Source organism: Microcebus murinus, chromosome 16, assembly GCF_040939455.1.
Source record: "Microcebus murinus isolate Inina chromosome 16, M.murinus_Inina_mat1.0, whole genome shotgun sequence".
NCBI classification, from domain to species: Eukaryota; Metazoa; Chordata; class Mammalia; order Primates; family Cheirogaleidae; genus Microcebus; species Microcebus murinus.
Genome location: NC_134119.1, coordinates 39317775 through 39460161, shown reverse-complemented (window position 1 = coordinate 39460161; position 142387 = coordinate 39317775). Strand labels below are relative to the sequence as shown.

The 142387-nt window shown below is 46.2% G+C and overlaps 4 protein-coding genes across 7 annotated transcripts in view; all 4 read right to left on the bottom strand.

Moving 5' to 3' along the window:
- IFT52 (intraflagellar transport 52) overlaps window positions 1–23051 on the bottom strand; it is a 32848-nt gene extending 9797 nt beyond the window's left edge. The window contains exons 1-9 of one of the 2 annotated variants that reach the window (XM_012781023.3): window positions 22895–23051; window positions 20225–20349; window positions 18751–18838; window positions 13540–13669; window positions 13184–13259; window positions 9213–9284; window positions 6909–7035; window positions 3699–3785; window positions 2352–2420 (exon numbers count right to left, since the gene is read on the bottom strand). In XM_012781023.3, coding sequence (XP_012636477.1) covers window positions 2352–2420; window positions 3699–3785; window positions 6909–7035; window positions 9213–9284; window positions 13184–13259; window positions 13540–13669; window positions 18751–18838; window positions 20225–20343 — 768 coding nt within the window. In that variant the 5' untranslated portion in view covers window positions 20344–20349; window positions 22895–23051. Of the gene's footprint in view, window positions 1–2351; window positions 2421–3698; window positions 3786–6908; window positions 7036–9212; window positions 9285–13183; window positions 13260–13539; window positions 13670–18750; window positions 18839–20224; window positions 20350–22894 lie in introns of those variants that run through there. The other variant, XM_076011132.1, reaches the window with a different exon arrangement.
- Window positions 23052–23906: 855 nt separating this feature from the next.
- On the bottom strand, window positions 23907–45675 carry SGK2 (serum/glucocorticoid regulated kinase 2). The gene is made up of 13 exons (XM_076011133.1): window positions 45175–45675; window positions 44016–44077; window positions 42842–42891; window positions 42246–42303; window positions 42001–42084; window positions 40903–41034; window positions 39621–39733; window positions 39295–39331; window positions 38226–38312; window positions 35818–35913; window positions 34700–34855; window positions 31218–31307; window positions 23907–27307 (listed from the first exon to the last, which is right to left on the bottom strand). Exons 2-13 carry the CDS (start codon window positions 44049–44051, stop codon window positions 27143–27145), a joined length of 1104 nt encoding a protein of 367 aa, XP_075867248.1. The 5' UTR covers window positions 44052–44077; window positions 45175–45675; the 3' UTR covers window positions 23907–27142.
- Window positions 45676–53216: 7541 nt separating this feature from the next.
- L3MBTL1 (L3MBTL histone methyl-lysine binding protein 1) lies at window positions 53217–91360 on the bottom strand. Of its 3 annotated transcripts, XM_076011130.1 has the most exons (23): window positions 91325–91360; window positions 85871–86016; window positions 85474–85700; window positions 84787–84928; window positions 84372–84522; window positions 84126–84249; window positions 83400–83484; window positions 74797–74885; window positions 74164–74268; window positions 73141–73276; window positions 72693–72784; window positions 71285–71436; window positions 70799–70875; window positions 70168–70253; window positions 69869–69979; window positions 69345–69459; window positions 68353–68452; window positions 67976–68173; window positions 67816–67865; window positions 64548–64592; window positions 64344–64426; window positions 63829–63891; window positions 53217–56043 (listed from the first exon to the last, which is right to left on the bottom strand). In XM_076011130.1, the coding sequence occupies exons 2-23, from the start codon at window positions 86004–86006 to the stop codon at window positions 55909–55911; spliced, it is 2502 nt and encodes an 833-aa protein (XP_075867245.1). In that variant the 5' UTR covers window positions 86007–86016; window positions 91325–91360; the 3' UTR covers window positions 53217–55908. The 3 variants fall into 3 exon arrangements, with proteins under 3 accessions (XP_075867245.1, XP_012636495.2, XP_075867246.1); XM_012781041.2 differs by lacking the exon at window positions 64548–64592 and having other exon boundaries at window positions 64344–64501; XM_076011131.1 differs by lacking the exon at window positions 64548–64592 and having other exon boundaries at window positions 53217–56007; window positions 64344–64501.
- An 18473-nt stretch (window positions 91361–109833) lies between these two features.
- Window positions 109834–115610, bottom strand: SRSF6 (serine and arginine rich splicing factor 6). Its single transcript, XM_012781054.2, has 6 exons — window positions 115338–115610; window positions 114984–115132; window positions 113588–113712; window positions 113235–113443; window positions 112963–113046; window positions 109834–112864 (listed from the first exon to the last, which is right to left on the bottom strand). Exons 1-6 carry the CDS (start codon window positions 115442–115444, stop codon window positions 112501–112503), a joined length of 1038 nt encoding a protein of 345 aa, XP_012636508.1. The 5' UTR covers window positions 115445–115610; the 3' UTR covers window positions 109834–112500.
- Between the last annotated feature and the right edge of the window lie 26777 nt (window positions 115611–142387).

Sequence of the window (142387 nt, the reverse complement as noted above, 5' to 3'; positions counted from 1 at the left end):
AACAACACTACAGTCTTCCACTCGCTTTCCCGTGCCACCTCCCTTTTCAACTCAGTCCAGTGTCAAGTGTGGTGGACAGTGAACACAACAGAGTAGAAGAAAAGTTACAAGCCCCAGAATCTTCCTCACCTGGGTGTTAATAATGGCTCAGCAAGTATTAATGTAAGCGGGGACCTTGAACAGTTTACTTACTTCAGTTTCCTAAGCTAGAAAATGATGCTGGGAATGACAGACACTTAGCAAGAGCTAAGTGGTGGACACACAGGACAGTAGCAGACGCAGCATCTCTCAGTGCTACTCCCTCGACCCACAACACTCTGAATAGGATTGGCAGCTGCCAAAGATGCCATCCACTCAGGGGTTGATCCTGTGACACCTGAAAAGTGAAGTCCCTGTTGCACTCCAATTCTTTTATTTCGAGGCCTTACATCACTTTTTAGGAGGAAATTGAACAAAATATTCATATGTTTAATAATTCTATATAGGGAATAATATTTTAGATGTGTGGCTCTAGCCATGTCCTTATCTGACAGAGGAGGCAGTCATTGGACGGCCATCTCTGTTTTCTCACCTACCTCCTGCTGCTCATAGCCAGGAAATAATTTTCCTGACATTTCAAAGTTTAAGAAACAGAAAAGGCTGGGCGAGGTGGCTCATGCCTATAATCCTAGCACTCTGGGAGGCCTAGGCGGGCAGATTGCTTGAGGTCAGGAGTTCGAAACCAGCCTGAGCAGGAGCGAGACCCCGTCTCTACTATAAATAGAAAGAAATTAATTGGCCCACTAATATATATATATATATATATATATATATATATATATATATATATATATATATATATATATATAAATTAGCCGGGCATGGTGGCGCATGCCTGTAGTCCCAGCTACTTGGGAGGCTGAGGCAGCAGGATTGCTTGAACCCAGGAGTTTGAGGTTGCTGTGAGCTAGGCTGACACCATGGCACTCACTCTAGCCTGGACAACAAAGCAAGACTCTGTCTCAAAAAAAAAAAAAAAAAAAAGAAAGAAAAGAAAAGCAACAGTGGAATGAGTGGACTTTGAACTAGGAGACCTGGTTTGGGCCCTGGTGCTGCATGTGCTGCATGCACCTACCATTTGTACACTGCAGTCTTACAGAGTTTCAGTTTTCTCATCTATAAAAATGAGAATAAGACCATCTACCTGCCAAGGCTGTTGTGAGGATTAAATAAGATGATTTATATAAAAGTATATAACAAACAGTGCGTGACATATCGTAAATACAAAAGTTAAAAACAAAGCCTTGTAGATACATAGCATATTTTACACCTTTTAATTTAATAAGTAAATTTCTATCTATTAATTTTGGCCTCACAATCATCCCATCCCCAATTCACAGATAAGGAAACTAGGATGAAAAAGGTCAGAAAGAACCTGCTTAAGGTCCAAGAGCCAGGGGTAGTGCCAGATCCAGAACATAGGTTATTGGTTCCCATGCCAGTGCTGGTTTCACTACCCTCCCTGGTCTAATGAATATTAGCATGATACCTTTAGAACTGTTATTTCTAAGGCAACAAAATTATAGTTTACAACTTAAATTCTGATGATCATTGTTTCTTCATGAAAAAATTATTTTTATATCCTTCATATTTCTGGAGGAAGAATTTCTTTACAAATGCTCATTTTGAAAGTTTGGGCCAGAGAGCATATATTTTAAATTCCAATTTTTATATAAATATATATATATCAGTCACCTTACAGTGTCTGAAAAAAAAAAAAAAAAAAAAAAAAAAAAAAAAAAATAAATATATATATGGGCTCCCATCCCAATTAATTCTATGATTAATTATAAAATTTGTTTACTAACTTTTTTGTTTTTTTGAGACAGAGTCTCACTCTGTAGCCTGGGCTAGAGTGTCCTGGCGTCAGCCTAGCTCACAGCAACCTCAAACTCCTGGGCTCAAGCAATCCTTCTGCCTCAGCCTCCTGAGTGGCTGGGACTACAGGCATGCGCCACCATGCCCGGCTAATTTTTTCTATATAGTTTTAGTTGGCCAATTAATTTCTTTCTATTTATAGTAGAGACAGGGTCTCGCTCTTGCTCAGGCTGGTCTCGAACTCTGACCTTGAGCTATCCGCCCACCTCGGCCTCCCAGAGTGCTAGGATTACAGGCGTAAGCCACCTCGCCCGGCCTAACTTTTTTTTTTTACATAATGTGGCCTTCGTTTCCCCAAAAGCATCCCATCTTTCCCTCTGTCTTACATATGAGGTAAGACAGACAGGCATTCCTCTGGAACTGTTAAAAGTGGTACTGAGAAGCTGGACCCATTTTTTCCACTTAAAGTCTTTTAATGGTTCACAATATCCTACCTCAGGGTCCTCAGCATCAATCTGGTTTAGGTGGATATCTTCTGTCGTGAGCCACTGGAAAACAACATCCTGGGTTCAAAATATAAATACAGAATTAGACAGTTGAGAAATCTAAGGGTCAGGATTAGATAATTAAATCAAGAAAAATGATAAAGGGAAAAAGACTAAACCTGTAATTTAAAAAAGGGTACCTATACTTGGAGACTTTCTGTTTAAAAAATAAAAAAAATAAAAAATAAAAATAAAAAATAAAAAAATAAAAAAGGGTACCTAGCCTTGTCTTAATGAAATCATATGAGAACTTAAAAGTTTTCTTCACCCTAATCTAACCTTTGTTATGAGAAATTTATAATTTATCTTAAAGCATTCTAACATCTTACCACAAGCCAAAATTTATCAAAACTTGTTCACAATTCCAAAGTAATCCTTGTTTAATGTGATGACAGTGTGAACTTAAAAGCAAAACTTTTTAAAAGTAGAATATCTAGATCTCTCTTCAGTGTGTAGAGATACTGAAACTTCATGTAGATTCCACAGAAATAAGATCTTAATTTCCTACGATTACAATTGTAAGGCTGAATGAATTTATTTCATTAATGAAAAAGCTTAGCAGCAGCTTCTTCCTCTAAGAGGTGAGTCATTGGAATCACACCAATGCACAGCTCTGGCATGCACTATAAACATGTCTTCATAAGATATGCTCTCTTTACATTATTTTGACAGAGTAATTGCAATTCCTTTACTTTATTCACCACATGAATCGGTGACAAGTCCTGTACATAAACCCTCCTGACTACCATCATGGCATCAGCCCCTCATCTCCATTCACACCTTCACTACCTTAATTCAGGTCCTCATCCCTTCTTGCCTGGCTAACTCCACTTGCTTCCTAGTAGCTCTATCCTGCCTCCCCCTTTCCACCTGCCATAGAGAAAAGTCTTTCTAAAAACACAGATCTGACTGTGTCCAAGGCTGCTAAAGACCCTGCAAGGAGTCCTCAGGGCTTTTAGCATGAAGTTCAAGCTCCTTGGCCTCACATGTGAAGCCCTTATGGAGCCTGCCCCTCACCTCTTTTCCAGAGTCGGCTCCTATCCCAACTCGGCACACTCAAGAAATGTCCTTCTGGACTCACTAATTTCTCTCTCTCTTGCTCTCTCTCAATATATTCTATAAACTTTTTCAAAGCAGAGACTATGCCTGACTCAACTTTGTATTCTTAGTGCCTGCCATATAATGGGTTCTGAATAGCTGGTTTTAAAAGACTAAATAAACTTATCAGTATTTTCTAAATGATGCGAAAATCATACTTACACATTATACATTAATGTGGTGAAAGAAAAAGTTTACCATGATTTTGCTGTTTTCTTCTTTATCCAAATATTGGTCACTGAACATGTGACATGAGCCAAGCACTGCCAGCTTTCCACCTTGGTTCTATTGATAACAAAGTAGTGTCAGATACTCAGATCCCCAAATCCCATATATCCTAGTTCCCAAACACTTATCATTGGAATCATGTTAGCAACTGTCTGGTATACCAAAAAGTACCAATTCACATCAGGATTTTAATAGTACAGCCTAGAAATATCAACTATGATACTACCACACTTTAACCCGCCTCTCATTTTAGACACTTTTATATTTTTCTATTTGACTTTAACAAAAAGTAATATAAATTGATTCTAGAGGATTTTCCCATTGTTAGTTATCTTATAAATGAAGATCGTAATTTTTGTTTTTTTTTTTGAGACAAGGTCTGTCTGTCACCCAAGCTGGAGAACAGGTGTGCAATCACATCTCACTGCGGCCTCGAACCCCTGGGTTCAGGCAATCCTCCTGCCTCAGCCTCCCCAGTAACTAGGATTACAGGCACATGCCACCATGCCTGGCTGATTTTTTAAATTTTGTAGAGACAGGGTCTCACTATGTTGTCCAGGCTGGTCTTGAACTCCTGGCCTCAAGTGATCCTCCTGCCTCAGCCTCCCAAACAGCCACCACACCCAGCCAAAGATCATAATTTTAAGGGAAAAAGAAGATAAACCCAAAGATAATCGTACAGTTAAAGACACTTATGAGTACTAATATTTAAGGCCAGGTGCAGTATGGCTCATACCTGTAATAATAGGTGTACATTAGGTATAATACATTTCCTAGTGCCATTATAACTGTGCCTGTTCCCTGTATGTGATATAGCCTAAGCCAGAGATGTCAAGAGATATAAATACACAAGTTCTACAAATGAAAAAAAAATGGTGAAACAAACTTTGACCTGTACCATATTAAAAGCAAATGCTTCATAGGAAAAATAGCAATACTATTACTTTGCTATAACCATTGAAAACAGAGAACAGGAAATCAATTTGGTGGATATCTAAAGAAAGAAAAGGGAAGTGACTAAAAGAACTACACTGTGATTTGAATTCATACACGTGAGCAAGTACAGGAAAGGAAGTTAGAGTAAAGGACTTTTTTTTTCCTACTATGACTAACAGTTAGGCTTATATTTTCTTTCCTTTTTTTCTTTTTCCTATCTTGTTTATTTCAAATAGACTACAGATCTTCTTTTAATCCTTTTATTGTCCTGAAAGATTCTACAATTGTCTTCTGCTTCCTTTTCCAGCCATTGTCTGTAATTTGTTCCAGTTCAGTAAAAGTATGGACTGATTTTCTCCTTCAATATTAACAAGTCTATTTCAGTAAACCAAAGACCTGGAAAGGATAATGATAAGGTCAATGAAGGCAATGGCCATGGGCAAGGAGGCAAAACCTTCCAGTGCTCACCCAGCCCTGCTCAGGGTTTCCAGGAGGATGGAGAGTAGCCCCTCTTTGGTATCACTGTTTCATCTCACAAACTTAAGGGTGATGGGCAACAATCTCTCTCAAAGATTGTGTTTATTAGGCAGGACTGAAATCCTATATAGATAAAATGGGCTTTATTTTTTTTATTTTTATTTTTTGAGACACAGTCTCGCATTGTTGCCAGGCTAGAGTTAGTGCCATGGCGTCAGCCTAGCTCACAGCAACCTCAAACTCCTGGGCTCAAGCAGTCCTGCTGCCTCAGCCTCCCAAGTAGCTGGGACTACAGGCATGCGCCACCATGCCTGGCTAATTTTTTCTATATATATTAGTGGGCCAATTAATTTCTTTCTATTTATAGTAGAGACAAGGTCTCACTCTTGCTCAGGCTGATTTCGAGCTCCTGACCTTGAGCAATCCACCCGCCTCGGCCTCCCAGAGTGCTAGGATTACAGGCATAAGCCACTATGCCCAGCCAAAATGGGCTTTAAATGGCTAGGCAATGAGAAGATGATAATCTCATGAGTTCTAGATGAGTCATCACACTTAGCACAGAATTCTGCACTTGATGGATGCTCCATAAAAATCAACTGATTAAGCCAGGTAAAATCTGTATGCACACTTAAGAAATCCAGTAATCGTAGTATTAAAATACTTGAGAGCCCTTAAAATAGTGTCTCATTTACTTTTGTGCCTATGAACAGTTTACATAAACTTTTCTACATCTTGAAAATAATACTTTAATTTTAAAACATTTCCAGCTGTTTGGAATAGGCTCTCTTAATAGCCATTATGAATTTTGTTTAACTCTTTCAAACACAGTATAAACATTTACTTCTTAAAAAATGAGGTCAGAGTTTTTAAATAAGGAAGGAAAGATAATACCTAGATTCCACAAAGAAAAATAGGATTGTGAGGAGCTAGAGAGACATCTATCTAGGTCCCTGGGGAAAAAACTCGAAAGTCAGCTGCTGAATTCTATGTCTTAGTGAACAGAGGAAGGTAAATTAAGCAAAACGTGAATTAAAAGACAGTGGAGCACCTAAGTGGACACATAGGTACTACAGTAATAGGGTATTGGGCAGGTGGGAGGGGGGAGGGGGGCGGGTATATACATACATAATGAGTGAGATGTGCACCATCTGGGGGATGGTCATGATGGAGACTCAGACTTTTGGGGGGAGGGGGGGAAATGGGCATTTATTGAAACCTTAAAATCTGTACCCCCATAATATGCCAAAATAAAAAAAAATTAAAAAAAAAAAAAAGACAGTGGGAAACTGGAGTCATAATGAGGTGGGACCACCTGTCCCCACATTTCTGTGGGGTTTACAAGATGAGAATTGGACAACTAATCCTCTGATATGCTTTCCTGGGATGAGCTAAAACAACAGCAGTATGATGCTGTGTAACTGTGTGTCATTTTTTAACTCCCTCTATTCCTGAATGAGTTTTTTTACATTGAGGGTGAGAGCCATAGTCCCACACAGACAGGATGAAAAGTTATTTTAAGAGTTATAATATAGGTAGCTTCATGCTACAGTGGGGAAGCTTTGGATTTAGAATAATAAGAGCTAGGTTTAGGCCTTGACTACATCAACTACTGGATGATCCACTGTTTCCCCATAAGTAAAATGTAGATAACTGAAATACTGGTGTGAAAAACAAAGAGAAACATATGCAAACCCTCTGGACATGGTAAGTTTTTATTATTTCAACAATAAAAATAACATCTACACCCGTATCTAAGAAAGGTTGTACCTTTGAGTGATAGAAAGCCAGAATGGGTCTGTTAAGTGGGAAGCAGACAGAGCCTGTAGACAGAACAGCCACTGCTGGTTTCATGACACTCAATGTGGCACCAAAAGGATAGACAAAGGTGAGAGCCCTGTAAGAAATTAAAGAAACATATTCCAATTTTTAAAAAATAAATACTAAATTTCTGAAAAATAATCTTAGTGTTTCTTGAGCAATGCTCTTTGATCCACCATCAAACCCAAAATTTCTTCTAAGCTTTGTTTTGTTTATTCAAAATTGGGACAACTCTAGCTACAAGTTTAATACAGCATTTTAACAAACATGAATGTAAATTAACAGGAAAGTGTAAATGAGTGTAACTGGGAGAAGTAGCTTCTTATGGATGGGGGAGGAAGAAGATGGTCATCCCCATCCTCAATAATTTGAAATGCCACTTTTACTATACACAAATAACCCCCATCCTCCAAATATGTTTTAGGTCTGATTCTAACCTGCATTACTTATGTTTTACTATTTCTGCTCTAGTACTATGTTATTTTAATTACTAAAACTTTGTAACATGCTTTCACTACATAAAAATTTAATCTTCTATGGGGTAAAATACCCCGAAGTAAAAAGGGAAGCTGGAAAAAATATTTGCAACACATAGAAGTCTTATAAATGCATAAGAAAATACAAACCATCAATAGAAAAATGGTTAAAAAGCAATGAACAGGGTCAGGTGCGGTGGCTCACGCCTGTAATCCTAGCACTCTGGGAGGCCGAGGTGGGTGGATTGTTTGAGCTCAGGAATTCAAGACCAGCCTGAGCAAGAATGAGACCCCATCTCTACTAAAAATAGAAAGAAATTAATTGGCCAACTAAAACTATATATAGGCCGGGCACTGTAGCTCATGCCTGTAATCCTAGCACTCTGGGAGGCCGAGGCGGGTGGACTGCTCGAGGCCAGGAGTTCAAAACCAGCCTGAGCAAGAGCAAGACCTCATCTCTACTATAAATAGAAAGAAATTAATTGGCCAACTAATATACATAGAAAAAAAAATTAGCTGGACATGGTGGCGCATGCCTGTAGTACCAGCTACTCGGGAGGCTGAGGCAGGAGGATTGCTTGAGCCCAGTAGTTTGAGGTTGCTGTGAGCTAGGCTGACGCCACAGCACTCACTCTAGCCTGGGCAACAAAGCGAGACTCTGTCTCAAAAACAAAACAAAACAACTATATATATAAAAAAATTAGCCGGGCATGGTGGCACATGCCTGTAGTCCCAGCTACTCAGGAGGCTGAGGCAGGAGGATTGCTTGTGACCAGGAGTTTGAGGTTGCTGTGAAGTTGGCTGACACCATGGCACTCTAGCTCAGGCAACAGAGTGAGACTCTGTCTCAAAAAAAAAAAAAAAAAAAGCAATGAACAGGCAATTCACAGAAATACAATCAGCCAATAGACTTTAAAGGCCATCCCATGCACTAATAATCAAAGAAATATAAATTTAAAATAAGAGACACCATTTTTTACTAGAATCCTCCATACCAGTAAGAGAGGAAAAAGGGGCGTGTTCATGGGGACCATAAGTGCTACCACCTGTCTGAAAAGTAATTTGGCAATATGTCACACTTGGCAAACGCATCAGTGGGAAGACCCTGGACCCAGAAATTCCAATGCTAAGAATCTATCCTACTAAAATATTAGCTTGAGTGCATGGAAATCGTACATACAAAGACATTCAACTTGTGCTTTGTTATTTAAATATAATGACAAATATAAAATTATTTATATAGAGTAGAAGTTAAGAGTACAGACTCTAGAGCAGACTGCCAAAGACCAAATCTAAGTAGTCATGTGAATTTGGGCAATTACCTCTCTGAAACTCATCTCTAACCTTCCAGGGTTGTGAGGATTACATGAGGTAATAAATGTCTGTCACACAGTAAATGCTCAATAAACATCAGGTAGTATTATTAAAGCAAAACATTGTAAACTACCTAAACGTCCAATAATAAGGGGTCGGGTAGATAAATGTAGATATTTCCAATTTAATCCAGTCATTAAAAAGGAAAAAGTACTTACCTATGACTCTATATATGAAAAAAAATCTAGAAATCTAAATATACTGTTAAGGCTGATTATCTTCAGGGGAGAGGCATAGTCTTATGGTGCAGAACTTCTACTTTCTTCCCTTTGAATTGTTCACATATTTTTTTGGTGAGAATTATTTTTGTAATCAGAAACAAAAACTCTTTTCATTTCGGAAAAAAAAACTCTTCAAAATGATAAACATATCCTCCTCAGGTAGCCTCAGAAAACATACTCACTGGGCATTGTTGCCACTGTTTTCCTCGTCAATGATTCCAGGCACAGCCTTTCCTGCAGCTCGGCTAATTTCCCTTAAAGAAAAAAAGTAAAATCTAGTAAACGAAAATTTGGGGAATTTCACACTGCATTCATTAACATAGTATATATGAACGAGATGCAAGAATTTTATAGACTTCAAGATATATATATTTTTTAATTAAAGTACACCCTTACCTCTCTTAGAACGCTTGCAAAAGTTAACATTAAAATATTGGAATCAGTTCTCCTCTTTCTTGAGTTTTTTTGTTTGTTTGTTTGTTTGTTTTTGGAGACAGAGTCTCACTCTGTTGCCTGGGCTAGAGAGCCCTGGCATCAGCCTACCTCACAGCAACCTCAAACTCCTGGGCTCAAGAGATCCTAGTGCCTCAGCCTCCCAAGTAGCTGGGACTACAGACATGCGTCACCATGCCTGGCTAATTTATTCTATGTATATTTTTAGTTGTCCAGCTAATTTCTTTCTATTTTTAGTAGAGATGGGATCTCACTCTTGCTCAGGCTGGTCTCGAACTCCTGAGCTCAAACAATCCACCTGCCTCAGCCTCCCAGAGTGCTAGGATTATAGGCACGAGCCACCATGCCTAGCCTCTTTCTTGAGTTTTCAGAAAAGGGTCCATATTCTAGGCCCACATTCTAAACTCTATCCTCAGAGCCAGCAGAATGCCTGCCACATAGCAAGTTCAAGCACAGAATGAATAATTTTGAACATGAGAGAAGCTCACAAAAGGCATCTGATGTTGCTTCCTCAGACATTCATTTCCTACTTCCCCAAAACCCCAGATTTATTTTTAGGATCCAGATCAGAGAAAGCTCACTTCATCCCAGGCTCCAGGAGACAACCTAGCTACGCCATCAGGACAGTTTGGGATGGGCACTGTGGCCTAGGGCAGCTCAAAAAGAGCAAATCTCCTCATGCCTGTAATCCTAACACTTTGGGAGGCCGAGGCGGGAGGATCGCTTGAGGCCAGGAGTTTGAGACCAACCTGAACAACATGGCAAGACCCCATTTCTACAAAAAATAGAAAAATGAGCCGGGCATGGTGGCACATGCCTGGTAGTCTCAACTACTCAGGAGGCTGAGGCAAGAGGATCACTTGAACCTAGGAGTTTGAGATTGCAGTTAGCTATGATAGCACTACTGTACTTTAGCCAGGGTGATAAAGGGAGACTCTGTCTCAAACAACAAACAAATCAACAAACAAACAAAAACCAACAACAACAATAAAAAAAATACCAAAAAAGAGTAGATCTCAGGACTACTCTTGCTGGGAATGCTGGAACCAAGGCATGCTCTCTTGCCCCAGATGGTGTGACATACAGATATGAACTTGGGAACTATTAAAACTATTCAGCCCCCACACACAGGATAACAGAGCCAAGAGAACTGAAGGGAAATGGAACCAGAGCCCTGATGATGTGACTCTTTCAGTCAATCCATACCCAAAGCCTGCCCCATTTCCGGGCTTTTCAAGTACATAAATCAATAAAGTCTTTTTATTGTTTAAGCCCACTTGAATAGAGTTTTCTGTCACTTACAACTGAAAGTATCCTAATCCTAATAAAAACGTGAATGTGAAGGTTTCAAAAGATGGAGAATATAATTTGATGAATGAGAAGTAGTAATAAAATAAAACAAAAAAGCAAGAAATGAAGAGGGGCAGTGAAAAGAATGTGTGTACAAGCCATATATGACAGACCCATAGCCAACATCATACTGAATGGGGAAAAATTGAAATCATTCCTACTTAGAACTGGAACCAGACAAGGCTCCCACTATCTCCACTTCTGTTCAATATAGTGCTGGAAGTCTCGGCTACAGCAATCAGACAGGAAAATGGAATTAAAGGTATCCAAATAGGGGCAGAAGAGATCAAACTTTCACTGTTTGCTGATGATATGATATTATATCTAGAAAACCCCAAAGATTCAACCAAGAAACTCCTGGAACTTATCAATGAATTTAGTAAAGTCTCAGGATACAAAATCAATACACAGAAATCAGAGGCATTCATATACGCCAACAACAATCTAATTGAGAACCAAATCAAAGACTCAATTCCCTTCACAATAGCAACAAAGAAATTAAAGTACCTAGGAATATACTTAACCAAGGAGGTAAAAGACCTCTACAGGGAGAACTATGAAACACTGAGGAAGGAAATAGCAGAGGATGTAAATCCATACCATGCTTGTGGATCAGCAGACTCAACATCATCAAAATGTCTATACTACCCAAACTGATCTACAGATTCAATGCAATACCTACTAAAATCCCATCAGCATTCTTCACAGATATAGAAAAAATAATTTTACGCTTCGTATGGAACCAAAGAAGACCCCGAATATCAAAAGCAATTCTAGGCAACAAAAACAAAATGGGAGGCATTAATATGCCAGATATCAAACTATACTACATAGCTGTAGTAATTAAATCAATATGGTATTGGCACAAAAATAGGAATATTGACCAGTGGAACAGATGTGAGAATCCTGATATAAAACCATCCTCATATAGCCATCTAATCTTTGACAAAGCAGACAAAAACATATGCTGGGGAAAAGAATCCCTTTTCAATAAATGGTGCTGGGAAAACTGGATAGCCACCTGTAGAAGGCTAAAACAGGACCCACACCTTTCACCTCTCACAAAAATCAACTCACGCTGGATAATAGACTTAAACCTAAGGTATGAAACTATTAGAATTCTAGAGGAAAAAGTTGGAAACACTCCTAGACATCGGCCTAGGCAAAGAGTTTATGATGAAGTCCCCAAAGGCAATCACAGCAGCAACAAAAATAAATAAATGGGACATGATCAAACTACAAAGCTTCTGCACAGCCAAAGAAATAGTCATGAAAGTAAACAGACAACCTACAGAATGGGAGAAAATTTTTGCATCCTATGCATCCGATAAGGGACTGATAACTAGAATATACTTAGAACTCACGAAAATCAGGAAGAAAAAAATCAAATAACCTTATTAAAAAGTGGGCAAAGGACTTGAACAGAAACTTTTCTAAAGAAGACAGAAGAATGGCCAACAAACATATGAAAAAATACTCAACGTCTCTAATCATCAGGGAAATGCAAATCAAAACCACAATGAGATATCACTTAACTCCAGTGAGAATGGCCTTTATCAAAAAGTCTCCAAACAATAAATGCTGGCGTGGATGCGGAGAGAGAAGAACACTCCTACACTGCTGGTGGGACTGCAAACTAGTTCAACCTCTGTGGAAAACAATATGGAGATACCTTAAAGCGATACAAGTGAATCTACCATTTGATCCAGCAATCCCATTGCTGGGCATCTACCCAAAAGATCCAATGACACTCTATAAATAAAACACCTGCACTCGAATGTTTATAGCAGCACAATTCATAACTGCAAGGCTGTGGAAACAGCCCAAGTGCCCATCAATCCAAGAATGGATTAATAAAATGTGGTATATGTATACCATGGAGTACTATTCAGCTCTAAGAAACAATGGTGATATAGCACATCTTATATTTTCCTGGTTAGAGCTGGAACCCATACTATTAAGTGAAGTTTCCCAAGAATGGAAAAACAAGCACCACATATACTCACCAGCAAACTGGTATTAACTGAGCAGCACCTAAGTGGTCACATAGGTACTACAGTAATAGGGTATTGGGCAGGTGGGAGGGGGGAGGGGGGCGGGTATATACATATATAATGAGTGAGATGTGCACCATCTGGGGGATGGTCATGCTGGAAACTCAGACTTGTGGGGGGAGGGGGGAAATGGGCATTTATTGAAACCTTAAAATCTGTACCCCCATAATATGCTGAAATAAAAAAAATAAAAATAAAAAATAAAAAAAAGAATGTGTGAAAAGAGATAACGGAAGATTTGTGGAGGAAAGATGAGAGTCATTTGTAAAGACACTACTGCTTTTCAACATGCTTACCTGTTCAAAACTCCATTGGAAACTAGAGCTTCTTTAGGATGGAAATACTTGTAATACACATTTCTAACAACAGCATCTTCAAAAGAGAAGAAGGTGTATTTTAGGTTAGAAATAAGTTTGGTATTACAGACTCAGATAAATTTTGACCCAAAAGGAACCCTGGAACTCTGTTCCAATCCCTCTCATTTTATAAATGGAAGAAGCCTGGGTACAAGAGGCTCAGACCACTGGTGAGACCAGAACACTGAACCATGTAGCCTCAGCCCAGGGCTCTTTCCATTGCACCCCTGGGCATAGAGGGCTATGATATGAAGAATACTATTACTACCTCCATTTAAAATAATAACAATAATTACCATTATTAACCATGATTCCATATTCTTCTAGTAAAAAGTTGATATTGGTATCAAATCTGGATTCTCCACCTTCTCCTAGCATCACAAGGATATCGCCACCACTGTCAAGGTACTTCTTCAGGACTTCAAACTACACAAAGGAAAAAAAAACAACCTATGAATATACTCAAAATACTTTTGTACAAAATACTATGAATGAGACCTTAAGTAGCTGAAAAATAAACACTTCACATCTATAAGGCATTTAAATATAAATGCATGTAAGATAAAATTTACTCTCCATGTAGGATCTCCAAGCTTGTCTTTGAACGTAAAGCTCCAAAATACTCAAATGAACTGACAGTGTCAAGGTTGACTATCTGGACAGCAAACCAAAAGTGGAAAACTCAGCTAAAGGAAGCTCATATTCTCCATTCGGCAGTACCCCTGGTCTCACCTACTAGATACCAGTTGCACCTACCCTCCCTTAACAACCAAAAATGTCTTCAGACATTGCCAAATGTCCCCTCAGGAGGACAGGAAGAAGCAGAAACACCCTTGGTTGAGCACCATCGATCTAGACAATGCCTCCTCCTCATTCCCACCAAGAATATCAGGATGAAGGCTTTCCATACAACCCCAAAAGGAATTCTGTTCAAGGTCATCCACTGACCAAGCCATAGTGAGAAATGCATGTTGTCTGCTTATATCCTGGAAAGCTCTCTGACTTTCATACAGCTCCAGAGGGGAGAAAAATTGAGGGCTGATCTTGCTGACCCAGCCTGAAAAAACCTGGGGTGGGTGGTCCAGACCAATAGTTTCTCAATTTTCATCAAGTACCTCATCAGAAAAAAACTGAATATGCACATATATACAGTCCATGTGTTTATGTGTATATAAAGTATGCATATTTACAATTTAAAACATACTCCTAAAAAGGAAATGTTGTAATGCTAAGGAAAATATGAATAATAAATATAATTTCCTTCTGACAACCCACTGCTTCATCACACACATCTTATTTTGGAAATCACTGGCCCAGATTAGCTTTGCTGTACTACAGCCCTCTTGCCCTTGCACACTCCCTGGAGTTCCCTCTCCCCCTCTCTTCCCCACAATATAGAAAACAAATAAATAAATTATTTCAAAATCAAAGTTTTAAAAAAAATCAGTTCAAAGGCCATTTCCTCTGGGCCTTATAATCTAGTGCCTCTTTTCTGTGCTTCTGTGGAAACATAGAACTTATAACATTGATTGTTATTGTTAGATGGTTCGTTTGTTTGATTTCCCCTAGACTATGAGTTCCTTGAGAGCAGGGATCATGTGCTATTTGATTTTGATTGCTAGTGTCAGTTGTAGGATCTGGCACATAATTGGGTACAAAATAGATCCTTAATAAATATTTTTGGAACAACAAAGAAAAAAGAAAACAAATAAGACATAACTTCATTGATCCTGGACTCAGCACAGCAGACTGATCTCTCCCTAGATTCTATCTGCCCTTTTCTTCTTTTTGATTTCCTATCAAACTCCATTTCCCAGATAGCCCTACATATCTGCCATATTCCATGAGTGAGAATAGCAAGCCAGGTCTAGATTGCAATATATATATTGTCAGAACTTAGCTGCTTGGAAAATCTTATGGGGACTTGGTACTTAAGATTTTTCTTCTGGGATTTGTCCATGTCTAAATGCAGTGAGTAGAGAGTTGGTATTGACATCTATTGTGTCAATAGACACAATGCCTATTGGCCATTTGGCATTTTAAGAAAAACAGCTATATGAAGGACTTGCCGTATAAATAACACAGTTGGGCAAAGGTTGAAGGAGTTTCCACAATTGATGACCCAGGATCCACCCATGCATCTAAGTGAGATCCTTCTAACAAAAAACAGATATTTGGCACAAATGAGAGGTTTCTTGTTTCTTTATGGCAAAAAAAACAACAACACAGGAATAAAGATTAATTTTGCAGATTTAAATTTTAGAGACTGATTTCCTAATAGGAATGCATTCACACTGGTAAGTTTTACAGTGTGGTACCAAATGTGGGATATTTCATAATATTATTGACACTGGATAATCCAGGTCTGTGGCTCTCAGTGAAAGCATTTAAGCCATCTAGCAGGTATTTTGGATTGTTATAATATTAATATTTAAGGACATTTTAGTGGGTGGGGTGGAGGGGCAGGGATACTAAAGATCATGGAATGTTCAGGCCAGTTCCACATGATGAACTGTCTCACAACATTTGAATGTCTTCTCAGATAGTCATGTAGATTTAAAAAAGAAAAACAAACAAAACAGCCTACGATCTAACTCCAGTTTATACATAAATACTGTAAAAAGTATTTCTTGCATTTAACATACTGAATTCTCAGGTACACACTACCATGTAAACTGAGTGAAAATGAGGGAAGAATTATACTTTTTTTTTTTCTTCGACTTTACCAAAAGTTGGTCAGCATTTTGGAAACTCAAATTGCCAATGACAATGTGGCTCATGATTTGAAGTGCCAATGCAACATACCTGCATCAGCCTGCATTTGTACCTATCCCATTCATGGTGATTTTATATATTTATTAAACTTTATTTCAAAATGTTAAGTATAAAGAAGTGTTCTGGTACATGTATGCCCAAGAATTAAAAACCTGAAATACACATATTCTTCTACTGTATATATGCCTAAGCATTTATAATTTCAAATACATATATTCTTTAAAAAATCATCTTCCTTCAATTTCTTTACATTATAGTTAGGATATTATATTGACTTATTTTTTTCAGTGATGGTGGGTTATATTATCTATGCATTTCAATGCAGCATGATAAAGGTGGCATTTGCAACATAGGTGGATGCTGGCCTGAAAGGATTGGGAGACACTGGTCTGAGCCACGAGGCTACCTGGTGGTAATTGAATCCCCCACCAAGTCAGTGTGATGAGTCAAAATAGCTGAAGTGGGAAACACGGGAAGACTTTTCAGCCTAATTTCTAGCCTGATACTAGTATCTAATACCAGACATAGGATGTCTGTCCTGTCACAAAGCTTCTGGAGGACAATATGAAAAAAGGATCACAGTTTTTGAGGGTTGAAGTGACCCCTTCACTTGTCCTAGAAGGCCAGCAGTAATGACAAGGCAGTGATCTTACCAGGATCAGCCTACTGGAGGAATAAAAACACAAGGGAATGTTGGTTCTTAGAAAAAAGCTAACGGCTTTTCTCCCTTTCCTTCCACCTCACTCCAACTCTAAAGAGAAGGCATGGTACCAGGGACTGGCCTGGTGAGAAGACATTTTATTAGGCTAAAGTTCCAAAGAACTAAACCTGTCTCTAAAAGGACTTGAGTCCTTTGGAAGCCACAGCCTTCCCTCCCTGGGAGCCTGAAGTAAGGCTTGGCCTGGTGCCCATCCCCGCTTAGGAAAATGCCCAGGCTGTGGCCCTTTCTCTAGGTGCCCCTGCTTCCTTGAGGCTACTTGCTCTTTGGTAAAGACCTGGTCACCTCTCTCTTTGGCTTCCCTAGGTGGAGGGGGGAAGTGGAACCAAACCCCAAAAAGTAATAAAGTATTTCTTTGCAGGCCACTGCTGTCTGTGCGTATGTTTCCCTCAGGGTCTCAGTGGGTAGGGATAGTTGGTCACTTCCACATTCCCAACAGTAATTCCTACTCCTCCTCTCAATTAACCTGATCAGACAGTTATGTCTGTCTTCAAGTCCTCCCAGGTGGAAAGTCACCTAGCAATCACATTGAGAAAAAAAGGAAAAAGAAATACTCCCCCATGGACCTCTACCCACTGGTACCACTCAGAGTAATAGCAGACTATTGCCTGCCTCAACCTAAGGACCACACTGGCCCTGCCCTGCCTCAAGCTGCCTACTCCCCATACTCTTCCTGAGCACAAAGGCACTTCCTACAAGTCTCCATGAGAACGGCTCTTGCTGTATTCTGGGCTTGTTTTATTAATTGTGGAAAAATACACCTAACCTAACTTGACCATCTTAACCATTTTTAAGTGTTCAGTGGTGTTAAATATACTCACACTGTTGTATAACCAATCACTAGAACTCTTTCATCTTGCAAAACTGAAACTCTGTATCCATCAAACAACAGCTCCCCATTCTTCCCTTGCCCCAGGCCCTGGCAACCATCATTCTATTTTCTGTCTCTATACACTTTTTTTTTTGAGACAGAGTCTGGCTCTGTTGCCTGGGCCAGAGTACCATGGCATCAGCCTAGCTCACAGCAATCTCAATCTCCTGGGCTCAAGCAATACTCCTGCCTCAGCCTCCTGAGTAGCTGGGACTACAGGCATGCGCTACCATACTCATCTATTTTTTTCTATTTTTAGTTGTCTGGCTAATTTCTTTCTATTTTTAGAACAGACGGGGTCTTGCTCAGCCTTCCAGAGTGCTAAGATTACAGGTGTGACCTGCCACACCTGGCCGTGTCTCTATAAATTTGACTACTCCAGGTACCTCATACTTGTATAAGTGGAATAATATAGTATTTGTCTTTTTGTGTCTGCCGTTTTCATTTAGCATAATGTCTCAAGGTTCATCCATGATGTAGCATGTATCAGAATTTCCTTCCTTTTAAAGACTAATTCCATTTTATATATATATATCACATTTTATTTATCTATTCATTTGTCAATGGAAAGTTGGGCTATTTCTACCTTTTGGCTATTGTGAATAGTGCTATTAAGAATATGGGTGTGCAAATCTCTATGAGATGCTTTCAATTTTGGGGGGCATATACGTAGAAGTGAGATTGCTAGATCATATGGTAATCTATTTTTAACTTTTTGAGGAACTGCCATACTGTTTTTCATAGCAGTTGCACCATTTTACATTCCCACCAGCAGTGTGGAAGGGTTCCAATTTCTTCACATTCTCACCAACACCTGTAATTTGTGTTCCAGGTCTTACATTTATCATTCTTTATTCCATGAAATAGAATTTTAAAAAACAGCTTAATTTTAAATGAAAGTTTCCTATTTTCAAAGCAAAAATATGGCAAAGAATCATGACTAACATTTAATTAGCCCATACTATGTGTTTGGCAGTTTACATGGAGTATCAGGTAATCATCACACCTCCAGGATGAAAAGAGAGATGAAGTGACTACCTTAAGGCAACACAATAAGTGGTGAAAGTGAATTTAAATCCAGGATTTCAGAACCCATGCTCCTAACCATCTCATTATATTTCTTCTTTGTGGATATTTCCTTACCTCAGCTGCAGTAAATTTTTCTCTTGGCCCAGCTGTAATCCACAGTTTCACCCCAATTAGCTTCTCAGATGTGATTTCATCTTTTAAGCTAGAAATATGATTTTAAAAGCAAATGTTAGATCCATAATTCAAACCAGTTTATGATTTCAGCCTCTCTACTATATGGAATCAGAGGCCACAGTGGTCAAGAGATGAAGGGAGGCCGGGCGCGGTGGCTCACACCTGTAATCCTAGCACTCTGGGAGGCCGAGGCAGGCAAATTGCTCAAGGTCAGGAGTTCAAAACCAGCCTGAGCAAGAGCAAGACCCCATCTCTACTATAAACAGAAAGAAATTAATTGGCCAACTGATATATATAGAAAAAATTAGCCAGGCATGGTGGCACATGCCTGTAGTCCCAGCTACTCAGGATGCTGAGGCAGCAGGATTGCTTGAGCCCAGGAGTTTGAGGTTGCTGTGAGCTAGGCTGATGCCACGGCACTCACTCTAGCCTGGGCAACAAAGTGAGACTCTGTCTCAAAAAAAAAAAAAGAGAGATGAAGGGACTTGGAGGTACCTGGTCCTGCCTCTCTCCCAAAGTGAGAATCCCCTCTACAGGCCTGCTCCACAGAGTCACCTGGCCTCTGTCCAAATACTTCCAGTAAGTCAAGGTGTTCAAATTAAACCAGGCTAAAGCATAAAGAAGTCCTAAACTACTGATTCAATAAGTTCTATCATTAGTTTGTATGACTATATCCTCACCCATTAAAAAAAAAATACATGCATATATACATAAAGACAGAGATATTCTCATTTAATTCTCATTTTTCATTTTCCTAAAGTATTGACCCAAGTTGTTATAAAATATGGAGAAAGCCTCTAAGATCTTAAAAAATTATATGTGTATAATTAAAATAATTTTTTGGTTTGTGCTTTGCAGGACAACTTAGTAATATGCTGATTAACTTTTTTTTTCTTTTTTTTTTTTTTTTTTTGAGACAGAGTCTCACTTTGTTGCCCAGGCTAGAGTGAGTGCCGTGGCATCAGCCTAGCTCACAGCAACCTCAAACTCCTGGGCTCAAGCGATCCTCCTGCCTCAGCCTCCCGAGTAGCTGGGACTACAGGCATGCGCCACCATGCCCGGCTAATTTTTTTTATATATATATCAGTTGGCCAATTAATTTCTTTCTATTTTATAGTAGAGACGGGGTCTCGCTCTTGCTCAGGTTGGTTTTGAACTCCTGACCTTGAGCAATCCGCCCGCCTCGGCCTCCCAAGAGCTAGGATTACAGGCGTGAGCCACAGCGCCCGGCCTTGATTAACTTTTTTGAAAGAGAATCTTTTAATACTTATTTATTTAATTCTGAACGATCTTGAAATTGAGCTCCTCCCACATAAACAATCTATGTTACATAATAAAATAAATAATTTTTAGTTTTACCAGTGTGGTATCATTATCACTTAAAAGGGAAAACAATATACATGGTCATAGTCACCTCTGAATCTTCCAATTACTCCGAAGTTTTTTCTGCATAGATTTATAGCCATTGTTGGTGGTAAATAGCTCCTTTTTGTATGCATTAAATATAATGGTGCTCCTAAGCTCTTTCTCCATGGTTACCTTATGGAAGAAAGATGAGATCAGAAAAACAATAAAGAATACCCCAAAAGAAAGACTCCAAAAGGAATAGTTACTTTCCACTTCTAATTTATCAAGAAAGGGTATACAACTGCAACTTATCTATGAAACCCCTATAATTCTCAAATATTGAGAGTAAAATGCAGAATCATAGCTGCAGAAACCTATGGCCAAACAAAACCCTGCCCACCCTGAGCTTTTGCTTTCAGTCTTTTGCCCTGGCCTTCCCATCAGCCTACACCCAAGGCCCTGCCCCATAATCACTCTACTCTTGTGCCCCGAGACCATGTTTCCAACCTGATTCCTCACTGCTAACTATTGCGAAGATTCCAGATCTTTTTATATATATTAACTTATAGCTTTATTTTATGAAATAGGATCTTACTATATGCATTATTCTGCAACACATTTTTTCACATAATCTTGTATATTTGATATCATTCAATACATATGGATCCACCACATTCTTTTAAACAGCTGCACAATATTTCACTTTATGCATGTATCATAATTTATTTAACCAGTCGTATGCTGATTACTATCTTTTTTCAAATTTTTTGCTAGTAAAACAATACTAAAAACATCATTGTTTAACATAATGCTTCTGTGCACTTTACATATTTGTAGAATAAATTACTACCTGTTGAATGGTTGAGTAAAGCATTTCCAAATCAGCCTCCAAAAAAACTGTACTAATTTATACATCCACTAACACTAATAAATTTGTTTCCATACAATTCAATCTATTTCTAATCTTTCTCATTTTTGCCAATAAAACACGTTTTAAAAATCCTCATTATTGTTTCAATCTGCCCTCTGAAATTAGTGAGATTAGCATTGAATTTCTTCTGATTTTCTTGCTCACATACACTACCCATTTTTCTACTGGGCTTCATATTTTTCTAATTGATCATTAAACAAACATTTTCATGAGTTTATTTGTTTCAAGATTTGACTTCTGGTAGCTTTTTTGGTTTGGTTGAATTTGTAGACCATATAGATTATAAATTTTATAGAGTCAAAAGTATTAATCTTTTCCTTTAGGGCTTCTGGATTGCATGACACATTCAGAAGAGCTTTTGTCATGCTAAGATTATAAATATACCCAGCAATGCTTTCTTCCAGTACTTTCACAATGTAATTTTTTAACATTTAAATTTTGGTCCATTTGGAATGGATTTTGGTGCTAAAATGGGTTTCAGTAGTTTCTAAATTACTAGAAAGCTGCCCAACACCAATCTAACTTTTCAAGGCTGATTTGAAATACAGTACCACCTTGACTATATATAAATCCATATATATATATATATATATATATATCTTGGTCTTATTCTGATTTCTATCATGTTCTATCTATCTGTAAGTTTCTGCTCAGTTCTGTAAGTTTCTGCTCAGTTCTGTACTCATTTAACTGCTATCTTTTTGTGTTATAATATCTAGTGATGCTGGAGGGTTAATTCCCCTTAATATCTTCAATTTTTAGAATTTTCCTGGCTACTTTCACATATTTACTCTTTTTTTATGAACTTTAAAAATCATTTTGTCAGGGGAGGGGGGGCATGGGCAATATATATAACCTTAACACTTGTACCCCCATAATATGCTAAAATAAAGAAAATCATTTTGTCTGGTTGAAAAAAAATCCTCATGATCTCATCACTTGACACAGCTTTTTATGTTCTATTGCATCCATGTGCACACTTGTTGTCCCACTGTGTACATACAATATTGTATTCTGCTTTCTCCAGCTTCCTAAAAGTCCTCATGATTTAGGTTAGTGGCTGTGTGATCGATTGCATGGTTATGCCATAACGAACTCATCCACTGTCTTCATGGGTATCTTCTCAACTTTTTTCCATCACAGATGGTACTGGAATTTACATATTTTTACTTTGCCACTAATCGTTTTTTGCCAAAAGACAGATTCGTAACAGCAGGATTCCCAGGAAAAAGAGAGGAACTCCTTTTGTCATTTTATGCCTCTTAAAGGGAGAGCGTAAGGAAAGCTACATGTCCAGTCAACAGCTTATTGTAGTTCAGCCCCCGGTGTGAACAGCAGATCTGGGTTCCTGTACTGTCAGAATTACCTAGAAATGAGTTTTCCTAAGGATAGGAAAGAAGTTAAAAACAATAAAAATAACCAATATTTGGGTGGCGCTGTCCATCCATTCTCTCGATTTCTCTTCAATTACATTACCAGTCAAATCTGTATTTTCCCAGATGAACGATGGAATGACCAAGGGTGGCAACAATGACAAAAACAGAGACTGAGACCTTAAGATTCCTCATCCAGTGCTCTTTCCTACTCAGCAGGACAACTAAAAACCCAAGCATGCCAAGGCGATGGAGACTGGAGCCCAGCCAGAAGGCCGGGATCCCGACCTACATCCTAATTTGCTTCACCCCTGTGGACCTAGAATTTTCCAGGATACTGGCCCGGCGGCCTCGATGAGTGTGGGCCAGGCCCTCACCAGTTCCCAGACTGCCGCAACGCCCCTGCCGGCCCATCGGTTGGAACCCTTCTTACCTGAGGCCCTGTGACCACCACCTTCACCTGACGCCGTCCAGCATCCCGCCGTCAGGTATCCAAGGCCGCCTAGCAACCGCGGAGGTCCGGCGCGCTGGGAAGGCGTGGCCCCGGACGAGGCGCTCCCTCCGGAGCGACGTGATGACGACAGAGCGAAAGGAGCGATGGGTAGGGGGCGGGGCTAATGCGGGACTGTACCATTATTTTGGAGGAGGGGTAAATCCAAACACAACGAGAACGAACTTTCCGCCAAAATAAGCCCACTTAATTTTGTTCCTTAATATCAATTATTATTAAAGGCTGATAAAAACGGCAGTTACCAAGAGCCCAAGTTTCGCTCCAGCCTGAGGGAGGAGAATAGTGAAGGTTTCCGGCCTTGGTCCCCAGGGCGCAGGCGCAGAGCAGCGGGGTCGAAAAGGGTCGCATCATTAGGAACTGTAACGTCTCGAGTTGGTAGCAGTACATGCCTGGGGCGAATACCTGGTGTGAGCCGACTGGGAGGCCAGGGAAGACCTCCCGGGAGAGCGTGGGCAGGTTAAGTGGCAGGGACGGTAACGTGAGATAGTTCTTTCCCTTTGATAAACCCCACATCTTCGAGCCTGGCCGCAGTGCCAGGCCTGAGCACCGGGGAACGCGGCGGTGAACCCGCCGCCCTCTAGGCGTCTTCAGGCGGGGAGTTAGCCCTTGGCTAGCCAGAGCCTACAAAAATGTAAAAACATAAGCTCTGTTACGGAGTTGTGCGGGGCCCGAGCTGGTCAAAAAGGAGCCCCCGTTGAGCAGAGATCTGAAAGAAAAGTATTCATTAAGGCAAGGGCGTTCCTATCAGAAGGAACTGCTTGTGCAAAAGAGCCATCACCACATACAGGTTGCCCTGCCATAGCCTTGGAAATGGAAAATCAGATGCCTGCAACCACAAACAGGCCGTGCTGCTCCCCAGGGGAGGGCTCTGTGCCTGGCCTGAGGACTGTGGGTTCGGGTACAACGCTGCAGCAGCCTGGAAGACTCAAACCGATGAGTGCGGAGACTTGACAGTTCACTTATTTATTTATTTGCTCAGGGAGGAAGCGAGGGAGAGAGAAAAAAAAGAGAGGGTGGGAGAGGGGGAGGAGCCTGACAGTTTTGATTTACATTTATGTTTGTCTTCAAAGAGTACAGAGTAGGAGTTTGGGATATTAAAGTACACACACAATTGCTGTTGTCTTTTCACAATACTGTCCCTCCAAATTTAAAAAAGTGGAGAAGAGGGTGATTGAGAATTCTCTTTTTTTTTTTAGACAGTCTCACTCTGTTGCCTGGGCTGTGCTGTGGGGTCAGCCTAGCTCACAGCAACCTCAAACTCCCGGGCTCAGGCAATCCTCCTGCCTCAGCCTCCCGAGTAGCTGGGACTACAGGCACACGCCACCATGCCCAGCTAATTTTTTCTATATATTTTTAGTTGGCCAACTGATTTGTTTCTATTTTTAGTAGAGACGGTCTCGCTCTTGTTCAGGCTGGTTTCAAACTCCTGACCTTGAGCGATCCGCCTGCCTCGGCCTCCCTGAGTGCTAGGATTACAGGCGTAAGCCACCGCGTCCAGCCTGAGAATTCTCTTTTGGGAGATGCTGTATTTTGGTGCAAAATTGGGTGAATACAGTCCGTATTTAGGGTAAAAACAGAAGGAGGTGTTCCCACTGGAGAGAGTAGGTTGTTCCACTTGAGGATTGGGACAAGTCTTGGGAATTTTCTGCCTGTTGTGCAATCAGTATTTGCTAAAGCATCTGCCCACAGCACTTCTCCCACTGTTAGAGGCTGTAGAAGAGCATGAGTTTTAGAATCAGCTGCCACCACATTCACCTCCACCAAGTTCAGCTGTGCCAAGTTCAGTTCCTGAATATGCCCAGTTCCTCACCAAGTGGGTGACCTTGGGCAAATTGCTTAATCTCTCTGAGCAAATGTTTCCTATGTGCAAAGTGAGGTTAATAATTTCTAAGTGCTGGCTTACTGTGAGTATTGTAAATGATGCATATAAAACTTGGAATGTGCTATAAACATAGGTATAGCGGGATCAATTCAGTAGCCTAGTTTTGCATTTTTATCCTGGTGAAAAATTTGTGATTTTACACCTTATGTAAAACCATTACATGTTTCACAACCCATAGCTGTTTGTGTACTTTTGACAGTATTAGCATGTGTCTGACAATTACACTTTTTGCTATGGGAAGTTGGGGGGATTTTGACCTCTCCCTCATCTTGTTCCACATTTGTCAATTAACAAGTGCTATTAAGATGGAAATCAGAGTGTTTCTTTCAGAGTTCTCAGCACACGTCAAAGCTTAATATTAATTCTTCCTGACCCAGCTTTGATCTCCAGTAGGTCAGTGTCACTGGTGTTTTTGCCATGGTCTCCCAGATTGGTCCTCCATAATTGCTTGGGCAGGGGACTAGGTGGACAAAAATGGAAGGGAAAGAGTGGGACTGAGTTAAGAGAGAAAGGCAACAAAATCACCAGCACACACTGATCCTAAGAAAGTTCCTCCCCTTGTCCCTAAAACAAAAAGCTAATAAGGACACCCTGAAGTAGGAACCACAGGTTTGTGAAAAACCACAGAAGTAAGGAAGTATGATCTATCCCACACGTGCAGGGTGTCCTGAATTCATGAGGCGTTACATGCTCACATTCTGTCCAATCAGAATTACCTTTAGAAATGACTAATCTTCAACATATGGAGCTCCATGGGTGGCCAGGAAGCTCTGGTCACCAAGTCTGCAGCAGTCTCCAGCTCTGTCCAAGGCCTGAGCTCCCATGTAAGGTAGTGTACAGCATGAACTTCATAGCCAGGCTCAGACCATGAACAGCATCCAGCTGAATGGCTCCTCTTCAAGACCCCATTTCTCACACCTCGCTTGGTCCAACCAATTCTTGCTTTGGCTCTTATTAGAGATTCTGACAGTCTTTCTGCTTGGACCTAACTAACACCCAGAGTGAGGGGATAGATCAGCACAAAAGTTCAATGTAAGAGTCAAATATGGCCCCAGGTCCCAGCTCTGGCCCTTATTAGCTATGCAACCTTCAGGCAAGGAACTTCTCTGACCCTGTTTCTTATTGGTAAAAAGGGGATAGTAATAATTCTATCTTAGGGTTGTTTGGATGAAAATTGGTAACAGACATTAAAAAGTCTAACACAGAAACTGGCCAAGCTTAGGCAGGTGATCTAAAACTGATTTGGGCCAATTAAGCAAAAAAGGAGTGTATTAAAAGCATAGAAAGCTCTTGACATCATTGGGAAAGCTAGAGAGTGAGACTTGAGGCTTTCAGGAATGACACTGCACTGCTGGTCTGATGAGGAAACTGCTGCTGTTGCTGAAGCTAAGTGCCAATTGCTACAATTTGCATTGTTGCTATTTTTATACCAGAAACTCAATTTTGTGGGTACTCACCACAATTAACACATGAAAGAGAGCTCCTGGTCCCTTCCCTGAGTCAAAGGGTGGCACAGGTGCATCCCTGGGCCACATGCCTGGCCCTAGCTCAGGGGAGGCTGGGAAAGTCAGTATCTAGCATTTTTAGCTACTCTACGTGGAGGTAGTTATTGCCCTTCAAGAAGGCTTATGAAATAGGGTACTCCCTGAATATAAGATGGGGTTCAGATACCAGGCAACCAACCCAAAACAAATGTTCAATACTACCCACACAAAGAAAGACATCATCAATATGGAGATGTTGGCTGACACCCTATAAGCTAGTTTATATCTCTGTCATTTTACACATTAGGATCAAAATCCAAACACTAGGAGCCCTTCTGGTAAAGAGTGCTTGGTTGCCTATCCAACATCTCCCTTTCTCTCTTAGTGTCCACTGGGTAGTCACGTGCCCCACTGATGAGCCACACAGCCCAGCCTCCAATCCAGGCAAGGGTGTGTGGTTAGGGAGATGTAAGCAGAAGTCATTGGTGGGGATCTGGGATAGCTTTTAAAAGTGCCATTTTGCTCTTTTCCCTTCCTCCTTTTTTGCTGCCCAGAACACAAAATTGGTGGCTAGAGCTCCAGGAACCATTTTGTGATAATGCAGCAACCCTAATATTGGAAGCCATTGCCTGAGAGTGTCTGATGCCCTGTCACACTAGCCCTAGACCGCCTAACACTATTCTTTCATGTGATAGGAAAAAAATAAACTTGTTTCTCATTCAAGTCATTGTTACTTTGCATCTCTGTTTTTAGCAGCTGAAGGTAACTCTGCACTGGTCTCAGTGGTTTCACAGTGCTCCTCTTCTAGCCATCTAAGAGGCCGTCATTCTCCTGTGCATACGAAAATCCCAGGAATGCACTTGAGGTCCCAGAGCTGCTGGCCACAGTGTCAGGGGTGCAGCCAATGGACTTGGACACAGCTTCCTGGGTGAACTCTGGGTCAAAGTTTTTCAAGTCAGCAGGTCCTGCCTGTCAATAGAAGCCAATGATGAGAAGGGAACACTGGGGTCTGAGCTCCCAAAAGAGCACAAAGCCTCAAAGAGGGATGTCAGGCCTGTCCTCTGAGTGCTTCCTAGTCACCCATACTTGGCTGTCACTTTCCCATGTACTGACATTAATCATTTTATTTCACGTTGTTGAGTTCTGGCATCCTGGTGGCTTACTCCCACCAATCTTTATAATTTTTTTTTTTTTTTTTTTTTGAGACAGAGTGTCGCTTTGTTGCCCATGCTGGAGTGAGTGCCGTGGCGTCAGCCTAGCTCACAGCAACCTCAAACTCCTGGGCTCAAGAGATCCTCCTGCCTCAGCCTCCTGAGTAGCTGGGACTACAGGCATGTGCCACCATGCCCGGCTAATTTTTTCTATATATATTTTAGTTGGCCAATTAATTTCTATTTTTAGTAGAGATGGGATCTCACTCCTGCTCAGGCTGGTTTTGAACTCCTGACCTTGAGTGATCCTCCTGCCTTGGCCTCCCAGAGTGCTAGGATTACAGACGTGAGCCACCACACCTGGCCAATCCCACCAATCTTTAGACTAGTCAGCCAGTCAACATATACCTACTGAATGCCTGCCAGGCACTGTTCCTGGCACTCCCTGCTCTCGTGAAGATTATATTTTGAAGGAGATAGGAGGATTGATATTGATAATAAGCAAGTACACAGATGTCTAATTTAGAATGTTGCTAGGTCCTATGAAGAAGATAACATAGGGCAATGTGGCAGGGAGTGCCCAGGGCAGCTTTGGAGGAAGACCTGTGTGGGAGATTGCAAAAGTGATCACAGATTCTCCATGTCCCATCCAGAGGTGGGGTCTGTTTCTCCATCCCTTCACTATTGGTTAGCCCTGTGACTTGCTTGGGTCAATGGGACATTCCCAAATGTGACGCAAGCAGAGGCCTGAAAAATGCGCATTGGGAGTGGTTCTCTCTTGCCGTACTTGGAACCCTGAAGTCACCATGTGAACGAGCCCAGACGAGCCTGCTGCGGTGTGAGAGGCCTCGTGAAGGAGAGCTCGGTTGCCCTGGCTGCCTGCCAACTCCCAGACGCAGAGTGAGGCCATTCTAGATCATCAGCAGCCGCTGTCCTGCTAGCTGGCTACAGGCACGAGAGAGCTCTGCAGAGACCAGCTGGCCTGGCCCAGACTAAAAACACCATAGAGAATCTGAACCAAATAAAAGACTGTTGTTTTAAGCCGCTTAGTCTTGAGGCGGCTTGTTATACAGCAAGAGCCAATCGATACCGTCTCTCTCTGGAGGAGGCATAGGCTATAGAGATTTTGCCACCTAGGTTTTATGACGTCAGTAGGTGACCCAGGGAAGGGTCTGCAAATATGCTTTCGTCCTGGGCTGTGGAACCAAACAGACCATGGTTCCAGTTTCTCAAGAAGGCCACAGGGCGCGGTGGTCCCAGCCAGAGGCTCACGGTTCTGAGACCAGATTGTGAATCTTGGCTATGGCCTCTGATCTTGTTTGTTGCATGGCCCTAGACAAGGCAGGTATTTGTTGTGTTTTTACAAGTGAAGAAAATGATGCTAAAAAAACTTACTTCAGGTCTCCCAAGCGGTAGGTGGGAGCACCAGGAATCCACCCCAGCATGCCTCACTCTAAGATGTGAGTGCTGCTGCATTGTACCGCATCCCTGCCTGATGTTCTGTGTATTGCTCCCTCCAGGGTGTATGCTTGACGTATCTCTTTAAAATCCCAAGAAAAAGAACCTTTTCAGGTGCCTGGACTGAGTGTATCCTATCTGACAACTGTTGTCACAAATCTGGTGCTCAAAGACATGTTCACGAACAGGTAAACGTTCATGAACATGAACTTCTGGGTTTTATGAAAATATAAATAGTGAATTCACACTGGCAGTGTTTGGTGTGCAGACTACTTGGGAGGAGGGGGCTGGACACCGCTGGACACTGCACCTGACAGGTGGCCAAGACAACCTCACACGTCCACCTCCAATGCTGCTGCTGCTGATTAATATTTAAAAACTGGCCAGGCGTAGTGGATCACACCTGTAATCCTAGCACTCTGGGAGGCCGAGGCAGGAGGATCGCTCAAGGTCAGGAGTTCAAAACCAGCCTGAGCGAGACCCTGTCTCTACTAAAAATAGAAAGAAATTAATTGGCCAACTAAAAATATATAGAAAAATTAGCCAGGCATGGTGGCGCATGCATGTAGTCCCAGCTACTCGGGAGGCTGAGGCAGGAGGATTGCTTGAGCCCAGGAGTTTGAGGTTGCTGTGAGCTAGGCTGACACCACGGCACTCACTCTAGCCTGGGCAACAGAGTGAGACTCTGTCTCAAAAAAACAAACAAACAAACAAAAAAAAACTAATCACCTTCACCATAAATCGAAGAAATATAAATGAAAACAATGAGATGCCATTTTTCCCTTACCAAATTTGCAAAACAAAAAACAATAACAACAACACATGATGCTGCAGAGGGCGAGAAAGAGGAGAGCTCTCCAGCAGGCGCCGCTGGTGGGAAACACGTGGTTTTCCCTTCCGCACAGTGGACAGGCAGCCTGAATTGGGAACCTAAAACCGTTCACATTCTCTGACCTAGCAATTCCCCATCTGGAATCCAGCTTAAGGAAATGACCAGAACTCTGGGCAAAGACATATACTTAAAAATGTTCGTCAGCACATTATGATAGAGAGAAAAAAAATGGTAACAGCCCAAAGTTCACAATTAGGAGCATGGTTGAGTAAATTATGTTACCAACATAAGATTGAAATATTATGCAGCCACTAAAAACTATATTTATAAAGGTTTATATGACATATGGAAATGATAACAGTTTTTAGCCAAAAAAAAAACAAAAAAAAAAACGGAAGCCAGACACGGTGGTGCACGCCTATAGTCCCAATTACTTGGGAGGCTCGCTTGAGCCCATGAGTTCAAGGCTGCAGTGAGCTATGATCGTGCCACTGCACTCTGGGTGACAGAGTAAGACCCAGTCATTCAAATAAATAAATAATTTTTAAATGAGTGGGGGAAGACAAACACACACATACACACAAACACAGATAGGTATTATAAAGTATGACCTAACTATGTGAAAAAAAAGACACATAGAAAAAAGACTAGTAGTGAGTATCTTGGGTAGTAAGATAATAAGCATTTCCCTGATGCTGCTTTAAACTCCTCTGCTTTATACAAGTTCTACAAGGAATACATATTATCTTTGTTATCAGGAAAAAGTCTACAAATAGAAAAAGATAAAACATGTCTGTAGGGCTTGGCTCTGTCTGGGTGTGCTACATGACACAGCACTTTAAAGCCCATGAATGGGTTGGGCACGGTGGCTCATGCCTGTAATCCTAGTACTCTGGGAGGCCCGCTCAAGGTCAGGAGTTCAAAACCAGCTCTGAGCAAGAGCGAGACCCTGTCTCTACTAAAAATAGGAAGAAATTACTTGGACAGCAAAAAATATATATAGAAAAAAAATTAGCAGGGCATGATGGCGCATGCCTGTAGCCCCCGCTACTCAGGAGGCTGCGGCAGGAAGATGGCTTGAGCCCAGGAGTTTGAGTTTGCTGTGAGCTAGGCTGATGCCACAGCACTCTAGCCTGGGCAACAGAGTGAGACTCTGTCTCAAAAAATAAAAAAATAAAATAAAACCCATGAACAACTCTGCGGTGAGGGTTACTGGTGCTGACAATCAAGGGCGGCAGCTGTCACCCAAGAGTTGAGCTAGCAACAGGACTTGTGGGGGCTAGAGCCAGTTATGCCTCACGCTTACTGCGTGGCCTTGCACAAATCCATGAGCCTCTTGGCCCCCCAGTTTCCCCATCTGCATAAAGAAAGCTGGCCCATATACCAAGTTCCCACCACTCCTGGACACCCAGAATCTAGAAATGCGGGGACCTCTTACCACATTTGGGTTGAAGGGGGGAGTTAGCCTCTTGTGGTACAGGTCGTCCCAGTTTATGGGGCTGAAGAATACATGATTCTTTATCTCGAGCTGAAAGAAGAAGGTGCTGGTTAGAAGTACCCTCCCCACAGGCGCTCCACCCCACCCGCACATCCGCTAGAGCCCCAACTCTACCAGTAACCGGCTGTCCACTGGGAAGTAACTTGCAGTTCTGGCTGGTTTCCTGGGACGGGAGATCATCCCACGGCCAAGCCTCTCCCATAATCCAGAACCCAAACCCTTCTCCCCCATAGCATCTGTTTATTCCACAACTATTTACTGTGCACCTTCTCTGAGCTCCTACAGTGTTCTAGGTTTTGCAGGCATGTCACTGAGCAAGACAGCGGAACCTGTTCTAGGTGGGGAGGGGGAACTCCCAAGGGGTGCTTGGGGACCCTCCCCTCATTCTGCCTCAGTACATCTTGAGTCTTCCAGAATGCAAACCAGAGAAATGGACGACCAAATCAACTCACTAAGGAAGGTTTGAGAAGTTAAAGCCCCAAGAAAACCTGTAGATTCCCAGAGACTCACAATTTAAGAATGGGCATGATTCACCATTTCTTTCTGAATTAAAATCAATGTTGGCACCAACTTCTTCTCATCGTAGCAGGACCTACTCTCTATCTGTGTTTCCCAAAAAATGATTCCCCAACTCCCTGTACCAGACCCTGCAGTGGGCTGGCTAAAAAGCCAGATCTGAGAATAGAATAATAGATATTGGAGACTTGGAAGAGTAGGAGGGGCTTGAGGGATAAGAAATTACTGAATGAGTACAATGTACACTATTTGGGTGATGGCTACACTATAAGCCCAACTAGCGCTGGGTGCAGTGGCTCTGGCCTGTAATCCCAGCACTTTGGGAGGCCGAAGTGGGGAGGAACACTTGAGGCCAGGAGTTCAAGACCAGCCTGGGCAATATAGCAAGACCCCCTCTCTACAAAATATAAAAATAAATAAAGGCCAGACTTTACCACTACACAGTACATCTCTGTAATGAAATTGCACTTGTATCCCCTAAATATATACTTAAAAAAAAAAAAAAGCCAGATCCAAAATATCTCCAGAAGAATTCCCTAGAAATTGGCAACATTGTTTGCCTCTGAACCGAGGGACCTGGGTGGCTGGAGAGATTTTTTTCTAGATGTTCTTTTATACACTTTGAATCTTGGTCTATGTGAATGTATATAATTTATTTTAAAAGTCATACATGATTTTTAAGATGCAAACTTCCACTTGGAAGGAAGGGACCTATCTCCATGGAATCCCCTGTTCTTTTTTTTTTTTCTTTTTGAGACAGAGTCTCACTCTGTTGCCCGGGCTAGAGTGCCATGGCGTCAGCCTGGCTCACAGCAACCTCAAACTCCTGGGTTCAAGTGATCTTCCTGCCTCAGCCTCCCAAGTAGCTGGGACTACAAGCATGCACCACCATGGCCCGGCTAATTTTTTCTATATAATTTTAGCTGTCCAATTAACTTCTTTCTATATTTGATAGAGACAGGATCTCACTCTTGCTCAGGCTGGCCTCAAACTCCTGAGCTCAAACGATCCACCCGCCTCAGCCTACCAGAGTGCTAGGATTACAGGTGGGAGCCACGGCGCCCAGCAGGAAGCCCCTGTTCTTTAAGCTGGCCAGGGACAGGCAGGCTAATGCCCTAAATGTCACACTTCACAGTATGTGGCATGTAGAGCTCTTGGGACAGACATTCAACAAGCACTTACTGTGTGCTCGACACTGGTCTAGGTGCTTTGTGTATGTTAATTCATTTAATCTTCCTATTATTATAGATGGGGAAACTGAGGCTCACAGAGAGAAATTAAGAAATATGCCCAAGGTCCTGCAACTAGACAGTGGTAGAGGAGGAATGTGAACCCAGGTAGCCCATCTCATAGTCCATTCATCTGAACACTATGATGCTAGAAAAGAAAACAAACTTCTAGGGGAAAAGAGTACTGTGGCCTTCTTTTTAAAAATCCAGATTACCTTGTGTTGAGTAAAGAATGTAAGATTTTTTTTTTGCTTCACTTTCACAGGTGTTAATGTTAGATTATTTTTAAAGTACTACTTTAATTTTTTATTTTTTTCTTCTAGGCTATATAGGCTGAATAAAGTACTACTTTAAATAACTGTAAGTAGCCCTGTAGTCCTAGCACTCTGGGAGGCCGAGGTGGGCGGATTGCTCAAGGTCAGGAGTTCGAAACCAGCCTGAGCAAGAGCGAGACCCTGTCTCTACTATAAATAGAGATAAATTAATTGGCCAACTTATATAGAAAAAATTAGCTGGCCATGGTGGCACATGCCTGTAGTCCCAGCTACTTGGGAGGCTGAGGCAGTAGGATTGCTTGAGCCCAGGAGTTTGAGGTTGCTGTGAGCTAGGCTGACGCCATGGCACTCACTCAAGCCTGGGCAACAAAGTGAGACTCTGTCTCAAAAAAAAAAAAAAGAGGAGCGGCAGTAACAACCGTCCCCTGAACACCTGCTAGGCACCAGGCGTGTGATGCTGGCTCATCCCACCCTCATAACTCTGGCCAGGTGGCACTGTGACCAAACTAACAGTTCTAAGCAAAGTGGGGACCAGGGTAGGTCACTTGCCCAAGGAAGGTCACCTAGATGGCAAGTGGCGGAACCAAGAAGCAATGCCGGGTCTATGTGACCCCCCAAGACCCTGTGAAGAGGGAGTGTTTAAAAAAAAATAAATAAATAACTGTAAGTACTTTAAAAATATAATGAATTTGTTAAGGGAACGGACTATGAATTATTTATCTCTGTATCCCAGGTGTCCAGCCTGGGATCTGTCAAAGAAGAAGTGCTCAGATATTTGTAAAAAGCAAGTCCAGTCCACTCTCTGCACAGGAATCTTCTAAAAACTTACATTGGGTCATGCTGCTCCCCTGCTCAAAACCCCCTAAAGCTTACCATGCTCCTCATTCCTGCCACAGGACTTTTGCATGTGCCCTATGACTGGGGTGCCTTTGCCCAGCTCTATGCATGACTGGCTCCTTTATCCTTCAAGTTTCAGCTTTATTGTCACCTCCTCAGAGAGGACCTCTCTGGTCACACTGGTGTGAATTTGTTCCCCTCCAATCATTGTCTATCTCAGCTAATGGTTCATTTCCTTCCTGCCACTTGTCACACTTTGTGATAATGGTATAAATGTTTGTTTTCGTCATCCTCCCACTCCTATACTTAATAAGGACAGAGACCCATTCTCTTGAATCCCTAGCACCAAGCTCTATAACCTGCACATGGTGCTCAGTAAATATTGATTGACCAAGAGGACTAAAGAAAGTAGTCAGTTAGCAGCAGCAGTGAATTTCCAGATAAAATAGTTAGCAGCTCCTGGTTTTAAAGGGCAGGAGGACACGTGTTAAGGTGCTTCTGAGCTGCCTCTGCAGGAGACTGAGAGCCGCACGAGGGGCCAGTGCCGCGCTGGCAGGTCACCTACGAAGTCTGCTTTGGAGCCCAGCCGCTGCCTCTGGTCCTTGTGGAGAAGGCCTTGCAGGAGGTCGCAGGCGGCCACTGTCCGGCCCCCAGGGATCTGTAGTGGCTGGTGCAGAATGTTCTCATACATCTGGGACACGTCTTGGCTGTAGAAGGGCGGCTGGTGAGTGAGAGAGAAAGAGCAGCTGGAGGATCACGCATGCGAAAGCGGGCACAGGCTCAGGGAGACCGGGAGCAGGCTGGGCAGCTGGGAGGATGCTGCCAGCCCTGTGTCTTGTGCCGTGGCTCACGAGGTGGACGAGAGAGACAGGACCTTCAGGCTCAGCACAGTGGTGAAGAGGGTTGCTGGGAAGGCCAGAAGTCTCTCCCCACCACAGTGTGAGGCTGTGGACTTCTGGGAGCATCCCCTGGCCAATCTCTCTCTCTAATAATGAACATGCAGAGCGATGTTGGCCCATCTCTCTTAATCCAACTTGTGCAGCAACTTCACACCTGGCCAAGTTTGCACTCTCACCTTCATCATTTCATCCCAGCCTCATAACCGTCTTCGAAGAAAGGCTGGGATTTTTCACATGGGAAGACAAGGCTCAGAGCAACTACGTGCACACGGCTGGGAAGAGAGCCAGGCCCCAACCGTGTTCAGGGTCCACTTCTCTTTCTCGCTGCTCTTCCTGCCACTCCTCTGCCAGCTGGTCCTCCTCCCACCTCCCCCCAGCCTGCTCCTTCATAGGCACCAGGCTACATGGGCGAAACCACCCAGAGTACGGCAGTGTGGCCTGGGGGTTGGTTCCACAATTTGTTGGGACGTGACCTCTCTTGGCCTCAGTTTCCCTCTCAGTAAACTAAAACTAACTCCATTTCCAGCAGTGTCAACCTCCAAAGGCTATTTTGAGGCACCCAAGGTGAGAAAGTGTGATGTAAACTGTAAAGTGCTAAACTAACATTATTGAAAAAGTATATTATAATCCTCATATCACTTTGGCATCTTCTCTTTTGGCCTGGAAGGAAGAGATGGCTTGTTCAGTTCCCCGAGCAGAGCCGCGTAGACCACATGTGGGAGAGACCCACCCCTAGCTCACCCCAGAGCCAGGTGTCCCTCGCAGACGGCTACGCGCCACTCACCAGGCCGTGTAGCATCTCGTAGAGGACTGCCCCCAGGCACCACCAGTCCACCGCCCGGTCGTACGGCTCTTTGCGGAGCACTTCTGGAGCCAAGTACTGTAGGAAGGAAACGCACTTGCATGAAACAAGTTGTTCTGCCTCATTTGCCGCATCTGTAAACGAGGCACTGGGAGGAAGCTCGGGGAGGGCTGACCCTGCTGTGATAGCCCCGTGGCTCTGCACGTGTTCGCTCAGCATCCATTTGTGCAGGCCGTCTGCCATGTGTTGGGGATGTGGACGAGGTCAGGCAGGACTGCCCTGTACCATCGTACGTGTTGTGAGCCACACAAAAGGACAGCCAAGGGGTAAAGGGGCCTGCAAGCCTGACTATGATCCACTCGCCAAGCCATAACCTCAGTTCAGAGGTCTATTTGGCAACTTTATTTTTGTTTAGAGGGGTGCTTTTTCTAACTAGTCTGCCCAGAGCAGGGCCCTTTTTCTGATTGCACAAAGCGTCCGATGGGCTCTCAGTGTCCTGGGAGCAGAAAAGCCCCGGGAGTACTCACAGAGCAGGGGGGACGCTGGTGGACAAAGTGTAAGTAAATGTGGCTCGTACTTGTGCTGGAAACCTTAGTGACAGAGGACAGGGTCAGGAAAGAGGAGGTGACATACTGACAGATGAATGCATGCCCTGTGTCCATGCCTTGCACCAGGAGAGAACTGAGGCAGAGCTTTGATTCCTGCCAAAAAAGGACTTGATGCCCTCTTCCCCTGGTGTCTCTACCCTTGGGAGAGGGGCCTCAGCCACAGGCAAAGCCACCCTGAGAGACTGCGTGGGTCTGGGGAAGGGCGGAGACACACAGCCCTGAGCCTTGTTGGTGTGTGGTCTCCGGCAGGTCATTTAACCTCCCAGAACCTTGGTTTCCTCAGCCATGAAATGGGGATGCAGAATTATGTGCTCATACAGGTAGAGGCCCTCGGACGATGGGAGCACCCTTGTCTGTGCTCCCAGGCACCACAGCAGAGCTGAGCCATGAAAAAGGTGGTGTGTTGGGGCCGCATGTCTCCTACACAAGCCTGGGTTCCACATCACCTGCTCCCCACCCCTAGCAGCATCTAGGAAAGGGATGGCTGGGCTGTCAGGCAATGGGGGGCCAGCTTTGTCCAGCAAACACCCCCCATATACAAGCACAGACACTGGCTCCTGCTCAGAGGTCATTCTAGGGCCCACTGGCTACCTAAGAACCAAATGGAGGAGCCCGTCAGATCCAAGACCCCGTTTTCCAAGCATACGGAGACAAACAGAGCAGCTGAAGGCCTGTCCCGTGCCAGGTGGGGAGGAGCTTCCCAGTCTGCAGCCTCAGCCCTCCAACCCCCACCCTGACGTCTGTCCAAGCCACTGGGGGACCCCTTCAGGTCCAAAGTCCAAGACTGGTGGGAGTTCAAGGAAAGGTTTTAACTCCAGGGATACAGGGAGGCCTTGGCAGGACAGACAGACATGTGAATTACAGCTGAGACCTGCAAATTTTAACCCTCCAGCCTCTGAAAAAAAGAAGGTGGACCTGTGTTTTGCACTTGCAAACCCTGATCTTAACTCTCAGGCCACCCCCTTCTACTGCACATGAACTTCACCCACTAGCCCCACACGGCTATCTAACACTTAAAATGTGACTGTCCACATTGAGATGGGCTGTAAGTATAAAATTCATCCCAGATTTCAAAGAGTTAGTAAAAAAACAATAAAATATTTCAACAATTGTATAGGATTGTATGTTGAAATGAGAATATTTTGGATTAAATAAAATATATCATTAAAATGAATTTCAACAGTTATGTTTTACTTTTCATTTATTTATTTTTTTAGAGATGGGGTCTTACTCTGTCACCCAGGCTAGAGTACAGCCTTGAACGCCTGGGCTTAAGCCATCCTCCCACCTCAGCCTCCCGAGTAGCTGGAACTACAGGGTGTGTGCCACCATGCCTGGCTAATTTTTAAATTTGTTTTAGAGTCAGGGTCTTGCTATGTTGCCCAGGCTGGTCTCAAACTCCTAACCTCACGTGATCCTCCTACCTAGCCCTCCAGAAGTGCTGGGATTACGGGCACGAGCCACCATACCTGGCCTTTTTAGTTTTTAAATGTGGCTGCTGAAACATTTTAAATTGTGTATGTAGCTCTCGTTTCTGTTTCCATTGGACAACAGAATTGCTGTGGAGCTTCACTGGCAGCTAGCTGGCCCGGTCTTGGCAGCCCTTGGGCTGGTGTCCTTATTATTACACAGATGAGGAAACCAAGGCTTCATATAGAGTCAGCTTGGGGGAAGCACTCAAATCAAAAGAGTGAGTCCCCTCAGCTGTGACCTGTTGGCTGTAATCAGGACCGGTGGTCCCAGCCACTCTGACCTGCCCTCTCCTGGGGTTTTTACACCAACCTCAGGGGTGCCACAGAACGTGGACGTGGTCTCCTCGGGCTCGACACCTTCCTTGCAGAGGCCGAAGTCCGTCAGCACCACGTGTCCCTGAGGATGAGGGTGGGTAGGGACAGGAGCATGGTCTAATCCAAGGGTGTGGCCAGGCCTAACCCTAAAGACCAGACGCCACACCCCAGGGCAGCAGCAGGAGGACCTGATGCCCGGGCACAGGGCGGAGGCTCCGCTCAGACCCAGGGCTCCCGGGCAGCACAGAGAACACAGCACTTCACTGTCTGCTCCCAGCTCATCATGGTCTGAGACCCACCCCTGCAACAGCGGCAGCTCCAGCATGTCCTTGCTGGACAGCACCCCCTTAACAGAGGGCTGGGGACTCAGAAAGCAGCCACACCCTGTGGCAGCCGGGCGGGAAGGTGGAGTGAATGGATACTCCCAGGTTCTGCACGAATCTGCTCTTCTGAAGCTGCCATGCCCATCCCCTGCTATGAGGACGCTGCCTGCACCCAAAGTCGTCCCCTCTCCCCAGGGGCAATCCACATCCAGTGACTGGTCGACATAGGGGCACGGAGGCCCAGACTCTTTGCCTCAGTGTGGGACAGTCCTAAGGAGCCATCCCAGCGCAGGCCCTTTCCACCCCAGGGAGATGATGAGGCCTCACTTGCAACCACGATGCACGTGAGCTTACTCCTCTACCCAATTCTGTTTTCTTCACCCCCTTTAAAGGTATTTTATCTCTTGAGATTGTTCCCCAATTAACCTTCTGCTCTCACCTCGCCATCTCGGGGTCTGTTTCCAGGGGACGCAGTCTAAGATGAAATCCACCAGCCTCCACCTGGCTCTGCCTGCCCCACACAGACCTCGCGTGCACATGTCTGCACATGCACATGCACATCCACAGTCTCATGTGCACACAATGCTCATACACATGTGTGTACACGTGCATGGACACTCATGCACACACGTACTTGAATGTATCCTCTACCCAGATGCATGCATGTACAATGCACATACACCCAAGAGCACAGACTCATGGTCAGCACACATGTGCAGCCGTGTCCATACACACACCAACCTGGCAGTCCAAGAGAATGTTCTCTGGTTTCAAGTCCCTGCAGAAAATAAGAGAAAAGAGCCCTATGGTGTCTCAGTCATTTAGCGTGAGGAGAGTTGGAGACTCAGGGTCCTGGCAGGAGGACCATGTGTGGAGGCTCCCAAGACGCAGAGGAAGAGCCCAGGGAGGCTGGGCACCAGGCTCTAGGAAAGAGGAGCCCCCAACTCCAGCCCAAACAAAGGACCAAGGTCACTGGGATCCATCAGGATTTAGGGGTGTGTACAACCCCTGGCTGTTAGAACAAGAAGAACCCGGGCTTGGCTCTGAGCCGCAGGTACGTGCCTCACCTGTAAATGATGTTGAGGGAGTGCAGGTAGCCGATGGCGCTGGCCACCTCTGCAGCATAGAAGCGGGCCCGGGGCTCCAGGAACCGGCGCTCCCGCTGCAGGTGGAAGAAGAGCTGGAGGGGACGAGGCGTGTGAGAGGAGATCTGGGGGCTCCAGCTCCTAGAGTGAGGGCAGGACCCCACCCTGTGCAGCTGGCCACGCCGCCCCTCTCCGGGCTGCCATATATTCCTACCAAACAGAGCATGCTGGCCCCGCCCCACACAGCAGTCCTGGGTGCCCAAAGTGTCAGCAGGAGAAGAGATTAATTAGCATCAATTAAACACCTACTGTATTCCAGGCTCCCAGTCAGGCCCTTTTATATCTCTTAGTTCATTTAATCCTCACAACAACCTTCAAGGGACAAATATCATGCCAGTCTCATGTAAGAGGAAGCTGGCAGGGGTCAGAACGGTTAGGTGACTTGCTCAAGGTCTCGTAGCTTGTAATTGGCAGAGCTGAGATTTGAACCTGGGTGGTTCAGAGATGTGCTTTTCCTCCAATCCAGGCGGTAAGATGATTATGGCCATCAAACTGAGCCCAGGTTAGAGGTCCCTGTGGCCTGTGGTATAAATGGGAGCACTGGGCATCCTGACCACAGGGCACCTCTTGGTGTTGACCTTTCCCAGGTCTGTCAAAGGGAGTCTATGGGCAGCTTGGGTGAAGGAGCCAAGAAGGTACCATGGGAGCCCGACAGACCTGCATTCATGTCCTGGATCCACCAGGTACAGGCTGGGTGGCCTTGAGCAAGTGATTCACTTCCTAAGCCTCCGTTTCTTCAGCTACAAAATGTGTCTGTTGGCCGGGCGCGGTGGCTCACACCTGTAATCCTAGCCCTCTGGGAGGCTGAGGTGGGCTGATTGCTCGAGGTCAGGAGTTCAAAACCAGCCTGAGCAAGAGCGAGACCCCGTCTCTACTATAAACAGAAAGAAATTAATTGGCCAACTAATATATATAGAAAAAATTAGCCGGGCATGGTGGTGCATGCCTGTAGTCCCAGCTACTCAGAGGCTGAGACAGAAGGATTGCTTGAGCCCAGAAGTTTGAGGTTGCTGTGAGCTAGGCTGATGCCACGGCACTCACTCTAGCCTGGGCAACAAAGTGAGACTCTGTCTCCAAAAAAAAAAATGTGTGTGTTGTAAGGATGAGCTGAGATCATTCCAGAACTTTCACACAGTGGGCATGTGGTTTGGACAGCTCCCAGCCAAGAGCCGGCCCAGGGAAGCCTCCCTTCGGGCCCACTCACCTCTCCCCCGTTGACATAGTCCAGCACAAAGTAGAGCTTCTCAGGCGTCTGGAAGGAGTAGCGCAGGCCCACGAGGAAGGGGTGCCGCACGTTCTTGAGAAGCACATTGCGCTCTGCCATGATGTGGCCCTGCTGTGGAGTCACACAGACGGGGACCACGTCACAGCCCCCTGCCCCCAAACCCTGGCACAGCCCACACAGCCTTGCTGGTGGGAGTTGTCCTGCCCAGGACTTTCTCATGCCCCTGCTCAAACACCCATTATGGTTCCCTATTGCCCTCAGAGCCAGGCCTGGGCTACTTGCCTAATATTCAGGGCTCAGTGTGGTCACCCTCACCCCCAGCCTCTCCATGTGGGTGCAGCTCCAGTCCCTGGAGCCCCCGCCCCCCAGGTGAAAAGCAAAGCATGTTTGATGATGACGTAAATGAGTCCCAAGGAAAACCTCTGCGGGAAAAGAAGCCAGGCATGATACACTTTCATGCCTTTGCTCGTGCTGTTTCTCCTGCCTGGACGTCCCACCCTCTTTTCAGACCATTGGACTCTTATCCTCAAGGCCAGCTGCAAGGCTGCCTTCCTCAGGAAGACCTCCTTTTCCCACACCCACGATGTCCTTGTTAACATCAATCACTGTCTTTCCTGAGTCCCCTGACTTCACAGTCAGCCCTCTCTCCGGGCCTGCTCTGGCGTATTACCGACGCTGGGTGTTACAGGGACTCAAGCCAACAGAGGCATCAAGCAAGCCAGGATGGCCTTGGCTTGGAGGGCCTTTGGAGAGCATAGCACACGAGCCCACACTGCACCAGTGGTGAGCCTGGCACCTGCAGAGGGCAGAAGACTGGTCCACTTAGGGCCCTGTATGTCCTGGGGGAAGGCAGAGGCCAGGACAGGTCTTCCTGAAGGCCCTGTGGGCGAGGTGGCTCAGCCTGCCTTCGTTGAGAAGAGTCAGCCTCCTGGGCATCCCCTTCCCCTCACCCACCACTGTGACCACCTCTGTACCCAGAGTCAAGGACCCCCCAGAGGTGGGACCCATCTTTGGAAGCCACCCTAGGCTGGGGGTGGAGAAGCAGGAGAGGAAATGTCTGTGCCTAAGCTCTGGTACCTCTTTCTTCTTTAAGATGGATTTTTTCTGCAGCACCTTCACTGCATAGAACGTCCCGTCAGACTTGTGCTTGGCCAGTAGGACCTGAGCAGAAGCACAAATGCAAGGCCTTAAGGTGACTTTGGACTTCCCAATGGCATAGGGCCTCTTGCTGACCCTGCTTCCATCTGCAGGCGCATGGCAGGCAGGGGCAGGAGAGGAAGAGTAGGGAGACCCGGGCCCCCCACCCTCCTCAAGTCATTCACCTTCCCGTAGTTCCCTTTGCCAATGACTTTGAGAAAGTCGAAGTCTGTGGGCCTGGCACTGGGGGAAGAGGGAAAACTCTGATCAGCATTGTCGAGCTCCGGAAACCTGGCACCCAAGAACAAACCCTGGCACCCAAAAACAAACCCTTTTTATCTGTAGATCTGGGAAATGCAAGGAGCCTTCCAGGAACCACATGCCCTTGCCCCTGAAGAACACCATGTTCCTCCAGCTGACAGAGGGCTTGTAAGACTCACCCCTGCCCCAGGGGAGCTCACATTCAAGTTAACAGCAGACAAGGTGCAGATAAAACCAGACAGCCTGCAGAGAAGACAGGGATCTGACCCCCAAAACCCTGAGAAGGGCCTAAAGGTGAGAGTTGCTCATAATGCAGACATTTGGGGGGCACTGCAGGCAGCGGGTTCACCAAGGGCAAAAGCTGGGGAATTGGTGGGAGGTAAAGCTGGAGGACTGTCCTGGGCCCAGATGGCAGAGGGTCTCGAATGCTAGACCAGAGAACTTGGATTCTGTTCTCAGGCTAGGGAGCCAGGTAAGAGGGAAGCCAGGTAAGAAAGTTCCCTGAGAGACCCAAACTCACTTTGGGTTGGCTGAAGGCCCCAGGTGGACGTTCCCATTGGCCCTGGAGGGCTAAAGACAGTAAACAAAGAGTTGATTAAGATCAGCAAGACCCTACTCCCTGGGCCCTCTGTCCTCCCGCTGCCCAGACCCTGATTCCTTCTCCAACAACTCTGCTAGGCTTCCTTCCTTCTTTTCTCCTTCCTTCCTTGTTCCTTTCCACCCATCTACCCACCCACCTACCCAGCCCCCTTACCCCCCAACTTCCCCCCACCACCTTACCTGCTTTGCACAACAGCCTTGGGAGGCTGCTGGCTGCTGTGCCAATTGTACAGGTGAGGACACAGGCCCAGAGAGTTGTCCAAGGTCTCACAGGCAACCGAGCTGGGATTAGGCCAGCTGTCCTCACCACCAAGCCCATGGCTTTTCTACACCATGGATTTTTTTTTTTTTTTTTACCAACCATATAATTTCAAAATATTCAGATTCTTTTTAATGTAACATTGTTTTCACAGTGCAAACTGTCTATATGTGAATAAAATATTTGTTACTCTATTTTTTAAAGTTGTTTCTAATTTGATGAGATTATCCTTTAATCTAGATCCTAACAAGTAAGAAAGAACATCTTGGTTCCTCAAAGAAAGAAGCCCATCTATTTCTTTTCTTTTTCTTTTTTAGACAGAGTCTCACTCTGTTGTCCTGGCTAGAGTGCCATGGCACCAGCCTAGCTCACAGCAACCTCAAACTCCTGGGCTCAAGCGATCCTCCTGCCTCAGCCTCCCGAGTAGCTGGGACTACAGGCATGTGCCACCATGCCTGGCTAATTTTTTTCTATATATGTTTTTAGTTGGCCAATTAACTTCTTTCTATTTATAGTAGAGACGGTGTCTCGCTCTTGCTCAGGCTGGTTTCGAACTCCTGACCTTGAGTGGTCCGCCCACCTCAGCCTCCCATAGTGCGAGGATTATAGGCGTGAGCCACCGTGCCTGGCGCCATCTATTTCTTGAAGCCCTTGCTTACATCTCTTCTTTCTATACCCTGCAAGAGGCCCAATCCTGTGTGCTCACGGTGGCCCCCATTGGCCCCCAGTCCTGGTCTGGGACAGCCCGTGGGGCTCGCTGGTGTCTCTACAGATCCTCAGCCTTGGGAGGAAGTGGAGCCCCCTGGTGATGAGTGGGGGACCAAGAGCCACTCACCTGTGGACTGGGAGCCCCGGCCAGGCTGGAGTCCATTCTGTGGCAGTGATCAGGTGGGCTCTCTGGGGGCACAGGGAACAGCAGGCATGAGAGAGCTGGTGTTGGTGGGTCAATGTCACCCCTCCGGGACTTCAGGCACCACTGTCCTCTCAGTCCTCCCAACCCCTGCACCTGATGGGACAAGGAGTGACAGCTCCTGGACCCAACCTCTTTAACCAAACATATCTGGAGGGCTGGAGGGGCGTGGCCCCTGCCAGGCTGAGTCTTTTCCAGAATTGGGGACATCCAGGGCAGCAAGACCCCTGTGAGCTGGGGCAGCTCCAGGAATCCAGCATGGCCAAGGCTGGAAGGCCCCTTGCAGGGCATAACATCTGAACCCTTCCCCTCACTTCACAGGGGGGAGCCCGAGGCCTAGCAAAGGACTTTCCTAGGGCCACACAATATGGGAGGGGCAGGCTAGGCTCCCCAGACTTCCATACCGGCATGCTGGCAATCCTGAATTACCGTGAACAGTCCCAGCTGGGCTCCGTGTTGGCTATTATCTCCTTGCCGCAAGGAATGGAAGCTGACCTGGGGGCCTCGGGCCAGAGCCACAGTGTGGCCCAAGACTGGTCAACAGCAGAGGGTGTGACCCGCTGTTCTAGGCAGCCAGGAGCACAGTGTCTTCCCTGCCCACTGCCCCCAACTCCAGTGGAGGAGGCCAGGGTGCCCAGACCCTGGCTCAGAGTATTTGAGGTCCCAAAGCCTCACTCTTGCTTGGAAGGCCAAGGCCAAGAGCAGAGATCTCACCTGAGAGCCCAGTTGCTCGCAGGGGCTGCTGGGCACTGTGCATCCCAAGACCACAGGCTTGGCCCACTGTGGGGTGTGGGCTGCAGCCCAGCCTCTTTGGCTAGAGACTGCCCATCTTTACAAGGGGGTTCCTAGATGCACCCCCACATGGCTTCCTTGGGAACTGAGAAAGTGAAGGGTACGGGAAGGGATCCCCCCCTGCAAGCCCGAAGACAGCAAGCTGCAGAACTGCCGAATAGGGCGTTCAACCTGGCTCCAGCGGATACCGTCGGCCTGCGCTCCTGCAGACAGCCCAGCACACTGCACACGCTCTCCTGGGCTGTCCCCGATGGCCTGCTGCCAGGCCCTGCCCTCCCTGGCTGTTACCTACCTGCACGGCCTGAGAAGCCTCTGGGAGAACCAGCAGTGGTTGCTGAAGACAGGCAGCGGACAAGAGAGCCTCTCTCTGTTTTCCCAACAAGGGCCGAAGTGTCGAAGTGTCGGTGCCTGGTGCCGGCCTGGCCCCAGCACAGAGCTCGCAGCTCCCGGCAGCAGCGAGGGGACTGACTGGCTGACGTCACTCGGGATCCAGCAGCGCTTAAGATAGGACCGGAGATCTCTGTTCCCTCCGGGACGTCATCTCCCCTGAGGGGTGGAGTGGAAGGGGTGGGCAACAGCCCCAGGAGAGCCCTGGAGACCTTGGGGCTTGTTAGAATGTGTGTGACTGTGCAGGCCAGGGTGTGTGTGGTGTGCGGTGCATGTGTGCAAGTGTCGTGTGCGTAGACGTGCTTCAGTGTGTCTGTCCGGTGTGTCAGCGCGGCTCCGTACGGCAGGTATGTGTGTCGGTGTGTGAGTTTGTATAGAAGGCTGCTGTGTGTGTCAGCGTGGCCACGTCTGTACTTTTATGCCAGGGTATGTGCACAGTGGCTGGGTGCATCATTGCGCTTCTCAGCATGTGGAGTGTGACATACCTACACACAAACCACATTGTTTGTATATAGGTATGCCGTGGTGTGTCTGTGTCCATATTGGTGTGTATCAGTACATTTCTGAGTATGTGTGTGTGTGCGTGTGTAGGGGCCTGTTGTAAGAAGATATGATCACTGAGGCCTGTGCAGGCCTGGTAAAGATAATCTGGGGCGACGATGAGGTCCCACAGACCTCGGCCATGGTGGCTGAGAGCCCCCCATTGCCCAAGACCTGCAGATGTTTCAGAGGAACCAGGAGCCTAGTGTCTGGCTGAGTCTGGCTGCCTTGGTCTTTGACTGCTAAGCACTTGGCCCTTCAGGCCTTTTCCTGTTGGCCCCTACAGGGCCCTGGCCCAGTCCTCGGGGCAGGCCCAGCTGGCCCACAGCTCTCCTGCGGCGTAAGAAGCAGGGTCCCAGCGGGCACCCTGACTCATGAAGGTCTTGCTCACTGGAGCGGTCGTTAGGGACTCGTGGGGACCATTCCTCTCCCCAGGAGCTCCAAGAGGCGGGCGGGCAGGTGTTCTAGGGAAGGAAGGATTTGATGGCCCTAACACAGCCTCTGCCCTTCTGGAACTTTTGGTGTGGCTACACCACTCCAGGAGGGGGACCCATGGGGCTGGGGCCAAGGGGGTTGGTCAGGGCGGGAATTGAGCCAAGCAGCCTCAGGGGTTCTTTGCAGGATCTGAAATGCTGGGGACACCTGAGTGAGCAATGTCAGAGCCTTCTACCTTTCAACAAAACAGAAATGTTGAACAAACACATGATCAGCAGGATGTCATGTTGACAAAATACACACCCAGAACAAGGACATTTCTTTTCAAAAACAAGACCCTGATGGGGCGGGCCTTCATTCATCAGCACTATTTATAACAGCAATGATAGTGGGACGTCCCACCACAGGGCACTTCCGAATATCTGCGGCTGTAGCAGCCCTCCCTCTTGACCCCACGCCGTGTCCAGATACCGTCCCGCTCCTCCGTTCCCCTTTTCAGTTACACTTCTCTAAAGACTTGTCTGGACTCATCATCTCCACTCCTCTCCCTTTTCCCTTTTGAGCCCATTCCAGAAGCTTTCATCCCAACACTCCAGTGAAACTGTGGACCTTCACGTGACAAAGCCAGCGATGCGTCCTTTGTCCTCATCTCACTCAGCTTCTCTAAGGATCTGGCACATGCACTTTACCCACTTGGCCTTGGAAGCTCCTGGCTTTCCTTCTAGCTCCCTGACTGCTTTCTCCACCGCTTGTGCTGGGTTCTTCTCCTTTTTTAAATCCTTAAACATGGGCTTGGTCCCTGGGCTTGGTCCTTGGACCTCTATCTACATTTGTCCCCTAGTTGATTGCAACCAGTTTAGTGGCTTAACCAACTATACTCCACAGTTCCCAAATTCATCTCTCTAGTTCCAATTCACTCCTGAACTTATACACCCAACTGCTTCCTTGACAATTCACCAGTTAGATTTCTAGTGACATCTCAGTCTTCACATGTCCAAAACAAAGGTTTTGTAGGCCTGGAGCGGTGGCTCACACCTGTAATCCTAGCACTCTGGGAGGCCAAGGCGAGGGGATCGCTGGAGGTCAGAAGTTCGAGACCAGGCTGAGCAAGAGTGAGACCCTGTCTCTACTAAAAACAGAAAAAAATAGCCAGGCATGGTGGCACATGCCTGTAGTCCCAGCTACTTGGGAGGCTGAAGCAAGAGGATCGCTTGAGCGTAGTAGATTGAGGTTGCTGTGAGCTAGGCTGATAGCATGGCTCTGTAGCCCGGGCAACAGATTGAGACTCTGTCTCAGAAAGAGAACAAAACGAAAAGCAAAACCAAACAAAGGTTTTCCCTCACATTCCTTCCAGTCTGCCCCCAACTGCTCCTCCTTCAGTCTTCTGGCTCAGTAATGCCACTACCCCCTGCTCACAAGTTCAAGCCAGCAACTTGGAATTCATTCTAGAAACCTGTATCCTCATCCCACTTGCACTCCACTGTGAGCTCCCATGCAAAATATATCCAGAAACCACTGATGCTCACCACCATTGCTGCTGCAGTACCCTGCCTGGGCTTCCATCCTCACTTGCATGGATTATTGCAATAGATTTTTCACTGACTCCCTGCTTCACTATTCTCTTTTTAAAAAAAAAAAAATTGTTTAGAGGCAGGATCTCACAATGCTGTCCAGGCTGGTCTCAAACTCCTGGGCTCAAGTGATCCTCTTGCTTCAGCCTCCCGAGTAGCTGGGACTACAGGCACGAGCCACCGAACGCAGCTCCTGCTCCTAGATTTACCCACTGCAGTCTTTCTCCACTGAAAACCACAGTGAGTCTTTTAAAATGTAAATCGCATCATGTGTCTTGGTAGCTCACAAACTCCAGCCTCCGTCGACCCCTTCCTGACCACTGTCAGCCTCTCTGGCATTCTCTTACTGTCCTTTGAACACATGAAAGTACCCTCTGGCCTCCAAGTCCTTGCGCTTCCTCTTCCTTCTGACTACAACACTCTTCCCCAGGCATCTGCATGGCTGGCTTCCACTAACATCACAGAGGTCTCTGCCTAAATGTCCCCTCTTGGAGAGGCCTGTGCTGATTACAGGTGACAAGTCATCCCCGTTTGCCTGGGACTTGGGGGTTTCAGTGCTAAAACCGGCATAGTCCTGGAAAAACCAGGATGGGTAGTCGCTTTACGATGCCGGTCCTGCTCATTCCATACCCACTTCTTCTGCTTTATATTTTACTTTGTAGCACTTATCAGTCTCTGATGCCTTTTATACAACTATTTGGCTTTGTCTCAAACTAGAACATCGGCTCCATGGGGGCTGCTATTGAATCGCCAGCACCTAGCACAGGGCCTGAAATGCAGTAGGTGCTCAGTACATGTTTGACTAATGAATCAAGAAATGAATTGATAAAATTTCAGTGCATATACAAAATGGAAAACCACACAACAACAAAAAATAATATGTAAGCCTACATAAATCAAACAGGAACATATACATGATACAATGCCAAGCAAAAAAGCAAGTTTCAAAATGGTAGGTGTACTAGGAATACCAATTCTGTAAAAGAAAAAAAAAAAAGACACACATGCACACATACATTGTGTGTATAGCCACAGACACACACAAAAAGGCTGGAGAATCACGCCTCCAGGCAACAGTGGGTTCTTGGGTGAGGTTATTTTTATTTTTATAATATCTTTATACTGTTGTGTAAAATTTTTCAAGACATTGCTGTGCAGTTAGTACTTCAGGACAAAGTCCTAGTGGGAACTTAGGCATGCCCAGGGCCCGTCACTACCCTCCCCCATCACCTTGACTGTGACCCCACACCTGCGCAGCTCTCAGTTCCTAAGGCTTTCTTCTCTTTTGCACCGCTGCTTTCTGATTTTTCTGGCCAGAGGCTGGGCATCAGTATCTTCTCCTAACTCTTCAGACCTATAGAGGCCCCTGTGAACTCCCAAGGGGACACCCAAGCCCCTCCATAAGCCATCAAGCCTGTCCCTCCCCTAACTTGCTGCAGCCTAGACTTGTGTCTCTCTGTCCCATCACTATATGGACCTGCTTACATCTCCCTGGACGTGCTGAATAGGGTGGGGAGCGGTGGTGTCACATGGTTCTCTCTGCTTGGAACATTCCTCCAACCAACCGGGTCTGCTGGGCTAACCCTTTTGTCTGGTCTCATTTGCCTTCCCTGGAAGCCAGACCACTTCCTGATCACATGCCCCCCTTCTGTTGTTACACCTGTCTTCACTCCACCTGCTGGCCCAGCTCAAAGTGCCAGCTTGATCTTACTTTGTTGCTACAACCCTATGGGACAGGAACTATCATCATCCCTGTCTTGAGGAGGAGAAAACTGAGGCATGGAGATGGGAAGTGACATGATCAAGACATATAGTTAATAAATGACATAACTAGGATTTGAACCCGGGCAGCCTGACTCCAGAGCCCAAGGCCTGGAATTTCAGGAAGAAGTTAGAAAGTTAGTAAGGAATGCATTTAGTGGGAAGTGAGGGTGTAAGTTGGTTAGTTAAGGAGGAAGACATTTAGGCAGCTGAGAAAGCAGAGTTGGTTGGGAGGGAAGGAAAGAAAGGAGGGAAAGGGGACATAAGACAGGCAGGAAGAAAGGAAGGAAAGAAAGTAAGTAGTTAGGAAAAGGGTGAGCTAGGGAACTAGTTAGTCAATTTGGCAGACCAATAGGCTAGCAGGCAGGTGTCCTGCTCACAGGTGAGCCTCTCACCTGAAAGCTCTGGGTCCAGCTCAGGTCCTGGGGAGCAGCCTCAAGCACAGCTCTGCCCTCCGCTCTCGCTGCATGGTCCTCTGACCTGAAACCCAATCCTGACGTGCAGAGCAACCTTTCCAGTCAGTAGCGACCTGTCACCCATTCGCCCAGTCTCCCAAACTGGCTCAAGTTCAACCTCCCAGCCCTGCCAGCTGGGAGTTGGCTTCAGGGCCCTCTGGTTACTAATTAACCACTGGGCCTGGAATACCATGCTGGCTGCACCCACTGGCTTCTGGACGGCCCTGCCCTAGGGACCCTCTGAACTTTTAAAAGCTACTGCACAACTTGTGTGACCTTGGGCAGGCGACTTCAGCTCCCCCAGCTCCTATGGATTAGTGAAGATGGTGTGTGTTCTGCCTTGAGGGAGGGTCTCTGATGTCCCTTTCAACACTGGAATCACCCCACCCTCTCAAGGTCCAGCTCAAACACTGATTTTTCCACACAGCCCTCCCTGATTCCATCCGCTGAATCACCTTCCCCTTCTCTTAGAACCTGGAGAGCTGGCAATCGAAGGGCCTGTCTCACACAACTCTCCCCTCCACCCCTCCCCTGATGGGGCCACCAGCCTCTGTTTAGCCCTTTCAAGGACACTTCCAGGGATGGGCAGCTCATTCCCTCCTGAGCCAGCCTCTGGCATCCTGTTGTGTTGAGCCAAAGGCTGCCACCCAGAGCTCACCTGCGCTGGCACTGCCCTGGGAGGAGAATCACAGCGGAGCGGAAACCTACGCCCCACTCTGCCCTGCACAAAGCTGAGGCTCAGGGACCAGAGCTCAGCTTGCCCCTGCGAGCACGGAAGGAAGGCTTTCTCATGGTGGCCCCAAAGCTGCCCTGGGTTCTAGCTCAGGGCAGAGGCAGGGCCTGGCCCACTGGACAGGTGAGAAAAGCTCTGCCCAGTGACCCCTCCTCAGTAGGCACCTCAGAGCCGGACTTCCATACTGCTGCTTCCGTTGCCTTTTTAAAATTAATTAATTCAAATTAAATAAAATTAATTAATTCATATTAAGAGGGTACAAATGTTTTTGTTATGTGGACACCTTTTATAATGCTTAAGTTGCGGCTTTTAGTGTGCCTGTCACCCAAATAGTGTTCATTGTACCTGGTAGGTTTTTATTCCTCCCCTCCTCGGCCCCTCCCCCTCTTGATTTCCAGTGACCTCTACAGCTCTTTGTGCCCATGTGTGCCCATCGATTAGCTCCCAATTATTAGAGAGTAGGGGTGGTGTTTTTCCATTCCTAAGATATTTCACTTAGGATAATGGTCTCTAGTTCCATCCAAGTTGCTGCAAAAGACATTATTTCAATCCATTGCCTTTTCATTAAACTGTCTACAACCTTCCAGGCATTCTAATGCCTTAAAGACAGGCTGCTGTGACGTGCTCCAGAGGCGCCTGTATGGCCACACTCCCTACCTCCACCAACACACCATGAATCTGCATGTGTCTGGCCCCTACCCAGAAAGGGGAGCAGCCCAAGTACACAGAGCAAATCAGAGCAGCGCCCAGGGTCCTGCCCCTCTCCAGAGCTCCTGCTGCTATTGCTTCACTAAGCTCCTCCTCCCCACCCCTCCCAGCGCTGGTTTAAAAAAAATCCACACAATGGTACTGATTGCTTAAACTGCAATCAAAGAATTTCAACTCACAGAATGTCAAGAAAAAAGTGAAAGCTTCCCCTCCAGCCCATCTTCAATCTCATTTCCAGAGGTAGCTGCCGTGAACTAAAGGGTGACAGTTCTTCCAGACTTTTGTCTATGTTCTAGTCTACATACCTGCAGATATTTTTTTCCCAGAAAAACAGCCATACTGTATATATCGTTCAGCAACTTTTTCCCCTCACATACATATTTTCATGTCACATGGAAAGATTCTTTTTTTAAGAATCTTTTTTTTTAATCTTTAGAAATATTTTTCTTTTTTCTTAGAAGCTTCATCATACTGCATACATGGTGTGGGGTTAATTTCACTGTCCCTATCCCTTATTCTCTGTTCCTTTGCTGATGGACATTTAGGCTGTTACCAGTTTCACGATATTTCCAACAAAGCTGCAGAGAACATCTTTGTGTTAATATCCTGTGGCCCTATGCTAGTATTTCTGTCTGATAAACTCTTATTTAAGGGAGAGTGCTAGGTTAATTTTGACCTAGCTACCAAGTTACTGCAAAAGGTTGTGCCAACTGACATGGCTACCAGCAGTGCTAGAATGTGCCCTTTCCCCTCAACAACGCTGCAGAAAATTGCCAGGGCCACTCGTGCAGGAGGCCACTGCAGATATGCATCTCCTCCCAACTTCCTCTCTTCCTTCTTCTTTCCCTTTCCACCCTGGCTGGATTTCACAGTCTAGGCATGAAGGTCAGACATGTCCAGTGATAAGAAGGGGGAAGCAAGACACTGAACCAACAGGAACACACCTCCATGAATATTCCCTCCACCTTGACATTCCTCAGCCCACTTTTCTGTCCTTGGTCTGCCCCAGCCCTACTCCTACCCCAACCCTCACCTGCAGATTTCTCCATAGGCAAAGGTAATAATGGACACGGCATTGTACAGAAAAATCTGTTGCCCATGTGGGCTGGGAGCAGGATGCTTGGGTCAACAGAGCTTGCATACAGACCAGACATGGGCCCTGATTTTCTTTCTGGAAAAAAAAAAAATTTCAGAAAGTGATAAATACACAAAATTCAGAATCAAATAGGACTACTCGGTGGAAATGACCAGTTCCTTGCTCCATTCCTCCCTTTTTAACTGCTTCCTTGTGTTTAAATAATAAGCTTATACAGCTGTTCTTCCATCTTTCAGTTAAAAACACTTTTTCTGAGACGGTCTTGCTCTGTCACCCCAGCTAGAATGCAGTGGCATCATTATAACTCACTGCAGCCTCAAACTCCTGGGCTCAAGCGATCCTCTTGCCTTAGCCTCCACAGTAGCTGGGAATACAGGTGTACGCCACTGCACCTAGCTAATTTTTTTTTTTTTTTTAGTAGAGACAGAGTCTCGCTCTTGCTCAGGCTGGTCTCCAACTCCTGAACTCAAGCAATCCTTCTGCCTTGGCCTTCCAGAGAGCTAGGATTGATTACAGGTGTGAGCCACTGCACCCAGCCAAAAATAAGATTCTTTAAGACCCCTAACTAATAGTAAAGAGAACATTTTTGTCTCTTCAGTAATGACACTTGATAATCATTTTGTGTTTTCTGGATGTTTTACCACAAAAACAGATAAAGACACTGGCCACATATCATCAGTTGTTCAAGTTTATTTAAGTTGTTTTGATACACTGACAAATTACATAACATTTTATTTATAACTCTCAAGAGGCAGCTTAAGCCAGAGATCCTCTTAAAGCACGCACGCACGCACACACACACACACATGCACACAAGAGAGGCAAGTACAAAAATGTAATCCCACCAAAGTGCATGTGAATGAAAGTGCAAAAAAGACTTCATTTTCGAACTCTGAGATCATTCTCTCTGCTTCAGAAATTAAACAGAAAGGTCTTCCCTGCCCTAAGCCAGAGCTGAGCAAGGGCAGGGCGAGGCTGCCAGGGGACAAAATGTAAATGGCACCTGTTGCTAGAGAGCAGGGCAGAGGGCAGAGGGCAGTAGGAATGGCTGCCAACCCCCTCCCCTCTCTATGCTCCCAGGTCAAGATGCAATGATCTCATCTGGGGACAGAGTGGGGATGAAGGGGCAGTGGGGTACACAGAAGGCAGATTTCTTTCCACTTTTTAATGATTTGGTTTCTGGACAAAGAGTTTGACATCAGTGCAGAAAGTGCTGAGGCGTCAAAGTCTAGAGGGCTGGGGACGTTTCCTCCAATGCCCGCAGTCCATCTTGCCTTTCCCACAGGCAAGCATCAGGTGCTTGGCAGATCTGCAGGGCAAAGGCTGTCCCGGCCCCTCCTTGGAAGCTGTGAGTCCCCAGAGCACCAGCCTTAAGTGCCTGCTGTCTTCCCCTCACATCACAATGTCAGTGCACGTCTGTCATTTTGCAGAGGAGCAGACTGAAGACAAGGAGCTGATGAATTCTGCCACCACCCAGGCCACTAAGATAAGAGAGAGGCTTAGACTTGCTCCTCTGTGCTCCTGGCCAAGGGGGCAACAATGCCACCTCTGTACATCCAACCTTCACCCGAAAGAGCTCCCAGGAAGGCTGTGCTAGAAGCCACCTCTCAGGGTTGAAAGGGAAAGAACATCTGAAGCCTTGTGGGAGCTCAGCGGCGGGGGGCTGAATGGCTGTCCTCAAAAAGCTGTCTGGCCTATGTGAGAGAGGGGTCCCTATTGGGCCGTGGCAGGAAATCAGCAGAGCTTTGGGTTTCCCACTTGTAAGGAAAAAATAAAGCTACATTTTTTAATTACAATAGCCCTTGATATTTTCCCAGCACTGAGCTCACATCTGCACTCTGTCAAACACTTCTAATAGTGCCACACATACACACAGACACACATCTCACATGATTGAGAAAGGGGTCTGGGGAAGGACCCCCTGGCCCCACACCCTGCAGGCCCATGTCAGCACCTGGGGGCACAGGAGCTTGGCAGTGGCTCCTTACCTCCCTGTGGGGCTGGCTCCTGCCAGGGGCCCTGGCCCTTCCCCCCAGCCTGGGAAGTAGGCTTGGCAGTGGCTCAGTGGAGGCTGGGCTCCCACCAGACAGAGAAGTCAAAGTCCCAGAGCCTGAGCAGGGACCCAGCTGGCAGTGCAAGGCAGATGGAGAATGGCAAGGAGGGCTTAAGGGACCTAAAACATTCAAAGATAGAGGAGTTCACCTTCCCAACTCCCAACTTTCAGTGGTCTTTGTAAGACTTCTCAAGAGCAAATGATAAACATTTAAAAGCCAGACTGAATGCAATGTCATGGGGGGGGGGGGGTTGCTAGACAGAGTGCTATATTCTCATGGCAGGAGGCCTGGCAGGCCTGGGGCCCTCACCCCATGGGCAATACCTTGGCTGAGGTCCATGGCTGCAGAGAGGATGCTATGCCCAGCTTTGGACACCACGCCTGCTGGAGCTGCCCCTCTGGTCAAAGACCCAAGATTGTCTGACCTACCCTTGGGCTGGTCTCCTGGCCAGGCTTCCTCCGCCCCATACCCAACACGGGAAGGGTGAATGGGAAACATCAGTGGAACCTCAACCTCTGCCAGTTGGGAAACAGGCTCTGACCACCTGCTCACTCTGCTGGAACCAGGACTTGACATGGGACACAAATGCCAACTAGTCCAGAACTGGGCATGTTTAAGAAGGTATCTTGGCTCAGAATCCCCCACTTCTGGGCAAAAGGGAGAAAGGCAGCCAGAGACTCCCTATGGATCATATGAACACATGTTTCTGAGGTTCATACATCTAAGGGGGAAGAATTCGTGGGTTCTGGCTGGGGGCCCTGCCCAGGAAACCAGGATGCAAGAATGAGGGCAGCAAAACAGGCAGACAGAAAGGTGATGACTTCAGGAGTAAGTATGTTCATGGCAGGGTCACTTCTTGGTAGGAGGAAAGGAGCCAAGGATAGAAAAGTGCGTGGAGATGCCAAAAAGGGGAAAGGACCTCAGATCAGAAGACTCCTGCTCTACCAGACTCGTCTTAACCATTAAGAAAAAGACCCTTTGGTGATAAAACAAGTCAGCTGGGGGTGTGGGGCCACCACAGGCAGGGCCTCCAACCTACTCTGTCAGTAACACCCCGGCCCAGTCACACCCTCACTGGTGCACCTGATGGCAAATGAACCCCAGGACTCCAGGACCAGGATCCCACCCTCCCGGGGCTCCTCTGCTCCCATGCCCCTTCTGGGAAGGACCAACCCTGGTCAGAGACAGAGGGTGGGGGCACAGTGGGATATGGGAACACAAGTCAGGGAGGAAGCATCAGCTGGAGAAGGAGGCTCAGCAAGGAGGAGGGCCCAGCCCTCAGCCAGTCACTTTAAGGTGTCATCAGCATTTTTGAACATGAGAATGGCGTTATAGATCTTCAAGGCTGGGCCCAGCTTGACGCTCATGATCTTCACAATGTCCGCCTGTGTCAGCAAAAGGAAGGCCTCGCCGTCAATCATCTGAGGGATTGGGGAAGGAAGGCGGAGAGTGGAAAAGGTGGGAGGGTCACAGGGAAGGGTGAAGGAAAGGTAAGGATATGCATGGGGAGTAGGAAAGGGAGAAAAATGGGCATAAAGGAGGTGGGGGGAGGGAAAGAAGAGGGAGGAAGAAGAGGAAGGATGAAGAGAAAGGAGGAGGGAGGGAGAAAGGAAGAAAGGAAGACAGCAATGGGGACGGAGAAGGAAAGAAAGACAGCCACTGGTTTCCCCATGCTCTCATACTCGTACTCTCTCTTTCTCTCTTTCTGCTGACTGATCTGAGTTTCAGCATTTGTATTTGCAAAATGTCTTTTGAGTACCATGGACAGTGGCTTTGAGAAACCTGCTGCTGTCCCCATGTGACCCCATGGTCAAGCTTAGTGTTGCTAACAGCAAGACAAGCAGACACTGTGTGCATTGTATGATGTGGCATGAGGTACACAGAATTATCTATGAGCAACTCTTGCTGAAAGCCAGGGCAGGGGAGAGGGAGAGAGACAGGGGGGAGAGAGAGAGAGAGAGAGAGAGAGACAGAGAGAGAAATTTAATCTGAATCTAACCAAGCCTTTGGATCTAACTTTCAGTTTATAGAAAATAGAGGAGGAACAATTTAAGCAACACCAAAGAAAGCAATGAGACAAATCCAGAAAAGCACATTCTTCAAGACTTAAAAAAAAGTCATTAAAAAAAGAAAAAAAAAAAAAAAAGGAGAGACAGAGAGAGACAGAGAAGGGCCTATTCTAGAATAGAAGATATTTAAGAAACATAAAAACTAAACCAATTATGTGGGCCTTGTTTGGTTTCTGGTTCAAAAACTGCAAAAAACATTTTGAGATCAACGGGGAAATACGAATATAGACTGGGTATTGGATAATATAAAGGAGTTACTGTCGGCTGGGCACGGTGGCTCACGCCTGTAATCCTAGCACTCCAGGAGGCCGAGGCAGGCGGATTGCTCAAGGTCAAGAGTTCAAAACCAGCCTGAGCAAGAGCGAGACCCCGTCTCTACTATAAATAGAAAGAAATTAATTGGCCAACTAATATATAGAGAAAAAATTAGCCAGGAATGGTGGCACATGCCTGTAGTCCCAGCTACTCAGGAGGCTGAGGCAGCAGGATTGCTTGAGCCCAAGAGTTTGAGGTTGCTGTGAGTTAGGCTGATGCCACGGCACTCACTCTAGCCTGGGCAACAAAGTGAGACTCTATCTAAAAAAAAAAAGAAAAAGAAAGGAGTTACTGTCAATTTGTTAGGGATAACAATATTGTGGTTATGTGAGAAAGTCCTTAGTTTTTAGAGATGCAAGCTCAAACACTCAGAGGTGAAACGCCATGTTGTCTATAATTAATTTAAAATTGTGTCATCCAAACATGGGTGAAGCAAGTACGCCAACTTGGCAACTGTCAATTCTAACAGATCAGTACGTGGGTAGAGTCAGGGAGGGAGGAAGCCAGCTGAGGATGAGGGAGTGGGATGACAAGAGCTGGGGAGGAGGATAGGGCGGAGCCAAGGGACCCCATTTTTGAGGAGGTGCCATTCTCCTATGCTCAAACCTCAAGAATCACAGCAAATAGAACACTTCTATGTTATTTCTTATGTGCTAGGCACTACTCTTAAGCACTTGTCATATATTAAGTCTAAATTTAATTCTCACAGCAACCCTACGAAGCAATATTAGTATCACCCCCATTTTACAGACAAGAAGACTGAAGCAGAGAAGCTAAGGAATTTGCTCAAAACACACCTAGCTTGTAAGTGCTGGTCTGTGCTCCTAGCTACTGCGAGTGTGGGTAGGGACTCCTAGGGACACGATTCATCTACCTCACAGGGTGACACTCTCCAAGCCTGGCCCTGCCCACAGTTCCACGTGAGCCTTCCTCACAGCCAGCACCACAGAATGGACGACAGACTCTTCCCCAATCACTGAGTGTTTTCTTCCTTGGACCTCTATTCCCCCTGGACCCCTTCCTGGCAGGCCTTCCCACGGTCAGCATGCTGGACCCCACTGCTTCTCCCACCATTTGGAATTGCCCACTCCTTCCTCCTTGCCTAGAGCTCTCAGAGTTCAACAAACTCCACTGAATTGTGTAAGTTCCTTCATCTGTATTCCAGGAGCGCAAGAGGGCTGCTTATCTGACTTGTGGCGTGTGCTCAGTAAATCCTGAAAGAACAAATAAAAGGATCTCTGCGATGTGGTGACGGCAGGACTGTATCTCAGAGGCTGGCAACTTAGAGGTTAAACGAGGTGGGAGGCAACAAACTTCTTACGTCTGTCCCCCAGCAGCTCTGAGAAAAATTACCTGGTCCTTCCCTATCCACTAACCAAGGAAGCTCTGAAAACTGGCGCTTCTAATGGCTAAACACCTTCCCATAGAATGAAAGAAAGAAAAGGCCTAATAGCCAAATGCCCCTAGATGAGATTATCTGCATTATGCTTCCTTTCAAATACCCTAAAATGACCAACTCAGGGGAAAAGGAACCTCCCAGGTCTGAGATCTGGGGTCTGGTGAATAAGTACATTTCTCCCTGTTCTCACAGAGTCTGCCACTCCACGTCTCCTCAGTGCTTCCTCACTGGGGAGAAGTGCCAGGACACTTCTCCCAGTGCCAGAGCTGTGAGGAGCACCTGCCAGCCAAGTGGCCATCCCAGGAAGCAACTCGCCAGAACCTACAGAGACCTCTCCGCTGATCCCGGGCAGATGTGTTTGTGCAGAAATACCCAGATCCAGACACCTGTGCTGGGCAGGCTCTGGGGTTCCCTCTTGATGGTCCCACTGAATCATAGAGCCTGGTCCAGGAAGATGTCAAGGCTGTCACCTGTGACTTTGATATCCTAAAGTTCAGAATATGAAGGAAAGAACTCCAGGCAGAGTTAAGTATGGATTCTTCTATGAGTTCATTTATCATCATCCAGAGGGGTGGGGAATCAGCAGCATGTGGTCCTCCAGATCCCCAAGTGTAGCCCTCGACCAAATCCAAACTTCACAGAACAAATTCCTTTATTAAAATTTGTCCTCGGCCGGGCGCGGTGGCTCACGCCTGTAATCCTAGCTCTTGGGAGGCCGAGGCGGGCGGATTGCTCAAGGTCAGGAGTTCAAAACCAGCCTGAGCAAGAGCGAGACCCCGTCTCTACTATAAATAGAAAGAAATTAATTGACCAACTAAAAATATATATACAAAAAATTGGCCGGGCATGGTGGCACATGCCTGTAGTCCCAGCTACTCAGGAGGCTGAGGCAGGAGGATTGCTTGAGCCCAGGAGTTTGAGGTTGCTGTGAGCGAGGCTGACACCACGGCACTCACTCTGGACAACAAAGCGAGACTCTGTCTCAAAAAAAAAAAAAAAAAAAAAAATTTGTCCTATAAAATGTGGATTCAGTCAAAAGACTGCACTCAAGGATCCAGAAGGCCACATGTGGCCCCAAGGCTGCAGTTCCCTACCCCCACCTGGCAGTTTGAGGCTACATAAAGGGTCAGTGGGGTCACATCAGAAAATACAAGATGTTGTATGTGTGCTGATATGTATGGGGAGTTTTGAGCCATATGATCAGGAAAAAGGTCATGTTCTGACCTTGAAGATAAAGAAAATCAACAGGAAAATGGACAAAATGAGCCAAATGCTCCACCATAAGCAATGAACCTGCAATGTCCTACCCAGAGAATTTCTGTAAACTGAGGTAATCTGGATAGATCCAGAGAGCCATATGGAGGATGTTTAACATTGGCCAAGCTAAAAATCTAATCAGTACCTCCAAAATTTGACTGATGAGACTTCTATGTTGTCACAATAGAAAGGTGTGGTCCACCAGGAGCCCAAGTAAAAGGTACATTCTGGGAGCAAAAAGCAGCCAGTGTTCATCTGGCCACACAGCCAGCAGAGCCCACTGGCCCCTCAGTCCTCCTCCTCCTCTGAGCTCCTATGACACCCACACACACTTCTCTCAGAGCCCCCACCACACTCCACCAGAAGCAGCAATTTATAATTCTGTGCCCTCTACTATGCGGGAACCCTAAGAACAAGGACCTCTTCTCATCTACTTTGGTATTATACCAGCTTATACTGGGCCAGGCACAGAGGTTTGCTTACATTAAACAAATACCCAAAGGCCACAATAAAGATAACTGAGATTCTCACTAACGTTGACTCATCACAAAAAAAAAAAAAAAAAAAGATAACTGAGAGAGGAATGGACAGACTACCCTTAGGACCATCGGTACAGACCACCTGTAAGACCATCTATCTGCTTTGCTCTAATTCCTCACTCATGAAGCAACCCTCTGATGACAGGTCTGTATTCTGGATGGAGATCATCTCGACTGCTGTCCCTGAATGTCCAATCTCAGTTAAGCCAGAGAGAGCCCACTCCCTGTAGAACAGTCCTCCCTGGGGACGGACATGATGATGTGGGCCAGCCCCTGGAGATGGTAATCCTCGGGCCCCACAAAGGTCTCGCTCCACTCTGAGACTCATTTGATGCTAGTGGTCCACCAGTACACCTCCCCTCCTTGGCCGTTGTTTTTTTATATCACAGACCATGCTGAACCAAGAGAAATAGCAGATGTTCCTAGGAGAGACAGCCCTTGTCCCAGGAAGGGGAGAAGGCAAAGGCAAGCACAGGCTGGAGAATTAACTCAAGAGAATTAACTCTTGCGTAATTCTGCAGTTGGCTGAACGACTATGCTTAGAAAGTGTTGATTTATGACCTGTAAACCTACAGGAAGATCTCAAATGGGGTACCATATTGTTCTTTTGTCTCATTAAATGTATGGCAAAGACTTAGACAAAGATACAGAAGCCTTAGCTATTAAATGTGCAAGTTGTATGAGGTTGGAAAGGCTTACTGTCATAGATGACAAAATCAAGATTTAAAACAATAAAGCTATGAAACCAAGAAGATAACATTCAATAGGGTAGATGTAAAATTTTATATTGGGTTAATTTTTTAAAAGCCCAGTGGTACATGAACACACTAGAAAACTGGGTTTGACTATAGTTGACATGAAAAGCACTCGGGGACTTCATGATCCCCAAACTAGTGTGATGTGGCTGTAATAAAGCTAGTGTGGATTTAAGTTTTGCTAACAAAAACATAGGGTTCAAATCTAGGGGAAGAGAAAACAACCTAAATATTTGTTAAGAAGAGAATATTCATATTTATAAAATGGAGCACTACTCAGCAATAAACAAACTATGGATACACATAACTACATGGAAAAACCTTAAGAACATTACAATGGGCAAAAAGAGACAGACCCAAAAGAGTGCATGCTATATGATTCTATTTATATGAATTCAAGAAGAGGCAGACTTATTAGTGGAGAAAAAAATTTTTTTTTTTTTTTTTTTGAGACAGAGTCTCGCTTTGTTGCCCAGGCTAGAGTGAGTGCCGTGGCGTCAGCCTAGCTCACAGCAACCTCAAACTCCTGGGCTCGAGTGATCCTTCTGCCTCAGCCTCCCGGGTAGCTGGGACTACAGGCATGCGCCACCATGCCCGGCTAATTTTTTTTTTTATATATATATCAGTTGGCCAATTAATTTCTTTCTATTTATAGTAGAGACAGGGTCTCGCTCTTGCTCAGGCTGGTTTTGAACTCCTGACCTTGAGCAATCCGCCCGCCTCGGCCTCCCAAGAGCTAGGATTACAGGCGTGAGCCACAGCGCCCAGCCTGGAGAAAAAATTTTTAAAAAATAAATAAAAATTTCTCCTGAGGTCTTTATTAGAAGAAAAAAAAAGAAAAAAAGAAAGAAAAAGAACAGGCAAAGTTAATATATGGTGCTAGAAACCAGAACAGCGGTTGTATTTTGGGATGGGGACTGACTAAAAGGGGCTAAGAAAACTTTCTGGTATGATGGAAATGTTTTATATCTCGATCGAAGTGTTGGGTTCACCTTCAATAAAACTTGTGTAACTGTACCTTTAAGATGTGTGCATTTCACTCTACATACATTTTATCTCAATTAAAATACATCTAGTGCAGTGGCAGCTCTATGTGTTCTAGGTTGCCCGGAGGGCATCAGAAACAGGCAGTTCAGCTTTGGGCACACACATGAAGACAAGATCACCAACTAAGACGGCAGGGAAGGACCTAGAATGAGGAGGAGTTTAGGAGCTCCATCACACAAGGACTAAATGAAGAATCTGGCTGTGCTGGGTCTAGATAAAGACCCTCTTCCAGGGAAAGAGGAGTCAGCTAATTTCTTATAGGCACCTGACCTGGAGTTGGAAGCTATGGACAGCTGAGACCAGTTTCCTGGGTAAAGGGGAATGCACAGCAGGGATGTCTGTATTCTTTGGAAGGAAGCCCTAAACAAACTCAAAGGTCCCTTCCAGTTTCAAACTCTATAAATGAGAGTCATGATAAAGTTCTTTATTTAAGGGCAACTATGCATTAAAAGTCAGAACTACCGCTTATTGTGCCCCCACTGTATCAGGTATTCTGGTATAGTGAAATGATTTACATATTACTTCATAATATTGCTATATACTATATATACTCGTGATATACAAGTCATGTGCCATATGATGACATTTTAGTCAGTGATAGACCACACATCTGACAGTAGGGAGCATATATAGAAACTTGGTATGTGGCACTTGATATGGGCACTGTAGAACAAGTAGGGGAAAACTTAATATTCAGTAATGTTGGGACATTTGGTTTTCCATATCAAAAATATATATATATATAAATAAATATATACCATCTGGGTTTATATAAGTGTACTCTATGTTTTGCACAACAAAATTGCCTAACAATGGATTTCTTAGAACATACCTTCACCACTAATATGACTGTAATTATACTAGAAATTCTGGTATGAGACTCATTCATCATTTCCAATGCTCACAATGGCTCTGCAAGGTAGACTTCATTATACCCACTTTATCTCCATTTTACAGACAAGAAAATACAGGCTTAGAGACAATAAACAGCTAAAATTGGCAAAACTGGGAGGCAAATCCGGACTGTCTCCAAAGTTGGTGTTCCTTGTTTATCTACAACTCACTCCTTTTTTTTTTTTTGAGACAGAGTCTCATTCTGTCACCCTGTCTATAGTGCAGTGGTGTTATTGCTTACTGCAACCTCAAACTCCTGGGTTTAAGCAATCCTCCTGCATCAGCCTCCCAAGTAGCTTGTATTATAGGTGTGTGTCCACCACACCCAGGTGTGCATCACCACACCCAGCTAATTTTTCTATTTTTTGTAGAGACAGGGTCTTGCTCTTGCTCAGGCTGGTCTTGAATTCATGAGCTCAAGTGATCCTCCTGCCTCAGTCTCCCAGACTGCTAGGATTATAGGCATGAGCCACTGCACCCAGCCATACTTCTTATCTAAGCTCCTAGGTCTTGATTTTAAGTGTGTATTAGGATCCTTGCAGTGATAGCAATACCTGCACCATTCAAAATATGCTTTAATTACCACATGCTGGATTAGAGAAAAAAATACACTTTAATTTCTTGAGCATTGCTGATGTAGCTAAGTTTGGCAAACAAAGGACTGGGCAGAGAGCAGAGGAGTAAGTGGAATCCTGTTCTCCAGAATGCCTTTTCCTTCCTAAAGATGATCTGAACACACAGGGTCCCCAAGCTGGGCCACAGTCTATACCAGATTTTTCCCAGAGATGTGGGTCACTCTGTCTACTCTTGCCCGGTGGGGCAAGAGGGGTGCCTCCCTAGCTGGGGGAGTGCTGAGGAGGGCACCTGCTTCCTGCTGTCTCAAGGACACAGTGACCCCGGCTCGATCTCCCACCCTGCACTTGCACCTCACCTCATCTTTGAAGACGCGTGCTTGGTCCTCACAACCTGTCAGGGTCTGAACAAAGCCGAAGACCTTGGAAACCAAAGAAGACATGTTGATCAGGGGACAGGGTCTGGGAGTGTAGGGAGGGGCTGGCCTATACGGCCTGGGTGCCTTCTGGGCTGTGCCAGTGTGGCCTTTTCTCATCAGCCTATGACAATCCTTGGGTCTCTGTGCAGGCAGATGTGCAAGGTGGGGTCCCTTGTTCCTGAGGCCCAGGACTGAAGTCTGCCTCTCCTGCTGGATGTCTGAACGGACTAGCAGCACGGCCCCATCCCCACCCACCATGGTGGGCCTATTGGGCAGTGTCTCAGTCAGCCCTGCTGGGCAGCCAAAAGGGACTGTGGACAGGAGGTAGTATCAGGAGTGAGACTGGGCCCTATCTGACCAGAGCCCTTCCTGGGCCCTCCCATCAGGGCGTGGTGAGAGGGAGAAGGGGCAGAGAAGGAGGGGAGAAGGACAAGGAAGGTCCCTTTGCTCCTCACCTCATCGATGGTCCACTTGGTGACGGTCGAGGCCGAGATACCTGCCACTCCTGGCAGGAGCTTGCAGTGCTGCTCCCAGCACACTGAGAGTGAGCGGTCAGGGTGGGCAGACAAGGCAGACATGAAGAGGGACTGTTGCATGACACCAGGGGCGAGTGCTGGAAAGCAGAGGCAGAGGCTGGCGGGCTGATGCTGAGAACTAACCTGGCGTCTGAAGCCTGCTCACACCCAGGGTGCTCAGGAGACTGGCTGGAAGGGCAGAGAGGACCACAGGCCCTTCTGATAGTCTGCAGAGCCAAGAGGATGAGCCGCACTCCTGACTCCCCACTTGGTACTTGCTCCTTCTGGTCAAGTGGGTCCCTTACTTTATAGACTCTCAGGTCAGCTATTTGGAATGACTCTCAACCCCTTCTCTCTGAGGTTGCACCACTGTGGGCTCTACAAGGATGCTCTCTTGGAGCTGCTGCAGCATCTCTAAAGACATCATTCTTTAGATATCATGTATCAAAATTGTCCCCAACAGCCAAACAAGCTCAGCCCCAAGGTCAGAAGTCCATTGTTTGCCCTTCTTTTCCTAAATCCTTTGGGGCCCCGCTCAGAGCCACGGTGATTCTGTTTCAGAATCACAGTCCCCCCAACCAGTCTGAAGGCCATCCCCGTAGCCATTGCCCCAAGCTCTAGTTCCTCCTCCCTCCTCTACCAGTCTGGTCTGCACTACCACCACTCTGGCACTAGAGGGTCCCCTAGACCCACCCCCTCCAACTCCACGATGCCTGTTGTTTTGCTTCCTGATCTGCTTCTGGGATCCCTGGCTCCTGACCTCTGGCCCCAAGTGGCTCTACAAAGCTGCTGACTCAGCTCAGCTGGGCCGCCTCCTTGGCCAGGCCTGGCACTTGCCCACTTGGACTTCGACTATGTCTTATTACTCTGACACTCCCAGCCCCGCCCACCTCTACCAGCCTTGGCTGGCCTTCGGCAACGGTGCCACTCTCCCATGGAGCTTGCCCAGCCTCTAGTCCAGGAGAGCTTGTTCTTTCTTATCCTCTTAGTACTAATTCCAGATGCTTATAAATGCAGTACATCCAGCGCCCTCTTCTCAAAGCCCCTCCCTGCTGGTCAGACTCTCCTGCCCTTTCCCCTTAGTGTCACACAGCCTTTTGGTCTGGCTCTTCTGCCCCTCACACTCACCACAGAGCCTCTGGCATTCCATCTCCAGCCCCACCCACCACTCCTCTCCTGTGGCTCTGCCTCCCTGCTGCCCTCACTATAGACCACTAGCTGCAGGTCAGAAACGGCTGCTCTGTTTCCTTTCAGCAGCTGACACTCCTGGGGCCTAAAGACTAAGCCCAGCGAAACCCTGTGCTCTCCAGGCTGCCCTCCCCATGGAGCTGCTCATCGCAAACCCCAGAGCCTACACTGAGAAGGTCTACCCATGGGTGTGCGAGAAGCTGCCTCCAGAACAAAACCCACAGTGACCCGTGTCCCTTCTGTGCAAGAGGCCCATTGGTTGGGCAGAGGAGCCCTGCACAGAGGTCAGAGACCTGGACTCTGTCCCCTGCTCTGTCCTTGAAGTTCTGGGTCACTTTTTCCTCTTCCTCTCCGGGCCACAGGCTCAGCCTCTGGCAAGTCATAACTTCCCAAGAATTCTACGGCATAATAATGGGATGAACACAGTAGGCAAGTGCCCTCTGATGGTAAGAACTTAGTCCTGCAATGGAAGCTGACAAGGTGTACCAGGGGCAGGTAGAAGTGCCCGCTTCTGAGGCAGTTTGATCCTCAGAAGTCCTCACTCTGAGGGCCTAGGGGCCAGCTGAGACCCTCATCACTCGGGCCTGAGGCTGCAGAAACTGCTTCTGTTTCCACCAAGAGGAGACAGTGTGAAACAGCAAAAGGGAGTCAGGCAAGAGATTCAGACTAGTAACACCAGCAGAGAGCTGTGCTAAGCACTTTCCATGGATCACCACTCTGAAGCCTCTCACCGCATCACGAGGTGGGGACTATTATCATCAGCAGTTTACAGATGAGGAAGCTGAGGCTCAGCGAGTGGTATCACCTGCCCAAGGTCTCACATCTGTACAAAAGCAATCTGACTTCAGGGCTGTGCTTTTAATCACTAGCTTACACACTGCCCAGGTTACAGAAACTGTTCCTGAAGAAAAATGGGAACAGTCTGGGTCCTGCCCAAGGGCAGTGACCCAGGTGATTTCTCAAGGTCTCGTCTAGCCTTAAAACGACAAGCACTCAATTCAACTGCAAGATTGCTGGCATCCTTGCTGTGTATCAGGCCCTATACTGGTGGCTGAAGACGTCAAATAAATTTGCCACTCATCAAAGAGCTCAGTCACTCTGTCCCTACCCTTGGAGCACATTACGGGCTGAACTGTGTCCCCTCCTAAGTTAATATGCTGAAGCCCTAAGCCCCAGTACCTCAGTATTTGAAGAAAGGGCCTTTAAAGAGGTAATAAGTTAAAATGACATCATTAGGATGGGCTCTAATCCAATCTGAATGCTGTTCTTATAAAAAGAGACACTTGGATGGACAACGAGATACCAGGGATTCTTGGGCACAGAGCAAGGACCATGTCAGAACACAGCAAGAAGGCAGGCACCTGCAAGCCAAAAGAGGCCTAGAAGAAACCAAACTTGCCAACAACTTGATCTTAGACTTTTAGTCTCCACAACTGTGAAAAAAACATTTCCGTTGCTTAAGCCACCCAGTCTGTGGCATTTTGTTATGGTGGCCCTAGCAAACTAACATAAGGGGGTTGAGGAGTAAACTGACATTTGGGTTAGTTGCTTTATGTCTATTATACCAGCAGCATATGGTAGGAGAAGTCAGATCAGAGTATGAATCCCAGCTCTGCCCCTCACAAGGTTAATGACCCTGGACAAATGACTTTACCCTCTGAGCCTCACATTCGTCCTCTCTCAGGAGAGAACAATATCCTTATTATGGGATGCTTGTGAGCATTAGAGACAGTACATGTGAAGCACCTGGCTCATAGTAGGTACTCAGTAAATAGTAGTAGTAACCACTATCATTTCAGGTATTGACACCTGAAAGTTAGGTTTTACCCATGTTTTCAAGTGAGGAAACTGAGGCTTAGAGATGTTATGTGACTTGCTCAAGGTCACACAGGTAGAAAGTGACAGCATTGGGAATCCTAGAATCAGGGAAGAGCATAGCCAGGGGAATCACCCTGCCTGACAGTGAAGAGCCAGAGGCCCAAAGAGGCTCTGTGCCTTTCCCACTGGCTCTCACCGGGGAGAAATGAGACTGGAACCCACGGGCCCTTAAGGCCCCTTCCCGTGCTCTTGCCACTGCTCTATGCTTCCAAAGGACCTCAAACAGAGAGGCATCCTTCCTTCTAGCTTCTCCCACTCTGGGCAACCCTGGAGTCTCCTCCCACCAATTAGAGTACTCACTGTGAATACTCTGTGTAGGACACGGGAAGAGATGACCTGAACTTACTCTGGAAATCTTCCTGTGGAATCTTCCGAAACTTGGGAGGGCGTCCAATTCTGCAGAGAGGGGGACCAGGTCCAACACAAGCAATCTGCCTGGCCTGGCCCAAGACCACATGAGGCCCCACACCCAGGAAGCCCAGGCCCTGACTCCCTGGCCTCCATACCGGCCGTGATGGCGAGGCTTCTTCCTAGGGGACGGGCCTGAGAGATTCCTCTTGCGGGCTGAAGCTTCTGTGTCAGACAGCTCTGCTTTCAGCCGGCTCTGGTTCCTCTCGGCCAGTGGGCAGCCCGACAGGCAGTGGTGAGCCGTGAACTTGCCTGTGACATGGCCAGAGCCGTCACAACCAGGAGTGGGGCACTTCCTGGGGAAAAAGAAGGATTCAGCTGGGCTGAATCCACTTGTCCCCACTGAGGCCTTCCCAGTCCTGGCCCCATCTGGAGGTGTCTTGGTGAACCCCAACCAGCTGTGCACAACAGGTACAAAGCAGATCTTCCTTGAACAACTGAGCAAAACCCCTCTCAGCAGGAGCTCTTCGCTCACCGGTGGTGAAAGCTGTATTTGGAGGTCTTAGTGTTGGGCAGGTTCCGATAGCTGAGAGGGGGACAGCTCCCAGGGGAGGCAGAGCTGGACTCTTTGGGGCCTGGAAGCACAGAAAGAAAAGGGTCACCATAAAGTCCTGGGGATGAAGAAGGGCAGGGAAGGAAGAGTTTCCATCGGGGAGATCAGCACAAGGAACTAGTTCTCCAGGGATGGGGCCCTAAGCTAGGCCGTGATACTACTTTCTGCTCCTAGATACCTGCCCCTCTTTGGGAAGGAGGCTTGGCTTTCATGTGCTTTGATGAAACCTATCGGCCATGCCTTCAGTCTCTGACAGGAAAACCCTCAGGAAAAAAATCAATGCAGAGATGGTGTGGGCATATTTGTCCCTCAGAAGCCACATCAGGCAGATTCATTTTATCATCAGTTCTTTTGCCTGTTTTCATCTCCAAGGCTTTGGTAACTTGTTTAAGGCTCTGGCCATGCTTGGAGAACATTCAAGAAGGATCAACAAATACTCCATGTGAGATAGACGTGGTGGCAGCAGAGAAATAAGGGGAATCCTGAGGGTGAGAATGGGTCTGAGCAGTCCAATGACCTGAACTCTGAGCCCTGCCTGTGTAGAGGACCAGAAGTTTACTTGAGGAAGCCAGTATTTCCTCAGCAAACACAACACATGCTCGGGGTAGCTCTGCTACATGCTGAGAGAAACCTCCCGGTGTGTAACTACCTCCTAAGCACATGCAACCACGTGAGCTTGGCCCTTCACACCTCAATATCCCTAACCCAACAACTAGGGTAGGCAGAAGCACTGCTTAGTGTAGCAGACAGTCCTGGGGTGGGGAGGATGGGGATCCTGGAGCTCATGGTGGGCACCAGAGCCCTGTGTCATGCTTGGGCAGGAGTGTCAGAGCCTCCTGGGTAAGTTCTAAGAAGGGAGGGTTGTCAGAGCTTGAGGGGAAGGGAAAGGGTCACAGTGCCCTAGGGGTACACACGGAGAGGAGGCTGTAGGGGATGTCCTGTCTTGGAGCACCAGCCCGCAGGGTGGATGTCTGGGTGGTCAGCATCGATCCAGAAATCATAGCCATGACTCCAGCCGTCAAAATGGAGCTAGGGAGAAAGGTCCTTGGAGGTCAGGTGTTCCTCATAGAGCCCAGCTCAGCCATGAGGTCCTCTAGGCTCCAGGAGGCTCTCCCCATCCCCAGGGCCTGTCAGAAGCAAGATCCTGGATTAAAGAACCAAGGAGCCAACCCTACAGTAATTGGTCTTGGCCACCACATTTTCCAAGGGCTTCGTTCATTAAATTACTGGCATCTCCTATCAATCCTTGGGTAGGACAAGGATTGTTAGATCCATTTCACAGATGAGAAGGTTAAGGTTCAGAGATGGGTCCAAGCCCGAAAAAATAAGTCACAGATTAGGTGAGAACGAGATCCAAGGTTCTTGACCTGTAACCAGTCTACAGGATTCCTGCCCAACTGGTCTGTCCACTCCCCTAGCCCTAGGGTCCCCAAGCCACCTTTATCCGATGGTCCTCCACATCTTCCACACTGGCCACACGGATCAGGGCTGGGTTCCTTCGGTCCACAGCCTCCAGCTTCATGTTGACCAGGAAGCTATGAGGGGGTCGCTGCAGGGGAACAGATGCCATCAGGCGCAGCCCCAGCCCAGCAGAGCTGAGGCCCTGAGAAGGGAGCCCAAGTGCTGTGCCTGGGGAAACTGTAGCCTGCCCAAAGCAGTAGGCTTGGGCCCCACCCTAGCTGGCCGAGTACTCTACATCTTCTGAGCTCAGCTCTAGGGGACAGAGTGCTGACTCACCACCTTGAAGGCCCAGGTGGGCACAGCAGAGGCCCCAGTTTCTTCCAGATATTTCTCCCAACAGAAGCTGTCAGGGTCTGGGTAGTCTGGAGGAGAGGATGAAAGCAACGTTCAGCCATCCAGGTATACTGGAGGAGCTCCCTGTCCCTTACGCAGGACCAGGACAGAAGGGGCAGAGGCCCTGGGAGTAGAATCTCCCCCTACATCCCCTCAGCCAACTCCTTGTACCAGGATCCTAAGGCAGATGGGTACTAGGGAGAACCACGCAGAGCACCACCACAACAGGTGATCTGGGGACTCTGGCTCCTGTCACCCTTGTCCTGCCGCTCCTACTCCAGCCCCATGTGAACCTTGATTGCATTGGGGCCAGTTACTCCCAGGAGGAAAGACACATTTTCTTCGCTTTAAACTCCTTGCTCCCTTGCTGAGATGAATATCTAACTTTCTTCCCCTACACTTCAAGGGAGTCAGGGTTTGACAAGACTCTCCTAAAATCAAAGCTGAGGCTCCAGGGCATATCTGTCCTCTCACCCTGACCCTAAGAGCCAGCTAATGAGGCACTGGTAAGGTATCGGGGGAGTGGGAAGGGGACCAGGCACGGGGGAGAGCCTTGCTCAACCTGCAGGGTCACCTTGTGGAGGGGTAAGGGGCTTTCCTTGCTTCTGGCACCAGCCCACCGGGTGGATATAGGGACTGCTGGGATCACACCTGAAACCCAAGAATACATCACTGTCCCAAGAGAAACTTTAAAGCCCTGAGCCTGCTGTCCTCTGACAGCATGGCTCAGGGTCCACCCTCATCCCATTCCTTAGTGAGAGGGAGACAGATGGTTGATGACAAAGTTAGAACATTGCAACATTAACTAAAAACTCTAACACTACCATAATACCTAAGGGAAAATCATGAATCACAGGGGTTTGCTCATCTTAACCATGGTATTTTTAGATGAAACATTTAATATTGAGCAATGTTTCTCCTGATACAGCTCAAATTCATTATCCCCCACCCCAAGCAAGATGTGAATGGTGGGAGTGGACCAAGTGGGCCACATGGTGCCCGAGGTGTGAAAGCAGCTGCCCCTGTCCCCGAACCCCAGGCCATTGGGCCCTCCCACTACCAGTAGTCGTAAGTATCATCCCAGTTGTCAAAGTGCACCAAGAAGCGGCTGTCCACCACGTCGGTCACACTGGCCACACAGATGAGGGACGGGTTCATGCGGTCAACAGCCTCCAGCTTCATGCCCACCTGGAAGCCCAGGGGTGGGGGGCTCTATGGGCAAGAAAAGGGGCTGCCATGGCCAGGGATAGGCTGGCTAGCACTAGCCCAGAGCCCACTGGCAAACAAAGGAGTAGGTTCCCTAGGAGGATGTCCTCAGAGCTGGGAAGGGGGGAGGAGGGAGGAACAGGCTGGGAAAGAGCGTCCCTGCAATGCTCTGAGCCACTCAGGAACTTCTGGCCTCCAAGATGCACTCAGAGGAGGCCTGACTTGTGGCAGAAGGTGAGTGCCTGGCAGGAGGTAATAATGCATTTGCCCAGAGAATCTGGCAGGCCAAGTACAAGTCTTCCCTACCTGGTCAAGCCTGGCCTAGCTTGGCCTAAGGTAGCTGTGGCAACAGTGAGGTGGTAGGGAAGGGCTAGCACCTATGGCATAGAGTAGGGAGGAAACCAGCATAAACTGGACACCTGCCATGTAGCAGGCAAAAGTTCCCTTGACCTTTACAACAACCCTACTACATAGGTATTGTTATCCTCATTTTAGAAATTAAATAACTTGACCTGGAACACAATGCTGGTAGTTAATGGTGGGGCCAGGATTTAAACAGTTTGACTTAAAAATCGACATTCCCTGTCACAACAGTAGGTGGGACTCCACCTGTTCCCTGGGAACCTTCAAGTATGGGCTCTGGGGCTAGAAAAAGTTGGGGGAATAACTGTCCCTGCCTGAACAGCATGGTGGAGTCCCAGCCCATGGGGACCCCAGACCTTCAATATGGTAATATTTTTAATGGGAGTTCCCTTTATCTTTGACCTTTTGCTTGGGGTTATGTGAGATACTTTAACTGCTGGATAAGCTGGCAGCTGCCCTAAACAGAGGAAAGGACAAGGAGTGAGTTGCTGGGAATGAATGGAAGAGCCTCAATGTGTGTCAAAAGGGAGAAGAAAGAAGCTTCCAGAACAAAGGCTTTGACTGTATACCAAAGAAATGCAGAGTAAACCAAAGCAAGAATATTTGAGCAACATCTTAGTGCCAGGCTGAGGCACTGGGCCAGGGGCTCCAAAGAGTGTGTGCAGAAGAGGATTTCCACAGTAGGGAAGGAGGGAGGGAAATGGAGGAACACCTACAATCAGCTTCCACCTCTGGTCCTGGGCCCTGCTCAGCTGTGCCTCTCCCATCTGATATGAGAGGCCAGAACCAAGCTGAGAGAACAAGGGGACAAGCTCTCTTCTGATACGTCAGGTACCCTGGGCTGGCTGCCGTAGCTCTGGCCCAGAGGGTGATGTCCACTCTCACATGGGGGCACTCACGTGGCTCTGGCTCACAAACAGGTGCTTGGGGGCAGCCTGAGCTCTTGTGCTTCGCAGGTACTGGCTCCAGCTGAACTCCTCTTCCTTGTAACCTAGGCCCCTCGGGGGGGATGAACAGAGCACTGTGCAGAGGCTGGGCCATAGCGAGGGCACCCCACAATGAAGCAGCAGAATCAGGCAGGCCTGAGGACCCCACAACCCTCAAGAACTTGCCTAGGGACCCCCTGCCAAACAAAGCAGGACCTAACCTGGGTGAATACTCAAAGGCAAGGGAAAAGCAGAAGCCCTTCTAGCCAACTTGGCCCTGGGGCAGAGTCATATCAAGATGCAATAAAGAGAGGCTGGCTTTGGAACAGGTTACAGGGTGAGAACCCAAGAGCTAGAAGCGGGACCCAAGGGGAAGAAGGGACGAATCTGCTTCACCGTGACCAACCCAGCTAGGCCTTACCTTTGGGAGGCTGCAACTTGTGCCCAGTCTTCTCAAACCAGCCAGCAGGGTGAATGTCAGGGGAGTTGGCATTGACCCAGAAGTCATGGCACTCGGAATACCCATCAAAGTGCAGACGTAGGCGGTAGCCACACACCTGGCCCCATGAGGGGAATCACAGGGACTCCAATGTCAGCAGTTGCCCCATGCCCTGTTTCCCACCTCTCCTGGCCCAGCCTCCTGGTCTCAGGGGCTCTAATGCCAGCAGGTTCCCCAACCCCACCTTTCTTTGCCCCCAGGTTTCCCCATCCTGAACTCTGCCCTACACTCTATTTTGCAGTGAGGACAGTTCATGTACCATGAGCCCTGAGTGCTGGGTGCAAGACAGGTGGACTCTAGGACATCCTCCTGCCCTTTGAGCCCTGGACAGAACTTTAAGGGGACTCACCACAGCTCAGGACCCTGATGACCTTTCCTCCTCCCACTGTCCCCTACTCACACACTCTGCTTTGGTCTTGCTGAGCTAACAGCAATTCCTTGAATGTGGTGGTCTGTTCTGTGGCCCAGAGTCTCTGCTTACTTTGCTTCTTCTTCCTGGAACTCCCTCCTCATCATAACCCCTCTCTCAGGACTCAGCAAAGGCGGCCCTTCCTCTAAGCTTTCCCTGTCCCCTCAGGTAGAACTGACCACTCCTTCCCTGTGCCACGCTGCTCATGTCTGTCACTATCCCTGTGGCATGTCACTAACATTTACATGTGAGCTCCTAGAGGACAAAGACCTTGTTTGACTCATGCCAACATCCCTGGCCCTTAGATTTCCTCAAGTGCTCCCAGCATGGACAGCATATACTTATTCAGTAACAGCACCATCCCTAACACTTCATCTGGTTTTGTTCTTTTTTTAAGCTTTCTGTGTGTTCCAACTTAACATCCTACTAGACTGTGTATGCTCTGAGGGCAGGGCAGTGCCTCCCTGTCCCCAGCAGACTCCATCACTCTACCCTGAGAGCCATCATTGGCAAGGTGGTACCATGCCCCAGCTTACCTCAGCCACGGTGAGGATGAAGTACATGGATGGGTGCTGAGGGTCAATGCCTTCCAATTTCATCCCCAGTTTGAAGCCATTCTTGTTATGAGTGACTGCCTGGGACTGTCAACGCACAGAGTGGAGAGGACCCAGCTTCCATCCAGCCTTAGCCTTGCCTAGTGGGCTTGGGGTGAAGGAGCTGCCTTTAGGCCCCACCCGCCTGGTATTACCACGGGGGCAACTTATTTGGGGATCTTTACTGTAGGGAGCCAGGGAGGGACAGAATAGCTCTCAGGTCCCTTGAAAAATGTGGGCTGAGTCGGGGCTGGACTCAAGGGCTCTCTCTTGCCCAAATTATGTAAAGTTCAGTGCCGAATTGAGTTGAGTTGAAAGCACCAGGATTCAACAGTCTGCAGGTCTGTAGGCCCAGTGATGGGTAAGCCTGGGTTCCATCTCCCTATTTCTTCCCATCATGGCAGCCTCTTATGGCAGGCCCTTGTCCACTCTGGGCCCTAACCAGTCTCTCCCTCTTCCATTTTGCCAGTCCATTGAGGAATGTCAGACACAGAACACACCAGAAGGCCTAAGTTTGGTGGTAAGTCCCTGGACTAGGAAGATAAGGTCTTCCTATGCGGAAATCATCCAACTCACGTCCTGGAAGAGGCTGACTGGGGCAGTGATGGCCTTCTGCTCCTCTAGGTAGGACTCCCATGACCAGCCTTCCTTCTTCTCACCTGTCACTGTGGAGTAGAGACAGATAAGCTGATGTATGACTTTCCTTAATTTCCCTGAGCAAATTTTTTTTTTTCTTTATAGACAGGGTCTCGCTGTCACCCTTGCAAGTACAGTGGCACGATCACAGCTCACTACTGTCTTGAACTCCTGGTCTCCAGCAATCCTCCCACCTTGGCCTTCTATCTTAACCTTCAAAACAAACCTTCGTCTTTTGTAACATGTACCCTCTGGTCCTATACAGCCATGATGGTGCTCAGGGGCTGTCTCAGGTGAGGCTATCCCAAATTCTGCCCTTCCCTCCCCCAACCCTGGGCCACAGTCAGCAGTACTTTGTTTTTTTTTTGAGACAGAGTTTTACTTTGTCACCCAGGCTAGAGTGAATGCCATGGTGTCAGCCTAGCTCACAGCAACCTCAAATTCCTGGGCTAAAGCTATCCTACTGCCTCAGCCTCCAAGCAGCTAGGACTACAGGCATGTGCCACCATGCCCGGCTAATTTTTTCTATATATATTAGTTGGCCAATTAATTTCTATTTATAGTAGAGACGGGGTCTCGATCTTGCTCAGGCTGGTTTTGAACTCCTGACCTCGAGCAATCTGCCCGTCTCGGCCTCCCAGAGTGCTAGGATTACAGGCGTGAGCCACCGCGCCCGGCCTGTCAGCAGTTCTTTGGATCACACAGCAACTAACTAAGGTTACAAAGTCTCAGCCACAGAGAGATCCTGCCCTTTGAGATGTAACATAGGACAAAGCTGAGTGACAAGTCTGTACCGAGAACTTAATCACAGTGCCACCTAAGCTCAAAACGAAAGGAGAAAAAGAGAAATGAGAGGGAAAACAAAGAGGAAGAAATGGAAGAGAAAAGATACAGAGAAATAAGAAACCTTTTTTTTCAATTCTTCTCCCTCTCAACACTTATGGGCACATACAGAGACCTACACAAACGTACATATGTGTGCTTGATGGGGAGTGGATGGACTGATGTGCAGCCCTTCCAGACATACACACGCTGTGCACACACACGCACTCGGGTGCACATGTTTTATGGTCAGGGCCTACAGCCAAGGTCCTGCCCATACCTCAGAGTCTCAGGATCCCGGGGAGGGGAGATGAATTCCCCCCACAGAACCTTCAGCCTGAGATGGAGTCCTGGCTTCTAACACAGAAGACAAACCCTCTTTAAAGGCTAGACTAGACAGTTACATGTAAGGTATGGTGACCAGGTCAGCCTGAGCCGCCTTCGACTAAAGGCCACAGATAACTAAAGAGGCAATAACTCAAAAGAATCAATTGGTATCACTCGGGCAAATAGCTCCAGCTTCTTCTGGAAACTTCTATGTCTCTACTTTGTCACCTATAAAATGCAGATAATTTCATCTACCACAGAGGGCCATTACGATGATTAAGAGATGCCATGCATAAAAAATCCTTAAGAAATACATTCATGTTACTGGTCCTTCCTGAGTCTTCACTAAGTCTGCCTGATTTGGATTCTAGCTCTGCCTCACTCTGGTTACCACCTGGCTACTGCCCTGGATCACTCAGGCTTAGAGTGGTTTGTTTGTCTCTCAAAAAGATGCCCTTGGCCGGGCGTGGTGGCTCACGCCTGTAATCCTAGCACTCTGGGAGGCCAAGGCAGGCAGATTGCTCGAGGTCAGGAGTTCGAAACCAGCCTGAGCAAGAGTGAGACCCAGTTTCTACTATAAATAGAAAGAAATTAATTGGCCAACTAATGTATATAGATAAAATTAGCCGGGCATGGTGGGACATGTCTGTAGTCCCAGCCACTCAGGAGGCTGAGGCAGAAGGATTGCTTGAGCCCAGGAGTTTGAGGTTGCTGTGAGCTAGGCTGATGCCACGGCACTCACTCTAGCCTGGACAACAAAGCAAGACTCTGTCTCAAAAAAAAAAAAAAAAAAAAAAGAAAGAAAAGAAAAGAAAAGAAAAGAAAAGAAAGAAAAGAAAAGAAAAGAAAAGAAAAGAAAAGAAAAGAAAAGAAAAGAAAAGAAAAGAAAAGAAAGAAAGAAAATTGAAGTAAAAAATTAAAGGAAAAGACAAATAAGATTAACAAATATCTAAAACCAGGTATAGTGGCATACACTGAGTAAGTAGTCCCAGCTACTCAGGTGGCTAAGGTGGAAGGATTGTTTGAGCCCAGTAGCCTGGCAACATAGCAAGATCCTGTTTCTTAAAAAAAAAAAAAAAAAAAAGAGAGAGAGAGAGAGAAAAGAATAAAGAAACAAATATGGCCAGGCGCGGTGGCTCATGCCTGTAATCCTAGCACTCCAGGAGGCCGAGGCAGGCGGAGGTCAGGAGTTCAAAACCAGCCTGAGCAAGAGTGAGACACCGTCTCTACTATAAATAGAAAGAAATTAATTGGCCAACTAATATATATAGAAAAAATTAGCCAGGCATGGTGGCACATGCCTATAGTCCTAGCTACTCGGGAGGCTGAGGCAGGAGGATTGCTTGAGCCCAGGAGTTTGAGGTTGCTGTGAGCTAGGCTGACACCACGGCACTCACTCTAGCCTGGGCAACAAAGTGAGACTCTGTCTCAAAAAAAAAAAAAAAAAAATTAAAGAATAAGAATAAAAAAGGGAAGATTATTAACAACATTCTTTTGACAAATTCCCTTGTTAATCACCCAGTCTCATGCCTACCTCTACACATTAGGGAAATTGCTCTCTTGAATTACTAGGGTCAAAATTTGGTGGCTTTTTCTTATTCCTCAAAGCTCTCTCTCTTTTTTTTTTTTTTGAGACAAGGTCTTGCTCTGTCACCCAGGCTAGAGTACAGTGGTGCAATCATAGCTCACCACAGCCTCAAATTCCTGGGCTCAAGCCATCCTCACACCTCAGCCTCTTGAATAGCTGGGATTATAGGCACAAGTTACCACACACAGCTAATATTTCTTTTTTTTAGAGACAGAGTCTCACTATGTTCCCCATTCTGGTCTAGAACTGCTAGCTCCAAGCAATCCTCCCATCTCGGCCTCCCAAGTGCTGGGATTACAGGTGTGAGCTGTGGCACCTTGCCTCTTTAACTCTCTTTATGGTCAGTGTTACCAATCACTCATTCCACCTTGGCACTTCTTTCTTACTACACTCTCCTAGTTCTATTCTTCTTCCTTGTCAATTTCCATTACTGGTTCTTCCTTCCCCTGCTGTAACCCTGCTCCTCAATGGTGCATCCCTAGAAATAAACACAGTATTTTCCTCCCATCTTCTCTCCTTTCTGCTCACTCCCCTGGGAAGCTTCTTCAGCATGGTTTCAGTTATTTCAGTACAGATAATTCACCAATTAATGGTTCTAGTCAGGCCTTTCACTACAACGTCTACAGGAGAAACAGAAAACATAAAGAGAACAGAATGCCAAGGTTCTAGAACAACTGATAACAAGCAATAATCAGGGTAGCACCATGTACTGGGTCTTTTTGTTTTAAATATGCTACAGATATATCTTTGTATTTACCCATCTTATAGAGCATAGTTAGCCAATTCATAATCAGTTCACTTTAAGAGATTGAAAGTTTAATCAAGAGCCTGGTACATGTGTTTAACATGTGCCTCAAAGGGATCTATGCCCAGGAACACCAAACTGAAGAAGCTAGGCTTCATAATGCTGTGGTGTATTGTTTGCCCAGTAACACCCATTAAAATTGCCTTTAGCTTCTTTTTTTTTTTAAAGTAGAGAGTTTATTTGGGGCACGTTTGAGAACTGTAATACAGGAGCATAGATCCAAATTGCCCTTAATATACACTACAATTAGTGGAAGTTACAAATATATTTATTATTGTTTTTTAATTTTATTTTTTAGACAAGGTCTTGCTCTGTTGCTCAGGCTGGAATACAGTTGCACGATCATAGCTCACTGTAACCTCAAACTCCTGGGCTCAAGAAATTCTCCCTCCTTGGCCTCCCAAAGAGCTGGGATTATAGGTGTGAGCCATCATGCCCAGCCGCCTTCAGTTTCTAGGAAGTATAAATGGACCCTTTTGAAAATCTAATGAAAGCCATGGATCATCTCCCCAGAAAATGAACAATTCAAAGAGTTTTTTGCATGTAAACGTAGATTGGGGACCTCCATTAAGAAACTTGCTAAATTTAAAATAAAAAAAAAAAAGTGTTGCTGTAAGTGGCATACTGATCAATGTTGGGTACAGAATTACATACTCATATTCTCAAGTTGTTCACCAACTCCATATGGCACTCCTTGTATTTCGATATAAAATCTGTTTTGTAAACCCAATGAAAAAATGGGCAAAGATCTGAATAGACATTTCTCCAAAGAATATATCTAAATGGACAATAAGCATATGAAAAGATGCTCAATATTGTTAGCCATCAGGGAAATGCAAATTAAAACCACAATGAGATACCATTTCACACCCACTAGGATAACTATAATAAAAAAGATAGAAAATAACAAGCATTGGTGAGGATGGGGATAAATTGGAATCCTCGTATACTGTTGGTGAGAATGTAAAATGGTGCAGCCACTTTGAAAAACAGTCTGATTAATTCCTTAAAAGGCTAAACACAGAGTTACCATATGACCAAACAATTCTCCTCCTAGGTATACACTCAAGGAAAAACATGTCCACGCAAACATTCGTATACGAATGTTCATGTTAGCATTATTCATAATAGCTCAAGAGTAGAGGCAACCTGTATGTCCATCAACTGATGAATAAACAAAATGTGGCATATCTATACAATGGAATATTATTCAGCAATAAAAAGAAATGAAATACATACATGCTAAAACATGTAAACCTTGAAAACATTGTGCAAAGTGAAAAGCCATTCACAAACGACCATATGTATGACTCCATTTATATGAAATGTCCAAAACAGGCATATCTAATATACAGAAAGTAGATTGGTGGTTGCCTAAAGCTGGAGGGAGTTTGGGGGCTTGGGGGGATAATGGCTAATGGGTACGGGGTTTCTTTTGAGGGTAATGAAAGCATTTTAAAATTGATTGTGTGGGCTGGGCACAGTGGCTCACGCCTGTAATCCTAGCACTCTGGGAGGCCGAGGCGGGCAGATTGCTCAAGGTCAGGAGTTCGAAACCAGCCTGAGCAAGAGCAAGATCCCGTCTCTACTATAAATAGAAAGAAATTAATTGGCCAACTAATATATAGAGAAAAAAAAATTACCCAGGCATGGTGGCGCATGCCTATAGTCCCAGCTACTCGGGAGGCTGAGGCAGTAGGATGGCTTGAGCCCAGGAGTTTGAGGCTGCTGTGAGCTAGGCTGATGCCACGGCATTCACTCTAGCCTGGGCAACAAAGCGAGACTCTGTCTCAAAAAAATAAAATAAAATAAAATAAAATTGATTGTGTGGTGATGGTTACACAACTGTGTGAATATACTAAAAAACCACTGATGTGTACACTTCAAATGGATGAAGTGTATGGTATGTGAGTTATATCTCCATAAAGCTATTAAGGACCTATATCTTATTAAAATGTATGTATAAAGCCTGAACCATTAAAAAATTGATAAACTGTACATCAAAATGTAAACGTTCTGCTCCTCAAAGATGACATTTAAAAAAGAAAAAGCAAGACAGACCAGGAGAAACTATTTGTATATATACATCTGACAAAGGACTCACATGAAAAAAATACAAAGAATTAATAGTAAGAGGATAAATAACACAATTATGCTTGCTTAAAGTAACTACAGTGTTACTTTAGACAACTAAATAGAACAAGGAAATAGGTTTATTGAAAGATTGCTCTGAATCTGAAAAGACTAAAACAAGCCAATCTGAAGAGTATCACTAGAGATACTTGATCTGGATGTGGGCAGAACCAGAGCTGATATGAGAATATCAGTATAGTAGTCCCCTCTTATCTGAGGTTTCGCTTTCTGCAATTTCAGTTACCCACAATCAACTATGGTCTGAAAATATTTGATGGAAATTTTTAGAAATAAACAACTCATAAGTTTTAAATTGTGTACTCTCTCAAGTAGCATGACGAAATCTTGCACTATCCCACTTTGTCCCACCCAAGACAAAAATCATCCCTTTGTCTATCATATACTTTATTATACCTTTATCACAGGTATGTGTATATAGAAAAAAACATACTATATATAGAATTCAGTACTATCTGCAGCTTCAGGCATCCACTGGGAGTCTTAGAACATATCTCCCACAGGAAAATGAGGACTACTGTAACTGTTAACATAAACAGAATAGCTATTAATGACTAAATAAATTGTAAAGACTTATAATGGTGTGTCAGAAAATGATCATTCACACAAAATAGCTGTTGAAAAGGTAAAAGAGATATATGAGAGAGAAAGTCCTTGTGTGTATATAAGTCACACATTTCTAACTCTTGAACTATTGGAGTACTCCATCAACACTAGATTATGTCAGGTCTGTGGGACGTGAATTGAATAAGTGGCTATCAAACTGCATGGGAAACTCGAACAATTCCAACACCCATCCCTACCCCAGATTCTTCCATCAGAAGACCCAGAAAATGAGTAGAAAACATTTTCATCATAAATGCAAACTTCCATCCACTGACAATTTATTTCCTTGGAAAAAGAAAGGGAAAAAAAAGGAATGGAAGAAAAATACCCAGAAACTAAAGTCACATTAATGTTTACAGTTAAGGTGACGAGTGGCATGAATCCAAACATAACTTTGTGCTGGTCAACAAGACCCAGCTAAAAGAATGCTGATTTACAAATTTCCCTAAGATAGAGTAGTTGAGCCAATAGTAATTGGTCACTGTTTCTTTTCTCTGCATGTCTTAAGAGGCCAAGAACTTGCCCGGGGCACGGTGGCTCACGCCTGTAATCCTAGTACTCTGGGAGGCCCAGGCGGGCGGATTGCTCGAGGTCAGGAGTTCGAAACCAGCCTGAGCAAGAGCGAGACTCTGTCTCTACTATAAATAGAAAGAAATTAATTGGCCAACTAATATATACATAGGAAAAAATTAGCCGGGCATGGTGGCGCATACCTGTAGTCCCAGCTACTTGGGAGGCTGAGGCAGGAGGAATGCTTGAGCCCAGGAGTTTGAGGTTGCTGTGAGCTAGGCTGATGCCACGGCACTCACTCTAGCCTGGGCAACAAAGCAAGACTCTGTCTCAAAAAAAAAATGAGGCCATGAACTTAAGAGAGCTAAGCCTTTGCCTTCTGATGTGACTGCCTTAGGTGAATACAGTAGTGAAATTTTGGTTTGGCTATAATGGGCAGAAGTTGGAAAAAGCACTATGAAGTTCAGAGATCTGGACACAGATCGGACTCCTCCAGCTGGCACTGGATCCATCAAGACAGGATGACATCCTAAGAATTGACCTCACCCATCTGGTTCTCTCTGGGATGGGAAAGACAGTAACTCAGGTAACTGAGCATAGTCCAAGAGGAATCACCAACATACTAATCATCCATTCATCTACTGAACAAGCATTGATTGAGAACCTGCTCCACACCAGGCTCTAGCACTAAGTATACAATGATTAATAAACCAGATTCAACAGCCAGGTGCAGTGGCACATGCCTGTACTCCCAGCTACTCAGAAGGCTGAGGCAAGAGTTGGAAGCTATGGTGTACCATGAGCATGCCTATGAATAGCCACTGCACTCCAGCCTGGGCAGCATAATGAGACCCTGTTTGTTAAGGGAAAAAAAAAAGGCCAGGTGCAGTGGCTCATGCCTGTAATCTTAGCATTTGGGGAGGCCAGGGAGGAAGGATTTCTTGAGCTCAAGAGTTCGAGACCATTCCACAGAGGTTGAACTAGTAAAAAAAAAAAAAAAAAAAAAGAGTTCGAGACCAGCCTAAGCAAGAGTGAGACCCCATCTCTACTAAAAATAGAAAAATTAGTTGCTTTTTGTGGCACATGCTGTAGTCCCAGCTACTCGTGAGGCTGAGACAGGAGGATCCCTTGAGCCCAGGAGTTTGAGGTTGCAGTGAGCTATGATGACACCACTGCATTCTACCCTCTGTCTCAAAAAAAAAAAAAAAGAAAGAAAGAAAAGAAAAGAAAACATTTCAATCTCTGTGTTGATGAAATCTAGGTCTTGAGGGAGGAAGATAGACTAAATAAATTGCTATACAGTATCTAGGTGATTACAAGTATGATAAATGCTAACAAAAGAGTCAGAATGGGATCCCAAAGAGGAAGGTCAGACCAATAAGTAGGGCAGGCTTGCCCATACCACCAAAGAGAAGCAATGCCCTGTGGTGCCAGTGAAGGCTGCTCAAGTCTTCAGATATTGAGTGAAGACCTCCTTGGTAGTGGAACCTACTCATAAATGGATAATAGAGGATAAACAAACACATGATATAACCACTAAGAACAGAACAGACATATATTAATGTATACACCTTAAACAGTCTCTCACTGTCTTTCTCTCTTTCATACACACTAACTCATGTTCATCTATATATGCATAACACACCATCACATTCATAACCCACACTCCCAGCCTCACACCTTCAAAGGTAATATACACACCTCACACGAATATATACACACAGGCCACCATACCAGGCTGGCTGCTGCTCCACTCCTCACTCTCTGGGGTACTAGCGGTGGGTTGTCCCTCTGGATCCTTTCTTTCTTCTTGCTTCTCCTGTAGAAGACAAGCCTGATCCCAGCTTCCTGTCCTTATGGGTTAGGGTGAAGCCCTAGCCTCTGATTCTGGCCCCTATCTAGCTCTCTGGCCATGTGGTGTTCTACCCCAAAGAGAATTTCTTCTAGGCTACCAGTAGAAACACAGACTCATGTGAGTACACACATCCTGGTTACACAGCCTGACTACAACTCTCCTTATTACCAGGTAGAGAAACTGAGCACACAAAAGCCTGCTCTGTGCTGATTTTACACGTCCAATGGAATCTTCATGCTTTGTCTCTTCCAGCTTATGCAGCTAAAGTCCTGTGCTCCCTGGCCTCTGGCCTATCTACTACTGGACTCCAGCAGTGGAGTTTTCCACTTGCCTACATATGTACTTTGGGTGCCAGTTCATGTGACCATGTCTTAACCATGACACTAGACTAAGATAGGAGCTCCAGAAAATTAGAAGAGTGATTAATTCATTTCCCTTCTACCAGGTGTAGGATCTGACTCAAGAGGGACCCCAAAATATAATAAGTGAACCATTATGAATATCTTCTCCGGCCTAGTCCCAAGACCTGGATTGATGGCGGGGACAGTGGGAATTGAGGCATAGGCTTTAGCTTCCCCCTTCCCTGCCCACTATCCTCTTCCTACCATGGCTTCTAGTTCAGACTCCTCCTCTGATGGGCTGTAGTATTCCCTGTGCTTCCTCTTCTTCATGGGTTTGAGAAGCTCAGAAGCGCTGCCACGGCCTGAGGAATTCTCCACTATGACTGACCTGAGGGAGGGGCAGCCTTAGGAAAAGAACCTCATGCCCTGCACCACCCAAGCCCTCTCCTAACCCTGAACAGGAATGGGGCTGAAGTCAGAGCAAGTAGGGCTGTGACCTCCTCCCCTTACCGCTCCTGGAAGAGCTGAGGGCAGCCATCACTGGAGGAACCAAGATCTGGACCGGCGCCTTGCTGAGGCCCACAGGCCTGGCACTGACAGGTGCTATCATCCTTGGGGGGATCCTGAGGGGAATCTTCTGGAGGATTCTGGGGGAGGTCCTCTGCGGAGGCCAAATCGGTGTCAGGCCTCCTACGCCATCACAACCACACTCAGGCTCCACCCACGCCCCCTCAGGCCCTGCCTCCATCTTGGTCCCATCTCCGCACTGGACATCCCCACCAATCTTCTCCACCTGAGGATCTACCCCGGGGTGGACCTGTAGAAACCGCCCCGGGCCACCCCCCAACCAAGGCTCCTCAGGGAGCTCAGGCCTCGGCCCAATTGCGCAGGGTCCCAGCTCAGGGCCCAGGAGCGGGATTCCTACCGGGCTGTTGGGTGCCCGCATCGCCATCTCCCGTTGGAGCCCCGCCATCTTCGTATCGGGTCACGCTTTCCCGCCTCAGCTCCGCGCTCTGGGGCTGCTCCCCTCCTACCATGTTGAGCGGCGTGTACTCGCTTATCCGGAACTGGAGCGCGGGAGGGTCCGAGGATTGCGACTCCTGTGCCGGCCCTTGACCCACCTCGGAATCGGCACCATCGCCTTCTCGCCGCCTCATGCCAAATCACATCCCCCAGCATGCCTGGAGACTTGGCCCCCGGGTGCCTCCATCCATCCAAGCTACAACCCCAGAGCCCCTCACGCCAAGCCACGCCCCCAGGCACCTGCAGGTCCAGTCCCAGGATGCCTCACTCTAAGCCACACCCCCGGACACACACGGGCCCAGTCCCAGGGTACCTCATCCAGGCCACGCCCCTGGGCAGTGGCACGTCCAGTCCCTTGGTGCCTCACTCTAAGCCACGCCCCCAAGCGCCCATGGGTCCAGTCCCGGGGAACCTTACTCCAAGCCACGCCCCCAGAGTCCCTTGGATGGGAGTGCTCCCACTGAAGCTGTGCCCATGAAGTCCTCACCCAAAGCCCCACCCAAGCTTTGCCCGCTTCTGCCTCGGGTCCAGCCCTGCGCCCGTAGGCCCCGCCCCGCAGCGGAGGCCTAGCCAATCCCCGGACACTGACCCGCAGGCCGCTCCCAGGGGGCGGGAGTGCAGCCTCCGTCCACTCCAGAAGCCGCACCGTGCTGGCGCTGGAGCTGGCCGCCGGCCGGGCACCACGCTGCGGCAGAATGGTGGTGGTAACTGGTTCGCTGCTGGCCACCTGCTCTGGGGCACCTATGTGGACTGGCTCCCGGGGAAAGCAAGAAACATCCAGAGCACTGCTGGGCAGGCCCAGGGTGGCCGAGCTGGCTGTAAACAGATACACAGACACGACCCGGGTGAGCCTAGTGGCCCTGCCTCAATCCTGCCATGCACGTGCGAGCAGTTGAAAGAAGGGGCAGGTGTAGGAAAGTGAAACTATTATCTGCTCTCCAGGATCCACCATAAGGATGCTCCTCCCAGACTTTGGCTTGACATACCCGGAATGATGAAGGCAGTTGCGGGCAGTTGAGTACCAGAACCTGGGCTGTCTCTGGCCACCAGGTGCACGCTGACCTCCCCTGTGGAGGGCCCCGTCAATGTCCTGAGCATCTCCATGTCAGCATGCCCCTCCATCCTGGTAGGCCTACAAGCCAAACACAGACGCTAGGGTGATCAGCAGGGGTCCTTTGCTATGAAACCAATGGAGATGGAAAGGGAGGGGGTTTCCCCAAGGAGATGGCCACCCTCAAGCCAGCAACCTGCAGAGAAAGGCCTCAGTCTTGAGGGGAGTAGGGTATCTTAGGAGACCAGCATCAGGCTTAGCTCCTGGTTCCACTCACATCGGTGGGCGGGCTTTGGCCAGGCTCTTCACTTCCCCTAGTCTCTGTAAGGATGGGCATGATGGCACATATAAGGATACTTTATAAACTGTGACATACAGCACTGACTCTAGAAAGCATCACTCAGGCCAAGTTTCTGTCTGGCCAGTTGTCTTCATGCCATAGCCCAGGACACATCCCAACTCACCTCTTTCTGGACCCCCCACTTCCATTCCCACTAGAGTCATTCCCTTCTCCCTCTGAAGATTCAGAGACCTCAAATACCAGGTTTTCAGCTGGGCGTGGTGGCTCACACCTATAATCCTAGCTCTCTGGGAGACCGAGGCGGGAGGATCGCTCCAGGTCAGGAGTTCAAGACCAGCGTGAGCAAGAGCGAGACCCCGTCTCTACTAAAAATAGAAAGAAATGAATTGGCCAACTAAAAATATATAGAAAAAATTAGCCAGGCATGGTGGCATGTGCCTGTAGTCCCAGGTACTTGGGAAGCTGAGGCAGGAGGATCCCTTAAGCCCAGGAGTTTGAGGTTGCTGTGAGCTAGGCTGACGCAATGGCACTCTAGCATGGAAAACAGGGCTAGACTCTGTCTCAAAAAAAAAAGGAAAGAGGAGGAGAGGGGGAGGGGGAGGGGGAGGGGGAGGGAGAGGGAGAGGGAGAGGGAGAGGGAGAGGGAGAGGGAGAGGGAGAGGAGAGGGAGAGGGAGAGGAGAGGAGAGAAGAGGAAAATCTGGGCCAGGCACGGTGGCTCACCCCTGTAATCCTAGTACTCAGGGAGGCCACAGCAGGTGGATCATTTGAGCTCAGGAGTTCGAGACCAGCCTGACCGAGACTCTGTCTCTACTAAAAATAGAAAGATATTAGCTGGACAACTAAAAATATATAGAAAAAATTAGCCGGGCATGGTGGTGCATGCCTGTAGTCCCAGCTACTCAGGAGGCTGAGGCAGGAGGATTGCTTGAGTCCAGGAGTTTGAGGTTGCTGTGAGCTAGGCTGATGCCATGGCACTCTAGCCCAGATAACAGAGTGAGGCTCTGTCTCAAAAAAAAAAAACCAAAAAACAAAATTTTAAAGAAACATGGCTAGTGTGATTATGGAACCTATTTTTTAATTTTATTTAATTTTAAAGAAATTTAAAAGCCACAGTAGCCAGGCACAGTGGTGCATGCCTATAGTCCTAGCTACTTGAGAGGCTGAGGCAGGAGGATTGCTTGAAGCGAGGAGTTTGAGGCCAGCATAGGCAACATAGCAAGACCCCATCTCTGATAATAAACAAATGGCTGGCAACAGTGGACATGACTATTGTATTGAACAGCTCAGCTTTATACATATGGTAATTGGCCTGTTGGTGCCATCTCCAAAACACATTTGAAAGTCTGACTACTTTCCATCTCCACTGCCACTATGCCAGTCACAACCACCATCATCTCTCCTTGGACTTCTGAAACTGCCTTCTAACCCATCTCTCTGCTTCCTCTCCTGTGCCTCTACAGTCCATTCTCTAGTAAGAGACAGCTTTAAAAACATAAAACATACACCTTGTCATTGCCAAAATAATAAAAATAAATAAATAAATAAAAACATAAAACAAATCACATAATTTCCCTATCTAAAATTCTTCAAGGCTGGGCACGGTGGCTCACGCCTGTAATCCTAGCACTCTGGGAGGCCGAGGCGGGCAGACTGCTCAAGGTCGGGAGTTCAAAACCAGCCTGAGCAAGAGCTAGATCCCGTCTCTACTATAAATAGAAAGAAATTAATTGGCCAACTAATATATATAGAAAAAAATTAGTCGGGCATGGTGGCACATGCCTGTAGTCCCAGCTACCCAGGAGGCTGAGGCAGCAGGATTGCTTGAGCCCAGGAGTTTGAGGTTGCTGTGAGCTAGGCTGACTCCACGGCACTCACTCTAGCCTGGGCAACAAAGTGAGACTCTGTCTCAAAATAAATAAATAAATTAATAAAATAAAATAAAATTCTTCAATGGTTCTCCATTGCTCTTAGAATAAAATAAAAGTGCATCACTCCCCAGAATCTGACCCCTGCCTCTCTCTTTGACCTCATCCTCCCCACTCTTCAAACTCTGGTTTCCTTCTATTGCTTGGCAAACTTTCCTACCTCACAGCCTTTGCCCCTGCTGTTCCCTCCACTTGGAATGCTATTCCCCAAGCTCTCTACTTAGCTGGCTCCTTCCTGTCCTCCAGGCCTCAGCTCAATGCTCACCTCCTCGGAAGGGGATCTTGTAATTCTAAAGCAGCACATCCCTCACCCCATCCCACCACTGTCTATCTTATTATTGTGTTTCTTTCACATCCTTCATTATAGCCAATAATGATCTTCATTTATTTCTGTTTGGCAGTCATCGCCACATAAATGCAAAGACTATCTGTCTTGTTCACTCCTATATCCCCAGCACTTACAATAGTGCCTGGCACATAGTAGGGGCTCAACAAGTATTTGTGTTGGATTTCAGTAATTTGAACTTGTTAATAAAAAATACAGTATGAGTGATTTAAGGTTGATTTAAGGTGTTGGAAGTACCTGACAGTAACTTCTGGTGCACAGGTTAAAGGAAAGAACATTGGGCCTAGGCTTAAGACAGACTCCAGTTCGAATCTTAGCTCCCCCGCTTAGCTTACCCTCTCTGAGCCTTGTTTTCCTCATGTGTAAAATGAAGGTGGTAATGATATCTGCCTCAAAGGGCTTTGGCAAAGGTTGGAAATGGAAAAAATATGTGAAGTCTTGATACCAGCAGGCCCTGAACAAACACCAATCGATCCCTTTTAACAGAAATTCTGGGGAGCTTGGTAGCTTCTGGCCAGTAACATTTTATCTGCCTGCTTATAAAATCAGCTCACAGTGGTTGCAGTTTATCCTACTCTCCCTCCCTCCTGCTGTTCTTGTGTATTCATTTACCTTCCAGCTTTTCCTCCCAAGAATACAGTCTATCCTCTATATTATAGACATTTATAATAATAGAGTTATATACTAGACATATAATCAGGCAGGCAAAAGCTACATATATAACCTGATTAATTAAGGCAACATTCAAAGCAACCAAGACATATTTTCCAATCATAAAACATAATTCCCAGAATTTGAATTCCAATTATTTTGCTCTGCACAGCTGAAGTACTTATACCATTTTAAATTATTTTAAATACAGTCAATCTTTTTGGTTTCTTTTTTTTTTTTTTGAGACAAGGTCTTACTCTGTCCCTCAGGCTAGAGTGCTGTGGCATGATCATAGCTCACCACGCCTTGAACTCCTGGGCTCAAGAGATCCTCCTGCCTCAGCCTTCTGAGTAGCTGAGACTAGACACATGTCATCACATCTGGCTAATTTTTTTAAAAAAAATTGTAGAGGCAGGGTCTCGCTATGTTGCCCAGGCTGATCTTGATCTCCTGGCCTCAAGTGATCCTCCTCCCTCAGCCTCCCAAAGTGCTGGGATTATAGGCATGAGACACCACATGTACCCAGCCAAGGGTTATAAATCTTTTTATTCAAAACACTGGCAGTCATTAAGAGGGAATATGGTTACTTCTAAAAGAATTCCACTCTGTTTCAAAACCCATCACATGTTTCCTGTCTATCAGGGAAGAGTGGGTTAGATGATTGCCTTTGTGTTCAGGTCTGCCACCTTTTTTTCAGCAAGGCCAACTAGGTGTCAAAACCGTTCTGTGCTCTGGAGATAGTCACAAACATGACAAGATGTTCTCACGAAGCTTATATTCTAGAGATAACACATAAGGTTGGGAATGGATTTATAAATGTGAAAACCAGCATATGGAGATGGCATTTAAAACCACAGAACTGAGTATAAATAAAAAATGGAAGCCTTGGAGCACACTTCTTGGGAAGAAGATCTAGCAGAAGAGACCTAGAAGGAGTTTGCCATGAGCTGAGAGGGAACCCAGAAGAGTCATGGGCTTCTGGAAGACATGGAAGAAAGTTTTCAGCCCTCAGCTGGTCCGCCCAAGCACTCTCTCCTGGAAGCAGCCACCCAATGGTTAGTTGATACGGGGTATAAAGGCCCCACCCCTTGCCTTAATTTGGGACTTCTCTGCAGGGCCATCTCAGTTTCAGGGCCTCCCTTGGGTCAGGCTGAGGCCTCTGTTGAAAATACATCAGCAGTTCAACCCCTTCCTCTGTCCAAGCCCTGCCACCCCTGTCTTCCCTCCCCTACAGGTGATATTCCCAAGGGCACTCCGATTAATCTACACTCAGGCCTCCCTATCAGAGTCCGTTTCCAGGGAACCTGACCTAAAACAACCATTGTATCCCCAGCCCAGGGGGTGCACATAGCAGATGCTCAATAAACATTTATTGAATGAATGTGTTCAGGTGTGTTTTCTGTCTGCTAAGGTTTCCCCTATCCCCTGCCCTCAAAGACCTTGTTTGTATACAAAGGCGCCCAATAAATGCTCTTGCTCTAGGTGCTGGGGGTGGGGACCTAGTGCCCTAAACAAATACCCTGAAGCTAGCACACACTGAGCCCCAGGGAGATGGAGCGCAACGAACTTGGGGCCTCGGCCCTGCAGGTGGGACGCGGGAGCGGCCGAGGGTCGGGACGCGCCACCCGACTCCCGGGACTACGACAGACAGCAGCGGGCGGGGCGGGCACTGATCCGTCAGCTCCGCAGAACGGTTACTTTTAAAACACCAAAATGGCGGAATTCTTTTTATTTTTTTTCTTTTATGTCAAAAAAAAGAAAAAAGAAAAAAATTCCATTTTCCATCATAAAAACTGACAATTAATGGCAGGAAAGTTTGCCAAATGACCCATTTCCTAAGAAAACCAACACCCCGCCTTCCATGCCCTCCCTTCCATTAATGAAAAACTCTTAATGGACTGCATTTCTCCGCAAGCCAAGCCTCCGCCCCGCCCGCCCCCAGGGACCGCAGCCGCAGCAGCCCGCAGGACCGCGAGCCCCGGCGCGCCGCTCCCGCCCTGCCCCGCGCCCCGCCCGCCCGCCGCCTCGCGCCTCCCCGGCCTCCCCCGGCCGCGCCCCCGCCGCAGGCGCCCGGAAGGGGCTGGGCGCGGGCCGCCGACCCGGGCTCCGGCCGCGCTGGGCGGGCCGGGTGGCGCGGCGGCCCGGGCCGCGGCGGGACGCTTACCTGCCAGGCCCGCCGGTGGCCGCCCGGCGCCGAGCTGCGGTCCGAGCGGGGCGCGGCGCGCCTGCGCGCACAGGGGGGCGGGCCCGCCTTCCCGCAGGACGCAGAGCGCGGAGTCAGCGCGCGGGGCCGCTCCGCCGGCGCAGGCCCGGGCGCCCGTGCCACCTCCCGCCTGCCTTCGAGGCCCTAGCTGTGCGGACCTAATGCCCCCTCCCCCTGGGCCTGGGTTGGCGGGCCGGGATTTTTCCTGCCCCTCACCCCCTGCATCCCAGCCAGCCGCGCGCAGCGGGGCGCGGGGACCACCGAGCTGGAAGAAGGAGCCTGGTGGGCCCCGATCTGAGTGATGGGTGACAAAGACAAGGCTGCACCCCGCACGCACCCCAGCCGGGTGGCCGCTCAGCCCAACGCCTTCCATGGCGCCTGGCCTCAGCCTGGAGAAGGGGAGCCCTGGAGCGTCACTAAACTGCCTCGGGGAGGGGTGAAGGGCGTGTGCGACTGAGGAAAGGAAGCTCCTGGGTGTGGCATGGTTTCTAGTCCTGGCCCTGTCTGGCATAAAGGGCGGCACCATCTGCACCTGCATTTAGGTGACCCCACTGCCCTTGGCTAATGGTGTGACCTAGGGACATCTCTTTATCCTCCTGGTCATCCGCTTCAACAGTTGTAAAGATTGTCACCTAGGCTGGGCGCGGTGGCTCACGCCTGTAATCCTAGCACTCTGGGAGGCCGAGACGGGCGGATTGCTCGAGGTCAGAAGTTCAAAACCAGCCTGAGCAAGAGCAAGACCCCGTCTCTACTATAAATAGAAAGAAATTAATTGGCCAACTAATATATATATAAAATTAGCCGGGCATGGTGGCGCACGCCTGTAGTCCCAGCTACTTGGGAGGCTGAGGCAGTAGGATCGCTTGAGCCCAGGAGTTTGAGGTTGCTGTGAGCTAGGCTGACGCCACGGCACTCACTCTAGCCTGGGCAACAAAGTGAGACTCTGTCTCAAAAAAAAAAAAAAAAAAAAAAAAAGATTGTCACCTAATATATGGCATAGGGTTGTTTTCAGTGATGGTTCCAGTCTTGGTGTTGCCTTGAGCAAATCACAGCTCCTGTGGGCTTCAGTTTCTTTGACTGGTCTCTTTACCTCCTTGAATCTTGTTATTGGTTCTGGTAACACAAAATAACTGACCTTCTTACACGTACTGCAGCTGTAACTTCACAAAGATTTGAGTAATTCAAGAGATTAAGAGAGTGCAAACTCCAAGGCAGAAGGAAACACTAGGTTTTGTGGCCCTAGTGCCTAGCACAGAGCTAGAGCTAGGCACAGAAGGAGTGCTCAGTAAGTATCTGTTGATTGATTAAATGATGTACTGCATGCAGATGACAATAGGCCAACTCTTGGTACAGTCCAGAGTCCCAGCCCCCTCTCGCACACTAATGATTTCGTTTAATTTCTTATCGTTACAGAAAAGGAATTTGAGGCCTACTTGGTCTTAGGTCATGGCCACAGGTCAGACCTCCAGTCTCTTGACTACCAGTTCAGATGACAAAAGGGTTCCTAATTAATTGTGAGCAAATCCTCCAAATTGTTATGATCAACAGGTTTAAATGTATGCAGAATCGTAACTATTCTGGTTGCCACGCCAACGCATTGCATGTGTTCTTCCTTGCTGCAATGTCAATTTTTAATCACATCTCGTATTATTGGGAACAGGATTGCATCAGTCAAGGATGCTGGTTGCCATAACAATGGAAGCCTCTTTATACACCAGTACACACACAACCATCCGCCCAGTTTTCTCTCATCTCTACCCAGACTGTGCTTGTTCTAGATTCCAAAAGGTTTATTTTAGGGATTGAGAAGATTAAAAGAAAGTGGGGAACCTACACAAACACATGGCTTCTCAGGAACAAATGTTTCTTTTAGATAGTGATTAAGACAGACAAGTGGGAATTGAGCTAGCAGGATCTAGGAACAAACAACTAACACGGATTTGAGTTGCTGAGACATTATTTTTCTGCCAATTAACAGTATTTGGTGGTCTTTGTGGTTTTTTTTTTTTAAGAGATGTGATCTACGTTGCCCAGGGTGATCTCAAACACCTAGACTCAATCGATCTTTTCACCTTGGCCTCCCAAAGGGCTGGGATTACAGGTGTGAGCCACTGCGCCCAGCCTATATTGGTGGTCTTAATGCCTGGCTTTCTTGCTTGAACACCTGAAGAGCCCCTCCCAAGTTGAAGTGATGTGGGGGAGGTTCTGCCTCATATAGGCAGATTTGCCCTGCTGGTACCAGTCTGTCTGCAGGAGCAAGTGAGCAAGTCCTTTCCTCAAGTGATAGCAGAGCATGGTGGCTCATGCCTGTGATCTGGGAGGCTGACATGGTTGGACTGCTTGAGCTTAGGAGTTTGAGACCAGCCTGAGCAAGAGTGAGACCCCATCTCTACCGAAGAGAAGAGAAGAGAAGAGAAGAGAGGAGAGGAGAGGAGAGGAGGGGAGGGGAGGGGAGGGGAGGGGAGGGGAGGGGAGGGGAGGAGGGGAGGGGAGGGGAGGAGGGGAGGGGAGGGGAGGGGAGGGGAGGGGAAGAGGGGAGGGGAGGGGAGGAGAGGAGAGGAGAGAGCTTAGGAGTTTGAGACCAGCCTGAGCAAGAGTGAGACCCCATCTCTACCGAAGAGAAGAGAAGAGAAGAGAAGAGAGGAGAGGAGAGGAGAGGAGAGGAGAGGAGAGGAGAGGAGAGGAGAGGAGAGGAGAGGAGAGGAGGGGAGGGGAGGGGAGGGGAGGGGAGGGGAGGGGAGGGGAGGGGAGGGGAGGGGAGGAGGGGAGGGGAGGGGAGGAGGGGAGGGGAGGGGAGGGGAGGGGAGGGGAAGAGGGGAGGGGAGGGGAGGAGAGGAGAGGAGAGGGGAGGAGAGGAGAGGAGAGGGGAGGAGAGAGGAGGGGAGGGGAGAAGAGGGGAGGGGAGAGGAGAGGAGGGCATTGCAGTATACACGGGGAGGGGAGGGGAGGGGAGGGGAGGGGAGGGGAGAGGAGAGGAGAGGGGAGGGCATTGCAGTATGCACTTGTAGTACCAGCCACCTTGGCCGGGGTGGTGGCTCACGCCTGTAATCCTAGCACTCTGGGAGGCCGAGGCGGGCAGATGGCTCGAGATCAAGAATTCAAGACCAGCCTGAGCAAGAGCGAGACCCCATCTCTACTATAAATAAAAAGAAATTAATTGGCCAACTAATATATATAGAAAAAATTAACCAGGCATGGTGGCACATGCCTGTAGTCCCAGCTACTCGGTGGGTTGAGGCAGGAGGATCACTTGAGCCCAGGAGTTTGAGGTTGCTGTGAGCTAGGCTGACGCCATGGTACTCACTCTAGCCTGGGCAACAAAGCGAGACTCTGTCTCAAAAAAAAAAAAAAGTACCAACTACCTGGAAGCCTGAGGCAGAAGGATCACTTAGAGCCCAGGAGTTGTAGGTTACAGTGAGCTACAATGACGCCACTGCACTCTCCCCAGGGTGGCAGAGTGAGACTCTGTCTCAGCAAAAACAAACAAGGAAACTGACCACCCCTCCTCACACCCCTAACCTCTTCATATAAAAAAAAATTTAGGCCAGGCACGGTGGCTCATGCCTGTAATCCTAGCACTCTGGGAGGCCAAGGCAGGAGGATCGCTCAAGGTCAGGAGTTCAAGACCAGCCTGAGCAAGAGCAAGACCCCGTCTCTACTAAAAATAGAAAGAAATTAATTGGCCAACTAAAAATATATAGAAAAAATTAGCCGGGCATGGTGGCACATGCCTGTAGTCCCAGCTACTTGGGAGGCTGAGGCAGGAGGATTGCTTAAGCCCAGGAGTTTGAGGTTGCTGTGAGCTAGGCTGATGCCACGGCACTCTAGCCCAGGCAACAGAGTGAGACTCTCTCTCAAATAAGTAAATAAATAAATAAGAATGAAATTAAGGATGGAAATCAAAAAATTCTTTTTATTTATTTATTTTTTGAGACAGAGTCTCACTTTGTTGCCCAGGCTAGAGTGAGTGCCGTGGCATCAGCCTAGCTCACAGCAACCTCAAACTCCTGGGCTCAAGCAATCCTTCTGCCTCAGCCTCCCAAGTACCTGGGACTACAGGCATGCACCACCATGTCTGGCTATTTTTTTTTATATATATATTAGTTGGCCAATTAATTTCTTTCTATTTATAGTAGAGACAGGGTCTCGCTCTTGCTCAGGCTGGTTTCGAACTCCTGACCTCGAGCGATCCGCCCGTCTCAGCCTCCCAGAGTGCTGGGATTACAGGCGTGAGCCACCAGGCCCGGCTTAAAAAAATTCTTTAAACTGAACGAATGACAAAGGGGACACAATCTATCCTAATCTTTGGGACATACCAAGAGGATTCCTTAGGGGAAAATTCATAGCCTTAAATGCCTACATCAAAAAGACAGAAAGATCACAAATTGATAACCTCCTGAGGCAGGAAGATCACTTGAGCCCAGAAGTTCATGATTGCAGTGAGCTATGATGACACCACTGCACTCTGGCCCAAGCAACAGAGAGAGAACCTGTCTCCAAAAAAAAAAAAAAAATTCCCAGAATAGGCAAATTATGCAGGCATAGCCTTAGGGGACGTGGGTCATACAAATGTCATGCTACTGATCCTAAGGTTACAGATGGCATCTTGGAGAGCTGGAAAGCACCAGGTCAGGATGTTTCTGGAGTGTGTGACCCCAGAGGCTCTTGACAGCTCAGGCAGCTCAACTCAGCTAAGCAGTTTCGTGAGCAACTTTGTACTGCAGGGTGTGTCTCATGGCAGCCAATGGCCCTGCAAAGGTTGAAGCAGCATTTGATTTGACCAATTCCTGTTTAATTAAATGACTACATAAATTTTGTATAACAGGATTCAACCTATGTGATTTAATGACATAGATGAAATTAGATTTCATTTGTGGAATACTCAGGTATTTTGAGTAGCATAATGTATAAACCAGGAATTTTAGGGCTATATTTCTAGGGACATAATTTGAAAAAAACAAAGGACGAATGTTTGGGGAAAGTAGCCAGAGGTGCCTAGTGGGGAGAATTCCAAGGAATTTCCCTACTTTAACCAGAGTAGCAGCTTTCAGTTTAACATTTTTTTTTATTTAAATAGGGCATTTTGCTAGGGACCTTGGAAATGTCACAATCTTGTCCTGTGCCAGAAGCCAGGACATAGAGTCCAGTTCTACAAAGCAATTTTATGCTTTGTGCTTTTAATCCTCACCAGTTCCTTGAATTTTAATGTTCTTTCGTTTTTGTTTTTTGCTTTGTGTTCTTTTTTTTGCGACAGGGTCTTGCTCTGTCACCTGGGCTGGAGTGCAGTGGCATGATCATAGCTTACTGCAACCTCAAATTCCTGGGCTCCAGCAATCTTCCTGCCTCAGCCTCCCGACCAGCTAGGACTATAGGCACCCACTACCACACCTGGCTAAATTTTTTTTTTTTTTAGGGACATGGCATCTTGCTATGTTTCCAAGGCTGGTCTGAACTCCTGACCTCAAGCCATCCTCCTGCCTTGGCCTCTCAAAGTGTTAAGATTACAGGTGTGAGTCACTGTGTTTGGCCCTGTAAGCTCCATTTTAGAGGTGAGAACTGTCAGGTTCAGAGAGGTCACCAGTCTCACAAGCTAGTACACAGCAAAGCCAGGACTCAACCCTCTCCCTATCCTCTTCAGCTGCCTCTGCACTACCTGGGGTAGTTTCTGTCACTGTCGCCTTCCCTACCTCCACCATCTCAGCTGAGACCTCAGGCCACTAGGGAGTAATACAGGTAGGTTTCCCACAGCATTAGAGCACATCAGAGGTTCCTCTTAAGGACTTCCAGAAACATGGAATCCCGGGGTTAGCACGCTCGAGGGATATCCCAGCAAAATGTAGGTATTAAAAATGGCAAATATGGTGTCAGGTGAGTTTGAAGAGGGTTCCAGGAAGCAGGGCTTTGCTTTAGATTGAGTGTTGCTAGGAAGAAGGAGTAATTTTATGACTTGCTATCTTTTTTTTTTTTTGAGACAGAGTCTCACTTTGTTGCCCAGGCTAGAGTGAGTGCCGTGGCGTCAGCCTAGCTCACAGCAACCTCAAACTCCTGGGCTCCAGTGATCCTGCTGCCTCAGCCTCCTGAGTAGCTGGGACTACAGGCACGCGCCACCATGCCCAGCTAATTTTTTCTATATATATTAGTTGGCCAATTAATTTCTTTCTGTTTATAGTAGAGACGGGGTCTCGATCTTGCTCAGGCTGGTTTTGAACTCCTGACCTCGAGCAATCCATCCACCTCGGCCTCCCAGAGTGAGTGCTAGGATTACAGGCGTGAGCCACCTCGCCTGGCCAACTTGCTATCTTAATATTTTCTAGAAGGTAGGAAATACAAGCAGGGATACGCCTAAAATTGGTAAAAACATCTTGTGACTCATAGTAGCCAGCCTAAGGGTATGTTTGGTCCTTTTGAGGTTTAGACATGTTCTTCATTTCATTTGTGCTCAGACATGATTATGGAATAGACTTGCTTTCATCTCATTCCACTGTGGTCTTAGAACAGTCCTGATGTTGGTGTTCTGTGAAAATGTGTATATTCGACAGAACACCAAGGCTCAGCAGTGAGTGCCAGGCCAGCTCCCAGCTGCCAGGGGCTGCTTGTCTCTTTCTTACTGTTGAGTGATATGAAAAACCAAAATTTCAACAAATTTAGTTTAAAGATCTAATTTGCTTTTATTGGTCATTCATGAATCAGGCAGCGTCTCATCTAAAGATTTAGAAAAGATGCTCCATTGGGCATGGCAGAATAGCCAATTTTTATAAGGTAGCTTGGGTAGCAACACAGAAATAGCATAATACAAAAAAGCAGATTGGTTAATATCAGGTTACTTCTGGTTACTTTCCTTGTAAGGGTTAAAGCAGAGGGAACTTCCTTATCATACAGGCTAACACTGGTCTGTTTGAAGATTTGGCTGTCATCTCTCTCCTGATTTCTTGGAAGATCAGAAAAACAAGTTAGTTGTTCAGTTTGGTGACACAGAACTTCAGCATTAGTGATTCCATTTTGGTTTGGTCTGTTCTGTTGGGGCCTAGTGCAAGAGCTAGTACAAAACCATGGCCTCCCATAAATTTTGTTTTAACAGTGAGATTAAGTCATTGTGGGTCTTGCAGCCAGAATTTTGGTTCTTGAGCCTGCATTCATACTGGAGGGGCTGCAGGGCCTTGGTTGAACCCACAAGCTGCTTGAGTCTGGGAATCTGGGCTATTTACCTGTTTTGCCTAATGCTGTACAAAGTACAATTCCTCTGAAAGAACAGAGGAATCAGAAAACAGACAATGGTGTGACAGCCACGGCTCAGTACAATAAAGCCCTTTATAATAACTCAGGTCCTTAAAAAAATGCACTGTAGGGTTCCAGGTACGATGAGCCAGATAAACAGAAAGGATATAAAGAAGCAACAGCCTGAGCTGGGCGCGGTGGCTCACGCCTGTAATCCTAGCACGGATTGCTCCAGGTCAGGAGTTCAAAACCATTCTGACCAAGAGCGAGACCCCGTCTCTACTATAAATAGAAAGAAATCAATATGTAGAAAAAAATTAGCCGGGCATGGTGGCACATGCCTGTAGTCCCAGCTACTCAGGAGGCTGAGGCAGGAGGATTGCTTGAGCCCAGGAGTTTGAGGTTGCTGTGAGCTAGGCTGACGCCATGGCACTCACTCTAGCCTGGACAACAAAGCGAGACTCTGTCTCAAAAAAAAAAAAAAAAAAAAAAAAGAAGCAACAGCCAGCCCAGTGCGGTGGCTCAACACACCTATAGTCCCAGCACTTTGGGAGGCTGAGGAAGGAGGATTGGTTGAGCCCAGGAGTTCGAGGCACTCTAACCTGGGCAACAAAGTGAGATCCTGTCTCAAAAAAAAAAAGAAAGAAAAGAAAAGAAAAAAAAGAAGAATAAAAGCAACAGTCAACTGAAGCATCAGATAAGAGATAGGACAAGATGATGGTAGACATTGACTCCAGCCTGGAGAAACTCAGGTGCTATTTCTTTTTTTTTTTTTTTTTTGAGACAGAGTCTCACTTTGTTGCCTAGGCTAGAATGAGTGCCGTGGCATCAGCCTAGCTCACAGCAACCTCAAACTCCTGGGCTCAAGCAATCCTTCTGCCTCAGCCTCCCGAGTAGCTAGGACTACAGGCATGTGCCACCATGCCCGGCTAATTTTTTCTATATATATTATTTGGCCAATTAATTTCTTTCTATTTATAGTAGAGACGGGGTCTCGCTCTTGCTCAGGCTGGTTTCGAACTCCTGACCTCGAGCAATCCGCCCGCCTCGGCCTCCCAGAGAGCTAGGATTACAGGCGTGAGCCACCGCGCCCGGCCTCAGGTGCTATTTCTGAGAGTCTTTATTTGGTACACCGCACAAGGTCACCAGCTCCCATTGCATTCATCTCTGTATTTCCAATAGCAAATGAATAGCATTCATCTGCCACAAAAGAGGCTCTCAAAAGAAAAGTTCATTTCTTCCTTTCTTTGAACTTTAAAGTAACTTTCATCTAACTTTCGATTTGAACTTCTACTTTGCCCAGGAAAGACTATAGTGAAATAAAAACCATTAAAAGAATCTACCTTTGATATGAAAAAAAAAATGGATCTCTCCTTCTTTGGATTTCTTATTTGCACGTGGAATGACAGTGAGTGTGAAGACGCAATCTATTGGCTTACTGGCTAGTTACAGCAGGTCCTTGCATAGCATCATTTCCTTTCACATCATTTTGTTGTAAGGTTGACAAAGGCAAAAATCGATTCCCAGCTGGGGCTGCTTTCTGTGAGGGGTTTGCACATTCTCCTCAAGTCCTCATGGGTTTTCTCTGGGTACTTTGGTTTCCTCCCACATCTCAAGGATGTGCACACTGGGTCCACCGGCCTGTCTAAATTGTCCCAGCAGGAGTGAGTGTGGGTGTGTGAGTGCGCCCTGAGTTGGAATGGCACCCTGAGTTGGCTCCAGGCTTGAGCCCCTGAGCTGCTGAGGTGGGCTCTGGCAACCCATGACCCTGAACTTGGAAAATGAATGGATACAAATTATTGCCAACTAAAAAATCCATAAAGCATACAATAATCATACAAATGCATGACACTAAACAATGTGCCTGAAAGCAGATTTTTGTGATTTATTCTTTTCCTTTTTTTTTTTTTTCCTTGTAAATGTCAGAGTTCTCAGCTGGACTTGAAAACAAACACTTTTAAACAAGTCCTTGGCAACCTCCAAATAATTCCTGAGGATCTTTTTTTTTTTTTTTTTTTTTTAATTGAGACAAAGTCTCACTCTGTTGCCCAGGCTAGAATGCTGTGGCATCAGCCTAGCTCACAGCAACCTCCAACTCCTGGACTCAAGCGATCCTCCTGTCTCAGTCTCTCAAGTAGCTGGGACTACAGGCATGTGCCACCATGCCCAGCTAATTTTTTCTATATATTTTTAGTTGGCCAATTAATTTTTTTATTTTTAGTAGAAACAGGGTCTCACTCTTGCCCAGGCTGGTCTTGAACTCCTGACCTTGAGCGATCCTCCTGCCTCGGCCTCCCAGAGTGCTAGGATTACAGGGGTGAGCCACTGTCTGGCTCCCACTCCCTTTGGGGGGGGGCAGTGGCTAACTAGGAGAGGCTTTTGTTTTGCTGATGAGTTAGTAATACAAACAAAGGGAAGAACTAAAGGGCATTTCTTTTCTTGTTTCATTTCTTAAAGGAAGAGAGGAAGTGGCTGAGTTTAGAAATAGAGCTATCAGGCCCTTGTGGTGGCTCAAACTGGGTGCAGTGGCTCACACCTGTAATCCCAGAACTATGGGAGGCTGAGGCAGGAGGATATCTCAGGCCAGGAGTCCAGACCTGGTTGGGCAACATATGGAGACCCTATCTCTACAAAAAATAGAAAAATTAGGCTGGGTGTGATGGCTCACACCTGTAATCCTAGCACTCTGGGAGACTGAGGCAGGAGGATTGCTTGAGCTGGGGAGTTTGAGGTTGCTGTGAGCTAGGTTGACGCCATGGCACTCTAGCCTGGCAATAGAGCAAAACTCCATCTCAAAAAAAAAGGAAAGAAAAATTAGCCATGTGTCGTGGCACACGCCTGTCGTCCTAGCTGCCACTTGTGAAGCTGAGGCAGGAGGATCACTAGAGCCCACGAGTTTGAAGTTGCAGTGAGCTATGATGATAACACTGCATTCTAGCCTGGGTGACAAAACAAGACCGTGTCTCAAAACAAACAAACAAACAAACAAACAAACAAAAAAATCCTGCATGACTTAAAGGTTTTTCAATTATAAAAACTCTCCATGTAATTAATATGTTAAGCAACTTCTCTTTTAGGTCTACTTAGAATTGTCATGGTTTGGGTGGGCGTGGTGGCTCACGCCTGTAATCCTAGCATTCTGGGAGGCTGAGGCGGGAGGATCGCTGAAGGTCAGGAGTTCGAAACCAGCCTGAGTGAGACCCCCCCCCCCCCCCCGTCTCTACTAAAAATAGAAAGAAGTTAATTGACCAACTAAAAATATATATACAAAAAATTAGCCAGGCATGGTGGTGCATGTCTGTAGTCCCAGCTACTCGGGAGGCTGAGGCAGTAGGATTGCTTGAGCCCAGGAGTTTGAGGTTGCTGTGAGCTAGGCTGATGTCACGGCACTCACTCTAGCCTGGGCAAGAAAGTGAGACTCTGTTGAAAGAAAGAAAAGAAAGAAAAGAAACAAAGGAAAGAAAAGTAAGAGCCTGTAATCCTAGCACTCTGGATGCTGAGGTGGGAGGATTGCTTGAGGTCAGGAGTTCAAAACCAGCCTGAGCAAGAGTGAGACCCTGTCTCTACTATAAATAGAAAGAAATTAGCCATACAACTAAAAATAGAAAAAATTAGCCAGTGGTACGTGCCTGTAGTCCCAGCTACTTGGGAGGCTGAGGCAGGAGGATCACTTGAGCCCAGAAGTTTGAGGTTGCTGTGAGCTAGGCTGACAGCCATGGCACTCTAGCCCAAGCAACAAAGTGAGACTGTCTCAAAAAAAAAGAACTGGGCTGGTTACTGGACCCAATGTCAGTGCAAAAAAAAAACCAACAAAAAATTGGCCTAGGCAGGCTAAGGACAGGATGGATGACAGTGGGTGGGAGAAAGGAGAAAGCCTTTTGTCAGTGTTTTATGTAAGCCTTGAGAACTAGAGGACTCGAAAATGGTAGAAATTAATAAGATTAGAGTACTTTATTTTTAATTTTTTTTAGAACTGGAAAGAAAGATTAGAGTACTTTAATGTGGTGTTTCACAGTATCTAACATCTTTTTTTTTTTTTTTTTTTTGAGACAGAATCTCGCTTTGTTGCCCAGGCTAGAGTGAGTGCCGTGGCGTCAGCCTAGCTCACAGCAACCTCAAACTCCTGGGCTCAAGCAATCCTCCTGCCTCAGCCTCCCGACTAGCTGGGACTACAGGCATGCGCCACCATGCCCAGCTAATTTTTTCTATATATATATATTAGTTGGCCAAGTAATTTCTTTCTATTTATGGTAGAGATGGGGTCTTGCTCTTGCTCAGGCTGGTTTTGAACTCCTGACCTCGAGCAATCCGCCTGCCTCGGCCTCCCAGAGTGCTAGGATTACAGGCGTGGCCGTATCTAACATCTTTAAAATCAGTAACCTGAGGATACTGTGTACCAGATCCTTATGTCCAGTTCATTTCATTAACCTGTACAGACTAGTAAAGACTAGTCTTATTTGTATTATACACATACCCACACTCCTGCTGGGACAATTTAGACATGTAAATACCAGAGCAGTGCATAGAACTATATCCTGAAATTGAACCACACTCACATTTTCAGGGCAACTGCTATGTAAACAATCATCAGTCTATGCCAGGACCTTGGGCCTGCGTTGAGGCCACATTCATACATCCCACAACTCGTTAATGAGGATAAAATGGTATTTTAATGATGAGAAAATGAGAACAATTACATCAGTAGCACAAGGCATTTCTTCCCCGCCCCCAGGTCCCCCCCATTTGCTAGCCGTGGCATCCACCTAGCTCACAGCAACCTCAAACTCCTGGGCTCACTTAAGTGATCTCCTGCCTCAGCCTCCTGAGTAGCTGGGACTACAGGTGCATGCCACCACACCCAGCTAACTCCTGAGCCTAAGCAATCCTCCCACCTTGGCCTCTCAAAGTGCTAGGATTACAGGCATGAGCCACCAGGCCCAGCCCTAGCCCATTTTTTTTTCTTTATCTTTAAAAAAATTTTTTTTGTTCTTCTCATTCAAGGATATACAAAGCAGACCTAGCCCAGTTTTCATAAGAATCCTGGTAAGTCATCAAATTAAATAACAAATTTGGTGGCTTAAAAACAACACAAACTTATTATCTTCAGATTCTGGATGGAGATAAAAAATCTGACATGATTGTCATTCAGGTTTTTTTTTTTTTTTAAGAGACAGGGTCTTGCTTTGTCATCCAGGCTGGAGTGCACTGGTGTGATCATAGCTCACTGCAATCTCACTCTCCTGGGCTCAAGTGATCCTTCTGTCTCAGCCTCCTGAGCAGATAGTTCTACAGGCACGTGCCATAACGCCTGGCTAATTTTTAAATTTTTTGTAGAGATGGGGTCTCTACTCCTGGCCTCAAGCAATCCTCCCTGCTTGGCCTCCCAAAGTGCTGGGATTACAGGCATGAGCTACTGTACCTAGACTTTCAGATTCTTTAAAAAAAATTCCGAAACGGGTTTCACTGGGCCAAATCAGGGTGTTGGCAGGGCTTCGCTCCCTCCAGAGGCTCTTGGGAGAATCTGTTTGCTTGTCTCATGGCTCCTTCCATCTTTAAAGCCAACAGTGCAGCATCTCCAATCTGACTCCACTTCCATTTTCATACCAACTTTTTCTGATTTTTGATCCTCCAACCTTCCTGTTTGTAAGGATTCTTATGATTACACTGGGCTCAGACAGGCAATCCAGAATAAACTCATTTACAGACTTTTATTTAATCACATCTACAAAGTCCCTTTTACCATTTAAGGTTATATATTCACAAGTTCTTCGTATTAGATTGTGGACCTTTTGGAGATGCCAGGCAGGGCACCATTCAGCCTACCAAATATGTCATACCGACTAAAATTCCATTGGCCCAAATCAAGGGATAGGACATACTCTGCTCATAAAGGTGGAATGGGGCGACGGTAATTATTTCTGACAGTAATATCTACCACACATCAGTAAGGTCTTTAATAAGTGTTTACTGAATGTGAGTTTGGACCATGGTGGTTCAGGGTGCTACACCCTTGAGGGCTTCCTGAAAACACCAGGGAGCACTGATCATCTTATTACAGTCATAAACACTGTTGTCTGGGCTTAAGTTCCTGCTGGGTCTGCGGACAATGTCATCTATGGCAAAAGGTGGATGAGCACTATGATTTAAGGTCTTAATTACTCATTCTATTTATAGTGCTGTTGTAAGACTCTAGCCTCACATCACAACTTAGGCTCTGAATTTTCCTTCTTCCTCTACTCATTACCCAGAGCAAGATGATACATTATCTGCTTTAAGCCCTCTGAAGGTGCAGAAAAGATTCTACAGGGATCTTAGAGAAAGTTTCCTTTTCATCCCCTCACTACTTAGCCAGAAATGGCCCAGGAAGCATCTGTTAGGGCAGGGAGGCCGCGTACTGCTCTACTTTGAGGTCAGAGCAAGGCTGGAGTGCTTTGTCTACCAGTGGCCTCACTGTGAGAGTACAGGAAGACAACAGGGGATTCAAAACTGCTGCACAGACACAGAGTTGAGGGGTTGTTTAGCTTAAACAGGACCTTCGTATGACCAGAAGGTAACATGATCTGTGAGGCTAGAGAGAGAATCAGGCAATGGTTTCCTAGCTATGTCTACTGAAGAGGCCTGTGACCAAACGAGTAGCAATGAGTACCCCCAGGGTCTAGACTGTGGTTGCTAAATACCATTTCCAGCTAAAAATAACCAGGGCTCCTTGGAGAAATGGCTAAATTCAGATCTGAGACTGCAAATGTACAAGATGAGCCTGTAAATCTTAGCAAACCAGAAAGCAAGGAAACTAACAAGGCTAGGACTGCTTCAAATGAACTCGGGAAGCATGTTTATTTGAATCCCCTAACTGAAGAATAAGGTAACACTGGTAAGGACAACTGTAGCGGAGGGAAGTAAATGTTTAAAGCCACGAGTCCATGGTTTACTAAATCTAGGCAAAGACAATCAATAGCTGCCATTATGATAAAAAGTATATCCAAGTAGCCTTGAAAAAAAATTGGAATTTGATAAAGCCCTATAGTGGGTCTTAAATTTTAGCATGCACCAGAACCACCTGGGGGCTTGCTGGGTTCCACCCAGAGTTTAATGTTTTCTTTTAGAGATGGGGTATTGCTATGTTGCCCAGACTAGAGTGCAGTGGCTATTTTTTTTTTTTTTTTTTTTGAGACAAGAGTCTCACTCTGTTGCCCAGGCTAAAGGTGCCATGGCATCAGCCTGGCTCACAGCAACCTCAAACTCCTGGGCTCAAGCAATCCTTCTGCCTCAGCCTCCCAAGTAGCTGGGACTACAGGCATGTGCCACCATGCCCAGCTTATTTTTTCTATATATCTTTAGTTGGCCAATTAATTTCTTTCCATTTTTAGTACAGATGGGTCCCTCTTGCTCAGGCTGACTTTAAACTCCTGACCTTGAGTGATCACCACACCTTGGCCTTCCAGAGTGCTAGGATTACAGGCGTGAGTCACCCCACCCAGCCCCAATCGCCTTGAACTTGCCTCAAGCAATCCTCCCACCTCAACCTTCTGACTAGCTGGGACAACAGGCACTTGCCATTATGCCCAGGGACAGTTGCTGATTTAGAGTCTGGGGTGGGGCCTGAGGAAAGTGGTATTTCTAACATCTGACATCCCAGATAATGCTGAGACTGCTGGTCTGGGAACCAAACTTTGAAAACTGTTTCTCTAGGTCTATCAATTTACAGGAAATAAGAGATACAGGATTACACGCTTAATGACACCATGAGATCAAAATCAGCAAAATCAAGGTTGGAAAATGCTACAGGACAGTGACCTGACTTCTCCAACATCTAAAGATGAAATGTCTAGGATTTCCTTCAAAATTATCTGGGCAAGGAAGTGGACAGGTGTCTATTGTTAAAGCTAGACTAGTAAATGGGCGGTACATCATACTATTCTCACTGGTGTTTGAAATTCTGCATGGTAAAAGTAACAGCAGACCAGGCACGGTGGCTCATGCCTGTAATCCTAGCACTCTGGGAAGCCTGAGGTGGGTGGATTGCTCAAGGTCAGGAGTTCCAAACCAGCCTGAGCAAGAACAAGACCCCGTCTCTACTAAAAATAAAAATTAATTGATCAACTAAAAATATAGAGAAAAAATTAGCCGGGCTGTGAGCTAGGCTAATGGCAGGGCACTAGTCTAGCCTGGGGAACAGAGTGAGACTCTGTCTCAAAGAAAAACAAAAAAAGAGCTATGACAACAAAATTTAACAAATGATCCAGAACCAACAGAAAAAAATAAGTGATAATGGATGAAATTTAAATATGAACTGTGTATTAGACAACAGTATTACATCAATGTTAATTTCCTGATTTTGATAAGATATTGTCCCTATTCCCAGGAAATACATTTTTAGGGATAAAAGAGCATGATGTCTTCCTGGATAGAGCTGGAACCCATTCTACTAAGTGACTCTATCTCAAGAATGGAAAAACAAGCACCACAGGTACTCACCAGCAAATTGGTATTAACGGATCAACACCTCAGTGGACATATAGGAATAACATTTATCAGGTGTCGGGAGGGTGGGAGGGGTGAGGAGGGGATGGGTATATACAAACACAATGAGTGAGATGTGCAACAGTTGGGGGATGGTCACCCTTGAAGCTGACTCAAGGGGTAAGGAGGGGCATGGGAAACATACATAACCTTAACACTTGTACCCTCATAATATGCTAAAAAAAAAAAAAAAAGAGTATGATGTCTCTTTCAGATTCAGGAAAAAAATAAAAAAGGCCGGGCAAGGTGGCTCACGCCTGTAATCCTAGCACTCTGGGAGGCCGAGGCGGGCGGACTGCTTGAGGTCAGGAGTTCGAAACCAGCCTGAGCAAGAGTGAGACCCCGTCTCTACTATAAAATAGAAAGAAATTAATTGGCCAAATAATACATATAGAAAAAATTAGCCGGGCATGGTGGTGCATGCCTGTAGTCCCAGCTATTCGGGAGGCTGAGGCAGGAGGATCGCTTGAGCCCAGGAGTTTGAGGTTGCTGTGAGCTAGGCTGACGCCACGGCACTCACTCTAGCCTGGGAAACAAAGCGAGACTGTCTCAAAAAAATAAAAAATAAAAAAAAAAAAATTGAGGAGATAAAAATCCTGCTATGTTGCCCAGGCTGACCTCAAACTCCTAGGCTCAAGGGATCCTCCCACCTCAGCATCCTGAAGAGCTATGACTAGAATCAGGGTACAGAGCCAGGTTCCAAAAAAAGCATATTAGTGAAAAGTGAAACAAAATATAATTGGTGAATGAGAAAATAATATGGATCTCTGCATTACACCTGCACCTCCTTCCCCATGTGTGAAACTATTAAAATAGCTACCAAAAATTTCTATTTTTAGAGCCTTCTTTAACCCAATTTCTTTAAAATAATTTTCACTAAGAGGAATTGAGTCTCTGAAACAAGCATTGAATTTTAATGCTTTAGGGCTACTAGGAACTCAATGAGAATTTAAACTCTGCCTCTGCTTACAAAGCCTTGTAATACCATAATGACTCTTAGAAATAATCTCCAAAACAGGGGTAAATATATGGCATTAATTACAACTTCCTAAAATAAACTTTAATATTACTTTTCCTTTGTAAAATTCAAATGAGTTATGTGATGAAACTATCAGAGGAATGTGAATTTTTCTAGATTTGCATAAAGCATCTCCAGAAGGACTCACAAGAGACAAGTAGTCCTGGCTTCCTCCAAAGGGTCAAAGGTGGGTGGGTCTTACTGTAACACCTCCCTTTTGCATCTTCTGAAAAATCATGTTTCAAAGATCAGAAGAGTGTAAAAACTTCATTAATTGTCATAATGGGAGCCATGTGTGGGATCCCTCTAAGATAGCCAGGCATATCTAAACCAAGCTATTTAGGATCTAGAAGACCAATTACACTAACTCATCACCCTTTTAGTAAATGGATACATATACATCATCTTAAGATACAAACATACAACTTATTCAAAATGTGGTCACTGTTAGGTCCTGGAACAAACCTAACAGTCATCACTGGCTGAAAAAGCTCAAAGATTAGCATGTAAATTGATAATTATTAATACTATACTAGGTGCTATACTGTAAGAGCTATACTCTTTTGTATAGTATTTTTATATAACATTTTTGTACAATACTGTATGTTGAAAGTATTTTTTTTTTTTTTTGAGACGGAGTCTCACTTTGTTGCCCAGGCTAGAATGAGTGCCAATGCATCAGCCTAGCTCATAGCAATCTCAATTTCCTGGGCTCAAGTGATCCTACTGCCTCAGCCTCCCAAGTAGCTGGGACTACGGACATACACCACCATGTCCGGCTAATTTTTTGTATATTTACATATTTTTAGTTGGTCAATTAATTTCTATTTTTAGTAGAGGCAGGTCTCACTTGGGCTGGTTTCGAACTCCTGACCTCAAGCAATACGCCTGCCTTGGCCTCCCAGAGTGCTAGGATTACAGGCATGAGCCACCACGCCCGGACTGAAAGTAATTTTTTAATTCATGTTGCTACATAAGCCAAAGGATCACTTAATAGACACTTTTGCTGAAAAAAAAAATTTATTTAACAGTATGTCAGTCATTTAAAGTAGGTCTCCGTATTAGCATATATTAAGTAAAAACAAGTTGTAGACTACTACTCATGGCATGAAGAAATTATTGACTGAAACTGGGTATAGCTACAGAAGTTAAAGTTTAAAAGCCCTGCTCTCTGAAAGCAAGGTAAATAAAAGTATGATGGTTTGTAAATTTACATTTGGTAATGTAAATTACCAAAGTTTAGAGAGTTGTAGGTCCAAATTAAGAAAATTAGGTTAAGAATTTAGCAAAAAAGGATTAAAGCTTCCCAGTTCATCTGAGAAATAACTGCATTGGAAAATGTCCAAACTATTACAAGATATGAGTAAATTCTACATGAAAATAAAGCAAGTTAGCAAAAAGACTTAGTATATTTAATCCTTTACAACAGCAGTTAGTATTGTGACATTCTAAGAGCTTTTCATACATCAGCTTTTAATCTTCACACTGCTTGCATGAGGTTTTATGTTTCAATGACCCTGAAGCACAATGGCTAATGACTCATTCAAGATAAACCATCTACTATGTTAATCCCAAACCAGTTTCTGAAGAACTGAAAACAAGATCCCTTTCTCACACTGGAGACAGGAATGGCCTGCAAACTGCAACTCCAATTCAAAAAACCATTTGCGAAGAATTTGGTGCTAAGTGGGAGTACACAATAAACTCAAAACAAGCCTTTCCCTCAGAAAAGTATTTTATTGATAAAGCATAAAATAGGTTAACAAACTGGGAGAAAAAAGACACCAAGATGAAAGGTGGTAAACACAAGAATGGGAAAGTAAAAGTCAACGTAGGCAGGACTCATACTGGCCATAAAGGCACTACGGCATGTCAATAAACACTATCAAGTAAAAGAAAATGGAATCGAGATGTTCCTCAATTCTCTTTTGCTCCGTATCAACTTAATACTCATCTAGCCACTGATTAGTGTGTGGCATGTTGTCAACTCAGATTCTACTCACAAGTTAGCAAGGAACCAAACATTTTGTCAACTCTATGTTCTCAAGTGGGCCGATGTTATACAGTAGTTTAGTGCCTCCAATGACTTGGGTCTACTGGCATGGAGTAAGACTAGACTTTTTAACAAATTGGTCTTTGCTATTACTAGAAAATGTTTACGGGTGCAGGCATTTACCTATACAATTACCCACTTACTGGGGCAGCTAACAATGTAGTCAAACCTGCCCATTACCATATGATGTCACATTAACAGAAGTGAGCCCAGCTGAAGGATGTTGCATACTTTCAGAAAGCCAAACTTCACATTTTAATAAGCTCCCCCCTTCCTTAAAAGGCTGTGGTTCAAAAAGCTTTTATGTTCTTTCCCTGAAAACAAGAGAACTTTGGTCAAAACCAATTTTTAAAAGTCATTACTTCTTTCAATAGGCAAAATAATTAACTATAATTACAGACATAATTTTCTTCCCTTAACTTCTAAAGTTTATATTGGAAAAATAAATCCATTTTTTTATAAACATCTAAAACAAGGTATCAAAGAAAGAAAGATAATGGAAACCTCAACCTTTTGGGGCATTGTATTTCTAAGGTTAAGCTTTAAGATTTTTAACAGGAAGCCTAGTAATTTCTTAAAAACAAGGCTTCTTGCATGTTATCAAGTACTCTCTCACCTGCTGTGATTGACACCTAGATATTTGACTCAAATTTTTTCACTCAGCCTTTTATTAGATGTTTCTGGATTATCTGAACATACAAACCAACCCTACAGTATCGAGCTTTCTGTCACATCTGTGGCACAATGAGTAGTGTACCACCATGCCCTATTACAATCCAACCCATGGCACCTTAACCAGGGACAGGTCCTAACATTTAAGCTGAGCCAATTAATCTACATCTTGGTTTTAGATCAAGGTTAATAAGTGCTTTTAAGTGAAATAACATCTGAATAAAGGATCATAGGGTTAATTCACTTCTTGAACTGCAATTTCAACTAATTAGGCTCACGAATGAATAGACTAACCGCTAACCCAGTAACACCTACAAATTTGCAGTATTCTAATTTGGTTTCCACAGTATTCATTACACTTGATCCATAATAAAGTACAGAAAGCTTTTAGTTTACCCATTTAATTGTTTTTCAAACCAAACTACACAAAGTATAGAATTTACAAAGATGAACTAACCAATTACTACATGACCCCACTAGCTACAAAGAGGGGGAATGACTGCTGGCTGTAACTTAGTTTCTTTTTTTTAGACAGAGTCTTGCTCTGTTGCCCAGCTAGAGTACACTGGCATCATAACCCACTGCAAACTCAAACTCCTGAGCTCCAGGGATACTCCAGCCTCGGCCTCCCAGAATGCTAGGAATGAGCCACAGCATGGGTCTAATTTTATTCAGCAACTGAGTTCACCAAAGATCTGTTGCATAAACATAACAATCTTTCAGCAGAAAAAGCAGTATGTACTTTTCTACTTTGAATACACTAAATTTCTGATCAAAGAAACACTACTTTTGTTTTCATACAACATATAAAGATCATTGAACCACACTTCAACACTACACTGACTTTCAGAAATTGGATTATCAAAACAAGACCCCAAGCATTAGGAGCTATTTCTTGAAATTAATGTTTGAGAAGTTTCATTATTTAAACATTTATCTAGGTAAAACTGTTAACAGATTGACTACAAAGTATCTTTTATTTTTAACCCAGCTTGTTAAATGGGCAGATAAAGACTTTGGCAAATTTGAGTAACAGCACAAAATGTTATCCCAACTGAATAATTTATTGCTGGTCTGAGGCTTGCCTTGTTTTACACTTAAGTAAAATTTACACTGTTTCCACAAATAGCAGATATCGACATTTAAAGGAATTTAATAGTGACCTATTCAAATAAGGCAATCATCTTGGTAGCAAACTTTTATTTAAATCTTACATAACTCAAGCTTTATAAAAAGCCAACATAATTTGCAAATTGGGTTCTCCCTCTAAAGCCTTAAGTATTCAAAGCTTGAAACGGTTAATTTAAAAATAAGCAAACAAATAAAACAAGAAAAAACCCTTGCAGCAGATCCTGCTGAAATACTTAAAAAAAAAAAAATCTAAATGAGCTTAATCTTTACAAAAGTTATTTTAGCTCAAAAGCTATAAAATCAAAGTTATCTTAATTCTACAAAGAAGAGAGGGTCTCTGACTTCATGCCACCATTCCTTAGAACCTTATCTTTTTCATCAAATTTGGCCACAAATCAAATTTCTCTGTGCCCCTGTTTTCAAGAGATTCTTCTTGCAGAAGAGGCCAAGTATAAACATGGAAGAGTAACTGCCTAAGCAAGTAGGAAAATGTTCTGTAATAGTGTGCAAAGAATGTAGAGTTCTGGGTTAATCTCTGGAACTTGATCTGGACCTTGATCTTGACTTTGAGCGAGATCTAGAACGGGATCTTGAAGTAGCTCTTTTTGGTGGAGGGGACACAGAACGAGCCTTTGAGGGTGGAACAGGTAGGGGTGAATTGGAACGAGACTGGCTCCTTGATCTGGATTTTGACTTTATATCACCTTTTCCATTTTCTTTGGGGGATCGAGACTGTGATCCAGACCTGCTTCGAGATTTCTCATACTCCTTAGATCTGCTTCGGGAACGAGACCGGGAGCCCCGATCAGACTTGGGCTTAGACTTGCTCTTTGACCTAGATTTCCTCCCCTTTGATCGAGAACGGGATCGACCTTTGCTCCTCGACCTGGATCTGGACAAGAAAAGCCGGTTGTTTTTCTCCTTTCAGAACATACACATACTCCATAAACTACAGTAATATTCACAAAAATCCAACACCACATTGTTTACCGGGAGCGACTTTTCGAGATACTCCGAGATCTACTGCGGCTGCTCCTGCGACTCCTACTCCGTGACCTCCTTCTAGAGCGTGACCTACAAGAAAGACAATGAAATCTTAATCTCAGTACATTTCAATGTTTGTGCTATCTAGAAAAATAACAGGTACAGCCTTACAAACCGAAAGCTGGCTTAGGCTCAGTTAAGCAACTAAAATTATTGTTACACTTTTTATTTGTGGGTAAATATTGTTTCCTCCCTCTCTGTATCCTTCAACATGTTACCTAGATCTGCTTCCAGAATAAGACCGCCTATGGCTTGTGCGTGGCTTATCTTCAATAAGCCTAATGTTTCTGCCATTTATTTCGGTACCATCCAGTCTGTCCAAAGCACGCTTCATGTCAGAGTAGGAGCGAAATTCAATTACGCCCTCATTTGTGCGTTCCTTATGAGCATCCGCATAAGTTACTTCACCTGCTTGTCGCATAAAATCCTAAAACAGCAAACAAAACTGGTCAGACCTAGAAATCCAATGATAAAATTTATACACTGTATGATTCTCAGAAATAAAAGTGTAAAAAGAGCCTACCTTTAATGCACTAGTAATATCATTTTGATCTCAAATCACAACACATACCTTTAAATCTTGCCAACTGCAACGACTAGATAGGTTTTCTACAATAAGCCTGTACTCTGTACGAACAGGTGGTCCGTATTTGTCTCTGCCAGAAGTTCTCCGACTGCTGTATCCACCTCCACCACCTTTATCACATGAAGGAAACGATTAGATGCTTTGTAATGATAAAAATGCATAACGTTTTTGAAAGTTAGTACAAACATATCAACTTTTATTTACTGGAGTAGGACTTTGCTATTATATTGCTAAACCTTTGATACATTTGTGATTTGCCATAAATTAAATTAAGGGCAAGTCAAATAAGACTAAATCCAACTAAACCTCTCCTACAATCTGTTAGAGAGTGACTGCTCCTTTATTCGATTTACCTCGCTAAGTTTTATTTTACAGAACATTGTAAAATATAAAACTTAACTGATTACATGCATTTCTACATTTTACAAAAATGTTTACTAGTTACACTAAGTACTTACATCACAGTGTGAGGTTTTTGGTGGTGGTTTGGCCACAAAACACGCAAGGTAACAGTCACCTAGTTCAGATTAACCAGTTTTGTCTAACCCTTGGAATCCTCACCATCACCCTGCGTCTAATGGCAAAAGGCTGCTGTCGTCATGGCTTCCGGTAAGGTCAGCCAAAGGGTCATAGGGCAAGGGTCACACAATGTATGGAAAAGCCAAGGCCAATCAGGAAAGGCAGTCATCTTAGCCTCAGTGGACACAGCCTCAGCCCCATTGGTCACTTTCAAATTGAAACATCAAGGACTTGTTAAAAAGTTTGAATTCAACATGCAACAATTTCAACATCAAACATTTAACATAACCAAAAATCCCCCCACCTCCTCCCAATAACATGCCCCAACTAGTTTAAATACAGCATAATGCTTTAGATTTACTTTGTGGTACAATACCACATTACTTTAACATAGCATTTTCTTTGGCCCCCACCAATTTCAGTAACTCTAACACCTACACTCTAGGCTCCTCCCCTCCCCCCGCACCCCACCCCACCTCCACCCCAGCCTGTCCCCAAACTCCCACATTTCTAGCTAATGCACTGACAAGTAAGTAAGGGGGATACAACAAATACAGCCAACCCTTACTTCTTTCGTGGACAGAACCCATGGCAGTGCTGACAAGGGACCAGAAGCCACCCCGCTCCCAACTTGGCCAAACGACAAAAGCAAAACCAAACACCCAGACCCAATCCCCGCGCTCCGGCGTCCCATGGCTGCCCCGGGCAGACGTGAAGGCAGCAGGGCCCGGGGACACCCGAGTCAAACGACCCCCGGCCCCCGCGCCTGCCCGGGCGGGGAGGCCCCACCCCGCCCGTCCTAGTGCCTGCACCCGCCCCCCAGGGTCCCCCAGGGCGCGGAGCTCGCGGGGGTGGGACTCACTGCGGCTTCCGTAGCTGTAGCCATCGCGATCGCGGCGCGGGCCCCGGGCGTGCTCCACGATCACGCGCTCGCCGCAGAGCTCCTTGCCGTTCAGCTCGTAAACGGCGTCGTCGGCGTCGCGGGAGTCCTCGAACTCCACGAAGCCGTACCTGGGGGCGGCCGGGGCGTCGTTAGCCGGGGCGCGCACGTGCGCGCTCCCGCGTCCCACCGCGCACTCCCGCGGCTCCGCGCTGCCGCCATCTTGGAGGCCCTGCCACGCGGCGCCGCGGCCTTGGCCGCTTTTCCCTGCGGTGTCCCCGCCGCCGCCAGCCCCGGGACGCTGGGTGCGGACGTGGGCGCCCAAGCCCGACTTACCCATTTTTGAGGTCTACTTCGAGGAGGCGGCCATAGCCACTGAAAAAGCGCTGGATGTCCTTCTCCCGGACGTTGTAGCTCAGGCGTCCTATGTAGACGCGCGGCATGTCCGTGGCTGGCAGAGGGCCCAAAGGCTGGCTACCGAACACTAGACCGCAAGACGGGAGCCGCGGTGCGGGTGCGGGGACGGCGAGAGCCCGAACACGCGCCTCACACCGCAGCAGCGGCCGAGTCCAGCCACACAATGGTGCGCGCGCGAGCCAGAGATATGCTATATGGACGGCCGGCGGGGCGGGGCCTAGCGTGTGACGTCAGCGCGCAGCACGTACGCTCCCGCGTCGGGGCCCTGGGGCAGGGGGAGTCTTGTGAGTACGCCGTCTGCAAGGATTTGGGGAAGTACTATCATGCTCGCTTCCAGAATTTTCTCCAATCTTCTTAGCCCATCTTTGTAAACGTAACATCCCATAATCCAGCTACGGACTTGTCTTCTGACTTGTACCTTTTAAAAAAAACCGTTCCGCTGTATGAGCTCTTCGGGAGAATCCTAGGTTTTCATTGGTTTTCGAGGTTGTCATAATAGGTCACCGCGGTCTCTGATTGGTCGCGTAAAACGAGGCTGCGATTTTCCTCCACCGATTGGTTCTCGCTCGGTTTTGTGGGCCCGCGTCCTCGGACGCAGTTGATTAGCCGGTGTCACAGAACCCGAGGATTACTCTCGCAGGTTGTGCTGATCCGGCCAGGGGCGCGTTACCAGCGCTCAGGCCTGCCGGCTTTAGTCCCTCGGGGTCTCTCTCACAGCCTTAGTGGGCCTTCGCCGTCGCCCTGCACGTTCCCCGCTCCCTCCGTGGGTCTTTCCTGGAGTACTGGCAGCTTGAGTCACCTGTAGAAGGGGACTTACCTGAGAATCCTACGCTCACTGTAGGTACTCAAAAGGGAGCACGGCTAAGGCCCCTGGCACTAAAGGCAGTGCCCAAGAAGGTTGAGCAAGACCTGGCAGCCCTCCTACAGCAATGACCTTTATTTCTCCTCCATGTGACGAGTCCATTGTCCCAATACTATCCTTTCCTCCGTTGGCTTGGAAGGCACCTTATTTATGTGGCAGATACACATTTGTGAGTTTATCAATAGAAATGCCATTTAAAAAGCTGGAGAGCGAGATAAAAACCCCAAATGAGTAAGTTTAAGTGGAGAGCAGAGGTCCCAGGATCATGCCCTGGGCTACTCTGAAATTTGTTTTAAGTACAGGAAAAGACACTTTGAAGGAGTGACTCAGGAGGTGCAGAAGACCAGAAGAGTGTGGTGTCACAGAAGCTAAGAGAGGAAGTGTCTCAATTAGATAACACTGGCTCTTTAGTTGTTTCTGTGTTTTGCTCTTTTTGCATGGTGTAATCTCAATATCCTTCAGCTTCTAGTTGAAAAGGGGTGATTTTGCTTTCCTGGGGATGTTTGGCAGTCTGGAGGCATTGTTGGTTTTCACGACTTGGGGGAGAGAAATGTTAATACTGGCATCTAAGGAGTTCAAAACCAGCCTGGGCAATTGTGAGACCTCGTCTCTACAAAATAATAACAACAACAACAATAATAATAATTGTTATTATTATTCCAGCTTGTAGCTGGAACTACAAGCACCACAATCACAACTGGCTATTTTTTCTATTTTTAGTAGAGACAAGGTCTCACTCTTGCTCAGGCTGGTCTTGAACTCCTCACCTGAAGCAAACTCTTGGCTTCCCAGAGTGCTAGGATTACAGGCGAGAGCCACCTTGCCCGGACTGTAATCCCATTTTTCTAAACAACCACCACCTAAAACCCTAAAAATCCTAGCCCTCAATGTGACTACATATGTGTGTATTGGGCTGTGTTTGTGGTTGCTTTTGGACATCAGTGGGGGTGGGTCCTACATAACCACGTCCTGCTAACTCTCTCACTGCATTCCTTATCCTCCTTCTCCCACCAGTGTCTTCCTTGAATGTGCCCAACATATCCCAGCCCTGAACAACTAGTTCCCTGTTTCTGGAACTATCTTTTCCTATGGTTTGTTTCCCTTGCTTCCTTTTAGCTTCTGCTCAAAGTTATTGCTCTGGTTTGAATGCATCCCCCAAAAGTTCATGTGTTGGAAACTTGATCCCAAACATGGCATTGTGGTGAGGTGGGGCCTTATAAGAGGTGATTGGGTCATGAATGAATTAATGTCGTTACTGCAAGAGTGGGCTGGTTATGGAGAGAGTGGGTTGTTATAAAGTGAGTCTGGCCAGTGCCTCTCTGACTCGAGTGCTTGCTGCCTTCCCACCATGCTCTGATGCAGCTGAAGGCCCTCACTGAGGCCGGCACCACGCTCTTGGACTTCCCAGCCTCCAGAACTGGGATAAACAAATTCCTTCCCTTCATAAATTACCCAGTCTGTTGTATTTTGTGGTAGCAGAAGAAAACAGACTAAAGCAGTTTTTTTTTTTTTTTTTATCAAATGGGCCTCCTCCAATCACCTATTTAAAAATAACACGCTTCCCCTCCACTCTGCATCTTCTTATCCTGTTTCATTTTTCTTTGTAGAACTTTTCATCACTTGACATATATTTGTTTACCTTGTCCCCCATCCACCCCAGTAGAAAGTAGGCTTCTTTAAAGCAGGGATGTTGTCTGTCTTTTGGCTCCTTTATCCCCAGTGCTTAGAGAAGTCCAGACCCATAGTAAGTGCTCAATGAACGCAGCGCTGCTCTGGTAATTGTTCAGAGTATGTGAAGGGAGAATTTTCATTCAGCAGCTATTAGTGTGCTGATGGCCTCATCGGAACGTGCTGGTGGGATGGAATTGCTCACCGTCTGGTTAATGTCCACCCACTAGTGCTGCCCAGACATACTGCCCCTCCAAGGGCTCAGAGGGGTGCAGGGATGCCCTCTCCAGATTGCATATTTTCTCCACCAGTACTTATCTATATAGGATATTCCAGTGTGGTTATAAAGGCACCGGAGCTCTCGCACATTGCTGGTGGGAGCGTAAATTGGTATGATCACTTTGGAAAACTGCTTGATAGTGTCTACTCATATTGTCTACTAAAGCTGAAAGTGGGAGTGGCTACCCCGTGACCTGGCAATTCCATGCCCAACAGAAATGTGTACATAGGCCCTGCAAAAGAAATGAACTAGAAATTCACAGAAGCCTTATGAGTAATATCCCCCAAACTGGAAATCACTCAGATGCCAACCGATAGCAGAATGGACAAATAAATCATGGTACAGGTTGAGTTTCCCTTATCCCAAATGCTTGGGACTGGAACTGTTTTGGATTTCAGGTATTTTTGGATTTTGGAACATTTGCATATATATAGTGAGATATCTTGGTGATGAGACCCAAGTCTAATCAGGAACTTCATTATGTTTTTTTTTTTGAGACAGAGTCTCACTTTTGTTGCCCAGGCTAGAGTGAGTGCCGTGGCGTCAGCCTAGCTCACAGCAACCTCAAACTCCTGGGCTCAAGCGATCCTCCTGCCTCAGCCTCCCGAGTAGCTGGGACTACAGGCATGCACCACCATGCCCGGCTAATTTTTTTGTATATATATTAGTTGGCCAATTAATTTCTTTCTATTTTGGGTAGAGACGGGGTCTCGCTCAGGCTGGTTTCGAACTCCCAACCTTGAGCAATCCGCCTGCCTCGGCCTCTCAGAGTGCTAGGATTATAGGCGTGAGCCACCGCGCCCGGCCTGTTTTTTTTTTTTTGAGACAGAGTCTCCCTTTGTTGCCCAGGCTAGAGTGAGTGCCGTGGTGTTAGCCTAGCTCACAGCAACCTCAAACTCCTGGGCTCAAGCAATCCTGCTGCCTCAGCCTCCCGAATAGCTGGGACTACAGGCATGCGCCACCATGCCCGGCTAATTTTTTCTATATATATTAGTTGGCCAATTAATTTCTTTCTATTTTTTTTTAGTAGAGACAGGGTCTGGCTCTTGCTCAGGCTGGTTTCGAACTCCTGACCTAGAGCAATCCGCCCGCCTCGGCCTCCTAGAGTGCTAGGATTACAGGTGTGAGCCACTGTGCCCGGCCTCATTATGTTTCATATACATTTTACACACATAACCCGAAGATAATTTTATATACCATGTAAAATAATTTTATGCATGAAACAGTTTATGTTAAGTACTTATGTGTGAAATTTTTCATTAACACCTGTGGCATCATGTTGGTGCTCAGAAAGTTTTGGATTTTGGAGCATTTTGGGTTTTGGATTTTTGGATGCTCACCCTGTGTGTTCACACCCCTAACGTCCTACACAGCAGTGCAAGTGAACGCCAGCGACACACAGCAAAATCAGCGAATTGCACACATGATGCAGAGGGAGGACACAAAGGAATTCATTCACACTGTATGTGCAACTGAAAAATGAGCGAAACTAATCCACAATGTTAGAAGTCAACGTGGGGGTCACCCTTGGGGTGGCGGTGCTTAGAATAGGCCTCGGGGAGCCACTGCCACGAGTCCTCGTCACATTTTGTTTCTTGATCTGGGTGCTGGTTATGCAGGTATGCTCTGTTTGTGAAAATTCATTAAGCTGTACACTTACGATTTGTGTATTTTGCCGTATGTGTGTTGTTCTTCACTGGTAAAATTAAAATTAAAAAAGGATAATAAATCTCTTAAGAAAAATTACGACGTTTGACTTGACCAGGAGCCTCTGGGTCTTGCTGGGGACCAAAGCTCTACTGAGAATCTGATTTACCCATGAGTGTCAACTTGTCTGAATCAATGAGTTAATGTTTTTTGGCAGGGGGAGGAGGCTGTTTCCCAATTAGGTGTTCTGTAGGCCCAGCAGCGCTCCCTGGCACTGAAGGTGTGGCTTTTTCGCCACCTAGCGGTCATCGATGTGACTACAGTGGTGGATAAGTTATACCAGCCAACTCATTCTTCCAGCATGAAGTTCAGAGACAGAAGGTGATTGAAAGTCCTGGAATCCAAACCTTCTACTTGTTAAGCCTTTTTTTCCACACAGGAGTTTTCTAGCCCTTACATGACCACCCCCCCAGTGGAGAGTTTGCTGCTTCACTAGACATCCAAGTCCATCGTTCAACATCTTTCACTGTGTGTAAATTATTCTTTATTTAAAGAAAAAAATTGCTGTCTACCCATTAATCCTATTGTGCTGGAGACTGTGCAAATACCACATCTGTTTTCCAGAATTGGGTCTTTCAGATATCTGGGGCAGCACTCAGACACTCTGTTTATGTCCTTTCATCTGGCTGAATGTCCACTCCACGGTGCCCCAAATATCCCTCCTGTGACCTGGTTTCCTGTCTGTTCCTCATTACAGGTGGCTGCTGACCACTCGTGCTCAGGCTCACTTGTGGTGTGGCACTTCAGGTGTGACCTTCAGAGCGGACCTTGGTCTGGACATGCCTGTCACCACTGCCACAGCCGTATTGTTCTCTAGGTCAGTTAGGATCTGTGGCTGCTGTTTGTGCAGGTGATGGCTGGTACCTAAGTCCTCACTCAGCCCTACTTCTCTCTCTGCTTGGAGCCAGACTGGGATCAAGATGTTTCTGGAATAGCCCGTGGTGGCAAACAATGTTTGTCTTTAGCGTGGAAGCAGACAAGGCAGCAGAACGGAAATCAAGTACTTATCGGCAGGCGGACTCAGGGTCCTTGCTCAGGTTTCCGGGGCAGTGGGGAGACAGAAATGCTGATGAGGGGAATCCTGGGTGGCCACATGCCAGGCAAAGAGCGTGAGGTCGTGGGGAAAATCAGAAGACTTTATTCAGAGGGCCCACAGCACACTGCAGTTACACCTTGGTCCTCAAGCCTGCTGGAACCCTACAGGGGGCAGTGCTGGGGCTCCCTCCCGGCTCTTTCCGGAAGCTGGCACAGGTAGGTTTCCGGCCTGGCACTGAGCTGTGGCCTGCAGACACTTTACCCATCATTAGTTCCACATGCTGGCATTTGGATAAATTTAGCCAAAGCATGTTCCAGAGCACCTTGTGTGTGCTCATGCTTTGCATCGTACCCCTTATTCTGGCAGCAAAACTGCATCTGATGGTGGTGGTCCTCTAATGTCAAAGGGCAGGAGAAGCTGGGTGGAACTGCCACCTGCCAGAAGTACAGAACCCACCTCCTTGGAGAGTGAGGGGAACCAAGTCATTTTTAGGTCACATGCTCCAGACACAGTGCTAGCTAGTCTCGGGGAACATCACCAGGAACAAGACACACCCACTTGGGCCATCCAAGAACTGTCGTGCCGAGGCAGTGGTCCTCAGACGTTGGTGAGCACTGTTTATTTTATTTATTTATATATTTTTTGAGACAGAGTCTCACTCTGTTGCCCTGGCTAGAGTACTGTGGCATCAGCCTAGCTCACAGCAACCTCAAACTCCTGGGTTCAAGCAACCCTCCTGCTTCAGCCTCCCGAATAGCTGGGACTACAGGCATGTGCCACCACGCACGGCTAATTTTTTGTATATATTTTTAGTTGGCCAATTAATTTCTTTCTATTTTTTATTAGAGATGGGATCTCGCTCTTGCTCAGGCTAGTTTCAAACTCCTGACCTTGAGTGATCCTCCCGCCTCGGCCTCCCAGAGTGCTAGGATTACAGGTTTGAGTCACCGTGCCCGGCCTGGAGAGCACTGTGTAAGCACACAGATATGTGGCTCCACCAGCAGAGTTAGGGTCACTGGGTGAAGCAGGGCCTGGGGATCTGCGTGTTAAAATCCTCCTGCAGGACTGCCACGGTCAGGTGACCACACTAGAAAAGGTACAACTGAAGGGACAGAAAAGACATTCGTGGTTGCCTGGGGCTGGTGACTTGGGGAGGGACTGACTGCAAAGAGGCAGAAAGGAACTTTTTGGAGTGAGGGAGATGCTCCATACCGTGTGGCCCTCCAGATCCCCAAGTGTGGCCCTTCAGCTGAATCCAAACTGTAAATTTGGGGTTGTCAAAAGGCTGCATTCAAGGATCCAGAAAGCCACAGGTGGCCCAAAGGCCCCAGCTTCCTCCCAGCCCCCGCCCCCTTTCTCCAAGGCTACAAACCTGCACAGCATGTCACAGTACTGAGTACTGTAGGCAATTATAACATAATGGGAAGTATTTATGAAACTAAACATTTCTAAACATAGAAAGGGAACAGTACAAATACAGTATCATAATCTCATGGGACCACTGTCATCTATGTAGTCTGAAACGTCTTTATGCTGCACGTGATTGTATATCTCTGGTGCTAGACTGCTTAGATCTAGCTAGCTGTGTGACCCTGGACAAATTTCTTAACCTCTGGCTCATGCTTATAATCCCAGCATTTTGGGAGGCCGAGGTGGGAGGATCACTTGAGGCCAGGAGTTGGAGGCCGGCCTAAGCAACATATCGACACCCCGTCTCTGTAAAAAGCATCATCATCATCATCAAAACAACAGGCATGGTGGCACACGCCTGTAGTCTCAGTTACTTGGGAGGTTGAGGCAGGGGGATTGCTTGAGCCCAGGTGTTCAAGGTTATCGTTTCCTTGTTTGTAAAGTGGAGAAAGTAATAGTACCTATTTCAAAGAGTTGTGTGAAAATTTTCAAAAGTTCTTTCATTGTAAACCTTTTAGAACAGCAGCTGGCATCTGGTAGGCGTGAAATAAGTGTTGGCTGTTATTATTTAATAAAAGCTCATTTCATCCATGCTGTTTCCCCCCTAAGTTTGCTATGGAGATAATTTTTATGGAGAACTGTTAGTTCTGCATCTTTTATGATGGGCCGATTCTGGGGCAGCCTGGTTCCATTCCAGCTGTCTTGTCGCATGGAGGACTCCGGGGGAAGGGCAACATGGGAGAGGGGCCTGGAGCAGAAAGAGCTGTGAGGCTGGGGCCTAGCCTGCGTCTGGGACAGTTGCCCTCTGGGGTCAAGAAGACAGGCTCCAATCCCCTCCCCCAAGAACCTTCTGGAGCACTCTGGCCTTGCTAATCCCCAGCAGGTGGGGAGTCCCTAGTGGGTGAGGGTTCCATTAGCTTAAGTTCTGTGAGCCCCTCTGTCTCCACTTCAGGGAAAGAAGGTGAGGCCGGCTCCCAGGGCGGTGGGGACTAGGCGAGATGGCCTGAGGAGCTCTTGGGGCTTGTCTTGGTTGAGGTTCCTCCGGAAGCAGGCTCTGAGGCAAGATTTAAGTGCAAGTAGTTTATTTGGGAGGTGACCCCAGGAAACATGAGTAGGAGAAGATAGGGAACTAGGAACGGAAGGAAGTCAGTAAATGGATCACTGGGCTGATGACAACTGCAAGCAACTGGAACTTAGCACCGCTGGGTTTCCCGCAGGAGATAGTGCAGAACATGCCTCGGAGGGAGGGCAGAGAAAGGCCTTTTCCCAGCTAAGGGGGAGGAAGCTGGGGTACTTATACATCTGCTGCCCAGTTGTCATTGGTGGAAGGCTGTTTCCGGGAGCATTCATTCTCTGGCACTTCAGGTCGCCTAAGTGGCCAGTGTTCTCCTGTAGCCAGAATTCAAGCCCCTGGCAGAGAGGCAGGTGTCCCCAGCAAGCCCACTTTGGCCTGTGGAGGTGAGTGCTGGGAGGACAGACGGCTGCAGACAGCATCTGCTATAGACTGGCAACTCTTGGAATCCCTCTGTCCACTAAGAACATCCGCTTTTGTCATGCCACCCACTCCAGTGGATGCCCCGGCTCCTCCTTTGTATGCCAACCTTCCGCCCACCCCCTCCGCCCCCCATGCCAGAGGTTTCATAACAAAACCAACAGATCATTCCACCAGCCTCACATTCCGGATGAATACACGAATGCCTCTTTACTGCACTCAAAGCTCTTTGGGTAGGAGAAGAGCACCCGTCCAGGCCTGGGGACCTGGCCAGGTTCTGCTCTTTCTAAAACCCACTTGGCAGATGTCAGATGGTGGGGAGAGTGGGTGCCAAAGGGCTGATCTAGTGGCCCACTCTTGTTGCGGGTTGGGGGCCAGGGGAGTAGCCCAGTGGCCCACTCTTGATGGGAGGTTGTGCGCTGTTTCAAGAGTGAATGCCAATGTTTCAAAACATTGGCCGCCAAATGCTTTTGATGTGGCTCCTTGAAGGAGAGGATGTAGGGCTTGGGAATTTTTCCAACTTTATGCCTTTCCAGAAATGTGACAAGACATCTCCTGTCTCTTAAGTCTCATTCCTCGTATGTAAAATGGACACAAAAGTAGGAAGACTTATGGAGTTGAGTTGAGAAGTAACTAAGATGGTGCATCATCAGCGCCTGGCATGGTGCAGACCTGGAGTTGGCAAATGTTTTCTGTAGAGAGCCAAGCAGTCAATCCTACGGCTTTGTGGGCCATGTAGTCTCTGCTGCACCTGTTCACATGTGTAGCCCTAAAGCCACCAGAGACAATAGGTAAATGTTATAAAGACAAGTGCTGACTCCTTGTGTAGAGAATGGGTGGATATGGGTGGAATGGAGGAGATTTTATTTCTCTCTCTTGGAGGGAAGAAATATTTATTTATTTATTTATTTGAGACAGAGTCTCACTTTGTTGCCCAGGCTAGAGTGAGTGCCGTGGCGTCAGCCTGGCTCACAGCAACCTCAATCTCCTGGGCTCAAGCAATCCTCCTGCCTCAGCCTCCCGAGTAGCTGGGACTACAGGCATGCGCCACCATGCCCGGCTAATTTTTTGTATATATGTTTTTAGTTGGTCAATTAATTTCTTTCTATTTTGGGTAGAGACGGGGTCTCGCTCAGGCTGGTTTCGAACTCCTGACCTTGAGCAATCCGCCAGCCTCGGCCTCCATAGTGCTAGGATTACAGGCGTGAGCCACCGCGCCCGGCCCTAAGAAATATTTCTTATTCATCTTCGTGTCCATCTGCATGTGGCCTAGCACATAGTAGGTACTCAGGAAATGGTCACTGAAGGATGAAAAAACAACCTATGACCTGGAGAAGAGAATGGCATTTGGAGTCAAACAGACCTGGGTCCAAGTCGGCTTATTTTCTATGTGGCCTGGGCTAGGACCTTTCTCTTCTTTGAGCCTCTTCACCTGTAAAATGGGTTTAATAATAACACCTAGAGCCATCAGGCGTGGTGGCTCACGCCTGTAATCCTAGCACTCTGGGAGGCTGAGGCGGGAGGATTGCTCAAGGTAAGGAGTTCGAAACTAGCCTGAGCAAGAGCCAGACCCCATCTCTACTAAGAAAATAGAAAGAAATTAATTGGTCAACTAAAAAAAAAAAAAAATATATATATAAAATGAGCTGGGCAAAGATAAATAAATAAATAAATAAATAACACCTAGAGTGTGAAGTTGTCATGAACATTAGTGGGCAAAAAGTATGCATGCAAAAAAAAAAAATATATATATATATATATATTTTTTTTTTTTTGAGACAGAGTCTCACTTTGTTGCCCAGGCTAGAGTGAGTGCTGTGGTGTCAGCCTAGCTCACAGCAACCTCAAACTCCTGGGCTCAAGCGATCCTTCTGCCTCAGCCTCCTGAGTAGCTGGGACTATAAGCATGTGCCACCATGCCCGGCTAATTTTTTCTATATATATATATTAGTTGGCCAATTAATTTCTATTTATAGTAGAGATGGGGTCTCGCTCTTGCTCAGGTTGGTTTCGAACTCCTGAGCTCAAAGGATCCACCCGCCTTGGCCTCCCAGAGAGCTAGGATTACAGGCGTGAGCCACCACGCCTGGCCAAAAAAATATATATGTATTTTAAAAAAAGAAATCATGAATAAAGCTCCACCTTCCATGATTTTTAACTCATGGCAATTAACCCTTAGTTTCTCCGTATTGAGGGCCATTCTTTGTCTCCTCCAATCTGCACAACCTGCCTCCTCTGCCCTCTCTTGGGCTCTGGGAGGAGGAGGGGGGAGGGCATCTTTCCAGGGGGGAGGGGTGATCCTCTGTAAAGAGTGTGCGTGTTGGGAGAGTCGAGCTTCCTGTTCTGAATTCAGGGCCACGCTGGCAGTAGCTGCAGACAATCAGTTTTTGCCCCAAGGGCTCAGTGTTGCCTGTAAAGAATTAATGTCCAAGAAAGGTGTCTGCCAATTATTTTTCCACTCAAGGTGCAGAGATTACAGAAATACAGCCGAGCCCATTTCAGATCCAGCCCTCCTAGCACTGGCTGGCAATTATCCCCCTATAGACCTCCCTCCTGGTGAAACTGCCCTTTATAAAATTAATAAAGGGCCACGAAGTGAGAACTGTGGTAGAGGAAATATCTATCTATCTCTATATATAACCAAGCTAGCGATTATTCCCTAGCTTGCTTTCCTATAATTAATCGCTTACTACTTGGGAGTCGTATAGCTGATGGTCATCAAGATTCTTAGCTTTCTTCATTGCTTCCATAGATAACATTACCCTTGTGAAACCTAAGGCTAGTTTTTGAAATATCTTCCAGGCCCTGCATTCAGTGGAACGGCTGACCCTCCCAGACCAGTGGCCCATACTGATGAACTGACTCAGCTGGCCTTGTGACCCCCACACAGGGACTGACTTGGCACAAGAAGACAATTTCTACACCCCTATGGTTCTACCCTGAACCCAGCCAATCAGCAGACCCGAATGCCGAGCGCTTTGTCCACCAAACTATCTTTAAAAAACCATTCTCCCAAATTCTCAGGGAGGCAGATTTGAGAACTTTTTTTTTTTTTTTTTTTTTGGAGACAGAGTCCCACTCTGTTGTCCTGAGTAGAGTGCCATGGTGTCAGTCTAGCTCACTGCAACCTCAAACTCCTGGGCTCAAGTGATCCTCCTGCATTAGCCTCCCCAGTAGCCAGGACCACAGGTGCATGCCATGATGCCTGGCTAATTTTTCTATTTTTTGTAGAGAAGGGATCTTGCTCTTGTTCAGGCTGGTCTCAAAACTCCTGAGCTCAAGCGATCCTCCGGCCTTGGCCTCCCAGAGTGATAGGATTACAGGTGTGAGCCATTGTGCCCTGAGATATTAAACACATCTGTGATATTAAACTCTTTCTCTGCTGTAACTCCTGCTGTCTCAGAGTATTGGCTTCCTCTTGAGTAGCAGGCAATGAACCTGGTAAGACTGTCACACCGGGAGAGTGCTGGTAGTTGGGGGTTTCTCCTTCAAGGGTATGCTCAGACTTCCACCTGTGTGCAGAACGTTCTATGTCTCCACAACGAAGAGGATAAGGAAAGGAAGGACACATGTGTCTCTTGGGTTGGGTTGTGCTGGAAGCAGGCCCTGAGACAAGGATTTAAGTGCACGCAGTGGATTTGGGAAGTGACCCCAGGAAACGCCGTTAGGAGAGTGGGGAAGTGAGATGGGGAAGGGACGGAGCATACAGTTGTGTTAGCAGGCCAGTTACACTGTGGGCGACTGGAGCTGAATCTCACCTGGACTCTGGGAAGTGATGTAACACTTACATCTCAAAACAATCCCACATGAGGGCTGAGAGAGCTGGGGTATTTATACACCGGCCCCCGAGATTGGTGGTTGAGGGCTGCTCCGGGGGTGGTAATTACCCAGAACTTGAAACCTATCTCACTTGGTGGCCAGTAGAAACCACAGGCAGGAAATGCAGGTGTTGGCAGCTGGCGTGCCCTGAAATGGTAAGACCTGGGAAACAAGGCAGGTACCCACAGAGTCTGTTGCAACAAGGGTTGAAGGTCTATTCTGGTCCAGGCACTTAACACCTGAGATCTCATTTATCCCTGTGTATATCCAACACCGAATCTTAGTTACCCTCCTTTCCCCAGACCTACTCCTTGGGGCTGGGATGGGGTGAGGCGAGTAAAGCCCTTATCCCCAGGCATCAAATGTAAGGGAGCACCAAAAAACACACAGCCATCACATAATATTTTAACGCACTATTAAAAAAGAAATAAATGAATGCAAAAAAAAAAAGTCCATAGTGAACAAAAGATCAACATTTTTAATCAAGACAGGAGCAGGAATAGTGCTGAGCTGAGCCGTATTGAAGCCTGAGGCAAAAGGAAAAATCAGTAATACTGATTTTGGTTATCATGGATTTTTTTTGCATTCATTTTGATTTTTTAAAAAAATTATTGCATTAAAACATTATTTATCTGGATTAATTTTTTTGGCACACCCTTATGTTTGGTGCCTGAGGCGAGTCCCTCTCTTGCTCACCCTGGTCCTCCTCCCCCACATCTGCCCATCTTCATGCACAATGCTCAGTGGACTCAGCTGCTCGATTGGAAGTCTGGGGTCTCCTTTGGCCTTCCTCTCTACCTCCCCCTCCCCCACTGTGCCTTTCCTGGTCTTTTAGGTCCACCTCCAAGCACCTCTCACATCTGTCCTCTGTTCTCGTCTCCACTGCCTACAGCCCCTCTGCAAGGTCCCCATCTGCCATCCCCCTTTGGCAGATGGGAATGGCTTCCTGGGTTTTCCTGCAAGCTCTGATGAGTCCACTCGCGCCACTGCAGACACGATAGTGGCTGTTTCTCTGGCCCTCTCTGATTTCCTTCGTGCCTCTAAGTCCTCCCACATCTGTGTCACTTCTCATTCCAATATGAGATCTCTTATTCCAGAGTGCTCATGGGCTGTTTTAGTGACTACGCCCTGATGGACGCCCAGGCCTGCTGCCCTTTCCCTGTTACCTTGGCTGTTCCCTGGGGGCACCCTGAGGTGCCGTCTCAGGGCTTCAGCAGAGCTGAACACCCTCTGATTTCCCCTTATACTCTCGCCTCCCGGGATTTCAACTTTCTTCCCTTCCCGGATTGGGGCCAGTGCTGAGGAAGGCAGGGGCATTGTGTTCCTGAAACACTCTGGCATTCTCTTTCCTCTGCTCACATTTTCTCTGTTTTTATTATTATTTCATTTCATTTATTTATTTAGTTTTTAGAGACTGGGTCTCGCTGTGTTGCCCAGGCCGGAGTGCAGTGGCACAATCACAGCTTACTATAAATCTCGAACTCAGCTCAAGCAATCCTCCCGCCTCAGCTTCCCAAGCACCTTGGACTGTAGGTGTGAGCCACCACACCTGGCTCATTTTACTATGTTTGGTAGAGACCGGGTCTCGCTATGTTGCCCAGGCTGAATAACCTCCTTTTGATGCCCGGCACACACCCACCTTGTTCTCAGCTCAAACCTCATCACAGCCCCCAGTCCCTCTGTCTAGGCGCCCCTCCCCCTCCTCCCCACGGCTGCTTCTCCTCCTTCAGGCCTTAGCTCACACGACCCCTCTTCCGAGAAGTCTTCCCTGACCACCCTCTCTAAACGCGGCCCTACAGAAATTATTTATTGCATTACTTCACTTGCTTCCTTCGTGGCATCTGTCACGGTCTGTAATTCTGTTAAGCTGTGTTTTGATTTGCTTTTCCACCCCATCCACCAGCTTGTACAGTCCACGAGGACAAGAGCAATTTTTGTTTTGTTCACTGCTCTAGTCTCAACACCTGGAATGGTGCTGGCACATAGTAGGTGCTTAATAAACATTTGTGGAGTGAGGGATCCCCACTTCCTCTTTTGTTGTCTTAAATGAATTTCCGAAGACAGCCCAGTGGGCCATGTGAACGGCTCACCTTGGTAAGCATTTCTGGGGCCACGCCCCCTCCTCTCTCTTTAGAAGCAGCTGGGCTTGGGTCCTCCAACCTGTGACGCCCCAGCTTCCCTGGGAGGAGTCCTGGGTCCACATGGCCAGGCTGCCCCCAGCAGGCTGCTTTCCCTCTAATAAGCAACTCTCCCTACGTCTGGGGAGGGCAAGTCAGAGAGGAGGAACTAGTCTTCCATTAGAACTTACCATATGAAAACTGTGTGAATCCGGACAAAATAATCTCCACGAGTCGAAGTTTTCCCATCTTTAAAAAGAGAATAATAGTAACAGAGGATTTCTCAATCGCAGCACTATTGATATTTTGGGCTGGATAATTCTTTGGAGGGTGATGTGTGTGTGTGTGCGTGCAGTGCAGAATGTTGAGCAGCATCTCCCCACTAGATGCCAGTAGCAATCCCAGTTGTGATGACCAAGAATGTCTCCAGACATTGCCCAATGTTCCCAGGGGGCAAAAGCACGTCTTCCTCCAACTTTCCCCATTCAGAACCACTCCAGTGCTATCTGCCTTAAGGGATTGTTGGTAGTTTAAATTAGATAGATCATGTTAAGTGCTTATTACTATGCCTGGCATAGAGTAAGGATTTAATATGTATTTAAAAATCTATGGGCCGGGCGCGGTGGCTCACACCTGTAATCCTAGCACTCTGGGAGGCCGAGGCGGGAGGACTGCTCAAGGTCAGGAGTTCGAAACCAGCCTGAGCAAGAGCAAGACCTCGTCTCTACTAAAAATAGAAAGAAATTAATTGGACAACTAAAAATATATAGAAAAAAGTAGCCAGGCATGGTGACTCATGCCTGTAGTCCCAGCTAATCGGGAGGCTGAGGCAGGAGGATCCCTTGAGCCCAGGAGTTTGAGGTTGCTGTGAGCTAGGCCGATGCCATGGCACTCTAGCCCAGGCAACAGAGTGAGACTCTGTCTCAAAAAAAAAAATCTATTAGTGTTATTATTAACATCATTACTGTGAAGGCTGCAGGAGTTTCTGGGAAGAGACATGCATGTGGAAGGAAGTCAGACCTAGGAAAATTAATTCCTGTGCCAGTGGTGAGCTGGAGCTGACTTGTCCATGCTTCCAAGAACTGATTGCTATATTTTTAAGAAATTTGCAAACAAGTTGTTAAATAGTTGTCCTTGAAACTGGCAATGGTAGGAGTATTTACACCATGGGGATTGGCCAACGCTACGCAGCAGAGCTTTCTGGTTGCTGCCTGACTGCCACCCTGCTTCTTTATTAATGCATGAAATGACAAGATCTCGTGGTGGGTCTATTAACTCCCGACATTTTCAAGTAGTGATGAACATCAATGATATTTTGAGATGTCAGCAACAAGTGTAACATGATATGAAAATCTGTGATTTCTACTGGTGACAACATCACAGGTACTGGTTTGTCACCCACATTTGGATTTGAAGGAAATGCTAAATTTTCATTAAGAAGTAGGAGAAAATAAAGATGCAATTAGTTTTTTCATCCATGGACTCCCTGAATCCCATCCATGAACCTCTGTTCTAGTGGGCACATCTGGTGGTAAAACGTAGATATACCTGGGCTTTAGAATCATACAGGCCTGATTTGAAACCCAAGTCTGCCAGACTGACTTAGGTGGGGCAGCCTTAGTTTCCTCCGTCTCTAACATGGGAATCTCAACCTCACAAGTTGTCTTGAGAATTAATAAAAGGATGTAAAGCACTGTTAAGAAGGGTTTGGATCCAGTAGAGAGAGTGTGTGTGTGTGTATGTGAGCACATGTCTGTGCGCAGAGGTCTCTGGATTTGAGCAGCTGAGGCTAGTGACAGATCACACCCCAGATGGCGCTCCTGGCTCATCTTTACTTTTAGTTTCTGTCCGGATGGAATATTTGCGACGTGTACACTAGAAAGGACAAACAGAATTATGACTCACTTTTCACGAATCGTGTGGTGGATTTTACGTACTTTCACGCTTGATTTCCCACCAGGTTTCAAACTGTTGGAAGATGCTCCCCCCTTCCTCTGGGACATTGGGGCACGTGTCCCTGTGGACAGGGGGCGTCCTATGCCCTCCCGGCCTCCTCCCTCCTTGCCTTCCCCACGGCACAGTGAGAGAAGACCCACGTCCTCTGCCTCCCTCGGCCTGGAAGCTTCCCTGTTCCCAAGCACGGGACCGTTTTTCCAGCTCATTAGAGTCTGTAGCTGAGATAAAGGAGGACGGAACCATTAGGTAGCAATTTATATGTAAATGTGGAAGTTATCGAAGAAAGAGAGCCGGCTCCTGTTCTTTAGCAAACATTCACGTGGGGACCTTCTGGAGAGCCCGCACCAGCGTCTAGAACCCCAAGTACGCACACGAGCTCTGAGCACCCAGCGCCGGGCTCCGAGTCTGTGTCTCTGTCTTCACCCGTGGGGGGATTGGGGCCCACAGTGAGTAACGTGCAGGGCCCGAACTTCAAACCTGTAGGTGGACCCCAAAGCCAGTGCTCAGACACTTTACAGGGGGCCTCAAAGCGGGGGGCCTTTTGAGCAGCCTGCAGCCTCACACCCTCCTCCCTCCCTTCTTCAGCCTGCTCAGCCTGTCCAGGCCGACAGAGACCCTCTCCTTGGACCCAAACTGTAGGAGGCCTTTGCCCACCAGGCCTGACCGTAGGTTCCCTGTCGGTCCTCGCAGAATCCGGTTTGAGCAAGAATCTACCAACTCAGCTTAGCAGCCCGACCCACCCTTGGCGTGTTGTCACCCTGGCCTGCCTTCAGTAAGAGTTCTGTTAAGTTGACTAACAGAATGCTCCCCAGCTCCGAGGTGACCTCTTGGCAATTTTCCCTCTACTGGCCCCCTCCCTACTCCTTGGCTGTGAATCTCCACGTGTCCTTGCTGGAGTCGGAGTTGCTGGAGTCCAGTCTCTCTGCCCCACTGCAGGACCCCTTTGCAGATGTCCCTGTACCTACTGCCGTGGTCTCTCGGCAATAAAGTTTGCCTTATTGTCCCTAACAAGTGCCATGATTAATTTTTTCCTTACTAAGCCTGACCTTCTGGCTTGGGAGCTTGGAGCTGGGGGCAAAGTGTACTATACATTCCACTAACAAAGATTTGAATAAACAGCTGTTGGCCCCAACACTGTGCTGTGGATGTGTGTGGGACAGTGACCAGCAAAGGAACCCTCTGACCTTGGTCCCCAGCTCTGATATCGAGGTGTCAAACATTAAAATGGAGGATGCTAGGAAGGAAGGCCAGAGCAGCACCTTCCCCCTGAAGCTAAAGAAAATTGGGCTTTATCCCTAGTCCAGGCTTTTATTCTCTGCGGTCACCAGCCCGTTGTCCCCAACCTCTTGAAAATAACAGAATCAGAGGGACAAGTGGGAGATGTCAGGCTAGTGCCCTGGGTCGGGGCGTCCTCAAGCCCTCTCAGTTCTTCCGCCACCTGCAAAGTAGTTTTCCGAGGAGGGAAGGACATCCTCGCCTCTGCCAAATGCTCCAGCTCTTCCGCCTGTGCCGTGCACTATTACGGCTAAGCGCCCTTCGCCCTTGACCTTGGCCCACCACAATGTTCTCGCTTCTTAGTTATGGGGTGAAGACAGAAGTCAGGGGCTGGAGATAGGTATGTTGGGGGAGGCTGCTGAGCATATCCTTAAACCAACATGTCACGTTTAAGAGTTTGATCTTGGTCTTAGGAGCAATGAGAAACCTTCAAAGAGTTGGAAGCAGGGAAGCGATGTGGTCAGATTCGTGGTATAGAAAGATCCCTCTGGCATCTGTGGGGCATGCGTGGAGGGCGATGGACAGAAAGATGAGTCAACGGCTGCTTCGGTCATTTGGAGGAGAGATGGCAGGAGTGGCAGATGAGAGGACGGACTGATGGAGACCCAGGAGACAGACTCGATGGCACTTGGTGAGCAACTGGATGTGGTGTAAGAGAGAGTGAGTAATGGATGATGCCCAGCCTCATGGCTTGTGCAAGTGGCGGGTGGTGGCTGACATTTTCTGAGAGTGGACTGCAGGAGGAGAAGCAGTAGGTTTGGGGGGAAAATGATTAGATTAGTTTTGGCCACGTTGGGTCTGATGACCCTGGGGGACATCCAAATAGAGATGCTTGGCTGGAGCTCAAGACAGCAGTGTCTGTTACCATTAACAGATGGTAATTAAATTGAGAAAACGAGAGATCTGAGGACACAATCCAGAGGAAGATGATGGGAAGTATGGAAAGAGGAAGAAGAGTTTACAAAGTTGACTGAGAGGTGATAGCCAGGGAGGCAGGAGTAGGGAGCAGGGTGCCGTAGAAGTCGCTGGAAGAGAGTATTTCGAGGAGACATCTGCCAATACTGGAGAGAGGTCAGATGAGATCAGGGCCTGGCGAGAGTAGGAGTTTAGGAGAGAATGGGAGGTGAGGGTATGGAAACTTCAGACTGCACACTTCTTATCTTCTTCCTTCCTTTCTTCTTTCCTACAAGAAGAAAGAAATAAGAGTCACACGTCTCTACCACCCGAGATGACCATTGGGAACATTTTGGTGTCCAGCCTCCTGTGCATCTCTTCCAGTTCCCACCCTACGTACATGCAGAAAATTTCACTTGAAGGAGATGGTAGACCTCCCCACAAAGGCAATTTCATGTGATTTCACCAGTGAATTTTAAGAAGGAATTAACACAAAAACTCAGAAAATGGAAAGAACACTTCCCAACTTGTTTTTTGAGACCAACATAATCTTGATGACAAATCTGAAAAAGAAATTACACATACACACAAAATTTCCAGACCAATATTCACCATAAACATTGATGCAAAAATCCTTCACAGAATATCATCAAATACAACCCAGCAATATATAAAAAAACAACTTGAATCATGACAAAGTTGGAAGTATCCTGGAAATCCAAGGTTGGTTTAACTTATGAAAAGACAAACAATGTAATTAAACATATTAACGATCATATACTCATTGAAATGGAAGCAGGAAAACCATCTGAAAAAAAATCAACATCCATTAATTTAAAAACAAAACAAAAAACAAAACAACTTTCAGCAAACCAGAATTAAAGGCAAATTTCTGGCAATCTAATTAGTGACATCTTCAAAAATCCTACAGTTAACATTATACTTAACGAATTAAATATTGAATGATTTCCAAGATTGGGAATAAGGCACAGATATCCATTTTTACTATTTCTATTCAACATCACATCAGAGATCCTACCCAGTGAGGTGAGGCAAGGTAAAGAAGTACATGACATGATTAGAAAGGAAGAAGAAAAATTGTCTTTATTCACAGATGAAATGACTGTTTACATAGAAAATCGTGAGAAACCTAAAAACATGTACTAGAACTAATAAGTAAATTAGCAAATTTGTAGACACAATGACCATATACAAAAATCAATTGTATTTTTACATTCTAGCAGTGAAAAATTGGAAAATGAAATTAGAAAAACAATTTCATTTACTGGATTGTCAAAAACACGAAATACTTAGGAATAAACTTAACAAAAGAAATGCTCTCTACATTTAAAACCTCTGCATTAACTACTTCTACATCAAAACCCACAAAATATTACTCAGAGAAATTAAAGAAGAGTTAAATAAATGGAAAGATAAACCAAACTTATTGATTGGAATATTTAATGTTTTGAAGATGTCATTATCCCCAAAATTGATCTATGTGTTTAATGCTGTTCCAACCGTAATTCAATCTAACCACTTTGCAGAAATTGACAAATTGATTCTAAAATTTATATAAAAATGCTAAAGATCTAGAAATATCCAAAGCAATCTTGTAAAAGAAGGACACATTTGGAGGATTAATGCAACCTGACTTAAAGACTTACAGTGAAGCTACAGTAATCAAGGCACTGTGGTGCTGGCATAAATGTAGAAAAATACATCAATGAAATAGAACAGAGAACCCAGACATAGGTCCTCATTTATAGGGTGATTTGATTTTTGACAAAGACACCAAAGCAACATAATAAGGAAAGGAAACACTTTCAACAAATATTTCTGGGACAACTGGAGATCTAATATGTAAAAAAAAAAAGGAACTAGCCGGGCGCGGTGGCTCACGCCTGTAATCCTAGCTCTCTGGGAGGCTGAGGCGGGCGGATTGCTCGAGGTCAGGAGTTCGAAACCAGCCTGAGCAAGAGCGAGACCCCCGTCTCTACTATAAATAGAAAGAAACTAATTGGCCAACTAATATATATAGAAAAAATTAGCCGGGCATGGTAGCACATGCCTGTAGTCCCAGCTACTTGGGAGGCTGAGACAGAAGGATCGCTTGAGCCCAGGAGTTTGAGGTTGCTGTGAGCTAGGCTGACGCCATGGCACTCACTCTAGCCTGGGCAACAAAGCGAGACTCTGTCTCAAAAAAAAAAAAAAAAAAAAAAAAAAAAAGGAACTCTCAACTTTTACCTCCTCACAACATAGACAAAGTTAAACAAGATGGATCATGGACCTAAATATAAAAGCTAAAACTACAAAAATTCTGGAAGAAAAGATAAGAAACCTTGTGAACTTGGGGACTCGGCTTCTTAGGCAAGATTCTTAGGCAGTGATTAGAAATCAATAACTATAAAAGAAAAAATTTGTAAGTGGATTCTATTAAAACTTAAAACTTCTGTTCATAACAAAACATCTTTAATAAAATGAATATGCCAGGGGTGGTGTGCACTTATAGTCCTGGCTACTCGGGAGGCTGAGGCAGAAGGATCACTTATGTCCAGAAACTTGAGGCTGCAGTGAGCTATGATCATGCCACTGTACTTCAGCCTGTGTGACAGAGCAAGACCCTATCTTAAAAAAAAAAAAAAAAAAAAAAAATTAACATGCCATTTCATACTGGGAAAAAATTCACAAAACATATATATCTGACAAATAGCCAGTATTTAGAATATATCAGAATATATATATATGTGTGTGTGTGTGTATCTATACACACACACACATATATATATTTAAAAACACACTCTTGGGCTGGGCGAGGTGGCTCATGTCTATAATCTTAGGACTCTGGGAGGCCGAGGTGGGCAGATCACTCAAGGTCAGGAGTTCGAAACCAGCGTGAGCAAGAACGAGACACCATCTCTACTAAAAATAGAAAGAAATTAATTGGCCAACTAAAGATACATAGAAAAAAATTAGCTGGGCATGGTGGCACATGCCTGTAGTCCCAGCTACTACGGAGGCTGAGGCAGGAGGATCACTTGAACCTACGAGTTTGAGGTTGCTGTGAGCTAGGTTGACACCACGGCACTCTAGCCTGGGCAAGAGTGAGACTCTGTCAAACAAAACAAAACAAAACAAAAACACACACAAACACACTATTACAACTCAATTAAAAAAAAAAGACCAGCTCATTAGAAAATGGGTAAAAGATTTTAACAAACAGGTCATGACAGAAACTACAGGAATGCCCCACATGCACATGAAAAAGGGCTCAAAATTATTCATTAGTCATCAGGGAAAAGCAAATTAAAATCACATTGAGATACCTCTACATATTTTCCAAATGACTACATCTAAAGACTAACACCAGCAATTGTCATTAAGAATGTAGCGTAACCAGAACCTACATATTATTGAGGGGAGTATAAAATGGTACACTTTGGGGAAAAAAATCTTTCAGTATCTTGTAAATCTAAACATACACCTGTCCTATGACTTGCAATCCTACTCCTGGGTATTTTACTCAAGGGAGAGGTTCCAGGGCTTTCTGGATCCAGAAAGGAAAACATGTCCACAAAAAGACTAATACACAAACGTTCATAGCAGCTTTATTCATAATAATTAAAAGCCAAAAACAGCTCAGAAGAATGCATAAACACACTGTGGTATGTTCATAAAATAGAATAATACTGAGCACTAAATAGGCATAAACAACAATATGAATAAGTCTCAAAGGCATGCAGAATGAAAGAGCATTACAAAAAGCACGTATACTATATGATTTTATCTACACGAAATTCTATAACAGGCAAAACCAATATGTCATGAAAAAAATCAGAACCGTGGTTGTTTCTGGGGAGGGCTTGACTGGGGAGGGGCATGAGGGAACCTTGTGGAGTTGATGTTAATGTTCTATAATTTAACTGGGACTTGGGATACATAAGTGTTAGCATTCATCAGAACTTATTGAAAAGTACACCTAAGATTTGTGCCATTCACTTTATGTTAAGTATATCTGAAAAAAGATCTGTAAACAAATATTGAAGTAAAGTGAATAAAATGCATGCTAAAGTCTTTAGAGGTGAAATGATGGATTGATAAATGAAAGGATAAATAAGGCCGGGTGCGGTGGCTCATGCCTGTAATCCTAGCTCTCTGGGAAGCCAAGGTGGGCGGATCATTTGAGCTCAGGAGTTTGAAACCAACCTGAGCAAGAGCGAGACACTGTCTCTACTATAAATAGAAAGAAATTAATTGGCCAACTAATATATATAGAAAAAATTATCTGGGCATGGTGGCGCATGCCTGTAGTCCCAGCCACTCAGGAGGGTGAGGCAGGAGGATTGCTTGAGCCCAGGAGTTTGAGGTTGTTGTGAGCTAGGCTGATGCCACGGCACTCACTCTAGCCTGGGCAACAAAGTGACACTCTGTCTCAAAAAAAAAAAAAAAAAGGATGAATAAATAGATAGGTGATAAAGCAGATAGCAAAAGGGCCATTATAGATATAAGCCATGGGTATATCAGTGTTAAAATGTACAACCTGTGCAATGGCTTACATCTGTAATCCCAGCATTTTGGGAGGCAGAGGCAGGAGGATCACTTGAGCCCCAAAATTTGAGACTGCAGAGAACTATGATCACACTACTGCACCCCATCCTGGGTGACAAAGTGAGACTTGACTCTATTGAAAAAAAATACTCCTTTGAGCATTTCCTGTAGGGCCAGTTTAGTGGTGAGAAACTCATTTAGCATTTGGTTGTCTGGGAAAGACTTTTTCTCCTTCATTTATGAAGCTTATACAGGCAGGATATAAAATTATTGGCTGAGAGGTTTTTTTTTTTTTGAGACAGAGTCTCGCTTTGTTGCCCAGGCTAGAGTGAGTGCCGTGGCATCAGCCTAGCTCACAGCAACCTCAAACTCCTGGGCTTGAGCAATCCTGCTGCCTCAGCCTCTCAAAGTAGCTAGGACTACAGACATGCTCCACCATGCCTGGCTAATTTTTTCTATATATATTAGTGGCCAATTAATTTCTTTCTATTTTTAGTAGAGATGGGGTCTCACTCTTGCTCAGGCTGGTTTTGAACTCCTGACCTCAAGCAATCTGCCTGCCTCGGCCTCCCAGAGTGCTACAATTACAGGCACGAGCCACCGCACCCGCCTGAGCCCAGAAATTTGAGACTATGTGAACTATGATCACACTACTGCACCAGCCTGGGTGAAAGAGTGAGACTTGATTCTATTGAAATAAAGACTCCTTTGAGCGTTTCCCCTAGGGCCATTCTAGTGGTGAGGAACTCATTTAGCATTTGGTTGTCTGGGAAAGACTGTTTCTACTTCATTTATGAAGCTTATACAGGCAGGATATAAAATTATTGGCTGAGAGTTTTTTTTTCTTTCGGCACTTTGAAAATCCCACCCTATTCTCTTGTAGTCTGATAGGTTTCTGCTGAGAAGTCCACTGTTAGTCTGATGGGGCTGCCTTTATAGGTGACGACATACCTTCTTCTTGCTAAAAAATTCTTTTTTTCACTTTGACTTTAGACATTCTAACATAATGTGCTGTGATGAAGTCTTTTTTGCAATGTGTTTTTCTGAATTTGCTGGGCATCCTGTATCTGGATGTTTATCTTTCTTGCTAGACTTGGGAAGTTTTCATCAATTATTTCCTTCAGTAGGTTTTCTAAACTTTTTAATCTCTCTTCTGCCTCAGGAATACCAATAATTTGTAAGTTTGCTCACTTTATGTAGTCCCAAATGTCTTGAAGGCTCTGTTCATTCTTGTTTATTCTTTTTTTCTATTTTTGTCTGACCAGATTATTTCAGAAGACCTATTTATTATTGAAGCTTTTGAATGTATTTTTATTTCCTTCATTGAATTTTTCAGTTCCAGAATTTCTGTTTGGTTTTTTTCTTTAGCTAGCTATTTCTTTGGTAAATTTCTCATTCATATCCTGAATTGATTTTCTGATTTCTTCCTGCTGGTTTTCAAATTTCTCCTGCATTTCTTTTCTTTTCTTTTTTTTTTTTTTTTTGAGACAGAGTCTCACTCTGTTGCCTGGGCTAGAGTGCCATGGCGTCAGCCTAGCTCACAGCAACCTCAAACTCCTGGGCTTAAGTAATCCTTCTGCCTCAGCCTGCTGGGTAGCTAGGACTACAGGCATGCACCACCATGCCCAGCTAATTTTTTCTATATATTTTTAGTTGGCCAATTAATTTCTTTCTATTTTTAGTAGAGACGGGGGTCTGGCTCTTGCTCAGGCTGGTTTCAAAATCCTGACCTCAAGTGGGCCACCTGCCTTGGACTTTCAGAGTGCTAGGATTACAGGAGTGAGCCACTGTGCTTTGCCTCTCTTGCATCTCTTTGAGCTTCTTTAAAAATCAATATTTTGAATTCTTTGCCTGGCATTTTGAGGAGTTCTTTTGATTGGGACTGTTGCTTAACCAATGTTGTGATCTTTTGTTGGTGTTATATTTCCTTGCTTTTTCATGTTTCCTGTGTCCATCTGTTGATATTTGTGCATCCTATGTAGTAGTTGCTTATTCTGATTTTTTGAAATTGCTTTCAAAGGGGGGGATTTTTTCTTGAAGATGTATATGTTGTTGGTTGAGTAGGACACTTTGGCTTTGATTTTGGGTGCCTGTGGCTGTGTGACCTTCGTATGATTTCTTCGCCAGTACAGAGGATCAGTGGCATTTGTGATTTCCTTGGTGGCACAGGGTACAGTTATCAGTTGAGGCTGTGGTGAAATGTTACTGGGGACTTGGATGTCACCTGAGCCTGTCTCCAGGCCCTGGTGGTGGCAGCAGTGGGCTGAATGTGCCTGTTTTGAGGCCCCGGAGCAGCTTACACTGGCGCCAGTGTTAGTGGGGCCTAGAGGGCCAATTCTTGGACCTCCGGGTGTCGTGCTTAGAAGTTAATAGTAGGAGCAGTGGGCCGGGTGTGTGGGTGAGTTCACAGGCTCCTGAGAAGCCGGTGTGATGTGGATGATCATGGTAGTGCTGGTGGAGCAACCCACTGGGACCCAAATGATCCACATTAGTGTTGCTGGTAACTGTGATGGGTTGGGGGGTGGCTAGACCCCAGTCCCACAGCTGCCCATTGCAGAGTGGTGGGTATTGTCCTGAATGTGCTTAGGAGAACTTGGGCTCCTTTTTCCCTGCCCAGTTAGGCAGCAGCTGCCCTCTGTGGAGGAGGCACGTGCTACCTAGCATCACATCTCAATTCGGACTAGCCACAATTTGTGTTCAGTAACTGCATGTGGCTAATGGCTACTGTATTATATGGTTCAGTGCCTAAAGGATCAGAGAATGGGGGTTGGGGGTATCTGACGGACAACACCCAGAACTGAAGGAACACACAGTAATTTATTTGCCCACTTCCAAGTGTTGGCTACTTTTTTCCTTAATGTTGTCCTCTGCGCACGAACTGAAGGTAGAAACTGGTAGAAGAGAGGCTAATAAAGAGGAGACAGAGCATAAAGGACTTTGGAAGAACAGGGTTATCTGAGGTTTTGAGTTTAGAGGCCAGGATCTCCACTTGCCTATAAGATATCTGTTTAAATGTTTAAAATGGACCTTCCTGGGTAAATGAATTAGAAAAAGCATGCATCTCCTTCCAGAGTGTAGGGTGCAGAGTTTGGAAAGCACAAATGGGTTGGATTTCAGTTCCTACTGGCACCTTGACTAGATAGCCTTGCACAGTGCACAACCTGCACAACTATACTGGCAGGCGCCACTAAAGGCCTCAGATGGGGGAGTGATGAAGCCTCCTTTACTCTGGCAGGAAGGAGAGTGGGGGAGTGAGGAGGTGTGGCCAGAAGCAGGACAGAGTGAGAGGTATGGAAGCAGATTGAGGGGTTTTGTTTGATGGCATTGTTTTCTCTGTGAAGAAGGAGAGATAGTCTAAGAGTGAGGATCAGAGCTTTGGTGGGAGAGGCAGGTATGATTCAGTCTCCACGAGGAAGGCAAGAGCATGGACTACAGAAAACCAGAGGGTTGATGAACAATGTCATGGCCTGCCAGACTTTTCTCTGGGGTGGAAGGCAGGAGTAGGGAAAAGTTAAAGAGTCTGCGGTGAGCGTACTGGGGAAATGGACCATCCCGAGGTGCAGGCTGGGAGAAAGGAAGACCATCTGTTGGCCAGACGTCAGAGAAAACTCCAGCAGCTTGCGTTCATCAAATAATGTATACCAGTCCCTGCTCCAAGCATTTTACTAATATTAAGCCATTTGATTATTAATTATTACTCCCACTTGGCATATGAGAAAAGCAAAGCACAGAAAGGTTGAGTGACTTGCTCAAAGTCACACAGCTAGTTAGTGGCAGAGCCAGGATTTGAACCTGGGCTCTCTGGCACTAGAAGCTACGTGGGAAGAATTCTCTTGGTTCTGGCTCCAGCCCTCTCAAACTATGAGAGGCCCTTCCTGATTTTTCTAATGGGGGCGTCTGTGAGG

Coding starts and splice junctions, on each gene's coding strand:
- SGK2 (XM_076011133.1), bottom strand. CDS start 44,051: ATGGACTCCAGCCTGGCCGGGGCTCCCAGTCCACAG. Junction 42,085..42,245: donor GCAAAGGGAACTACGGGAAG/GTGAATGACTTG, acceptor GCTTCTGCTCAG/GTCCTACTGGCCAAGCACAA. Junction 31,308..34,699: donor TGGGCTCCAAAGCAGACTTC/GTAGGTGACCTG, acceptor TTCTTCTTTCAG/CTCGAGATAAAGAATCATGT.
- L3MBTL1 (XM_012781041.2), bottom strand. CDS start 86,006: ATGGAGGGGCATGCTGACATGGAGATGCTCAGGACATTGACGGGGCCC. Junction 83,485..84,125: donor AGTCTGAACTAGAAGCCATG/GTAGGAAGAGGA, acceptor TGTCTTCTACAG/GAGAAGCAAGAAGAAAGAAA. Junction 70,254..70,798: donor GCCCCTTACCCCTCCACAAG/GTGACCCTGCAG, acceptor CCTCTCCTCCAG/ACTACCCAGACCCTGACAGC.
- SRSF6 (XM_012781054.2), bottom strand. CDS start 115,444: ATGCCGCGCGTCTACATAGGACGCCTGAGCTACAACGTCCGGGAGAAG. Junction 113,713..114,983: donor CTACAGCTACGGAAGCCGCA/GTGAGTCCCACC, acceptor CATGTGATAAAG/GTGGTGGAGGTGGATACAGC. Junction 112,865..112,962: donor ATCTCGAAAAGTCGCTCCCG/GTAAACAATGTG, acceptor TTTCTTGTCCAG/ATCCAGGTCGAGGAGCAAAG.